We start from the raw sequence: 141024 nt of genomic DNA on the forward strand, positions 1-141024 counted from the left end.
GCATTGGCCATAATAATGCCCAGACAGAGCCCTACGCTGGGCTGGGGGGGAGATGGTGTCAGTGCGGTTAAGGGTTGCAGGGAGGTTGTAACGACCCTGTCCCCAGCCCAGGGAATTCACGGGTAAGGACGAACCCCAGCCCTGCACCCCTCTGGCAAGGCCCCGTGAGCGCCCCCAGCCAGGGCGGACTGTGCAATGAAAGAGGTGCTGCAACTCAAGCAATTTGTTTACATTCACAACTGATACTGCAGGCCCGGAGGTGCCCGGAGTCTGAGCTGCCAGGCCCGGAGGTGCCCGGAGTCTGAGCTGCCAGGCCTGGAGGTGCCGGGGCTAGGAACGGCAGAGGTGCCCGGAGTCTGAGCTGCCAGGCCCGGAGGTGCCCGGAGTCTGAGCTGCCAGGCCTGGAGGTGCCGGGGCTAGGAACGGCAGAGGTGCCCGGAGTCTGAGCTGCCAGGCCCGGAGGTGCCCGGAGTCTGAGCTGCCAGGCCCGGAGGTGCCCGGAGTCTGAGCTGCCAGGCCCGGAGGTGCCGGGGCTAGGAACGGCAGAGGTGCCCGGAGTCTGAGCTGCCAGGCCCGGAGGTGCCCGGAGTCTGAGCTGCCAGGCCCGGAGGTGCCCGGAGTCTGAGCTGCCAGGCCCGGAGGTGCCCAGAGTCTGAGCTGCCAGGCCCGGAGGTGCCCAGAGTCTGAGCTGCCAGGCCCGGAGGTGCCCGGAGTCTGAGCTGCCAGGCCCGGAGGTGCCGGGGCTAGGAACGGCAGAGGTGCCCGGAGTCTGAGCTGCCAGGCCTGGAGGTGCCGGGGCTAGGAACGGCAGAGGTGCCCGGAGTCTGAGCTGCCAGGCCCAGAGGTGCCCGGAGTCTGAGCTGCCAGGCCTGGAGGTGCTGGGGCTAGGAGCTGCCAGGCCTACAGGTGCGGGGGGTCAGCCTTGGCCCACGTTAAGCCCTGCCCCAAACCCACCTTGGCTCTGCCCTGGAGGGACCCGTTGGGATTGATTCGAGCCAGGCGCACCATCAGCACCCCTGCCCCCGGGCCTGGCTGGCTCTGTGTTCGCCTCCATCCAGCCCCTGTGCATCACCATCGTAACAGCTCCCCCTCTCCCCTCCCTCAGTCTCAGAGACTGGGGCAAATTCCAAAACCGCTCTGTGGGGCTGAGTCCCCGCTCTCCCCCCATCGCTCTCCGGCCCTGGGGGCCCTGCCTCTCCCGTTACCAACGCGCAGAGCCCCTCCACGCAGAACCCAGGTGTCCTGCAGTCCTGTTCCTTGCCTGGTGCGTCGGCAGCTTCCCCAGCTCCGGCGCTGCCCGGTGTTTGCAGCGCAAAGGTCTGGGGGCCTCAGGGCCTGGGGCTCGCTCGCTCTCTAGTTCCCCGGTTCAGCCCTCTCCGGCAGGGCCAGGCTGGAGTTCAGCAAGGGCCTGATCCGGCCGCGTGCTGAGCCCTCTCAGCCACCTCCGAAGCGAGGGGAGTTGGGGGCAAGCAGCACGATCGCACCCGACATGCTCATGCGTTAAGGGGCCTGAGCGGGTGACAGTGGCTGGCTTAGGGGAGGGGTGTGAACACTCCCCACTAGGGAATCTCCCCAGCTCATGGTCAGTCATGTCCAGCGGTCACTGAGCCCCCTTCAACCACAGAAGTTACAGCTGGGTTCGTTCACCGAGCCCCTCCCTCCCTGCCAATGCAGAGTCCTCCCCCACAGCGCATCTCCTGGGGCTTAGCGAGGCTGGCTGGGAGCCCACCACGCCAGGATGGTCCCAGGGGGCGTTTCCCAGCGCTCACTCCCAGGGCAAGCTAAGCCCGCACCCCGATGTCTGAGCCGGTGCAAAGGGAAGGGTGGGAGTGTGGAGGATCGGAGGCTGGAAAAGGGGTGGTTAGTTTCACGGGGCGGCTTGGGTGGCTTTTTGGTGGTGGTGGTTGGAGGGAGGGGGAGAGAGTTTGGAAGCCGCTCTGGTGATCTGCTTGCCCGCTCCGGTGATGGGAATGCCCGCCGAACCAACCCGCTGACTCCGTGTTCACACGGGTGTGGCTGGGAGCGCACGCTGCAGGACCAGCCCGCTCGCTTCCACCCGTGTTCTCGCCCGCCAGCGCTTCGGTGATTCCCCGCCGACGCCGGCCGGTCGGGAGAGGTGAGCTCCGTACTGGGGCCAGGGATCGCCAAGCGGAACCCCGCCGCCCCCTGCACCCCTCTGCTCCAGGGACGAACTGCGGAGTGCGGCTGGCTGGGAAAACCGGGGCAAGGCAGCGCGCTCGGAAGGGGACCGCGGCGCGTCAGCTGCGCCGGAATTTCCCGCTGGATCAAACCCAAAGAGCCAGCGCGGTTCCCAGGTCCCGCGGGGGCCTCGGCAGCTCGGGCTCGGGCTCTTCGTTGTGATTTTGAACGGATTTTCGGGCTGCCTTGTTTTAGTCCGGAGGATCGTCCAACGCTTGCGCAGGGGGATGGTCCAATCCCTCCCAAACGATCGAGTCCCCTCGGCGGGGAATTGGAAAAGGCTTGCGGGGGGGGGTCTGTTCTCACTGGCAACGACCCCAGATCTCGCCCCCCTGCCGCCAGCGGGCTCTCCCTCCCCTGCCCGGCTCTTCGTCTCGGGCTCCTGGTTCCGCCTCGTCCGACCGCCCTGCGGGGAGCCCCGGCGGGGTCTCGCTGCTCTTCCTGCCGATGCGAAACACCCGCAGCTTTTGGGCCCCGAAAGCTGCGGTCCCCCGAAGGCGAATGGACCCAGCTGAGCCAACCCGCCCAGGCTTGGGAACGCCAGCCGGCTGGGCCAGGCGGACGGGGATCGTCGGGCCGGTCTGGTCCTTCCAGACTCCAGGCTGCAGCCCCCCGGCAAGGCACCACCCCCCGGGGGGTTCTAGGAGCTGCGGGCACGGCGGGCGCTCGGCCAGCTGGCGGCACCGGGTCACTTCCAAGCTGCTTCGCCGCTTAGCAGTTGCCCCGGCCCCGCTCCGCCGCCCGAGGAGCCCTGCGGAGAAGGACTCTGGTTCTTGCCCTCCAGTCAGATGCGAGACCCTCGCTGACAGCCCGTTGGCTCGCCTGGCTCTGTCCATCAGACCCGCCCAGCCCCCCGCTCTCCCCTTCCCCTTCCCCGCCTTCCCTGCACGATCCCCGCCAGCCGCTCCAAAGCCCCAAAGAAACTTCCCCGCAGAACTTACCTTGACATGCATTTCCTTCCTCCTAGGATCTCAGCTGGAGGCCTGAGCTCCCCCAGGGCGGGGACCCAGCCTCGCCTGGGTGGGGTGGTCCCTTCCCCGCCAGACAGCAGCCCATCTCCCTCCCTCTCTCGGTTCTGCGTGGCTGGGGCCGCTGGCTCACCGATATAAGAGGGCTCCCCATCAGCTGATACAGCTCCTCACTCCCCGGCTAACCTATGAGAGAGACGCGTCCCCGCCGCCTCGCTGACAGCAAGAGAGAATCAGGAGTGTCTAGCGTGACAGAAGCCCATTGAGGGCAACTCGCAGGTGCCCCCTCATGCTGGCCCTCCTGCGCCGGACTGAGGCCTTCATTCCCCATGCTTACAGGTGTGTGCAGGTGAACAGGCCTGGCCCTCTGGGCTCAGATCCCCACAGGCCACGCCTGTCAAACAGGGAAGCCCAGACATGCCTCCTTGAATGCCCTAGGGCCGGTCACTAGCTCCCGGTGCTCAGGGCTGGGCAGGGTTTCTCTGTACCTCACTGTATGGCCTGGGGGGCTGGAACAGTTTGTACAGGGGGTGTGCTGGGAGCCATTGAACCAAACTGTAAACCCTGCATATGATGGAAACCACTGGGGGGGGGCAGCGGCTCCCCCAGCGGGCCTGGCTCCCCCAGCGGGCCTGGCTCCCCCAGCGGGCCTGGCTCCAGCACCATGTTTATGGCCCTGGCCAGAAGCAGTCCCTCCCCTGGATGCACTGAGGGGTGCTGAACAGAGAGTTCCCTGGTTCCGCTGTCCACAGGGCTCCGGTGCTGAAAGTGACCGGCCAGAGCGCGGGCACAGAGCATGCTGCTCCTTCGCCTCTGGAAGGGAGAGGTGCGTTATATGCCCCGGACAGGGCAATGCTGAGCTACCGTGGTGAGGGGCCCAACAGGGACTGAGAGAGTAAAGGCAGAACTTGATGATTCCCTGTTGTGTCCATTCCCTGGGGGCACCTGGCACTCGCCACTGTCTGAAGTCAGGACAGAGCTGGATGGACCTTTGGTCTGACCCAGGATGGCCGTTCTTATGCTTTGCATGGGAAACGGGGTCTCTCCACCAGCCGATTGCACCCCTGGTTTCCAGTGGAGTCAATCAGGGCTTCAGGCCGGGTAAGGGCCACCCCAGAGAGCCTCTCTCTCTGCCAGGGGCCCTCCTGCAGCGTGGAATGAGGAGAATGTCTCTGGCTGGGGAGGGGTGATGGCCAATGGCTGAAGCTCATCCCCAGCCAGTCTCCACCAGTGGGGACCCTAGGATGCCCCCCAGGGGTAATGGAATCTGCCCTCCCCATTGGAGCTCTCAAGGGAGGGATAGCTCAGTGGTTTGAGCATTGGCCTGCTAAACCCAGGGTTGTGAGTTCAATCCTTGAGGGGGCCATTTGGGATCTGGGGCAAAAATTGGGGATTGGTCCTGCTTTGAGCAGGGGGTTGGACTAGATGACCTCCTGAGGTCCCTTCCAACCCTGATATTCTATGATTCTATGAAAGGCAGGGCACAGGTGTCACTCCTCATGGGGGAACAGAGGGCTTTGCTGCAGCCACGGGGTCTCCAGCCCCTGTGCTAGTTAGGGGGAACCTGGCTCAGTGGGTGTTTGTTTGACTAGGACACTGGCTGCTAGCAAACGGCAGAAGCACCAAGGAATCTCAGCTGGTGGCAGGTGGGCCAGGGAGCCCTGTATCAGGACAGAGGCTTTGCAGGTCCGAGGCCAGTATCTGGGGTAACTTTCACAGCCCACGGTGGAATGGCAGCATGGGATGGATTGGGCATGGCCATGCCCTAAAGGGGGGGGTGACCCAGCTCCAACAGTGACACTCTCAGCATCCCCCCTCCCTAGCCAGAGATGTTCTCCTTGGGCAAGCCCCGTAAGCTCACTCTGTACCTCAGTGTCTCCATCTGTACAATGGGGGTGTTGGTGCTTCCCTACCTCAGGTGGCAGTCAGGTGGGGGATTAGTTAATTAGCTCATGGTTGCAGAATGCTCAGGAAATTCAAGTGCCCCCTTGTCTGTATTCCTGGTGCTGTGAGCACTGGGTGGGGATCCAGCCAGTTGAGCCGTGGGACATTGAACAATGGCCTGTTTCAACTAATTCAAGAGAAATCAGTGTTGGGACAAGAACAAGGATCTCACCATCCAGGCCCATTGGTAATCTGGCTTGATCAGCGAGTTATGGACACTTCCTTTCCCCTTTCTCTGGATAAGACCTTCACAGTGGTGTCTCGCGACCCCATCCCCGGGGAACTGAGCCCTAGAGAGGCCAGGCCACACGTTCTACAGCTCTGGACATCCTTTCCTAGGCGGGGATTCTCCTCCCCTGGAAGCAGAGGGGAACAATCAGTGATTTCACTGTGTCGTTGCTCCTCTGTATGTGGCTAAGAACTCAAGCTGCTGTGTGACTGAACAATGATGGGGCCAAAGGGCACCCGATGAAGCCAAAGACAGGAGGCCTGGAAGGCTGAGTTGCTGTTTGTTTGCTGACTGATATAAAGCTCAGCATGGTGCACGTTAGACTCTCCGGAGCCCACAGAGTGGGAGGAAAGGATCAGACCCATTTCTCTGTTGCATGCAGCTGTCTGAGAACAGGAGAGCGGTTCCAGCCAGGAGCGGAGTGGAGAGAGTGGGAGGCAGAGCAAGGTGGATGATTCACAACACATCATTCATTCAAGGATTTTGCTGCGTCTCTCGGGCCGCTGGTGAGCAGAAGATCACGATGTTCCTTAATGTGTTTGCTGGGGAAGATGATTTGCCAGTTCACTTACACAGCCCCAGCGTTGGCACGGCCAGGGGCAGCATGCCACCTGGACTGGGTGTCGGGAATGCCAGTTGTGTCGGTTGGGCCTAACGCTACGCACAGCTCACACGTGTGGCTGGTTCTGATCCCAGCAGGGGAGAGTGCCACTTTTCAAAGCAGGGTTCTGCTGTGATCATCATGGCTGGGGATTCAGAAGTCCCCTTCCCTGAAAGTTCTCTGGGAGACTCACTATTCCCACCCATGTTCCTGTCAGGAGGCTGTGGGGTGGGATAGGCCAGAAGGTGAGGTAAGCTAGGGAGCAGATAAAGTCCCAAACTCTGGGTCAGTCTGACTCCCTTTGCCCAGGGCCAGGAGCAAAGGAACTCACCTCCTCGGAACTCCTCCAGCTCCCAGCAAGCAGAGAGGGAGAAGGCCCACCTTTCTCCAGAGACCAGCTGGCACAGCACCCCCCACTTTGATTGCATAGCCCCTCCCAGATCAGCCATGGGCTAGGCAGGGAGCTGGGCTCTCCTTGGGAACAAGCTCACCCCCCACTGGGATGGCAAGGAGCACCTTCCCACTTTGTCCCATGAGGATGCAAGAACCCAGTGGAAACTGATTCGGTTCACAATGGGAGCGAATATTCCCAATGGCATTGTGCACGTGCCCCCTGGCTCTAGACAACACGAGGGAGCCTCATCCAGACATCGTTTCTCAGCACCCTTTGCCCTTCTCCAGCCACTGCCACTGAGGACATCCAAGGGGTTTAATGCTCATCACCCCAGTACTGCAGGGAGTGAGGTGGGGGAGGTGGGGTGGCGTGATTCCCCCAGGTCGCAGGGCCTGCTCACTCCCAGCCAGTGATCACTGTTCGTACAGTGTCACATACATGCACAGTTCCGAATGGGCCCATCCTGGCTCTGCCCAGTCCCCTGGGGAGAGCCAGATCTGCCTCAAGATGTTTAAGGAGACAAGTGGCCAGATCCTCAGCTGGTGTGACTCAGCATTGACTTCGCTGGAACTCCACCAGTTCACACCAGCCGAGGATCAGGCCCCTTGTGGATCAGGCCCGTCAGCTTTGCAGCAGTTGCCCGCCCTCCCCATGCTAACCAAGCAGTCGAAAGGGGAATTGCAGCCAAAGTGGAGCCAGCGCTGCCTACTCTCCTGGAGAATGCAGGGCCACGGTGAGTCCAGAGCTGAATAAAACAGTTCAAGGAAGGCCCTGGGCCTGTGCTTTGCTGGATGGGTGCCTGAGCAGCGCCGAGAACTACTTTACATACAGCAGTCGCACTGGCTAGAAAGTGGAAACTGACATGGTGGAACAGCCCAAGGATCTGTCTAGTGATGTGCCAGAAGCAGGACTCTCAGGAGCCCACCCCTGCCTGCACGGACAGTTGGGGAGATTTCCCTGTCTCCTGGAGAGTTTTTCTCTACCTCCCCCTTCCCCCATGCATATACATATATATCATGGATGCTAAACATCCTTCCTGCCTGTGGTGACAGCCTGGGATCCATAAACATGTAGGTGGAAACTCAGAGCCAATGTTTAGCCTTTGGATTGCCCCAGGACAGGGATAGTTTAAAAATCCTAGGGCACCCCGAACCTGATGACTGACCTGTCTGATGACTGCACTCCGGGGAGCACCGTGTGGTGCTATATGGTCTGTACGCTGCATGGAGGGCCGCACTGTGCTATACAGTCCATATGCTCTGTGCAAGGAGACACTGTGCTCTATGGGCCTCAGCTTTGCACAGGGCATTGCTGTGCTCCAGGGGCCAGGCATGCCGCGTTGGGCCAGGCTGGGCTTTCCACACACGGTGACTGCGACGGGGTGTTCAAACCCCCTGCCAGGCAAGGAAAGGTTAAAACAGCTTTGGGCTCTGGCAGCCCCGCCCTGCCACACCTGCTAGGCATGCCAGTCTTAAAGGTGGAGCCTTGAAAGGGAGGCGCTAAATTCAGTAGGGCCCAGGTTGGGAGGTGAACAGACCCCTCCACTTTAGCACCCACCCACCCAGCCAGGAGTGCTGCAGGGGATGGGGCTGCCTGGGGGTCCTGTGAACCCTGAGACACTGCACTGGGCCATGGCTCATCAGGTATCTCCCAAGGGGAGGAGGCCAGGGACAAGTTTGGACTATTTTTGTGTTGTGCTTTTCCTTTGGTACCTTTCCTCCAAGGCCTCCCAGGGTCCTGGGAAAGAAGGCCTGAGGCAGGCTGCAGTAGGACATAGCCCAGGGAAGAAGCAGGAGGTCTGAAGAAACAGACCTTCATCACCTGCTACAGGGGCCCTGGGCAGGAACCCAGGGCAGGGGCGCTGGAGCAATGTGTATCCTGAGGGTGCCGAGAGCCATTGAACCAAACTGTAACCCCGGTATGTGATGGAGGCCACTTCAAGCCGGGGGGGGGGCGTGGCAACACCCCCAGAACCCCTAGTTCTAGCACCTACAACCCAGAGTAGAGGGAGGGGCTGGGTTCCCCTCCAGACCACCATGGAATGGCTGGGAGATGCCCCAGACAGCGCTCAGAAGGGGTAAGTCTATGCAGCATGAGTGTCAGAGCCCAGGAGATTCAGAGACCACCCTCCCTGCCCCTTCCTGGGGTCTCTGTGCCCCGGCTCTAGCCTGAGCTCAAACCAGTTTTAGCCCCACAGCCCGAGTCGGCTGAGTCGGGCCAGCCAGGGCCGTGCCATGGGTCTCTTAGAGCAGTGTAGACGTACCCAATAACAAGTGGGCCTCGAGTTGGGCTGGAGACCAGGCACTGGGCTGCTGCTCTGTTACCGAACTGGCCTCTGACTTCTCCCGAACCATCAGGACTGAGTGTGACCGGCCCTTCCAGACGCCCGCAGCGTGGCCTGGCACACAGGAGCCACTCCGGGGAGCGGAGATACGCTGCCCTGTTCCCTGAAAGCCTGGCAAATGCCTCCCCTTTGGATGGGGTTGGAGCTCCCTCTTGTGGCAGATTGGATACATACCAGGGTCTGTGTGGTGGGGAGAACGTATGAACTGTGGGATGTGCATAGAGCAGTGGGTCTCAACCTGTTTATTATTGTGGGCCGCAGGCTGAGAACCGCAGCGCCCCCCCAAACCCCTCAACAATCCCCTATGCCTAGTGCCCCTGCCCAGAGCTGGGCCAGGAGCAGAGCCTGGGTGCTGGGCTGGGTAGCCGGCACCCAGACCCCCACGTGGGACGGGGCAGCTGGACCTTGGACCCTGCAGCAGGGCCAGACACCAGACCCCAGGACCCCACCGGACGGGGCTGGGCAGCCAGACCCAACCCCTGGATAGCAGCCCCACCTAAAACCTGGAGGTGCTGCCGCACCCTAGCAAAACTCTAGAACCCAGAGCCTCCCCGCACCCACACTCCCGCCCCCATGCACACTCACCACCCCCTTTCTGGCAGGAGCGCTCCTGCAGGCTGCCTTACTCTCTCTTCCCCTCAGCCAGCCCCGCCCCCTGCCTGACCAGCGCCCCAAAATTTGAATTTTTTTTTTAGCACACAGCTGGGCCACATGCGCACTGGCTGAGAACCGCTGGGATAGAACCTGCGTTAGCCAACCTGGTGCAAAACTGGGCCTATTCTGGGCACAGGGAGCATGATTTACCCAAATAGTGCAATCACAGCAGCCCCTAATGTGGATGCAGTTCTAGCCATACAGAAGAGCCTTCTATTAGTAACCCTACCCTTACAGGAACAAGCCATGCTGGTATAAATGAGTCCACGCCAGGGGGTTGTACCATCCCTCTATAGTGAAAGTGATGCCACTTCAGGGGGCAGACAAATGAGTGCGGATAGCCAGGAGTTGGGAGCAGAAAGAGATGGGATTCGGTCGAGGAAGGTCTGCTAAGGAAACTAAGTTGTCACTGGGTGAGAGGCAAAGTATTGTCATGTCTCAAATGGGCTGGGAGACAGACAGCAAAGAGCAGGGTTAAATGGTCCCTTTTCACCTGGGCAAAGGAGTTACCAGCACGGCCTCCAGGTTCCAGGCTAGGTCTCATGGTGGTTAATAGGTTCATTAGTGATCTGGCCAGGGAAGGGATCCGGGAGCCAGGAAAATGTCCCAAAGACACCAAGTGATTTGAGTTAGTCGGTGCTAGGGAAGCATGAGAGGAACGTCAGAGAGACCTGAGAAGCCAGGCAGTGGGCAACAGGATGGCAAATGCAGCCTGGTTGAGGAATTCCCAGCTGACCAAGGCCAGTGAGGAGGGGCAGCTGAACGGGGCCAGGAAAGCTCAGAGAATCAAGCTCAGGGTCGCCATAGCGAGCGCAGGGCTCCCTTCTTTGTTTCCTCTGCAGGTGCCTGGCTGTCGGGCTCCCATATGCCATTTCCACTGAGCTTCTGGCCCCAACATTTCTGGGGTTTGATGCCTCTCTGGGCAGCCACAGCAGGGCCCCAGCTGCCAGGTACCTCGTCCTGCACATCCCCGAACACAGTGCAGTCAGGCTCCTCTTTCACGACTTGTACCCAGCTGGCTGTGCTTACAGGTGCCAACACGAAGGCAGGGGCAGCTGTTGGGGAAACGCAGGCAGACACAAGTGTTAGGTCTCAGCTGGCTTGTGCTGCACTCCAGGGTAAGGGAAGGGGGCATCCCCAGTCAGACCCAGGGGCTTCTGCAGGCCAGAGCTCCTCCCTTCCCTGCAGCTTTACCCCTTGCCTGGTGGTTGAGGCCTCCAGGCCTGTGTGTGGCCAGCCCAGCTGTAATTAGCAGCTTCACAGCTTGTTCGCCCCTTCATTAGAAAATGTAAATGCAGTGAAACAGGAGCAGAACCCAGCCCCTTCCATTCGGCTCTGCTGCAGAGGGATCCCTTCCTGTGAGTAGAGCCCTGCAAATGCGGGTATCCACTTTATATTCATGGATTGCCACATGCACGGGTGCGAGTATCCATGGCCCATTTCTATGGAGAGCAGAGTGGGTGCGGATACAAATTTTGTACCCAGGGCTCTGACGGTAAGAGCCGCATGGGCAACTCTGAGGAACCAGGGCACAGACTCTCCACCTGCCCTGGACGGAGGGCCAGGGAGGTAAGGACAGGGGCCAGGGGCTGCTCAGGCCCCCCACCCAGGGCAGGTGGAGGGTCCTCTGTGGCTCCCCTCAGCTCCCGCCCTGCTCTTACCATGGCCGGGCTGCAGCTCCGAACCGCTTCCGACCCCCACTGGAGCCGTGTTGGGGAGAGCTGCGCTGGCAGCTGTGGGGAGCCTGGGTCCCTCCACCTGCCCTGGGCAGAAGATCTGGGGGACAGGGACACTGGTGCAGGGGCTGGGGAGCAGGGGCACAGGTTGGTGGGGAGGGTGGCTCAGAGCCGCAGCCTGGCCATGGTAAGAGCCAGGCGGGCAGCTGTGAGGAGCCACTGTGGACCCTCCACCTGCCCAGGGCAAGGGGGCCTGAGCAGTTCCCAGCCAGCTTCACAGATCACCCCCCTTCCCCCTGCCAGGCCAGCACGGAGCCCAGCTGGGGAGCTGCAGTGGACCCTCCAGCTGCCTGCAATGCGTGCAGGGGGGAGGCAGAGAGCAGCCCCCAGCTGTGTCCCCACTCCCCAGGGTCCCCACCCAGCTGAGAGCAAGTGGAGGGTCCATGACTCCGCGTGGATCCCCACAGCTGCACGCGTGACTCTCCCTGACGGGGCTTCAGCGGGAGGGTGCCTCAGAGCTGCACCCCGGCCTCAGTAAGTAGAGCCCTGCAAATCCATGGGTATCTGCGTATCACGGATAGGGTGTCAATACACATTATTGTATCCGCTCAGGGCTCCGCCTGTCGGAACTACAGGTGAGTGAGTGGATGGGTGGATAGGTGTGGGGGGTAGACAGCTGGGTGGAGGTGTGGGGATGATGGGGGTAGGGGTAGATGGCTGGGTGGAGGTGAGGGGATGATGGGGGTAGGGGTAGATGGCTGGGTGGAGGTGAGGGGATGGTGGGTGGATGGGGGTGGGGGGTGGGGGGCAGATGGCTGGGGTTGGGGATGGAGTTTTCACCTGTCTTTGATCTCCCTACTTAAAGATGCCATGTTGCAAACAGTATCAATTTGCCTCAATGTCTGACACTCTCCTTCCCCTGCCTGTTAGCGTGGAGTCATGCCCCACCCCCCCACTCCTCCCGGGCCAGTTCTCAAAGAGCCTGGGTAACTAGCTGCCCTTCCAAACCTCACACCCCAGCCTTCGGTGAAATGCAGAAGGCCAGGTCTTACTTGCCATTTCTTCTCCCCGTTTCTCAGAGAGTAGCTCATCCAGGTGCCACCCTAAACCCATTGTCTCCCGCCCCTGGGGCAGCCCCCCACCTGCCCGCTGCATGGCTTCTCAACTGTCCACCCAGTTCAGTGGGCTTGGTACGTGCACCATGCCTGGGACAGATGCAGAGCCATGAGGTTCCTCATGTAATAGTCCTTGGCCTCCCGTCTCATCAAGGGTCCTGACTGCACCTGGTGGCAGGCTCACAGGGTCAGCAGAGGAGCATGGCACCATGCCCCAGGGTGCATTTTAGAAGCTGCATTAGAAGACGGACTCAGCTGCTCCAGTGCCTTGTTGGAGTCCCCAGCAGCCAGATCCATGCGCAAAACACACCTTCACCTGAGCACGGTGTTGCCACCTGCAGCTGGGAGGAAGAAAGACCCAGTCGAAGGGAGAGAGATCCACGCTTAGGTCCTTCACATGCCTAGCAGCAGAAAGGCTGCCCTGTGGGGGGCCCAGGGCTGGCTGGGGCAGAGAGATGCACTGATTCAAAGCCATTCCCAGGAACCCCCATGCTGGTAGAAATCCAAAGACACCCTGGCAAGGGGGTCAGCGTTCTGTATTCGCAGGGGTGGAGGCTGGCATATGGAATATCAGAGCTGAGTCTTAGGGGAGCCCAGAGCAGCTCAGAGTCTGTGTCCCGTCTGCACCACGGGTTGGATTTTCTTGGGGTGATCCCGTGGGCCCAAGGAAATCATGGGGCTGTTGCTTGTAGAATCCTTGACAGAGTCTTCCGGCGTCAAGTTCCTCCGCCTGGAAAGAGAGACCTTAATTTTGCAAAGGGAAGCCACAGGCTAACCCTAAAAGGCCCAATTAGAAAGAGCGAGGCTGAGGATATTGACTCCCTGAGGCCTAGATCCACCCCTCGGGCTGGAAGGGAGGTGGTGCTGTCAGGGACCAGCCCAGCGCTCAGCACTGGTTGGAAAATCCCTCAAGCTGAGGAACAGCGAAGGTGAAGGGACCCCCCAACTACACCTCCTCTTTCCCTGACGGGCCCCCCACTCCTCCTGATCTTCCCTGGCATAGCACGTGTGAGGGGGGCTTGTGAGAGGGGGAAGAGGTTCCCTGTGCTGGTAATTATCCCTGCAGGTTCACACCTGCTTTATGGCCCTTTTCACAGGCAGAGCCGGCACAGAGAAATCTCAGAGCAAGGATGAATTGGGCCCACTGGAGCAAACCAGGCCTTTTCTGTGATTCTCACCCCTGGTACTGTGGGTGCCGGTCAGTGTCTCAGTGCAGAGAGTCTTCTAATGCTCAGAATTAAGCTCAGTAAAAAATATTAATGTCTAATCAATTTCTGTTGGCTTGTAAATTACAGACCCTGACTGCCCTTTAAATACCACCCGAACATCCAGGCCTGTCCCGGAGCTCCTCAGACCTCTGGGATGCTGTAACAAGGACGGAGAATGGCCAGACCAGAGCATACGTCGTGGAAGGTGGAATAAGGGAAACAAAACCCAGGCTGTTTCCCCTGAAACAAAACACTGCCGGCTGTTCCTCTATGGGAAACTCCAGTCGTAAATGGTGCACTAACCACGAACCACCGGCACTTCCGAACAGAGCGGCACCCGAGGGCTTTATCGTCAAACACTTCAGGGGCCACTTTGCAAAAATTCAATGTGAACAGAGGCAGAAGAACTGAACAGCTCACAGTGAACCAAACCAAGAGATTCTGTTCCTCTACCAGGCCTCTTCTACACAGGGGTTTCGGCCCCCGGGATAGCTACACCAGTGCAAACCCCTCATGTTGACATAAGTTGCAGTGGCATAAACCGTGTCTGCACTAAGGGTTTTCCCAATGCAGCTACCTGATGGGCAAAACCTCAGGGCCAAATTCTCTGCTGATGTAAACTGGCACAGCTCTATTTGGATTCAGCCCCCAGCGTCAACAAGGCCTCACACAGAGTTGAGCCTGGACACCAATGATCAGATCTGGATCAGGAGATGCCTAACCCCAAGACTGGGAGTCTTTGGATCTGGATTATGGAGTTTGACTTTCTTTTGTATCAAAGAAGATAAAGGTGGAGAGGATCCTGTTGCAGGCACCAAGGGAAAACACCCTCCTGTGCCACATTCCCTGCCTTTGGGTGCATCACTCTTCACGCCATCTATCCATCCATTCCCACTCGGATCTGATCCTTCTCAAGGGTGAAATTTGAGTTCTCAGCTTTACAGGGAACACTTTTAAAATAAACACACAGTGACAGGCAGTCCTTGACACTGTGCATAACAATAAGATAGCACCAAGGGACTGAGCTGGTGTGGTCTCAGGACAACCCGGTAACTAGCCAATGGGTTAATAAACTCAGAAGGGCCCTGACCTACCACATCCTGCTGCAGTCTCTCATAGCTGGATTTCTTGGATCTAAGCGTCGCCCCAGGCTGGAGTTCCATCAGGGGAGATGGAGAGTGTGAGTAAAGCCATGGTAAAAGTGTCAGAAATCTCACCCAAGACCTGACATGCAGCATCACCTCAAATTCCAGTTCCGGGCATCCCAAACCACACATCCCAGTCCTGAGCTACAGCCCCCTCGGCTATTCTCAATCACTGGTGGGAGAATTTGCCAACGGTTAGAGCCGGGGCAGGGAGTCAGGTGAGCTGGGTTTTATCCCTGGCCATGTCACTGACCCGCTGGGTGGCCTATCCAAGTTTCTTAACCTCTGTCTCCTTCAGTTTTCCCATCTGTAAATACAGGCATTTGCTGTACCTGTGTTAACTCCGCCCCCTACAGATGGTATCCTGCCATCTTTCCCTCTTTGCACACAGCATATAGAAAATATGCCCCAGCACATTGCTTTTATAACTTAGTGCGTGCATGTCTCCACTACCATGTGCTGCTTTAACACCACACGTACCTTCTCTCTTTTCAAACACAAGGATACTGCAATATGCTAGCTCTGGGTCTAACAATCCACAGAGAATTGGTGGCCACGTGGAATCATAAGGCCAGATTCTGTGAGGTGCTAAGCATAAACTGATCACCTGGCACATTCAGGACTTTAATGATGAACGGGGGTGGGGAGGCGTGTGATTACCTTGTCTACTCAGGAATTTGTAAAATCCTTGTTTCCATGGTGTGCCTGACTGGAAAGCAGGCCCACCACTACACAACTGTCAGTGAGACATTCTTGGGTTTGTGATCCCTAACAGAATGAAGCCCTGTCTTATGATAAGATGATGCCAACTGCCTTTCCGGCTTTCCTAGGGCTATCGTGACAGAGGCAGAGTTAAGGTGATTTGGGTTCTTTGCTTGATAACTGCATTTAACTTTAACTCTGCATTTCCATGGGTTGATTTTTGGTTTTTGTTTTGTTTTAACTTTAACATTCTTGAAAGACAATATACACACAGACTTCTGCTCTGGGCCTACAGTCTGTGTGCGCCTGGCACCTGCCGTTGTGCTGTATAAGCATTGGGTTTCATTGTTGCATTGACCCCTATGCGTTGTGGTGTGCTGCATTGCCTTGCCTCGCCTTTCAGTGCCTGGTAGGGGGATCAGGGCGGTGTTGTGTAGCACTGAGCTCTCTGGCAATAGAGCTGGATGCAGGGCACCATTGTGTGTGTTGTGTCACTCTGTGAGCGAATGAATGGCTCATACACACACTGCCCACCCCCCCGCCTGCTACACACACACTGCCTGCCCCCCCCAGCCTGCTACACACACACACACACTGCCCGCCCCCCAGCCTGCTACACACACACTGCCCGCCCCCCCCAGCCTGCTACACACACACACACACACTGCCCGCCCCCCCCAGCCTCCTACACACACACACACACTGCCCGCCCCCCCCAGCCTCCTACACACACACACACACACACTGCCCGTCCCCCCAGCCTGCTACACACACACACACACTGCCCGCCCCACAGCCTGCTACACACACACACACACTGCCCGCCCCCCCAGCCTGCCACACACACACACACTGCCCGCCCCCCCCCAGCCTGCTACACACACACACACACTGCCCGCCCCCCCAACCTGCTACACACACACACACTGCCCGCCCCCCCAACCTGCTACACACACACACACACTGCCCGCCCCCCCAGCCTGCTACACACACACACTGCCCGTCCCCCCAGCCTGCTACACACACACACACACACACACTGCCCGTCCCCCCCAGCCTGCTACACACACACACACACACACTGCCCGCCCCCCCGCCTGCTACACACACACACACACTGCCCGCCCCCCCAGCCTGCTACACACACACTGCCAGCCCCCCCCCGCCTGCTACACACACACACACTGCCCACCCCCCCAGCCTGCTACACACACACACACACTGCCCACCCCCCCAGCCTGCTACACACACACACACACTGCCCACCCCCCCAGCCTGCTACACACACACACTGCCCACCCCCCCAGCCTGCTACACACACACACACACTGCCCACCCCCCCAGCCTGCTACACACACACACTGCCCCCCCGCCTGCTACACACACACACTGCCCGCCCCCCCAGCCTGCTACACACACACACACACACACTGCCCGTCCCCCCCAGCCTGCTACACACACACTGCCCGTCCCCCCCAGCCTGCTACACACACACACACACTGCCCGCCCCCCCAGCCTGCTACACACACACACACACACTGCCCGCCCCCCCAGCCTGCTACACACACACACACACTGCCCCTCCCCCCCAGCCTGCTACACACACACACACTGCCCCTCCCCCCCAGCCTGCTACACACACACACACACACACACAGCCCGCCCCCCAGCCTGCTACACACACACACTGCCCGCCCCCCCCAGCCTGCTACACACACACACACTGCCCGCCCCCCCAGCCTGCTACACACACACACACACACTGCCCGCCCCCCCAGCCTGCTACACACACACACACACTGCCCGTCCCCCCAGCCTGCTACACACACACACACTGCCCGTCCCCCCCAGCCTGCTACACACACACACACACACTGCCCGTCCCCCCCAGCCTGCTACACACACACACACACTGCCCGCCCCCCCAGCCTGCTACACACACACTGCCCACCCCCCCCCAGCCTGCTACACACACACACACTGTCCGCCCCCCTAGCCTGCTACACACACACACACACACACACACAGCCCGCCCCCCCAGCCTGCTACACACACACTGCCAGCCCCCCCAGCCTGCTACACACACACACACACACACTGCCCGCCCCCCAGCCTGCTACATACACACACACTGCCCGCCCCCCCAGCCTGCTACACACACACACACACACAGTGCCTGCCCCCCTAGCCTGCTACACACACACACACTGCCTGCCTCCCAGCACATAAACACACAGTCTGACACCCCCCTCCACACATACCCCCCCAGCCTGCTACACACACACACTGCCCGCCCCCCCAGCCTGCCACACACACACACACACACACTGCCCGCCCCACAGCCTGCTACACACACACACACACTGCCCGCCCCCCCCAACCTGCTACACACACACACACACTGCCTGCCTCCCCAGCCTGCTACACACACTCCCACACACACTGCCCGTCCCCCCCAGCCTGCTACACACACTGCCCGCCCCCCCCAGCCTGCTACACACACACACTGCCCCCCCCGCCTGCTACACACACACACACTGCCTGCCTCCCAGCACATAAACACAGCCTGACACCCCCCTCCACACATACCCCCCCCAGCCTGCTACACACACACACTGCCCGCCCCCCCAGCCTGCTACACACACACACACACACACACTGCCCGCCCCCCCAGCCTGCTACACACACACACACACTGCCCGCCCCCCCAGCCTGCTACACACACACACACTGCCCGTCCCCCCCAGCCTGCTACACACACACACAGTGCCTGCCCCCCTAGCCTGCTACACACACACACACTGCCTGCCTCCCAGCACATAAACACACAGTCTGACACCCCCCTCCACACATACCCCCCCAGCCTGCTACACACACACACACACACTGCCCGCCCCCCCAGCCTGCTACACACACACACACACTGCCCGCCCCCCCCAGCCTGCTACACACACACACACACTGCCCGCCCCCCCAGCCTGCTACACACACACACACACTGCCCGCCCCCCCGCCTGCTACACACACACACACTGCCCGCCCCCCCAGCCTGCTACACACACACACACACTGCCCGTCCCCCCAGCCTGCTACACACACACACACACACTGCCCGTCCCCCCCAGCCTGCTACACACACACACACACACTGCCCACCCCCCCCAGCCTGCTACACACACACACACACACTGTCCGCCCCCCTAGCCTGCTACACACACACACACACAGCCCGCCCCCCCAGCCTGCTACACACACACTGCCCGCCCCCCCAGCCTGCTACACACACACACTGCCCGCCCCCCCCAGCCTGCTACATACACACACACTGCCCGCCCCCCTAGCCTGCTACACACACACACACTGCCCGCCCCCCCAGCCTGCTACACACACACACTGCCCGCCCCCCCAGCCTGCTACACACACACACACACACAGTGCCTGCCCCCCTAGCCTGCTACACACACACACACTGCCTGCCTCCCAGCACATAAACACACAGTCTGACACCCCCCTCCACACATACCCCCCCCAGCCTGCTACACACACACACTGCCCGCCCCCCCAGCCTGCTACACACACACACACACTGCCCGCCCCCCCCAGCCTGCTACACACACACACACACACTGCCCGCCCCCCCAGCCTGCTACACACACACACACACTGCCCGCCCCCCCAGCCTGCTACACACACACACACACACTGCCCGCCCCCCCCAGCCTGCTACACACACACACACACACTGCCCGCCCCCCCCAGCCTGCTACACACACACACACACTGCCCGCCCCCCCCAACCTGCTACACACACACACACTGCCCGCCCCCCCAACCTGCTACACACACACACACACTGCCCGCCCCCCCAGCCTGCTACACACACACACACACACTGCCCGTCCCCCCCAGCCTGCTACACACACTGCCCGCCCCCCCCAGCCTGCTACACACACACACACACTGCCCGCCCCCCCCAGCCTGCTACACACACACACTGCCCCCCCCGCCTGCTACACACACACACACTGCCTGCCTCCCAGCACATAAACACACAGCCTGACACCCCCCTCCACACATATCCCCCCCAGCCTGCTACACACACACACTGCCCGCCCCCCCAGCCTGCTACACACACACACACACACACTGCCCGCCCCCCTAGCCTGCTACACACACACACACTGCCCGCCCCCCCAGCCTGCTACACACACACACACACTGCCCGCCCCCCCAGCCTGCTACACACACACACTGCCCGTCCCCCTCAGCCTGCTACACACACACACAGTGCCTGCCCCCCTAGCCTGCTACACACACACACACTGCCTGCCTCCCAGCACATAAACACACAGTCTGACACCCCCCTCCACACATACCCCCCCCAGCCTGCTACACACACACACACACACTGCCCGCCCCCCCAGCCTGCTACACACACACACACACACTGCCCGCCCCCCCAGCCTGCTACACACACACACACACTGCCCGCCCCCCCCAGCCTGCTACACACACACACACACTGCCCGCCCCCCCCAGCCTGCTACACACACACACACTGCCCGCCCCCCCAGCCTGCTACACACACACACACACTGCCCGCCCCCCCAGCCTGCTACACACACACACACACACACAGTGCCTGCCCCCCTAGCCTGCTACACACACACACACACTGCCTGCCTCCCAGCCTGCTACACACACACACACACACACTGCCTGCCTCCCAGCCTGCTACACACACACACACACACACTGCCCGCCCCCCCCAGCCTGCTACACACACACACACACTGCCCGCCCCCCAGCCTGCTACACACACACACACACACACTGCCCGTCCCCCCCAGCCTGCTACACACACACACACTGCCCGCCCCCCCAGCCTGCTACACACACACACACTGCCCGCCCCCCCAGCCTGCTACACACACACACACACACACACACACTGCCCGTCCCCCCCAGCCTGCTACACACACACACTGCCCGCCTCCCAGCACATAAACACACAGCCTGACACCCCCCTCCACACATACCCCCCCAGCTTGCGACGCACACAGCCCCCCGCGGCCTGGTGCCGCTGGCCCTTTAAGGCCGGCCGGGTGCGGGCGGGGCGGCCCCGCTCCGGGAGGCTGTCGCGTTCCGATGATGTCACACAATGGCCGCCCTGCGCCGCCGCCGCGAGTAGAGGCCCCGTCCCGCGCCGCCCGCGCTGAGAGCCGGAGCCGCCTCCCCCACCCGCCTCCGAGGCGCTGCCGCCCCCCCGCCCCCGCCCCGCGCGAGCCGCCCGCCCCCGCCCAGGTGAGAAGCCGCGGGGCGGCCTAGCCGCCGGGGGGGGCCCCTGGGAGCCGGGCGCCTGGGGGGGCCGCGCCGGGCTCCGGCCCCGGGCCGCGGGAGGGGCTGGGCCCTCGGCGCGGGGCGGGCCCGACTCCCAGGATGGAGGGCGGGGCGAGGGCCTGGCCCCACGTGGGGATGGCGGGGGCGCCGGAGGGCCTGGGGGGAGCCTGACCCTGAGGTGGGGGCCGCAGGGGGGCTCTGCCCCCCGGGCTGGGAGCCGGGCGGCAATGGGGGGGCCCCTCCTGCCGCACGGGCGAGGGACAGCGGAGCGGATCTGGCCCCCCTGCCCAGGCCGGGGTCGAAGGGAGGAAGCTGTGTGGGGAAGCGGGGGCCTGCGGGGTGAACGGGCTCGGGGGTGGGCGAGGTGGAGAGGGATGGGGCATTGGGGGGCTGCAGCAGGGCCGGCCTAGGGTGGGGTCGCAGGCAGCTCTCACCGTGGGTGGGCAGTGGCAGGGCAGGGCTGTGCTGCATGTCCCGGGTTCTCAACTTTTTTCTCTCTGAACCCACCCACCCCCCCACACACACACCCCCCCAGCCTGCCCCAATGTGCTGTAAAAACTCCACAGCCCCCCTGTGCCACAGTCACTGGTTTTCTGCAGAAAAAAAGCCAGGGCCAGAGTTAAGAGGTAGCAGGCAGGATATTTGCCTGCAGCCCCGAAAAACTACATAGCTCAGGCGTTGGCTTTAGCCTTGGGTGGCAGGGCTCCGGGCTTGAGCTCCATACCGTGGGGCTTTGGCTTTCTACCCTGGCCCCCAGCAAGTCTAATGCGGGCCCTGCTTGGTGGCCCCCCCGAAACCTGCTTGCCCCCCGCCTCTTCTTCCCAGGGAGCCCCGGACTCCTGGTTGAGAACCCCAACTGTACCGTGAGCTGCCCCAAGTGGCTAGGTGCAGGTGGTATCTGGAGAAGGTGAGGGTCTGAGCTAGTATGCCCACTGGTAAATATATGGGGAGATGATGGATTATTTAAACTGGACAGTTTGTTCAGAATTGTGGATAGATGCAAAGTGCCCTTAAGAGAGGCAACGGGAAAAGTTTTACTGATGAAAACCCTTCAGGGCTGTCTGGAAAACATGCACTCTGGAAATCCAGATGCTGCTCTCTATGCTTTTAATGCATAATGTTTTACAGCTAAACTTGTTTTTCTCTTGTCGCTTCTAGTGACATTGCATATGTGGATTTGTTTTAGAATGAGTTTTGCATATTAGGAATATAGGTGTTGTGTTATTGAACTCGTAAATTAGATGCTCTAACCCTTTTGTTTAGAAAGGTAGTCTTTGCAATATAGATATCTATGCCCTGTTGGGTTGTTTCATCTGGACAGTGAAACAGTAACACTAAAGCCTCTCCATGGTATAGCTGTAACCATGTTAGCAGCAGCTATATTTCAAAACTCTAGTTTCTCGGTTGAGTTCCTTGAGCAGTGTGGACAGGGTTTTTTCCTCGGAATTGTGCTGCAGTTGCTCACTGACTTGATTTTCAGACAAATCTGTCAGCAGTGGTTCAACTGTTTCAAAAAACAATTGTTACTAGCACTATTCCAGCAGTAGCATGAACTAGGGCAAATGTGTGAATTCTTTCTCCTGATCTTTATAGGGTTTGTCCAGAGTGTGGAAAGAGGTTAAGATCTTTTCCTAGTGTAAACAAACCCTTAACAACCATCTCACTCAACTTATTTTAATGCAGTTTAACTCTGAAACCGAATTATTAATGAATAATGTACTTGTTAAGCTAAAAAAATTCATTTATTCTCTGTAGTTAGACTAATGTGCCAATAGTTTAAAGTGGGAATTCCACAGATTACAGATACTAGAAAAGCTTTGCATGGTCTAATAGTAGCAGCTACAAGGTTATGGGAGAGGTAAACTAAAGGAGAACCCTAACAATTGTTTCAGCAGCCAGGGGGCTACCTCTCCCACAACCTCCTAGCTGTACTGAGGAGGGGTGTCTTCTAATTGTTTCTCACTCAACTTCTGTGTTATAAGGTGTCCTTTTCTCCAGGGCCTGCCTCTGTTGCTCAGAGCTCTCTGAAGTCCCCAAAATGAAATTGACCTGTTGCTCTGATGGCTCATGGAATTGCAATATTGAAATTGACAATACTCTAATCAGTTTCCACTTTGCTGTAGTTCAGAGAGCCTGAGCAGTTGCAGAGATGCTGGAGCTGAGGGAGGAATTACTTCATGGGCTCATACTTTGTTCATGTTTGGACGATTTTCTTTTCAATCATGATGGTTAACCCCCCCCCCTTTTTTTTTCTTTTCAATGAAAGCTTAGGTTTTGTGGAAATTGATGACATTTGCCCAAGAAAGCTTTTCTATTAGTCCTGGGAGACTGGATTTTTCAAACCTTTGCATAAATAGATTTTAGTGTATCTAGGACAAAATCATTTTCAGCATGGTTACAGAAAGAAGCATTCTTCAGACCTGATGATAACAAGTTACTGTTTTCAGCACCAGTTCAGTGGACTTACTGCTAACAGATTGTTTTCAGCAACTGGTCAGTTTGCTATTGTAGGCAGAGCTTAACTATCTGTAGATTTAATTGAACATACTACTTAAATAGTTGTGCCTTTTAACCAGTTTCTGTCCAATACGCTCAAATAGTGGAATTTTCCTTCTGCAGAAAGAGAGCTCTAGCGACAGATTTTGATTAACACCTATTTTAAGACTGCTTGTCCAAATAAGAAACATACATCTCCAGCTATTTAAAACATCTTTGTTAAAACTGGATAAATTCTGCCCTTAGGGTCATGTGCACAGCTCCTGTTGATTTCACTGAGATATACATAGAGCAAGAGAGGACAGAATTTAGCACTATTTCTTGTAAAAGGCATTGGCAAGGGCCCTGAGCCCAGAATACTAAGCTACCTTAAATTCCATTGCTTTTATTTTCTCTCTAAACTGTTTCCCATATATATTTCTGTCTAAACTATTTCCCTTATACACTTGTTAACTCCACACAATGAGGGCAACAGTGTTAGTTAGAATCCAGCCCCTCTGTTCAGTGTACTTGTCAAACTGTGCTGCAGTAACTCAAGAACGTGAGTACTAACCTCAGGGCAGTCTGTTAAGAAGTGGGTCACAAACCCCAAATTGGATGAGAATTCTATACTCAGTTTTCCCCAACCATTTATTAAATGTAAACTCCTCAGGCACCATAATAACCTAACCATGAAGTCACACACAGTCCCCTTGGGTATTCTGATCTATCTTACCATCCAGGTATCCTTGCCCTTGTGGTAGATAGTCTCTTGCATCAAAATTTACAACAATATTCAGCGTTGTATTCAGGTCCCAGGATATTAGAGAGACAAGGTGGATGAGGTAATATATTTTATTGGACCAACTTTTGTTGGTGAGAGGGACAAATTGAACTCTTGTAAGCTCGAAAGCATGTCTCTGTCACCAACAGAAGTTGGTCCAATAGAAGATATTACTGCACCTGCCTTGTCTCTCCTTCGACAATGTTACTTTTCCAGACAATAGAAGTTGAACATAGTCTTGAGCACAGGACCAGAAGCTTGGAATTCCTGAGTTCTCATCTAGGCTCTTTGCCTTGGGCAAGTCAAAGAGTGCTTCTCAGGTTAAAAATTATGTTTCAAAAAATAACATTCTTATATTATGAACAGTACTTTGACTGATAAAAATGGAAATAATTTTTGAAATCTCTTAATTAGTTAAGCTGTTTTTTATTGCATTTGTTTCCATTTCCAAATTTCATTGTGAAATTTCTCATGCATAGCTCCAATGCTGTCTTGTTTAACTTGCAAAAGTGCAGAAGAATACTTTTGTATTTAAAAAAACCTGTTAAAATGTGTTTTGTTTTTTGGGTTCTTCTAAGAACATTTTTATTGGTCTTTGGTTTGGTACAAGTTTATTTTAACATAACCCGAAGAGGGATAAATATGAACAGGCTGCCCTTTTCACCTCTCCTCAGTAAGCAGATCCAATTTATGTACTGTAAAAATGAGGATAACTTAAATACCTGGCAGTGATGGCATGAGGATTAGTTCATATTTACATCCAAAAACCTACATTAAAACAAACTGAGTTTGCAAAGTCAAACACTCAAAAGTTAGGAAATGCCAGAACTCAGGTTGTCTGTGCAACCTTCATTTTGCCACATCATGCATCTGCGTTATGTTAGTCTTTTATAGTCATAGAATCATAGAATATCAGGGTTGGAAGGGACCTCAGGAGGTCATCTAGTCCAACCCCCTGCTCAAAGTAGGACCAATCCCCAATTAAATCATCCCAGCCAGGGCTTTGTCAACTTCTAAGGAAGGAGATTCTACCACCTCCCTAGGTAACGCATTCCAGTGTTTCACCGCCCTCCTAGTGAAAAAGTTTTTCCTAATATCCAACCTAAACCTCCCCCACTGCAACTTGAGACCATTACTCTTTGTCCTGTCCTCTTCTACCATTGAGAATAGTCTAGAACCATCCTCTCTGGAACCACCTCTCAGGTAGTTGAAAGCAGCTATCAAATCCCCCCTCGTTCTTCTCTTCTGCAGCCTAAACAATCCCAGTTCCCTCAGCCTCTCCTCATAAGTCATGTGTTCCAGACCCCTAATCATTTTTGTTGCCCTTCGCTGGACTCTCTCCAATTTATCCACATCCTTCTTGTAGTGTGGGGCCCAAAACTGGACACAGTACTCCAGATGAGGCCTCACCAATGTCGAATAGAGGGGGACGATCACGTCCCTCGATCTGCTCGCTATGCCCCTACTTATACATCCCAAAATGCCATTGGCCTTCTTGGCAACAAGGGTACACTGCTGACTCATATCCAGCTTCTTGTCCACTGTCACCCCTAGGTCCTTTTCTGCAGAACTGCTGCCTAGCCATTCGGTCCCTAGTCTGTAGCTGTGCATTGGGTTCTTCCGTCCTAAGTGCAGGACCCTGCACTTATCCTTATTGAACCTCATCAGATTTTTTTTGGCCCAATCCTCCAATTTGTCTAGGTCCCTCTGTATCCTATCCCTGCCCTCCAGCGTATCTACCACTCCTCCAGTTTAGTATCATCCGCAAATTTGCTGAGAGTGCAATCCATACCATCCTCCAGATCATTTATGAAGATATTGAACAAAACCGGCCCCAGGACCGACCCCTGGGGCACTCCACTTGACACCGGCTGCCAACTAGACATGGAGCCATTGATCACTACCCGTTGAGCCCGACAATCTAGCCAACTTTCTACCCACCTTATAGTGCATTCATCCAGCCCATACTTCTTTAACTTGCTGACAAGAATACTGTGGGAGACCATGTCAAAAGCTTTGCTAAAGTCAAGTCTTTTATGATCACATTCTGTTTTCTTTCCTCAGGATATCTGCCTCATTCAGTGTGCACAGGATGGGCCCGCTCTGGGGATGAATCAGAACTGTGTAGTGAATGAGGCTTTTTGTCTTTAGCACCCCTGCCTCCTGTGTCACAGATCTGGAACATGTATAGTGAATGAGGCAGGGGATTGCAGGAAAAGAAGAATGTCACTGTAGCGAATTGGATTCTATCACTGTCTCTGCCACAGAATTCCTATGTGATAGGCAACTCACTTAAACCAAAGTTTCCATAAGTAGCCATTGTGTGTTCCTCGTTTTCTGGGTACCCAACAAGAGACACTTAGGGTCAAAGTTGCGGAAATGCTGAGCACTCACAGTTGCAGCTAAGGTCACTGGGAGCTCTGCTCTGAATAGGCAGACCCTTGGCATCTCAAATTGGGGACCCTACATTAGTGTCACACTTTTGACTTCACCCTTCTGCAGTCAGGTCAGCCGGTTTCCTCCTTTATGTTGCGTGGCGTGGAGGGAGGAAAGCAGAGGCTTTGAAAGCACAGGAGAGACAGTCTCCCTGCTTTCAGTTCTGGTGTCATGACCGTTGGCAGCAAGGGAGGTGCAATTGCAGGGAAGGTCCTGCTCAGCTCCTGCAGCCTTGCGAAGGAACACGTTCAGTTGCTCTGTGGGGATAACACACGCACAGTCCAGTCACATGTAGAATCTGTGAAGGGATGCAGAATGCTCAGTAAAGGCAGAATCTTAGGAGAATTTAGCTACCAAAGTCTAGCAAGTCTCAACTGAGCATATGTGAACTAGATTTTTTTCAAAGGCTTATAACATGGCCAAATGTAGGTGAATTTTCATGAGGACAGCAAAAGGTACAACCTTGTCTGCCAAATTTAAAATCCCAGATCCAATGCATGAAGGCATTTTTTTAACTTGAGTGAAACCAACATTTTTCTATAATCCCATTCTCAGAAACAACTGAAATGTTTTAGATGAAACTTTCAGAAGAAAAAAAAAACCCAGCCTGGTTAAGGAACTGATTCAGGTTAAAGTTTGGCAAAGTTACAGGCAACTGAAAACAGGGTTTTCTATTGGAAAAAGTCAGGCAACCTTAAACAGAGGTGGCCCCACCCATAAATTATAAAGTGGTTTTGAAGTGCTGTCAATTGAAGGTAGTGTTTATTAATTGGTTTATTGCCACGTAACTCTAGGTTATAAATCCTGTAGCATTATATGTGGATTGGTAGTTCTCAAAAAAAAAAAAATTCCATTTGTATTTCTCACAAATTTGCCTTTAACCCTGTATAAGTGGGGCCAATTTTGTAGGTCAGAGTTATTCCTTTTCTTTGAACAGATTTGTTTAGTTCACCTTCACTATATCAGCAAGGCTCTCAGGCAGTCACAATGCGTCTCTTCCTGTCCTATCATACTTCTGAAATAGTGCTCCAAATAAAGCTGTTGTGGTGTTAACACAGCTTCCTCGCTTGCTTTCCCTCCAGTCCTCTGGACCTGTTTGGGGAATCTGAGACCTCAGAGACAAGTGTGTCTTCTGGGGCCTAGGCATCTCCACGCCAGCCAGGGCAGGACTGATTGATTGCTGTGGTAAGGTGGTAAATGCTGTCAGTCTAAACTTCTTGGAATAAAAATTGGGCTGGGATTTTCACTAGCCTTCCTTTCACTGAAAGAACAACAGTTAGTGGCCTACAAGGAGAATGGTGGCCACTGCTGTCCCCATGTTAGTATAAAAAATTGTCACACCATTTTATCTCCCCACTTTTTTCCTGGTTCTAGTTCCACCTTGTGATTCTTATGGTGGGTTTTCTTGATTTCCACATAGTTGCTTGTAGCATAATAATCACAGCATTCCTTCGTCTTGGCGTAGTTTTTCTATTGTACTGGTGAACTGAGGCAGAGTGATGGCCATGGAGATTGACCAGCTGGCTGAACCGAGCGCCCTCTGCATATCCACGTAACAGCAGGCAGTGCAAGCTTCCCATGTGCGCTGCCTCATCAAAGTAGCTTTAGAAATGACCCAACAGGGGAGGTCTGAGGCCTGTTGCTGAGGATCGGTATGGGGAAACTTGCAATGCTGTTGCTGGGAAGCAGGAAATATGTAATGAACTAACATGAACAGTCGCCTTTGTGGATGTGATCATTAAAGATAGCACTGGTTTTATACACATTTGTCCCCTTCCGTCACTTCTTAGTGGAGCTCAACAGAGGAGAGAGATGTACCAGGACTAGACTGTGTCCCTGTTGTAGTTTTAGTAACAGCCAGCAGAGGTGAACGTTTATACTCAGCAGCTAAATTGATCAAATGAGCACAAGCACATTTTCTCCCAGTCCCTTCACATCCCCTAATCTGCATCCTCTTTTTAAACAACGTATTTGCAGTAGGTCAGAAAACAAATAAATTCCCCTAACTCATCTTTGCTTGACAGTTTGTACATTTCTCCAGGCTTGTTAATGTTGACCTTTTATGTGAGATGTAACAAATTGTAAGTAAATTGCCATGCATGTGCTGGAAAGGGTAATTTCGAAGGCAGTTAGATCATTAAAATGGTCATAGAACTGTTCTTATAGAAAGTAACAATTTGTGGCTGACATTTGAGTTCAGCATCAACCTTTAAATGTTTTTAAAGGCACAATTTATTTGAAATCTGCCCCATAATGTACTTAACTGCCCAGAGCTGCAATTAGCAGGAAGAAATTAGCTATGTTATTATTGATCTTTTAATTTCTTAATAAAATCACAAAGTTGGTCATTTGAGGAAGCTGTGTGTGCTGAGAAACACTAGAAGCTACTGCTAGGGCTAAAATGTGTCTTTACCATAATCTCAGTGGTAAACTGGGCTGACTGGGGGTGACAGCGATCCATGCAGGACAGGGGGGGCTGCTGGAAGAAGGCACAAAAACAAAAGTGGGAGAAAATTAAGCCTCTCTTGGTCCTGTTTTTAACAGATGAGTAAACTGAGAAACCCAAGCTAAGCAACGTGCCCAAGCCAACACAGCAAATCAGTAGCAAGGATTGGAATTCCAGAGTTCCTGGTTTCCTACCCTGGGCTCTAACTACTAACCCATGTTGCCTGTAACACCCTTCCTGTCCCATTTCAGAGCTGAGATCCCAAATTCCATAATAATCAGCCAGGATCTGGTGTTTCAAATTCTGAGACTTGTTGTTGTAGCTTTTTTCCGTCTTAAAATCTATTTAGATTTCATGGCAGTATGCTTGATCACCGGAGACCTAGCATGCCCCTGTCATAGTCTATTGCCTACTCCTAAGGTAAATGGCAGCCTTTTTTGCTACAGTCCGGGTCAAAGAAACTCAGTAGGGAAGAGTGAGTGAGCCAGTTGTGGATCAGGAGAGTAGAAAATACTGCTCAGCTGACTGCTGGCGGTAACTCTTTTTTCACACAGAAGTAGAATTAATGGATACAAACTGTTTGAAGGAGACATGGGTGGTCTCCTTAGAGAAGCTCCCTTCTGCCTGGTTCAATATAATATTTTGTATATGTAGCATCTTTCATCTAAAGAGTTTAAATGTAATCAGTGAAAGTCTGGTACTTTATGCAGCTCTCAACTGCAGTTGTTCCACAAAGTGAACAAGCTTTCAGGGATCTATAATGGAGAAGACTCAATTGAGTGAAGCATGATACATATTTTGGGGGATGGAATCGGTCTGTGAGAGGAATTTAATAAAACTGATTTCAATCCCATGATTTTTCTTTCAGCCATAAAGCTACCTTAACAAGCCCAGTACCAGTATTCCTCTTGACGTCTAAACTCTGCCTCCTGCCCTCCCAAACCTCCATGATTACAGAACACTTTCACAAAGACAAGTCAGACTATGTGTGCGTGTGTGTGTGTGTGTACATATATATTTTAAAAAATTAATGGTGAAGTGAGTACTTTGGAAGAGCGTCAGATTGACAGTGCTGGGAATTGAAGGCCTCTGTTTAATCATCCCATAGGTACAGGACGGAGAACTACAGTACACACTTCCTCATGCTACACCATTAGTTTGCCTCTCCAGCGTTCTGGAGGAGTAACCTCTATACCCTGTTTAGACCCATGCCCATTCAGTCCTTGGCTTCTTCTGAGACTGCCAACTGGTGCCAGTTATTGTGATCTGTCTGGTGATATGTACTTTGTTCTGAGGGTTAAGGTAACTGCATAGAGTACCAAACAGCTATCAGATGGTAACAACTGTACTTGGAGGTCAGAGGACTTATACCTCATTACCAGTTCCCTGGGCCATCCAGTCCCCTATAAAGTCAGCCTTCTCCTTTGTGGAACACAAATGCGTTTGATGTATTACTTCTGAAATACCTTCTGCCTTGCCTCTTGTCATTACTGTACTTATCTTTTCTATCATAAGCAGAGACCTAATTTTTAAATGTTCTTATGGACCATACAAAAAAGACACGATAGAGCACATGGACATATTTGAAATAGAAATGTTTACTTAAAGATATTTTAGATACAGTGTTACTATGTAGAGAGGGGGGTGCTTAGTCATAGTTTTGCATTCTAAATTTAACTATATTCAAAATTTCTTAATAATTTAAATCAGTCACACACACATACAGTTTTTGTTTTGTATTTGCTCTGGCCAGTATATATAGCTGCTTTTGCCAAAGTTCATAACCTGGAACACAGCTTGTAATCGGAGGAGCTGCACCATCCATTGCTCCCATTTACTTCAGATAGATTTTTGGGAACTGAACACTTCTGAAATCAGCGCTGTTTATACAGCGCTCACCAACCTCTTGATGAAATACAGCTACCTCTGGGGTGGAACGCAGCAGCCATTTTACACCAGCAGTACTGTCTGCCGCTTTTAGAAGGAGATGTGAAAAATGACTTACACAGTTGAAATGAGAGGGGAATTACTTTGTGGACAGAATGTGATTATCTTGGATCTTTAACCATGTCTGGTTAGGTCTTGTATTTTACATGTCATCCTAAAGCTGCGGCATATCACCATGCTGAGGTTCTAGTGAAGTATTGTCCTCTAGGGAAGAGTACCACACTGTTTCATGCAGCATCTGGAATTTTTTGGGGAAGTCGCCTATCCAAGTAGTGATTTGGCCTGACCCTGTGTAGCTTGGAAAAGCAGGTGAAATCCTTATCCAAGATTGTATCTGTGCATACACAAGGTGTAGCATCCCATTTAACTAGTCAGTCTGGGACAATACTGAAATAAACAATTTAAGCTGTTTGGATATTTAAACTTCTTTTGTTCTGTGGAGTAAGCTGAGACCATACATTCAGGCAACACCTCCTCCAGTAGAAAGATACAAGCTGTATTCCTGTATTTTATGAGGACAAGGTTTTTGTTCCACATACTAAACGTACTGTGTTTGCCCTTAGCAGACTACCAAGTACTGATGGATGTTTCCGACAGTCCTGAGCAACACCCCTGCTCTCCCGAGGAGGAGGACCAGCAACTCTCAGACGACGAAATCCTGAAAGAGAGTGGCTCAGATCGGGAACTGGATGGAGAGGGTCATGGCAACATTCTGGAGGAAGAGGAAGAGGAGGATGCAGTCAGGGGACTGAGTCAGGGCGAAGAGGAGAACCACTCGGATGAGGAGGACCACTTAAGTGAAACCAAGTCCCAGGACTCTGACAGTAATGAGCAGAGCAGGGAGCTGAAGAGCTCCCCGTGTCTCAGGGAGGAGGAAGACCGGACAAATGACCTTGGAGACGAAGCATCCTCTGTCACCCGGGAACTGGATGAGCATGAATTGGACTATGATGAGGAAGTTCCCGAGGAGCCAAGTGCGGCTGTTCCAGAGGATGAGGCCGAGAAGGTGGGGGGTGAGGATGACGAGGAGGAGGAGAAGGGAGACGATGCACCTGAGGATGAGAAGAAATCCAACAGTAAAAGCGATGATGAAAAGGATGGCCAGGATCCTCTCAAAGAGAAGAAGAAAGAGGAAGATGATGGAGAAATTGATGATGGCGAGATTGATGTAAGTTTGAGTTATCCTTAGACGGGGACGGAATTCAACAAGCCTCTGTGGGTTGGGGAAATCTGTTGTTCTGCCCTTGGATTCAAAATTAGCTGGCTCGTAGGCTGTCGTGCCCTGAACATCTGTCATATTTGATGTGAATATCTTCAGTAGCTTTTTTTGGGTCTAATTTATGGCCTATAACTACTGTGGGCTCTCAAACTGTCCATCACTGCCCATCCCTCAGGTTATGCCCCAGCATATATATGAGGTGCACACTTCTGAAAAGGAAGGTCTGCTGTGTACTTAATTGTGACTTCCGTTGCTGTGTACTCTGGAAAACCCTGTTGCGCACAACATCTGTAAAGATCTCAAGTAAACGTGGTCCTGATCAGTGCACAGGGTCTCCAGAGCTTCAGCTTTCTACCTTTGCTCACAAAGGACTTTTGGGTAATGCTAGCACCTAGTTAGCCAGCCACATGCTAGGCGCTTACAAGCTATGTCATCACTTGTACATTGTTAACCTACCAGGCTCTAATGGCTCCTGCGGATGGGATGTCTGGCATGTGTGGCAAACCCATGTGCTTAAAATAGATTGTATTGTTTATATGCAATAGTGCCTTAAAACCCTAGTCATGGGTCAGGACCCCATTGTGCTAGGCACTGTATAAACACATAACAAAAAGAGCTGACAATCAAAGTAAGTTGTTGTCTGACATTTTGGTGATTCACACTTCCTGTGGTGACCTATCCGAGTTTGTACTCAGAAAGGCAAAGTGACTGATCCCATTAGGAATTGTGGTCAGTAGTGCTTACTTAGTACTTTGTGCCTGGATTGCTGTATAGCAGCACTCATCAGTCACCGTGTGCAATATTAGTGCCATTTTACAGGTGGAGGAGAATGAGTTGGTGGTGAAATGACTTTCTCAGTACCACAGATCAGGGACTAGAACCCTTCCTATGGGCTCCCAGTCTTGAGTTTCGACCACACTTCACTCTGACTACTGGGAATGTAAGACGGCATTTAAAATATAAAAGCCAAGTGGTTAGCATTAATTCCTCTCTGTCAGAGATCCAAGTGCAATTTCTTGGCTCTGTTTCTTGTTCCCCATGCAAGAGGTGCAACTGGGCAGGGAAAGTTTGTCACTGCAGCACCTCTCGATAATCAAGCAAGGAAGCAATGGCTTTGGGAAGGAGTCATTTCTAGTCCTACTCAGCCAAGGAAGGTTACCCAAATCTGAGAGCTAGGAGGGCAGGGTAGAAAAGTAAGAGGTTCTTCACTGACGATTAAGGGAGAGGAAGTTAATTGGAGGAGACGTGCAAAATAATCGTCTGTCATTTCAGTTTCTTTCCCAGTTGGGCTGCAGCTGGCAGTGCCGTTTTCTAAAAGAGGTTCATAGCTGAGTGGAAACTGTAGTAGACCGGCGTTGGCTGAAGTTAGCGTAGAACCCAAATTATGCATTGATGTCTGGCTGAACTACCTCTACTGTGGTAAAACGTTAAGGAAACTGGGGTGAATGACAGAGGATTTAGCTTATTAGGGCTTTTTCAAAGAAACCTCAAGTCCTTTTGTAATCCAGTAGAAGTGTGTCCTAAATCTTGTAGGTAGAATACAGTAACAAAATTGATCTGTCCTGCATTGACCACCTGTTTTCATGTTTAATCACATGATGCTTTGGCTAACTCAGTGGTCAGGATCACAAGTTTCCTCTTATGTTCTGCTCACTGTGGAAGGTGATCTGATAAAATACATTCTATATTTTCAAATGACTCAAACGTTCTGACTCAATTTCAATACAGGTTAGACATGGGGTGGGCAAAATACGGCCCACGGGCTGGATCCGGCCCATCGAACATTTCTGTCTGGCCCACCAGGCTCTTTGGCTGCCCCCTCGTGATCTCTGGGCGGCTAAAAGTCCCGTGGCGTAGCGGGGCGCTCAGGCAGGCTGTCTGCCTGTTGTGACCTCACGCCGCTCCTGGAAGCAGCCGGCTGCTGCTAGCGTGTCTTTGCGTGCCCCTGGCGGGAGGGGGAAGCAGCTCCATGCGCTGCCCCCACCCCCAGCACCATCCTCAAAGCTCCCATTGGCCGGAAACTGGCCAATAGGTGCTGCGGGGGTGGTGCTTGTGGGCGCAGGGAGCGAACAGAGACCCACTGTTCTCCTCCCCCCAAGGGGCATGCAGAGACGTGCCAGCAGCAGCCTGCCGCAGCCGATTCTGGAAGTGGGTGGGACCATGGCATGCACGCAGCCTGCCTGAGCCCGGCAGTATCGCCGGCTGGGAGCTGCCTGTGGTAAGCGCCTCCCGGCCAGAGCCTACACCTTGCACTCCCTCCTGGACCCCAACCCCCTACCCCAGGTCAGAATCCCCTCCTGCACCCAAACTGCCTCCCAAACCCCACAGCCCCTCCTGCACCCCTGCCCCAGCCTGGAGCCCCCTCCTGCACCAAACTCCCTCCCAGAGTCCACACCCGTCACCCTCTCCTGAACCCCAACATGCTGCACCAGCCCGGAGCCCCCTCCTGCACCCAAACTCCCTCCCAGACCCCACACCCGCTCCATTAATATGGTAGAAATGTGCGGCACATGATGACTTACCAAAATCATTGGAGTGATCCCCCTGCGAAAATTATTGCCCACCCCTGGATTAGACATTTCTGTGTTACCTGAAATCCTTGTGGTGGGAGAACCCAAGCAATTTAAATTTAGTGGATCCCTAAAATCATTTCAGAATAACTTTAACATGCATCTTGATACAACACTAAAGCGACTGGCTCACTACAAAAGCAATTTTCCCTCTGTTGGTATTGACACTTCCTCATCAATTATTGGGAGTGGACCGCATCCACCCTGGCTGAAATGGCCTTCTTAACACTGGTTCTCCACCTGTAGGTAATTCCCTTCTCTTCAGGTGTCAGTATATTTATGCCTGCATCTGTAATTTTCACTCCATGCATCTGAAGAAGTGGATTTTTTACCCACGAAAGCTTATGCCCAAATAAATCTAAAAAAGAAAAGGAGTACTTGTGGCACCTTAGAGACTAACCAATTTATGAGCTTTCGTGAGCTACACGAAAGCTCATGCTCAAATAAATTGGTTAGTCTCTAAGGTGCCACAAGTACTCCTTTTCTTTTTGCGAATACAGACTAACACGGCTGTTACTCTGAAACCAAATAAATCTGTTAGTCTTTAAGGTGCCACCAGACTCCTCGTTGTTCATACTAAAGCATTCCTCCCAATTGCTAGGGGTTCCTGGGAATGCTGTCCACACTAATATGCAAGATGAATTTGCATTCTGAATGGCTTTCATACATTAGCTTATAATGAAGATCCCAGCTGTCTGATTCTCGTTAGACCGCACAGAATTAAATACTCTTTTGTTCAAGCACCAGGTTATCAAAGATTTCACACAGTTCTATTGAAAGGAGCTGCGTTAAGCTGGCTCTACCATTCACATTATGTTGAATGCAAGACCCATCTTTTTGGGGGGGAGATGTTAATTTGTCTGCAATTTATGCTGTTTGCAGACATTTTTAGCTTGATGGGGAAGAAAAACTAGCACAAGATTTAAATATGTACACATTTGCAGGCATTTTTAAAAAGCTCTGGCCCAAGAGAATCTTGGAAGGAATATAGTGAAAGAGATATTAAACAGTGGGTCCCTGGAGAGCTGGGTTATCCAGAGCCAAGTGGACATTTCTCCTAGTTTCCAGCTATTACGTTGATAAAAATACATAAAACGCTTTCTTCATATAACTTTTCCATGGATGTAATCACTGTAGTTGCTACAGGGATGTCACGATTGCCAGTGAGAGGGAAGGTGTCCACAAGACACTCTCTCTATTAAGATGTGTTCCACAGACAGTAGGGAAATATTTGCATCTCTGAGGTAGAGAAGCTGAGAGAGGCAAGATAAGGTTCCAGCACCTTTTTGGGTACATCTACACTGCACATCTACACTGTGCTTCCCAGAATGGGTAGACAGACACACACTAGCTCTGCTTGAGCTAGCATGCTACAAATAGCAGTGTAGCCAGGGGTCGCATGGGCAGCAGCTTGGGCTTGTTGATGGAGTATATACTCAGGATGTCCAGATGTGTTTGTGAGCAGGTGGCTTAGCCTGAGCCACTGCCCATGCAACTGCTGGCTACGCTGTTGTTTTTAGCATGCTACCTTGAGGAGAGCCAGCACATGTCCATTTGCCCAAGCCGGGAAGCATGCTCACAGCTGCATTGTAGACATACCCTTAGTCGGAACAGCTGTCATTCTTGCCCCTAGTGCCTTTGATGTCGCTTGTCACATGCATATTTTCTCTCCACTGGACCCCTTTTAAAAAAACCCTCCCTTTGACCTGACAAATCCAAGTGGCTGAAAGCTTTTTCCGAAAGGGTTTCCTTTGAGAACAAAAGCAAAGGCCTGCTCTGTGAAGCTACACTTGTTTTATTCTGTGGACATACATTTCTTTTCATAAATCATATTTTGATGTCTAATCTTCCAGGATGACTAATCTTGAAGGCAATTTAGAGAGCTTCTACGCGCTCCTTCTTCCTGAGTTTCTCCCTGTGCTGTATCATGGCTCTCAGTTTATGCCAAGTTCCATTATAAGCCATGCTGGTTTGTGAGTCAACACTGAACTCTTGAGCAGTGTTAAAAAATAAAAGGGTAGGAATGGTGGAGAAGGGAGTGTGATTTAACTGCTGCAACAGGGGACTATGAAAACAACAGACCTAACTTCTTCCCTGAAAGGCTGTTCAAGAGATTCTGTCACTACACATGATAAAGAGGCATATTCAAATGGGTGTTATAACACAGCAGTTGTCCTCCAGAACTTAATAGGTAGGTTCCCAACATCTGTCTCAGCTTTCCTCACCAGTCACTCTTTCGGGCTGGTCTGTATACAAGAGTCACAGCATTGTAATTAAACGTGCATTTTTAAATTGATAAACCAAAGGAGGGACTCAAGATAAATCAGTTGATTTCAGAGTATCCACTTGGGTTTGCCCCAGTTTAACTAAAACTATTTTAAAACATGGAAAATGGGTGCATCTTAGAATCTGAAGCCTTGTCTAGGTACTAAGAAGCTCTTGATTCTTGCAGGATTTCCAGTCTCCCCTGGAACACTAGAATTAATACCCTCCCTACCCTTTCTTAGGCATGGGAAGGTCCACAGTGCATATCCCACTGTTATGTTCCCAGTTGCCCCACGACACACATTCCCAGTAACTTTGGAGTTGCTGGCTTTGATTTTACTGTGAAAGAGTCTGTGGTTTTCATGATGACTTGACTCTTTTAAGCATCTGTCCTTCTGTGCCTTGCAGGATGATGATCTGGAGGAGGGAGAAGTTAAAGATCCCAGTGATAGGAAAGTGAGGCCGCGTCCCACCTGCCGATTCTTCATGAAAGGTAACAATATACTACAGCAGAGGGAGTGAATCGAGCACTCTGTGGCTTCTCTTGTTCAGTTGTGCAACTGTTATACTAGTCACATGAGGCATGTTGTCCCAGACATCGCTCAGTATCACCTTTCTTTTCCATGGTGGCCAAGTGCTGATTTTACGCAAGGCCAACATGCAAAATATGTAAAAATTGTTCTGTCTTAAGTGCAGAATTCCTCAAATAAAGGATGACTTACCACACCTTGAAATAAAATTCTTTTCAGACATCCTCTTAATAATTAAATATTGCTTAAAATGTTTTTAAAATATTACATTTTGTACAAATTAGAGATGGAAAATACTCATTTGTTCTTGTCTAGTTCATGCCCTGCTTTAACAGAATTGTTCCCTGCACTCCAGTATCCAGGTTACTTCTATAAATCTCAAACAATAGGATTCCACTTCTTCCTTTGAGACATTTATTGAAATGTCTTTTATTGAAGACAAGGCTAGAAATAATGTTGCATTTCGCTGTAAATGTTAACTTGGTGTGTCATGTTCCTTTCCTCGCAGCTCCACCAACACAGATCTGCTCTGTATTGCATTTGACTAATAGTGTCTGCCTTTTCTACCAAGCAGTGTGTTGCGTGTAAATGTACTGTTCTGAAATGCAGAACATTTTTAGAAACTGTCCATAAAGAGTTCCAAAGAAGCCCAGTGTTAAAGGCAGACGTAGCATCGGAATTGATTGATTAGGTGAGGAATGGTGGTGTCCCTTTTAGCACAAAACACTGGATTCAGACTGAGTAGGCTACTAGCATAGTCTAGGAAGAGAAGCTTTTTCCCTCAGTGTAGAACATCAAAAGTGTGAGCCCTATTAAAGTATGTGATACAATACAATCTGGATTAATGAAATTTTAGGTCTTTATGGTCTTCATGATAACAGATCATAATGGCAGAGTCCTCACTGAAGGTGATGACACTAAACGATGGTGGAGGGATTACTGTGACAATCTGTAAGCCTCATTGGAGCCACGTAAAATACAGGACAGCGGAAAAGAGAGTGTGGAACGGGAGCCATGAATCCTGCAGCAGGAAGTAGTGCATGCTATTATATTTATAAAAAAAAAAAAAAAAAAAAAAAGCCTGGTAAAACACTGGGGGTAGATAATGTATCAGCATAATTGTTAAAAGAGATTGATGACCACATATTGATCTCATGTGGAAAATTTGCAGTGATGTATGGATGATTAGAAACTGACCAAATGACTGGCCGAATGAAATCTTTCTGCCTTTATCAGAGAAAGAAGACATAACAGAGTGTAGTAACAATCATATTATCTCCCTATTATCGCACCCGGGCGAAATTCTGCTCTGTGTAATCTAGGATTGAATGAAGGAATGGTAGAAACAGAAACCACTATAACAAGCCGGTTTCAGAGAGGGACGAGGCACACATGATCAGATCACGAGCATCACATATAAAATGATAGGGTCTAAATTAGGTGGGGTCTAAATTTCCACTCAAGAAAGATCTTGGAGTCATTGTGGATAGTTCTCTGAGAACATCCACTCAATGTGCAACGGCTGTCAAAAAAGCGAACAATGTTAGAAATCATTAAGAAAGGGATAGATAATAAAACAGAAAATATCGTATTGCCTCTATAAATCCATGGTACGCCCATATCTTGAATACTGCTTGCAGATGTGGTCGCCCCATCTCAAAAAAGTTATACTGTATTGGAATGGGAAAAGGTTCAGAAAAGGGCAACAAAAATGAGCAGCTTCCTTATGAGGAGCGATTAATACGACTGGGACTTTTCAGCTTGGAAAAGAGACGACTAAGGGGAGATATGAGAGAGGTCTATAAAATCATGACTGGTGTGGAGAAAGTAAATAAGGGAGTGTTGTTTACTCCTTCTCATAACACAAGAACTAGGGGGTCACCCAATGAAATGAATAGGCAGAAGGTTTAAAACAAAAGGAAATGTTTTTTCATACAACGCACAGTCTGTGGAACTCCTTGCCAGAGGACGTTGTGAAGGCCAAATTATCACAGGATTCAAAAAGAACTAGTTAAGTTCCTGGAGGATAGGTCCATCAATCGCTATTAGCCAGGATGGGCAGGGATGGTGTCTCTAGCCTCTGTTTGCCAGAAGCTGGGAATGAGCAACAGGGCATGGATCACTTGATGACTACCTGTTCTGTTCATTCCTTCTTGGGCACCAGGCTTTGGCCACTGCCGGAAGACAGGATACTGGGCTAGATGGACTTTTGGTCTGACCCAGTATGGCCAATCTTATGTTCTTATCCATTATATCATTGAAAAATGCAAGGAGTTTAATCACCTATTGATCATGTATTTCATTGACTACTCAAAACCATTGATACCTTCTGACGTGACTGTCTTTGGAGGACCCTGGCAGACCTGTGGATTCCAAAACATCTCCCTGAACTCATCACAAGTCTCCACTGTCAGTAACAGACCACGGTGCAAACAGCAGCAGGTGATAGCAACTGCTTTTCCACTGGGTGAGACGAGGGATTATTCTGTCCCCAAGCCTTTTCAACATGTGTGCAGAATTAGTTACGAGACAAGCCCTGGAAGGTTTTGACAAAGTGGAAGGAGCTGGGATTTCGTTAACGGACACCTTTTAACCAGCCTCGGATAGCAGTGCTCTTTGCTACAGCCACTGAGGGAAGGCACCATATGTTGGTGTCTGTTTGACTATACCTGAATGAGGTGAAAATGAAATGCATGCACATGGACATGATTAACAGAAACAGAATACTCGGACAGTACGGTTATGTCAGGTTGTAGAGGCCGTAGAGTAATTTTCTGGGCTCATGCATTCCAACCAAGGCGGCTGTTCCAAAGAAATCAGAATATGACTAGGAATGGCTCATCAGCAATGGCCTCCCTTACAAAAGTTTGGAAACACTGTGGTATCTCAACATGTACAAAGGTTCTATTGGTGAACAGCTTATTTTTTCCATAGTGACTTATGGATGTGAATTGTGGGAAACTAATTCTGCTGACAAGAAGAAAATTCAAGCCTTTGAGATGTGGTGCTGGCAAAGACTCTTGCATATTTCCTGAATGGGGGGGAAAAAAAAAAAGACATGAAATATTATTGGAGACCAGCAGACCCTGCTGTCAGAAATCAATAGGCACAAACTTATGCACATTGGTCCCATCAGGCGCAGAGATGGAAGTAACCTCAAAAGTGGCAGATTATCATAGTAGAGGATGACCAGCGAGTAAATGGATAAATGATTTGTGGCAGATCAATCAGAGTTCAGCCGCTGAGTGTTCAAAGCTAGCTATAGATCGAAGGCGTCCAAAAATTCTGCTACAATGTCACCAATATTCAGATGTGAATAAATGGATTTTACTTACTTAGGTCTTTATGGACTGGGATTAAAGAGGAGTGCTATTGAGTGAAAAATCATATTTTACTCAACAAATGTTCTTGCCTTTGTTACACACAACACCTGAGATTCGTAAAACAAAGGTTTAAAAACTAACCTGTTTGTGCTTTCTGTTCGCGTTTTGCATTTTCTCCATCTTGATCATTGGAAATAAACTAACCAGTTTCACTTTCAAGGTCTCGTATGCTAGCACATTGTTGCAAAGACTGTGGAGAACGTTTAAAAAAAAAAAATCTGTTTCCATGGAATTTCTTCAAAACATGTGGAGACTTGGTTTTGTAAAGCCTTGTTTTTAACTGAATTTAATATGGACCATATTAGACTGAGTTCCTTCAACTTCCCCTTAAAGTTGTGTTCACCCAAATGCTTTTGTTTTAATAGAAATTATAAATGAAATAAACTAACTAAAATAAAGCTAGAAAGTGGGGAGTGGGAAGACTTGCTTTCACTGCTGTGTTGAACAACGACTACAGAGGGATTTGTTTAGGATTTTTCCAAGAGCTGAGCATTAAGTGTCGCTCGCCTGTTTTATTGAGTGGCTTCCTGTATCTAATTGTTTGTTTCCTGTCATGAGTTTGGTAGTGATATCGCTGGAAGGGGTGTGTTCCTCTGTTTGAACCAGGTGAGTTTTCCCTGGGTGGGGTTGTTAATTCCTTCATTCTTAGTGTTGTTACATCACAATGCGTCACAGAATTATTGTGATCACCAGTCCCTTATCTCAGCGTGTGAAAAGTTCAGATTGAATCACGTCAAGCTCTTTTGCCAAAGATACAATCCTTTGGTTTCAGCTTCGTTTAGGTGACCTTGATTTCATCTCTGTCTTCCCCGGTACAGGAGGTCTATAGGAATATTGCCATCCAGGAGCCAAGCTAAAAGCATCATTGTGGGACCTCTGATGCTCAAATTCTAGTCTCCGCTCTTTCTGAGGAATTAATTGCTAAGTGTCATGTCATGTGGCCACATCAGTCCATTTTGATAACTATAACTGATTCTGTGAAATAATGTATGTTTATAACCTATCCTAGTGGAACACCTAATTTGTAGCTATTCTACCACATGCACAAGGGCCTCTTACTTGCCAGGAGTAAGTCTTGCACTTGACATATTTCAACAAGAAATAAAAAATGGTCTGTGTAGATTCTTATTAATAGTCCTAGCATTCAACTTCCAAACCCTTTACACCTTTACTGGAGATTAGAGCTGTCAATTAATCACAGTTAACTCACGTGATTAACTCAAAAAAATTAATCGCGATTAAAAAATTAATTGTGATTAAAAAAATTAATCGCGATTAATGGCAGTTTCAATCGCACTGTTAAACAATCGAATACCAATTGAAATGTATGAAATATTTTGGATGTTTTTCTACATTTTCATACATACTGTATTCTGTGTTGTAATTGAAATCAAAGTGTGTATTTTTTATTACAAATATTTGCACTGTAAAAATGATAAAAGAAATAGTATTTTTCAATTCACCTCACACAAGTACTGTAGTGCAATCTTTGTCGTGAAAGTGTTATTTACAAATGTAGATTTTTTTTGTTACATAACTGCACTCAAAAACAAAACCATGTAAAACTTCAGTGCCTACAAGTCCACTCAGTCCTACTTCTTGTTCACCCAGTCACTAAGACAAACAAGTTGGTTTACATTTACAGGAGATAATGCTGCTCCCTTCTTGTTTACAATGTCCTCTGAAAGTGAGAACAGATGTTCGCATGGCACTTTTGTAGCCAGCATTGCACAGTATTTACGTGCCAGATATGCTAAACATTTGTATGCTGATGACGCTTGTTAAAAAAAAAATGCGTTAATTAAATTTGTGACTGAACTGCTGGGGGGGAGAATTGTGTGTCTCCTGCTCTGTTTTATCTGCATTCTGCCATATATTTCATGTTCTAGCAGTCTCGGATGATGACCCAGCACATCTTGTTCATTTTAAGAACACGTTCACTGCAGATTTGACAAAACGCAAAGAAGATACCAATGTGAGATTTCTAAAGATAGCTACAGCAGCCGACCCAAGGTTTAAGAATCTGAAACGCCTTCCAAAATGTGAGATGGACGAGGTATAGAGCATGCTTTCAGACGTCTTAAAAGAGCAACACTCCAATGTGGAAACTACAGAACCTGAACCACAAAAAAGGAAAATTAACCTTCTGCTGGTGGCATCTAACTCAGATAATGAAAATGAACGTGCGTCAGTCCACACTACTTTGGATTGTTATCAAGCAGAACCCGTCATCAACATGGACGCATGTCCCCTGGCGTGGTGGCTGAAGCATGAAGGGATAAGTGAATCTTCAGCACATCTGGCACATAAATATCTTGCGACGCCAGCTACAACAGTGCCATGAGAAAGCCTGTTCTCACTTTCAGGTGACGTAAACAAGAAGCATTATCTCCTGCAAATGTAAATAAACTTGTTTGTCTAAGCGATTGGCTGAACAAGAAGAAGGACTGAGTGGATTTGCAGGCTCTAAAATTTTACATGGTTTTATTTTTGAATGCTGCTTTTCTTGTACATAATTCAGCATTTGTAAGTTCAATTTTCATGATAAAGAGATTGCACTACAGTACTTGTATTAGGTGAATTGAAAAATACTATTTCTTTTGGTTTTTTTACAGTGCAAATACTTGTAATCAAAAATAAATATAAAGTGAGGACTGTACACTTTGTATTTTGTGTTGTAATTGAAATCAATATATTTGAAAATGTAGAAAACATCCAAAATATTTAAATAAATGGTATTCTATTGTTTAACAGTGTGATTAAACACAATTAATTTTTTTAATCGCTTGACAGCCCTACTGGAAATATTCAAATATATTATCCTCTCTTAATGAGTGAAGTCAGTTTTATAAAGTTCCTGAAGGGGGCACACTAACCCTCTTAGAAAACATGAAAGTACCAAATGACTCAGGTTAACTTACTCAGTGTTATCTTTGATCACATATAAAGCTCACAGTTAACTTAGTGTCCTGGCAATGGACAGCCTTGGAGACCGAATTCCCCGTTAGCACAGAATTGATACAACACAGACAGTGTCAAAGTAACTTTCCTTTGTGTGTTGTCCTGCCAATGTGTCTCCACCTTGACTTGGAGGGACCACCTTTAGGGGTGAGAATGTGGTTAAATTTCTGTGTTCTGTTAACTTTTCATCGCTGATGCTGAGACTGCCAATCAAGGTTGCAGTTATAGCAGTGGTTGTGTGACACAGACACCTATCAGGATCTCTACTGAAGGTCCATCAAATGATTTCATGTGAGCAGCTAAAGGGAAAAGCAAGTTCTGTTACCTACTAACCTGAGCTAAATTCAGACCAGGAAGTAGCCCATATCCCATTACAAACACCTGAGTTCCCCATGGGTACGATAACTTCACCTAATCCACTGAAGCATCGTAAGTGGACTTTCAGCGGAGCCGATGTGAAACTTTGTCTCTGGCCCCCTGAGAATGTTTCTCCTGCTCCTGTGCAGAATCAGCTATTAGACGCGCTTGGGTTATATTTTTCCTCCCTATCACCAGACTGTGTATTTAACTCAGACTGATGCCTTTAAACTTCTTGCTCGGTTATTTAGTTTTGAGCTATAAAAGTTCCTAACTATGCTCTATGCACTTTTTACTTATAAAAGTGCACACACAACTCTCTGGATCACTACCCACATAAACAGCCCTCCCACCCTACCAGAGTAAGTGTCTTGGGTTTTTGCTCACACATGATCCCAACTGAATTAATCTCGCAGGGAAAGCCCAGGCAAAAAGGCTTTGCGGGGTGCCCTGAAAGTAAGTGACGGTGGACCAATGTGGGGAGCAGAAAGGTCATGGCTCTGAAAATCAGAGATGTTCTCTCCTGGAAGACTTCAGATAGTTCTGGAGCTGAACAAGATACCAGAGCTTCCAGGTATTTGACTATTCTGTACAGCATTTTAATGAGATTTCTGTGCTTTTTCACAGGTCACTGTACTTGGGGAATGAACTGTAGGTTTATCCATCCTGGTGTGAACGATAAAGGGAACTACTCCTTGATCTCCAAACCAGACCCTTTCTCACCCAACGGCGCTCCTCCCATTGGCCCTCACCCACTGATGCCAGCAAACCCTTGGGTATGAACACACCGGTTTGCATTTGTTGCTTTTGCATTTTTTGCTTGTTTAGATCTGCAGATACATTGCAGGCGTTGAAGGATTTGTTTTATTTGGGCTGTTAACTTAGCAAAATCAAATGTTCTTCTGGGATGCATAATTCTTAAGAAGGCCCTTTTTACAACCTCTAGTAAATGCTAATAACTTTTCAAGTGTGCCCTACCGATGTTTCGCCTGGATATTCGCTAACGTTCACAAAGCACCATTTTCCAATTCTAATATCAGCCTGTGTCTTTTTCCCTTTCCTTCTCATTTTTCTAACAGGGTGCACCTGTAGTTGATGAAATTTTGCCCCCACCCCCTCCAGACCCTCCAACAGAAAGTGCCTGGGAGAGAGGACTCCGGCATGCTAAAGAGGTAAAGCTTTCTGATTCATCTTTGTGAGGTAACAGGATAATGACATATTACATGTTTTGTTTCAAGTAGATATCCAAACCCTAACTGTTCATGAGAATTGAACAGAAGAGGGACAGGTTAATTAGGAAGCAGATCCCTCACTAGTGCTGATGTGCCATTAGTAAGCTGAACTTTGCCCTCCATGCCTCAAAATTGTTGCTTCCTTAAAAAGCTTTTCATTGTGCCTTGTGACAGGTATTAAAAAAGGCAACAATGAGAAAAGAACAAGAGCCTGATTTTGAGGAGAAGCGGTTTACGGTGACCATTGGAGAAGACGAACGTGAATTCGACAAAGAGAATGAATTTTTCCGGGACTGGAATTATCGCATCACTAGAGATGTCCGAGATCCAGCGTAAGATGTGGCTTTGTGCATGTATCCTTGCTTTTTGGAGTAGATGAGTGGGAAGTAATCCCTGAATGTCTGTTTGCAGTTAACCTTTCAGTCCAATTGTGTAGAAATACACAGCCCTCTGAAGATTAGCCAAATGTATGTAACAACATCAGAAACATGCCAGCAAAAACTGATAGGCCCTACTGTTACTTGGCACGCCTCAGCTTGGTCCTAGTTCAAAACCAGTTTTCCTTCTATGCTTTTTTAACTTTATTCCTTCAGAGTACTTTGCTCTTGTTTCTTCAGAGCCTGATATGCCAATTTGATTGTCTTCTTGCATGTTGCATTTGTCATGTTAGTTTGGGCTAGTGATTTGTGTTCCTTTTGGTATTTACACAACTCAAACATACACTAAAAAGTGAATATCGTGTGTGTACACACCAATACCCTGCATCACCAGAGCAGCAGTGACACCATCTTGACTGGGTTAATGCTCACTGTAAGTCTAAGGGCAGCAATCATGGTTGGCATGGCACTAGATCAGCCTCTGACATCTTAGTCAGCCCTTGATTAATCATTTGATAGGTCACCAACCAGAAGACTTAACCTACATGCAGTCAGGACTTGCAGAGTGGGAAGATTTTGGGAATGGGAAATGTCTGAAACATCAAACCTGCAGGATTTTTGTGAGGTAAAACTAAGTGGGAGTGATGGAAACATCAGTCAGCACCCTGCTTTGGGGACTGGAAGCAGTTCACGGCTCTCCAGTGTTTCTGGCTGGCTGGCTGTAGACTCCGGCAGGCAATATGACACCAGTTACCTTTAGGAGTTGGTTTTCTGGGTCTTTTTTAAGTCATATGGACTAGAAAATAATTTAAAAACATTAAGGCATAAGTTCTGCAGGAACTAAAGGGTAAGCCCTGGTGTGTGTAGACCGCACGCACGCTCTCTCTCTCTCTCTCTCACACACTCTCTCACACACACACACACACACACACACAATGCATTTGCCAAGCCTTGGTTGCAGCTAGTTTGAAGGTGGAGGAAATGAAAACATAAGAGGGGCAAATGAAACTGGTTGGTTGTTAGGTGCAGATTTGCCCTGGAATTAAATATAATTCCTTTTCCACATTTTCACCATGAGAGGGACCATGCACCCAATTCTGCAGGTGGTTGCAGAACAGTAACTCCCTATATACAGTAAAAGCTAACATCAGTCATTCTGTAACCTGCTTTTATTTGATTCTCATCTTAGCATATCTGCAACATTCCTCAAGTGGCATGTGACCAGGATTCATCACCAAATTTGGTCCGCTGGTTGGATCATTAGGTTTCCCGGCCCAGGACGGGTACTGACAGGGTGCACAACATGAACAACTGATCCATGCCCCTCTATTTGATTCTGAAAAACTTCCACACGTAACCAGTACATGTTGTCCCTAATATTAACAACAGGTTAACTACAACGCCGGTATTACAATTCTTAAATATCTACGTAGTCAAAGCCTGGATCAATAATTTCAGCCTGGGTTTTAACATTGTGTAAAACCTGTCCTCTTAAACCTACAAATAGTCAGGTTATTATTTTACAGTATTGAAGTAGTACTCAGCAGAGACCCTGTCAAGAACAGTGCCCCATTTTGCTAGGCACTTGTACTCTCCTTAAATAGTTAGTTTAACCTTTTACTTGTGTGCAGCAGAGTTGAACAGAATTCATAAAACTATAATGAATTGAGTGCTGAAAAAGTGATCATCCGATTCATTCGGGAAATTCAAGAGGAACAGTTCTGTCTAACCGGATTGATATAGGACATAACTTTTTCTCCTTAGTAATCTTTGTATGTTGAGCCATTAAATTTAACTTGGAAAATGTCAGCAATTTTTAAGCCCTTAATCATTGCAAGAGCAAAGTAACATATCGCAGCAAATCCTAACTATTGAATATTTGGATCATCATGTTGATAGCTTGATTGTTTTGTGACATACAAAGATGGCTAAATAGTTCATGAATTTTTTTTTCTCTTTTGAAAAATTATAGGGAGGTGGACGTCAAAGAAAACGTTAACTATGGGTAAGTGGTGGTTTGCTGATTTCAATACTGTACCAACATTTTCTGTAAGAAAATGAAAATGTTCCCTTAATTTTTCGTTTCACTTTTTCAAATTTCCTAGGCTACAGGCGATTGTCACAAGGTTGGTTGCAGCTGATCAATTGTTTGTGTATATTTCATTTTTGGATACTGCCACCTGTTGGCGGCAGACTATAAAATTTGAAGTTATGTCCTTAATTTTATAAATACACCTAGAAGGTAAAACAATTGTGTGTGTTTCTATAACTACAACTTTACATAAATACCTTATAGGGAAGGGAGTGGAGAACAATGGGGGAGGGCTGGGTTAAAAAGTCAATTTTTCCCTTTAAAATTCCGTTCCTGAACACCAGGAGTCACTGAACCTGTTCTCTGCTAGCGGTGCAAGAATCTACAACTGAATTCAGTACCTGGTACCTGTAATTTGGAGCTGTATTATAAGTCGTCAGCATCTTCAGGCAGAAAAGTGAAAATCTTAGCCTATGTAAAAGTGTTGAAATAAATACATATAATAACTTGGCACCCAGGATAGCACTCAGATCTCACTCTGCCCTAGCTTTTTGGCCACTTATATTCTATGGAGGGGTGGTAGTGGTGCTGTTACCCTTCCTATCTTTCAGGATGGGCTACTGAACTGAATATGGGATTGGAAGACAGGAGCTCTTGATTTCTAATCTTGGCTTTGCCACTGACTCCTGTGGCCTTGGAAGTTACTTGAACCCTTATGCCTGGGGGAATTCGGCACTAAAAAATTTAAAATTCGGTGTATAATATGTTAAAATTCTGTGTGTCTTATTTGCCAAAACAACACAATATAATCACATCAGTTTCGATTATTTTTATGATTTATTGCAAAATATCTGTCAGCATGTATGTCTGTAACAGCAAAAAAGATTTAAGAAATATTTTTTGACAGTTTCCTTACTAGGCATATTATAACAGAACTTTTAGAAGTAATTCATTTAAAGTACAGTACAGAACTGTATTTCCTGCGCCCCACAGAAGCAGTGCAAAGGCTGGGGGGATTCGGGGTAACGGAGGAGCTGAGGGAGAGGGAAGTAATTGCTGGGCAGGAGTCTGGGAGTGAACCTGGAGGGTTTTTGGGGGTGGCTGGGAGAAAGGGGGACAGGGGAGGAGGAATTGTTAGGGAGGTGGCCCTCCCCCTGGCCTCTCCCATTCAGTCAGGCACATCCGTCCAGTCCCCATGCACTCCCACTCAGCCGCTCCTCTCCCCCCTTTTACTATGTGACTGTGCATCCCCACTCCTGTTCAGTCCCTGGCTCAGTTCTGTCACCCCACTAGTTCCTGTGCCCCTGCCCCAATCTGTCTCCCTCACTCCCTTCTGAACTCCAGTCTATATGACCCCCAGCAGCCCCGTGTGTCCTGCGCTGTCTCTTCTCCACCTGCCGTGCCTCCTCACCTGGCCCTGCGGGCAGGGTGCCATGAGGAAAGCGGCCTCTCCTCCTCTCTTTCCATGGCTGGCTGTTCTGGCCCTGAGTCAGCTGCCCTTTCTTCTGGTGCCACAGCAGCCCCTGGTGTGTGAAAGGTGTAATTGCAGCACCTCCCTAGCAGATCGTGTTTTGTGAAAAGAAAAAAGAAAATTTGCAGGGGACCATAAATTCTGCGCGTGCACAGTGGCACAGAATTCCCCCTGAAGTGAACTCTGTACCCATTTTCCCATCTGTAAAATAAGTATCATACTGGCTACCTGCCATCTGATTTGCAAGGATTAGTTATTATTGGGTACATGCCATAAAGATACCAGGTAGTATTAGTAAAGCTGTTCTAACGAAGGAAGCTTTGCATACTAGAAGACTGGTGGCTTTTAGACACTTTGCCCCATAAGAAAAATGTCTGCGTGTGGCATATTTTTCTCTCACTAGAAAGCTCTGCCAACATGCTTGTTCATGGTATGTTCACAAGTGTCATAGACACATCACATCTGCGGACACAGCAGTAGGAGACTCCAGGGTCAGTTCTACTTTCCATGTCCCTGGGTAACCTCCCTTGATGGGAGCTGCACATGTGCACTGAGGAGAAAATATGCTAAACCCTAAATGGGGTGGGGTGGGAAGTGTGCTCTGTTACACCAACATAAATATACGAAATAACCTTTGTAGAAATCAAATGAAGTTACTCTAGATTCACCCCAGTTGAACTGAGAGCAGAATTTGACCTGTAGAGTTATGTATGTTTGAGAACATGCTTTTCTAAGTTTTGTTTTATTGTAATATTTAGAAGCTTTCTGAACCTCTTCCCAGATGCATATAAGTTAATCTCTGAATATTTTTCCCTGTCAATATGCTTAGTGTTTTCATTTATAAATGCAACAGTTTTCCTAATGTGCAGATGATATTTACCTATTTAATCTTCTCCCTTTTCTCAATGTAGGCTTGATTCCTATACAGATCCCTATTATGATTATGAAATAGAACGGTTCTGGCGTGGTGGGCAATATGAGAACTTTCGGGTACAATACACAGACCCAGACCCATATCGTAACTACAGAGTAAGTAAGGTAACATGCACCCTTTCCTAAGCTTTGCATTCTCTCTTCCTCCAGGTACTTCACGTACGTTTGTTTTAAATTACAATATAGGAAGTATGTTAGCATTAGATTTTTTTCCTCTTTTGGCAGACTGTGTAGACAAGACTTTTCCTTAATCTCTAAAAAGATTCAATCATTAATTATTTATCTAAGTTCTGTCAATGTGCAGAGTACTGTACAAGACAAATATACTGGCCCTGTCCTGCTGAGTTCACACTCTGCCTTTTCGATAAGGCCGAACTCAGTGGCACAAACCCCATCTGAATGTGTGTTCGATATCCTTTGTCATTTACATTTGGGGGTGGAGAAGGCATTTGACAGATGGGGGTAGTATTTGGGGGCCTTGCAAAGCAGTGAGTTTAAAAGAGGGATTTGAATGAAGACCAGTCTGCATGAACATTGTCCACTGGGACAGAAAAAGAAGGATGGATTTGGCTGTGTGTGTTGTCTACACAAGTAGACTCTCACCAGGATAAATGGGTATTTAAGAAATGTAATACCCATTACTATAATTGGGCATTGCGTACAGCTGTCACTTTGCATTGAGATGAGGGAGACAGCAGCTTTCACTGGTCTGCTGCTAGAATCCAGGGGGCATCTCCTTGTTACATTGTTGCACCCGACTTGCTTGCAGAATGAAAGCTCAGAGTGTTTTCATTGAAAATGTTCTTATTTCCATTCCATATTCCAAAGGCTGTATTGGCACTTGTTGCCAGGCCACAGAGTGCAGTGCCGTGGGACGCATTGGTAACGAGAACTAATTTTGCCCAACGCTAAGCTTTTCCGCTGTATTTGTTATACAAAAGAACAGCAGTAGCTGTTTTTTTCCTGTAAACTTAAATAATAACTTTTCTAAATCTGAACATCTCGGAAGTCTGAAAGTGGCCAGTCCGCAGTGCAATTTTTGGTGCTATGTCATCCGGTTATTTCTATTATGCTTATTTGCAAAATTCAGGAATTGCTAATGGGTCAGTGTAGCAACTTGATGCAGTGATCTTCTCCCTAAGATAGGTGAACAGCCACATACATATTACTTTCTTCTCAAGGGAAGCCTTCTAGATAATGGACCATGGTCATCTTTGATGACTCTGTTGCCTTTATTGAAGTTAAATGAACCTGATGCTGTGTTTTATGTCTCTTTGTTCTGAAACATTATGGCAAACACAAACACCATTTGTCCCCCTGATGCCCTGCTGTAACTTTGGCGAGCTAGTATAATTCTTTCCAATTTGAGACTTTAAAACCTCACACTTTCATTAGTGAGGAGATGTAACCATGGAAATGATGTAAAAGTGTCTTTTGTTTTTTTATACAAGGAAAGAGAGAGAGAACGGGAAAGGGAAAGAGAGAACCGGCAGCGAGAGCGGGAACGGGAACGAGAGAGAGAACGGGAGCGGGAGCGACGACAGAGAGAGAGAGAACGAGAGAGGGAACGGGAGCGTGACAAGGAACGCCAGCGAAGGAAAGAAGAGTGGGAGAGAGAGAGGGAGCGAGTGAAGAGAGATGAAAAAGACAGACAACACAGAGACCGGGACAGAGATCGGGACCGGGACAGAGAGAGGGAACGTGAAAAGGAAAAAGAAAAACCAAAGCCTAGATCACCGCAGCCACCGAGGTATGTGCTCCTCTACTGATGCGTGGTTTTGTTTGGTACTGTTTTAACTGTGGATTAACCAGAGACACACCAAACTGGGAGAGGGGATGTATGCTCTTTGGATCTCTATCGTCTGCTGCCCGAAGTGGGAAAAGCAGTCGTTCCAAGGGATGTGCGCTAACCATAGGGAATATGCTTTGCCAGCCCATAAATGGAGCTAAAGCAACGTCCGATTAGAGCTTCAAGGGCGTTCACCATTGCTGGCTGTACAGAGAGAAGAGACCTTCTGGGTGGAGGTGTTCAGGGTGTCTTTGGTGCGTACCCGGGAGGAGTCTAGACTGTGTAGAGCTGTGGAATCCAGAGCCATGGCAACGGAGTTTTGTGAGCCTCTCGGAAGTCTAGCTGGCTGCGCACAGGACATGGAAGCATTGACATCGGCTCCTTCTGTGGCCTTGGCAAATGACTCTTGGCAAGAATCCAGGATGGATTGGGCATTTTTATAGATAACAAAAATATCCAGTGTTCTAGTTAATACTAAAAACAGAAAGGGGATTGGAAGGCATGTAAAGCCTCAATTTTCAGGGATTAAGCCAATCTCTGTTATGAATTAGGATGAGATTTCCTGGTGCGGGGGAGGGGGCTACTCAGATTGGCCAGTTGCAGGGTTTCTTGCACCTTCCTCTGAAACCTCTAGTGCTAGCCACAGTCAGAGTACTAGATCCTGCATGGGAATTCCTATGTTCCTGTTTCCCAATCTGTCAACTAAATTACTGCCTACAATAACTCACAAGTGGGTTTGGATTAATTGTAAAGCACTTTCTGTAAATATTAGAGCTGATTGGGGAAAAATATAGAATTTTCATCCCTTGGGAAATTCTGATACTGCAACACCTGTTTTCATCCTATGTCAGAGAAAAAATAAAATATCAAAACCTTTTGCAAAATTAAAAGTTCAGTAAAACTTCAATTAAAAAATGTTGAAATATTTGGGAAATGGGTGGGAGATGTAGTCAAGGAGCAAGGCCCATGGGGGAAATGCATGCCTGAGGGACCCAGAACTGCATCTCCTGCGATGCACATGTGGCTGAGCCACAATGGTGCCTCAGTCGTAGAGACTGCAGTGCATCATGGAAGAGTTAGTCCATCTGAGGAGCTGGGCCTCTAGGGATGAATTGAGACCATGAGTGACCCAGAACTACAACTCCCACGTAGTGCTGCTCTGCTTCAAGTAAGTGCAGAGATTAATGTCGACCCAACCCAAAATGAAACACTTTTAGATTTTCCTGATAGAAAATTCTGATGTATTTTTAAATGAAATCCCATTTTCCAACAGGAAAACATTTTATTAAGAATCTTTCTACTATCCCTAATAAATACTAAGTGTTCCAGGATGTTATCAATATGGTTATATTAATGTAAAAAACTGCAGTTAAAACACAGATGTTAGAAGTAACGAATATAAATATGCCGTTTAATTACCTCAGTTGCCACTCGTTCATCTTAGGCTGCTGGTTCACATTCGCGCTAGGTCAGTGATAGCCAAGATCTTGTTATCTGTAATTGTTCGACTCATGATGCAAGTTGATTACCTCACTTCTAAAATGCTAGTGTTAGTCTGGTTTGTCGTGACTGATCTTATGACCATGCCCATGGGCACAGATGTGAGACTACAGACTGAATGGTGCCATGGAGACTAAACTACCTTCTGTGGCACTAGAGGTAGTTCTGCCCCAAGTCAGGGGTAGGATGCCCAAGGACTTGCTGGGGATAACTATGGCACTCTTCACCAATCTTAAATTCAATTACCGCCTCCTCCTCAAAACCGTTCATGGGTCTGAATAGTGGACGCTATCACCATAGCAGGAAGGTTAGGCTCATGGTCTTGCGGTACTCTTCTTGATCTTTACACGCTTTATGGATTTGATTTTTCCCAGCGAACAACCTCTCCTGATTCACAGTGATCTGTGAACTACATATCAACTCCCTAAACCAGATTTCTTCAAGATAGGTCTGTGTCTGATAAAGAAAGAAATACACCAGGGGAAGCTGTGTGTGTTCCTGGCCTTATTTTCATCTGATACAAAGCACACTGATCCAAACGGTTCCAATAATCTGATTGCTTTTGGCTCAATATCTGCTATTTCTAGGAACTGTTGATTGACAAATCTACTCGTTCATACCCATTCCTGTCTCAGCCAGTAATTACAAGAAATAGATAAAGGTCAAGCAAAGCTTCGCTCAGAAGTTACGGGGAAAACCAAACAGGAACTTGTTTTGGCTTCCTTTGTAGGTTGGTTTAAAACAAAAAACAAAAACAAATCACCTCTCCAAATGCTAGAAATGAGGTGGCTATTGTGCTGTTTTCAGCGCTAGCATTGTTGCACATAGTATAGATGTAAAAGTTAATGCTTTAAAATCTGACACAAACCCTTAAATGAAGGGTTATAACTGTTTTATAAGGTAACAGATATGGAGTGAAGCAATAGGAATATTTAACAGTAAGCTGCTGTCTGAGAATCTCTTTATCTTGTTTCCAATGGAGATGATGCTCCAATTGAAGACTCCTGCAGGTTAGAAGTACTCTTATGTAAGCAGTCAAATCCCCAGTTTCTGCTGTTTGGACTCTCCTCTTGATCCACTCGCTCTGTTACATGTACGAGGGTTTGGGTTTATTGGCAGTAGAAAGAGAAATGCAGGAAAGCAAATAAAATAAAGGAAGCTGCAGGTTAAATCCTAGGGATTCTTTACACAGGAGATTGCTGCACGGCAAGCCAGTGTGCGACTACAGCACAGTAGCTTGCCGTGCAGTAACATCCCATGTGGATGCTGCTACAGTGTTCTCAAAGTTCGGTAATGTGCTTTGACATGCTGCTGTTTGCAATGCACGTTTAAAGTGTGGTTGTAATCTGAAACACGAGCATATTTATATAAATTTGCTCTTACACATTTTTGCCAGCCCTTTAAATTCCACCTAGCATGTAGTGATCCTGCCCCAATAAGAATTCAACCAACTCCCTACCTCCATTACATACAAATAACTCAGCACTATTTATAGAACTGAGTTCTGATTTTGCTATTCTCTGAATAAACCATTTACAAAGTTTAATACATAACATCTTAGCAATTGCTTCATTTTTAACCTTCATGCCTCTCCCTCATAGGGGAAGTAATTCTGTGCTCTTAGTTTATTTATAGACTCTTGTGCTTTCCCTAATGTGTTAAATCACAACCTGTTGGCAATTCCAGCCTCTTTCGTAGTTCTTGGCTGCTGATATTCAATGCCTCCCTGTCACGTGACTTTTTGACGTTGAAGACTATTGGCGTTCCAAGCTCATATGAAATTCCTCAGGCAGGCAGTCATCAGGTAGCACTCTGGCAGGCACTGCGGCAGTGAAGCCGGACATTGCATAATAAACAGATTCCCATTTCCAGCTGGAATGTGAATAATTCTCCTTGGCTCATTCGTGACTAAAGAGCTCTGAAAGCCCAGTTCCACAGAGACCATGCCAAAAGCATGATGCAACTACTGAAATATTAAGGATCTTTGCCGTTGGTGTACCAAGGACAACTATAATTACTAGTAAATGGCATTCAGTGCATTAACACAGGAGTTTCCCCAAAGGAAGTTAATAGAACAGAAACTATGACCAGCAAAATGTAAGATGGAAATTGAGAGGGATGGAAGAGGATTTGAAGATCAAATACCCAGAAACGTAAAAACAAATCTGACGCTTCAAGTATTTGGAGTCTGGTGCAGTGGCCCCCCTGGCAGCAAAGGGAGTGGTTGAGAATGGTGATGCTGCTAAGAATCGTTACATTGGTCTTCACCATGGGGGATAGTTATAACCCTTTTTCTAAAATGGATAGTAAAAGCGAATATTGAATGATGTCCTCTTAGAGTCCAGGGCACCAGAAGGGGCCATTGTGATCATCCAGTCTGATCTCCTCTACAGCACAGGTCAGATAACTGCCCCAAAATAATTCCTAGAGCAGAGCGATTAGATGTTTTTCTAAAATTGATTTAAAAGTTGCCACTGATGGAGAATCTGCCATGACCGTTGGTAAATTGTTCCAATGGTTAATAATTCTCACCATTAAAATAGTCACACCTTATTTCTAGTCTGAATTTGTCTAGCTTCAACTTCCAGCCATTGGATCATGTTATACCTTTCTCTGCTAGACTGAAGATCCCATTATTAAATACTTTAATTTGATATTAAATCAAGTCACCCCTTAACCTTCTCTTTGTTAAGCTAAATAGATAGACTTAAGGAGCTTAATCACTATAAGGCAGGTTTTCTAATGCTTTAATCATTCGTGTGGCTCTTCTCTGAACCCTCTCTAATTTATCAACATCCTTCTTGAAATCTGGACCCCAGAACTGGACACAGGATTCCAGCAGCAGTCACACCAGTGCCAAATACAGAGGTCAAATAACCTCTCTGCTCCTTCTCAAGATCCCCCTTTTTATGCATCCAAAGATTGCCGTAGCTCTTTTGGCCACAGCGTGTCACACTGGTGTCACACATGTTCAGCTGATCATCCAACACAACTCCCAGATCTTTGTCAGAGTCACTACTTCCCAGGATAGAGTCCCCCATCCTGTAAGTATGGCCTATATTCTTTGTTCCCTGATGTAGACGTTTTACGTTTAACTGTATTAAAACATATACTGTTTGTTTGACCCCATCTTACCAGCGGTTCAGATCACGCTGTACCAGTGACCTGTCCTCTTCATTGTTTACCAGTCCTCCAGTTTTTGTGTCATCTGCAAACTTGAGCAGTGATGATTTTGTTTCCTTCCAGGTCATTAATATAAATGTTAAATAGCATAGGGCCAAGAACCAGTCCCTGTGGGACCCCATTAGAAATACCTGTTCAATGATGACTCCCCATTTACAGTTATGTTTTGAGACCAATCAGTTAGCGAACTTCTAATCCATGTAATGTGTGCCACGTTCATTTTATGTCTTTCTAATTTTTAATTAAAATGTCATCCACTATCAAATCAAATGCCTTACAGAAGTATCAGCACTGTTACCTTTATCAACCAAACTTGTAATCTCATAAAAGAAATCAAGTTAGTTTGACAAAATCCATTTTCCATAACCCATGTTGACTGGCATTAATTATATTACCCTTCTTTAGTTCTTTATTAATCAAGTCCTGTGTCACCTGCTCCATTATCTTTCCCGGGATCAACATCAGGCTGACAGGCCTATAATTACACAAGATTATCCTGTTCACTCTTTTTAATTATTAGCTTTCTTCCAGTCTTCTGACACTTCCCCTGGTTCCAGACTTACTGAAAATCAACATTAACAGTCCAGCAAGCTCCCCAGCCAGCTCTTTTAAAACTCCTGAATGCAAGTTATCTGGACCTGCTGATTTAAAAATGTCTTACTCGTGTAGCTGCTGTTTAACATCCTACCGAGATACTAGTGGACTGGAAAGAGTGTCATCGTATATGACATGACTATATCGTCTGGTTTTTTTCCAAATACAGAACAGAAATATTTATTGAACACTTCTGCCTTTTCTGCATTATTATGATGATTCTGCCATTTCCATCTAGTAATGACCCAATACCATTGTCAGGATTCTTTTAGTTTCTAGAATCTTTAAAAACTCCGTATTGACCTTAATTCTGCTGGCCATAGATTTCTCCTGGTGTCCTTTTGCTGCTTATATCAATTTTCTCAGTACCGCAGGACCAAAAATTAAGTCCTCCACCCAGCTTCCCAGACAACTCCCTCCAAAAAAAAATCCCTGCTAGATTTTCAGTATCACCCCAAAAAAATACAAATGTATTTGTACGTTTATGGAAATCTTGAGCTAGTTTGTGATCCGAGATGAAAATAACTTGTATCGTGACAGTTACTCTCTGTGGTGGGTGCATTAGAGAATAGTGTAACTTTCTGAGTTTAGAACCAACCAGTGCAGTTGCATCTGGTCACCCACAGTGTGCAAACTGGAAAGTGTTAGAATAGGCTGATCCCAGAAGAAAGTGGTTCAAAATAAGGCAATGCAAACTGAGCGTGATTCACAACTGTGAGACACATGCTGTTGCAACCTGTCAGAGCTGGCATTCAGCAAGAAGAGTTCATAATTTTTAGTGCTCCTCGGTCAGTGTTGTCTTTCCTAGTAGGTCTTGGTTAACCACCTCTGCATTGCTGTTTGATTTCAATTGCTTTTGTGTCCTTTCTGGGTAGATACTGTGTATTCTAACAGCTGGTATTATCTCAGAAATGCAGCACAATATTCTATTGTAGTCAGTAACAGGATTTCATCCTAATATACAAAATTGTGTGACGGGCTGGGGTTTGCATCTAACATCCCTTTTTGTTTTGTGAGTAATCTTAGCTGTCATGTTGAAGCATTGCTAGATTAAAAACTTCTAAACATTCCATTTTAAAAATCTCACATTTTTGACAAACGTAGACTGTTAATGATGATGTAGAAAATGTTTCCTTGTTCCTATTTGTTTTCTCTGACACTTTATATTTTAGCCTAGGCACGGAAGATTGGCTAGTCAGTGTCAGTTCTATTAAGTCTGCCTCAAAGTCAAGTTCATGGACTAGCACACCGCTGCAATGTTGCTGCAGAGAAATGATTTTTTTAGAATTAATGGAACTTTTAAAAGGTTTCAGTGAAAACGCTTCCATTGACGGTAGCTTTTGTTAAAGTTTAGCATCCCTGTAAAGACTTCCTACCTATACAGGCTTGTCCACTACTTTCACAATAAAAACGAAAGATTTTTGTGAACATAAGCTGGGATCAGCAAGTGGCTTGTGTGACTTGAATGTGGACCAAAGGGAGTACCTAAGAGGACCTTCTCTTAGTAGCCGTTCAAAGCTGGAATTACTAGAAAGAATGTGTGCCGCTCTTATAAAATTACTGTAAAGAATGAGGCAGAGTGACTAGACACTTTCACTTGTACCCCCGCAACGGAGAAGGCTGTAGCTCTAAAGTGTCAAATACCCAGCCCGCAAGACAGGTCCCGTTTCCTAAATATATTTATACCAGTCTCGGTGATAGATTCCGATTCTACAGCATGAAAGCGTTTGCTTTATTGAATTTTAGAGTTTGTCCTTTGTGGTTTTGAAGAAAAGCTTCCAGACACGATGGACATAGTTCTGTCTTGGCCTGAAATGCTCCAAGAGATGCAAATTGTTCCCATCCATTTCAGTGGCACATTAACATTTATAATTGATAGCACTGCAAGGAACAGATTTTCACACCTGTGCCCAAACTGGGTAATTGCACATGCAAATGACCAAATTTGAAGTCATTAATCTCCCATAGCATACTAAGAGACTTAAAAATCTGGTAATACACATCTATACAGAGCTTAATTTTATATATAAGTGACTGTTTTATATATATATAAAAACATATTTTTATATGTTTTTATATATATAAAAACATATTTATATATGTTTTAAGTGACTAAACCTTAATGGCTGTTCAGACAAACACTTCCAAACATTCCTTGGTTTTTATTTCCTGCTGTAAAATTCCATTGTACGTTGCTGGAGAATGTGTGCTGATATCAATGCACTTTAAAAGTTTACCTTCCTGCTAGAAAATAATTATTTTCAAATAATAAAGATGGAGTTTCCTCTTTCAAAAATGGAAATGTAGGTACACTTCAGAACAATAGCCCTGAAGCTTTTGACATCCCTTGGTATTGTTGTGTGATAAGATTGCATTACCTGTGGTAGACTGATGTCATGTGTGGGGGAGGGGAAGGAAGCACTTTCTCTAAGTTATTTTCCTGGCCTTAGATTAGAAATGCTTACAGTAATTTGCATAAATACATTGGGGGGAGAACTTGGGGCACGAGGTCAGACTTCCTCTTTTAATTTCCTCATGGATTTAAATGACATGCTTCAACAAAGTCCTAGAATTGGATTGTTTGAGAGCTGCAGATTAAGCTGTGTGCAGTGGTGATCGGCAGTCTGACCGCATTTCCAGCATGGTTAGCTTTATTCCGTGTTCTTTCCCTGGCAAAAACAAGCTCAGCCTGAATCCTTTTCTTGATCACCACAATTTGAAATTCCAAATTAATGTGTCTTCCGTTTTCTATAACTGACGTCTAGTCACTTTAGGGATTAATCGAAATTAGAGATGGGAAGGACCTATTAAGCCATCTGGTTCTAGTCCATCCCCCAGGCAGTGCAGGATTGTTCCCTGTTGTGATTTAATTCTCTGAATGTAGTTGGGCGGTAAACTCCAAACAGGTGACTCTGACTGCTACTTAGGTTCACAAATGCTCCACAAAACCAATGATATACCTGAGAGACGTCAATGATATTTTCATCCTCTGGACCAGCGACGTAAACTCCCTCATAGATTTCCACCACAGATTCAACAACCACCACCCTTCCATTCAACTCTCTCTGGAACACTGCCACACCAGCATCAACTTCCTGAACAATGCAATAGGCTTCAACAATGGAACTCTACAGACAGCTACATACAACAAACCCGCGATCACCACATCTGCTTTCATAGATCCAGTAACCACCCTAAACGCACCAAGAAATCTGTTATCTACAGCCAGGCACTCCAAGGAGAAAGTCCGAGATATACCTAAACACACTCAAAACCGCCTTCACCAAACAGGGACACTCGACCAGAGAAGTTGATCACATCATGCAACAGGCCATCCAGATATCCCAAGAGAACGTGCTTCAATTCAGAAATAAAACCTCTTCCAACTGCACATCCATAGTTGTCACCCACCCCACCCCCCACACACACACTGGAACCCGTACGGGGTATCATCAAACTACTATAACCCATACTCGATGGAGTCCCCATCCTGAAAGAAATCTTCCCTAAGCCCCCTCTTCTGGCCTTCAAACAAGCCCCCAACCTCTCCAAGCTCATCATCACAAGCAAGCTCCCCACAGACCAGGACACACCAACTCAAAGTGCCACCAGACCCTGCCAGAACAACAGCTGCAAAACCTGCAGGCATATCTCCACTGCTACAATAATCAACACACACACCCCACAGCACCTTTCAAGATCTGTGAGTCCTGCACATACCTATCACAACTTGTGGTGTACCTCATCCAGTGCACTAAATGCCCCAATAGCAACTAGGTGGGTGAAGCCAGACAATCACTATGCACTCAATTGAACTCATACTGAAAAATAAGACAAGACGCAAACACCATATCACCCCCGAGGCTTGGTTTACGCTACCAACTTAACTACATCGCTCAGGGGCATGGAAAATCCACACCCCTGAGCGATGTAGTTACAGCAACCTAACCCCTGGTGTAGAAAGTGGTATGTCCATGGGAGGGCTACTCCCATCAACGTAGCTACCACCTCTCAAGGAGGTCGAGTCCCTACGCCAACAAAAGAACTTCTCCAGTTGGTGTAGATACCATCTTCGCTACTCACTACAGCGGGGCAGCTGTGCCCCTGCAGCACTGTAAGTGTAGGCGAGCCCTGAGCGATGTAGTTGTACCAGCCTAAGTTTGTAGTGTAGACCAGGGCCAACACCCGAAGAAGAGCTCTGTGTAAGCTTGAAAGCTTGTCTCTCACCACCAAAACAAAATACTACTTCCCCCACCTTGTCTGACTTACATTCACCTGTTTCTCAGCCCTTGTCTTCCCCAGACAGCTGTCCTAATTTAACTCTGTTTAGAAATTGATTTAGTTAAATCTGGGCAGCCGCCTTGTATAAACACTCTTACATTGGTTGGAGTGCCTGATACCAATTTACCAGAAGTAATTCCTAAGTGAAAAAGAATGAAGGGGCCTTCTAATATGTACATTGAGGCTTCCCTGGGAGTTTCTTTACTTAGAGGTTTCATATTTCAGGTCAGTGGAAACTTGAGGCCCTCGCTACTTGAGGTCACTCAAGATTTTAGGGTGCTTTTTTGCAAAAGAAGGGTTTTTCCTTTTATGTCCTGACCAAATTCCAATTTGGTTAATTATGTTCTGGTTCCTTAATAACCTCATGCGGCATCAGTTGGAACAGACTTCTTAAATTGAGCTGTACAGTCACTTGGCTGTGTGCTTCTAACAGGGCCGGCTCTAGGTTTTTTGCCACTCCAAGCTCCGAGAGCACAACTGCCCAAGCAACAACAAAAAAAGCGGGGGTGGCCGGAATGCCGCCCTTGGAATTGTGCCGCCCCAGGAATTGTGTCACCCCAAGCATGTACTTGCTTTGCTGGTGCCTAAAGCCAGTCCTGGCTTCTAAACAATCACTGCGTTCCACCTCAGCTGTAGCTTCACTTCAGCAGGGGGTGAATAGATTCTTTTGAATGTTTATATTGATGAATAAATCCTATTTTTATTAAATTCTACAAACTGGAAGATGAGGAGCTCATGTAACTACAGGATGATCCATGTGCTATAAATGCAAATGACGTACATTCTGCTTTTCATTTTGAATAGGGCAAATCTGAGGGAATCCACAGGTTGATAAATGGGCTAACTGAATTATGGCTTAATAAGTATGAGCCATCCTCCTTTGTCTTTCACCCTATCCCCAGCACAAAGCAGCAAGACGGAGCATTAATAGTTAGCACGCAGATTTCCATTGGAGCAGAACAAACCTCATCATGAAAGTCTCTTGATAGTGGAACAGAAGTATTGCCATGCTGGATATTTCAGTAGTGAACACATTAATGTCCCCCTGTCTAGGATATACAGCGACTTCATATACACAGAGCACCTTATGTGGCTGGTATCCTGGAGAGAGGAGTTACTATCAGAGTGCATGGTCAAGGTTCATGCTGACTACTTTACTGCAAGCAGACTTGTAGTTCCCATTCTGTGTGGTATCTCTGTGCTCTATGAGGCATAAAGCTGCAAGACACGCTGAAGTTTAGATCAAATATGCCTAAAATCCCATGCAAGCTACCCTGTCTCTGATTACTTTCTCTCCATTCACCATTCACTGTGCACCTAGAGTCTTTCCCTGCTGTGACCATCTTTCCTCACATCATGAGCCAGCAGCAGTCTGAGATGAGTCAGCAACCCTCTTGAAGCCACAAAGAGCTGGCTTCTTTTATTTCTCTTCACTGCCTACATGCCAACACTACCATGGAGTACATGGTGTCTTGTACGTGTGTAAATCCACTTGAAAACACAGCAGGGTAGGTTGCATGGGCTACTAGCCTCAATAACTGGAATGGCTTTCATTTAAAGAAAGACTGGGTGTAGTTGAGATGTAGCTGTTGAACAAGTGTAGGCTGAAGTAGACCTGAGAAAAAGGAGTGTCCTTAGTCTGGTAAGAATTTTTGTAGCCTGTTAGCATAGTTTTGAATGCTGGCTGTCAGATATCCCTGCAGGATATTAACTGGACCAGAGCCAGGACTAGTTGATGATAGAGAGTTGAACCAGTTTGCTGGGTGTTACTATACGTTGAGTAAGCAGGTAGCTCTTGAGGAAAGACTAACCATGGAAATGCCCACACAGAAGCATCATTTCCCCCTTGGTGTTCACCTGGCTGTATGCTCACTGCTGAGTCAATAACAGAAGCATATATGGAAACCAGGCTTCCTGTTGTGATTTTTTTTTTTTCCAGGCAAAAATCCTCTCCAGGAAGTGTAAGCAGGGAGAAAGCACTGTATCAAACTAGGCCATAGGTGTATGCAGCAGGTTTGCTTTCTTGGGCTTACTCAGTCCAAGCTCGTGCTCAGTGTGGACGATGTGCTGTCTCTGATGAATCAGAACCTGGAGTCAGTGACTTCGTGTCTTTTGAGAATTCAGTGGGTGGTTTCTTTCAAAAAGCTCTTGAGAGTGAGGGTTAGAGTGCTGTAGAAGGGTGAAACACCCTTGAGTTGAGATCTTTGGTAATCTTGGCACCTTGGCCTCTGAGATCTAGCAGTCCCTGGACAGTTTAAAATAAGATTCTCAGTAGACTAAATTCAGTTATGAAGTGGTAGATCTGGCACTGCAGATTACACGCACCCAGCATCACCTTGCTATCTCCCCAAGCCACCTGGGGAACAACTGGGCCAACAGACCACGTGGGACCCTGGGGCAAATCACTTTAGGTGTGTCTACACTTCGATTAGACACCCGCGGCCGGTCCATGCCAGCTGACTCAGGCTGCAGCCAGAACTCTGGGATCCTCCCACCTTGTTGGTCCTAGAGTCTGGGCTCCAGCCTGAGCCCGGACATTTACACTGCAGTTAAACAGCCCCGCAGCCTGAGCCCCATGAGCCCAAGTCAGCTGGCACGGGCCAGCCACGGGATTTTAATTACAGTGTAGCCATACCCTTTGTGCCTCTATGTCCCATCTGTAAAAAGAGGATAATGCTTCCTTTCTATTGTCCTCTGATTTGTTGGTTTAGACTGTAAGCTCTTTGGAGCAAGGACTGATTCATACTATGCATCTGTACTAGACCTAACAAAATGGCAACTCAGTTCCTAACAGTACCAGCCAGGGCTATCAAAATACAAATAACAGGCCCTGCAGTGGTCAGCTAGGTCTCGGGAATAAATGCAGAGAGTCACGGTCAGATGCTCAGATATGGTTATGGACGCAGTGTGAAAACCTAGGTCAAGTCATGGTTTATCACCATGTCCACCACTCACCTTGCATTAAATAGCGTATATCAAAGAGTGGCATTGGAAACGGACAGTAATGCTATATGGAGGGATGGAACAAAAGCCTAATACTGCTCTGCATACCTGTCCTAAATGATCTGCGTTCTGTGTAAATGCTGTACAAAAGTCCTGTCGGACTGAGCCTGGGGCTGCAACCGTGAAACAGATGAACATGAGAAATGAATGTCTCCCTTGCCATCAAGTTTTACGTTGTATTACCACTTGGAAGATATTTATACATGTGAGAGAATGCCAGGTAGTTAAAAACATATGTATTTTCCAGCCGTCAACCTGAGCCACCAAAGAAGGAAAAGGAGACAACTACAACCACCAGCTCTCAGTCCAAGAGAGCAGATGAATGGAAAGACCCATGGCGCCGATCCAAGTCGCCCAAGAAGAAACTTGGAATGTCTGCCTCTCCCAGCCGTGCACGCAGACGCCGGAAACCCTCTGCGTCATCAGCATCTGCCTCTGGTTCTTCCAGGTAAATGGAAGCAGGGGAGACGGAGGGAGAGCGAACACGTGAGCCTCCCTTGGATTATTCCTGTGATATGGTTACCTGTCCAATAGAGCAGCCATTTCGACGGGCACTTGCAAGTCTTGCTGGTCTGTTAGAGCACAATTGAATATTTCCATGTACCATTCCTAGACCTGTATAGCAGTGGGAATGGGGTGCAAGCAGGTGGTAACAGGAGGAGATGAGAGGCTTGGAGCACTGGTAATTGTAAACACTGGTGTGGGACACATTGGTTTACAGCTTAGTGGGTTGCAACAGTGAACTGTCATTGGGAGCAAGAGGAAGTCTTCCAAGAAGCAGCTGTAGGTAGTGGACTACCCCAGAAAATTAGAACTTGAGTGAAGTTCAGCTCTAGTCACTAATCCTTGCAACAGCTGCTGGGGGGTGGGGTATGTGGCCCATATAAATCAACCTAGCTCACTCCAGGGGTAGCAGCGGGAGGGTTGGTGATAGGAAGGGTGTGCTCTGAGTGCTGAAGGAGAGTCTGGTAAAAGCTGGGAGCATGGAGACTGTGGAGCCCAGGAGCCCGGTCGAATAGAGCCATAGAGGACAGAACAGCCCCGTGGAAAGCAGGTACTGAATCAGGGAGAATTTGGACACCGGCTTGAGCCTAACTCCCTTTAAAGATTTGAACTTTGGGTTTCCAAAAAGAAAAAGGACCTCAAGCGAACTTGAGATACACAGAGCACGCCAAACTGATATGATTTGGCTCTGAAATGGGTATAAAACACTGATAAGATAAATCCCAACATACCTTTATCTTAAGAACTGCTGCATTCTCTGGATTCCTCCCCCCACTCAGATCAGCGGTGGTCAGGCCATCCTGGCCCACCGGGGAACAAGCTGGTGGTGACGTGGTTGAAGATCATATAGAAGAGCTGGATTCTGAGCTGCCCTTTCCCAAAAAGGGATGGAGAGTCACTCGGGCAGAGGAAGGTGGTCAGCCTGTTCCAGATGGCTGGTGTGGTGGTTGCAAGAGAGCCCTCTTCATCGAAGCAGGAAATGAGGGGCGTGGGGTGCAGGGAGAGAGATTATAGATCTATAGGGTAATATGTCCCTGGATTGGTCTTGAAGATGGGGGTGGGAGGTTTGAATGATGTTCAGGAGAGTCCCTGAAACTAAACAGTGAAAATGAGAAATTTTGTTTTCCCCAAAATGAGTTGTTAATCTTTTTCTTCCAGGTCGTCTTCTCGCTCATCCTCCTATTCTGGTTCTGGTTCTTCACGATCTCGTTCCAGATCCTCTTCCTACAGCTCCTACTCTAGTCACTCTTCCAGACACAGTTCTTTCTCAGGCAGCAGGTCAAGGTACTGTTTCTTTGGCTTCTAATGCAACAGCTGCAACTTTCTTCTACTCACCAAAATAAATAAATAGGGTGCTTAGTTTTAAAATCTTTTCTTTGTGTTACTCAGATATTAAAAGCAGATACAAAACCAGTATCTGAAACAAAAATAGTCAAACCAACGATGATCTTAAACAGCAAGATCAGCGTATAAAGATAATTACTGGGAACTAAAATACTGGAATAATTACAGACCATGCACTGCCTCTATTTCAAAACAGTGTTTAAAATTTTCTCACCAAACAGCTCCATTCAGTGGACGGGCCTACTGCTCTCTCTGTGGACGCTGTTGTTCGTTGCTTCTTTCCCACTGATACTTTCTGTACCTCCTGTTCATACACAGTAGGTCTGAAAGAATCATCTTCACTGTTTAAAAGACCTGGAAATGAAAGTCTTGCAAAGTTGTTAACTAAATTCTGTAATTTTTTAATGTTAGTTGGTTGAGTTACTGTTTAAGTGCCAGTCCAGGAAATAACTTCTGCACTTGGCTCTCTCGGCTTTGCTATACTCTGCTTGATTGTTCCCCTCACGTTTCAGGAAATCGCAAGAGCTTAATCCGTTCCCCAGTCTTTTTGCTCCTATCTAAGTGACTGTAGATTGCATTTGGAGTGTCTCGGCCAGAGCAGGAATACATGGGACTTGAAATAGAATTCACACTTGCAAGCATGATCTCATCTCTAGTTTCTCTCTCAATAAAAACCCATTCGGTGTGCCTGCCTGTGGACCTGAAGCCTGAAATGGAGTATGGAGGACTTGGACCCAAGCATTAAGATGGAATAGCTGAGAGCTAGTCACTTTCTGGCTAACATCCAATTTGTGCCTCAGAATTCCTATCTCCCATACTGGCATCTAGAGCAGAGGGCAGGTAGGACACTAAGAGAACAAGTTTTGTCCCACTAAAAGTAGTCCGTGCAATATAGCCACTTAACCCAGGGAAGGAGAAGGTACAAATAAGAAGAGGGTACTCCCCACACCTGAAAGGCCTGGAGACCACAAGTGAGAGAACCTTTCTGCGATCCCGGGGACTGAGTTGAATGATGTACACCTTCTCTTCCGCCCAGAGCTAATCTTTTTTTATTTAATTGCCCAGGTCGCGATCCTTCTCATCTTCCCCTTCACCTTCCCCAACGCCATCTCCACACAAAGCGCTTGTGAAAGCTAAAGGGGAGCCTGCACCACCTGCTGGAAAAGGGTAAGACTTCTTGTCTACTTGGAAGAGATGGTGTAGGAGAGCCCTCAAACTGTAGTTTCACCTTGGCCCTTAAAGGGTCCCGGGATACGATTCTGACTTTTGGTTCTGAAATCACCCACCCTACTGAAAACTGTAAATACAGAATGTTATTTGTATCGATTGACACTTGCATTTAAGTCTTTGATTAATTGTATTCCCTTAATTGTATTATAGTTCATGTACACAAGCTACACATATGGGTATATGTAAATGGTCCATATGTACACACAGACTGATTTGTAAATTGGGTGTGTACAGATACGAAATCTGAATGACACTCTTGTAGAAGGGTTTCTGTGATATAAAGCATGTGACTAAAGCTAGTGTGTATTACACATATCATTAAACTAGCGAGCAGAAATATAGCTGTATACAGTTAGGGTGTGTCTGTTTGCAAATTCTTGGGTATGAATTAACACAAGTACAATAGCTCTGTAAACGTAAAATATTGGTTTAGTAGCTTATGTCACCCCTTGTGCTTTTTTTAATAGGCCTATATTTCATATTTCACCCACTTCTGTCACACTAACATAGTACACGTGGTTATCCTGGGGAATGTTTCTCTGCTATATGCTGAGGTCATTGTTTTTAAAGGTGATATGGAAATTTTTCCAAAAGTTACAACTTGGAGGTCAGGCTGAATGCTCCAGCAGGGCACATGACTACTTCAGCCCATTTCTAATTCAGTGTTTACTCACTTTCCTGAGCCCATGGCGTGCCTTCTGATGGATTGAGTCCCATGTGGAGTGATGCCTTTATATGTTCTCTTCTGGTAATATTGCATCTACTGCAGAACAGCATTGCAACCCCACAGCTGCCTAAAATGGCGCGTTTTCTTTTCCTGGTCAAACATAGCACGTATTTAATATTTGTGTTCTGCAGGTTATAAAATAAGAATATGAAATAGGTAGCAAAAGGGAGAAACTAACAGCCTTTGCAGCCAGCCAGCTCCGCTGCTGGTTAATAATGGGTGTGACATCACTATCACAGTGAACGCTGGACAATTGCCAACTATTATGTAAGTGATTGGCTCATCGTGGGCCTGAAGAAGAGTAATGCTGGAAATGTGCTGAAATGACCCCTTTCCTATTTGGTATGTTCAGTATAAAAGCTTAAAGGCAATGCACACGTCTGCTATTTACTGCACACTGTAAAGTGCAAGATTAAAAGTCTAGGATCAGAGTTTCAAAATGAGGCATGCACAAATCGATGCATACATTTGCACGCAACCTTAGCATGCAAACGTCCAGTACGGGTAAGCGAACTGGTTATTTGCACACAAATTAGTTCTGTGTGTCTAAAGTCTGACCCACAACTTGTAAGCAGACGTTTGTTTCAGATACCTGTGTATCATAAGTAACCAATTCCAAGGGGAACTTGTGGAACTGTAAACTGCTGGAGTACGTTGTCGCCGTAACACTGCCTGTTTATATAATAGCTGATCTCTTTAAAAATCTTTCATGTTAGAATGCAATAAACTGCCCTTGTTAAGGGGCTTTGTAGTGTCCGAGTGTTTCTGTGAAATATGGTTTACGTTGACTTTTCCAAAAGGCTATGGTAACAGGAATTGTATAATGTTTCAGCAGTGGGAAATACGTTGCTCCTGAAAATCCCCGTGTTACATGCCCATGGTGTTTGATCATACACGAGAGTATCAAAACTCCATTTTAACTTTGCAGTGAGAAATCTGTGAAGAAAGTAGGTGCCCTTCCAGTCCCACCACCATTGACTAAAGTTGCAACAGTTGCACCAGAGCCAGCCAAACCGGGGGATAACAGAGAGGCCAGAAGGAAGGAACGTCAAACGAGGACTCCACCCAGGAGGTAGGAGAACCTGGGCAGATGGGGTTTGATCATGCATAGAAATGAAGAGCCGGTAATTGCTAATTGAGGAATTAACCAAGAACTCACTCTGACTTAGAGGAGAAATCTGTCCCCTTGGATAGCAGGGGAACCAAAAAAGGGGCAGAATGTATTACTTGCATGCAATAAAAAAAAAAACCCAGGCCGATCTCTCTAGAGACCTGTTGAATGAGAACAGCAGGTGGAATCCTTGAATTGTACCAATAGGAAACGCTCATATTATAGGGTAAGCACACATTTTAGAGCAACTGATTGGTTAGTCCAGCCATTGAGGAAGCAAAGGAAGCTCAGAGCTACGTTGAATTCAGAGGGTCATGCTCCATAATGAAGTAAAGGGAGGGAAGGACTCGGGGCTGCAGAGTTGGGTGCTGGCCTGCATCTGATGCTTAATAAATTAAAGAGAAGATTTCTACTGTGCCAACTCAGAAGGAAATGTGACTTCAAAAATGTGGAACTTCCCTCAGACCTAGCTAAATTGATGTGCCCTTTGAGGGCAAACAACAGTTTCCTTAGATCCTGGTGTTTTAAATCAATAAAAATAAAGTTCTATGCCATAATTCTATTTTCCTTTCAATGCCAAGCTTCCTAGGTCAATTCTTAGCTTTGAATGGAGCTGTTCCCCTTGTTCCTTAATAGTGACTAGAGAACAGTACTGGAAACCTTGAGTTACTTCTGTCTCTGGTTGCTGGGATTCCTCTCCCCTTAGAAAAGTGGGTTATGGTTCCTTTACTGGAACAGGTTACTCTTAGGAGTCCTTAGACGCTGCATGATCCCTTACATGACTGTTATGGGTGTCAGTGTTCGCAGAAGGAAAAGGAAATAAACCGTCCCTAATGTGAAAATTTAGAAGATCGGTACCAGTTAGCTTGTCACCCCAAACTTTAAGTAGCGAGTGGCGAGTTTGATATTTCTATAGTCCACGCTACAAGTCAGCCCCACAATCTTGTGCAGTTGACACTTTTTTGTTAGGAAATATTCGCTACTGATGCAATAGGACAGGACAGAGGTGCTGTTCTGTGTCCTGCTCCACCCAGCACCATTCAGTCTCTCACGAAATATCTGCTGTTCGGAAGCGGGGATGCATGGCCAGGACAGGGAAATCTGTTTGACTGACAAAACAGAATTCTCTGCTGTATTGTCGAGTGTCAGTCAATGTATGTAAATAACTGCATTGGAAGCCTCTTGAAATGCACAAAAAGCAGCCCTGCTTTATTGCTGAGTAGAATCAGATGAGAATGGCTTCTTTTGCTCTCTTGCAGGCGGACTGTAAGTGGCAGCATCAGTGGCAGTGCCAGCAGCTATAGCGGCTCCAGTTCCCGATCTAGGTCCTTGTCTCGGTCTCTCTCCCGGTCTCATTCCCGGTCGACGTCTGCCTCAGTGTCCCCCTCCCCATCTGGGTCCAGAAAATCCAGGTAAAGCACTGTCACTTTCAGTTTCACACTTGCTCATAACGGTTAACCGACCCAGGTTATGTGCCGGTGTTGTACTGGACACGTTTGAGAGCTCACAGTGCAGGAAACCACCTTCCTAGCAGGTGTGTGCAGTACAAGGAAAGATGCCTTTGCCCAGAGTATATAAATGAGTCTTAAATTTTGAAAAATGAAAACAATGTTAACAGCTGCCATGTTGCTTATTCTAGGAAATAATGAAATTATTGTCAATGTGCCCTGAATTATCCATTTTCACTCTAATTTGGGGCTGAAGCCTCTCTTCCCCCTGTTTTCAAATCTTAATTGAACGTTTACCTTGCTGTTGTAAATACAAATTCCAGGGTGTTTGTTTTTCTACGGCAATAGGCATTCATCTTACACAATGCTGCTATTCTAAACTTTTCTCTAAATCTCACTGTTGGATCTCTTTAGGGCTGATGCCTGGTATGTCAGCACCGCTTATCAGAAAGCATCTAATAGATCTGGCTCGTGGTGGTGCTTTGCGCTGTTAATGGCAAATAAGGTTGCAAGAATGGTTCCCGTTGCACGTTTTGCCCCAAGACACCATTCATTTCTTTGACATGAATGGGTGTGCTGTGTCTGGCTCCCTCCAAAGCCCAGTGACTGACAAATTCTGATAGTCCTGAAATGAGTCCCCTTCAAAAGCATATTTAGATTAACTTGTGAAACCTGTTCATACACAAGAGTGTTTCTGCAACCCCATAAGCAGCTGCTCCGTTTTTTCTATCTAAAGTTCTTAAGCCCTTGGGTAGTATGGTCGGTGTGGTCTATACAATGGAGCAGAATGTGGTTCAAATCAGAGCCAATTCGCACCTTTGTGCACTGCAGAGCCACACGGTTGAATGGCTACATTTTTTTTCCAGGAATGTAAGCATGTTTATTAAATGTTGGTCTGATTCATTAGGCCCTCCAAAGGCTGATATGAGAGGCTAGGGGTGAGTCTGCCTCTCAGATGCTCTCTTTTTAACTTAACCCCACTGTAAAGTTTATGTTTAGGATTTCAGATGTCTACTTCTTTAGTTGTTACTTACACCGCACCAAATGATGAGCCTGCTGCTTTGCAGGTATTTGCAAGTAAGATCCCTGCCTTGTGACACTTACTGTAGACAGCACAGATATGGTGTGAGGGCAGAGATGGACAGGGAGTGCTGGTGTTCCTGCTGAAACATAAACAGAGCTGGCTTAATATTTGCTACTGCGCTGCTTTCCCCAGCAGTGTGCAAACAGTGTGTGCCTGACACGGTCAGAGCACCGGGCCCACTCATACTCCAGGACCAAAGCACTTTTTGAACACAGGAAATAATGTACTGAATGTACTCAAACCAAAACAGACTACTGACACAATTCTGTAGCCACGCCCTCCTTTGGAGACGAAATTCTATCCCTGGGTTCCTGGGATACCAAGTCATCACCCTCTCCTCTAACAACTCACTTCTGTCATGGTACTGTTGAGTTGTGAGCTTGTGATTTGTTTTAAAGTGATGTGCCCTCCCCTGAATTTCCCTGCGATAGATCAAAGGTTTGGGGTCGGGCACTATCTTATCTTTATCTGGTCCAGTGCAAAGTACAAAGTCTGTATCAAAAAAATACAGTAGTCGTTCTCCAGCATTTTAATTGTGCGGAACATGTCATCAGACAGCATCCATCTTGTGAGCCATCTTCCCCTCTGCCTGTGCTGTTCTCTCCATCTCTGTGGTCTTGTGGCCCTTCAAAAAGGGAACCTTATGGCCTCTGGAATGTAGCTCTTGAATCGCGAGCTTGGAGAATCCATGTCTTTTAAAGCTTCCTTGGTAAATAAGTATCAGGCAACTTGTGCATCAGGCAGAGTGAATGATATGGGGACACTCTTGACCTGAACTATATCCCTGAAACGTGTAGTCCAGGGCTTACCCTAGTTCTTGCTTTATTGATATCTCTGGATGAATAAGCTGTATACGTGTCTCTGAGTATAATATTGCAACAGTCTTATCTTGTCCTGAGTGCCACTCGCCTTTGCAGCCCTTGTGACCGCTCCTCGGTGCGGCGTGAGAATGAGCGAGCAGGCGCGTGTGTGAATTCGAGAGGCCCTCGTGGCGGTCTCCGCGGGCGGAGGTGGTGAGTGTGCCTGTCTCTTTTCCAGGTCCCTGAGCGTGAGCAGCGTCTCCTCTGTCTCTAGTGCCTCCTCCAGTAGCAGTTCCATACGCAGTGCAGACTCGGAAGACATGTACGCCGACCTGGCCAGTCCAGTGTCCTCAGCCAGCTCCCGATCCTTGACCCCAGCCCAGCAGAAGAAAGGTAGAAGTATCCAGTTCTGAGAATGAGGGAAGGGGGTGGGGCAAGATCTGCAGAGAGCTCACTTGGTGATATGGCAAACAGCATGGAACCCATTACACAGAGGTAAATGAAAGTGTGGGGAGCAACTGAGGTTTGATATAGATTGGGAGAGTCCAAAGGCTTCACCCTGGATGGCTGCTGAGAAGGCAGAGGTGATGAGCTTGAGCGGGAAGACTTATGCATCATTTCTGTACTGTTGTCTGTGTCTGCTTGGCTGCCTGTCTGAGAAGGGGTCTTCCTTTCCTCACAAACCCTGTATGTGCTTTGGTGCACGTTCCCCCAGCATCCTTCCATTGCTCATCCTCTTTTCACTCTCGCTCCCCTGAGATGATGAGCCAGTGCAGCTCTCTCTTCCTGGGGGGACTAGTATTTCCTCTCATAAACTCCCCATTTGCTCATTTGAGACCCCATCACGGTCTGTTGCAAGAGCTTCTCATTCCTTGTCTGCTAATATGTTAACTATTCTCCCCTGGGGAATTCTGGCTTCCCACCGGTTTTAATCCGGGCGCTGTAGGCTTTGCGAACCAGCATGGGTCCCTGCAGCACCTTCCATCCTTTGAGCCTTTCTTTTTAAAAGGCAGGGCAGGATTTATTGCGCATCGCTGACACTAGAATTCTGGTTTCAGCAGGAAAATCGAAAAAAGAAGACAGTGTTAAAGAGGAGAAACGGAAACGGGAGGTGCCTGCCCAGCCCCTGAAATCAACAAAACCCACACAAGCGAGTAAATCGCAGCAGCTGCTCCCACCCCAGCAGCCCCCACTGCCCCAGCCTCAGCAGGGGGGGTTCAGTGCCCACAAAGAGATCAAATTGACGCTGTTGAATAAGGTGAGAGGTGGGGTGATGGCTCTCGGAGAGCTTTTCAGAGCAGGGGGAGGAAGGGGCCATTGCTGGCTCTCTGGCCCGTGGAGGAGAGTTTGCTGCCCTCTTGCTGAGGAGAGCTCTGCTGGGAATGTGTGCAGTTGCTTCTGAAGTTCTCATGATTATGGAAAGCGGTCAAATGACAGAACCTGTTAGGCAGCGTACACTATGTCTTGACTTCTGGCTGTGCTGGAAGCTTCCCTGGGGCACATTCCTCCTGCCCCATCAGGGGCTGTTGCCCGCTTTCCCTGAGCCACATTCTTTAGGCCTGTGGCCATATAGCACCTTGGCCTGAGATCTCAGCGTGAGAGCCTCCTGAGCTAGGCAGGGTCACACGCGGTGCCTTTCACTGCAGATTCTCCTGCCTCCGTCTGAGCCTCGCCAACCTGCAGCCATATGGAAGCGTGATCTCTACGAGCTTGACTCGTGTTGCATAAGGGTGCTGAGCCTGCCTTGGGAATGAGCTCTCCTTAGCCTGGCTGGCTCTAAAAGTGATCACTGAAAGAGATTAAAATGGGTCAGTGCATGAATGTGGAGACCCCAAAGGACTGTCCTGCAGAAGGTGGAGTTGGTGTCTTATTAGGTGTGACTCCCTCGTAGTTAGTGCTGGGCCTGATACCCCAGCATGCCGTTAGGAGAAAATATGCTCCTAGAGTTTGCCATCCTTTGGCTGAGAAGCTCGGTCAAGATCCCGACCGCATGTGGTGGTTCACCCTCATGGGGCTTCATGCTGGAGGAGGGCGTTACCCAAATGACCTGGATAATTTCAGTTGGAGTGGTCATTTCCTGCTACCCTGAATTCTGCTTGCGACATTCTCCCGACTTCTCCTCCCTCGACTGCAGTGAGGAGTGTTCTGTGTGTGATGGGATTCCGACAGCTCGCTTGTTAAGCAAGTTAGGCTCCTCTCTGGTGAAGGGGACATGATAAATGACTTACTAAATGTTACACGGACCCTGCCATAATGTGGTGGTAGAATCCCCTTTCCCTTGTATTGGGGCGTGTTCTAGAGAAAAACATGGCCCTGTAGACCTTGTTAGTACTCGTGTCATCATCCTGAGCCAAGCCAAAAGAGACCAGACAAAATGCAGCTTTTTACTTCCTGTGATTCGATGTAAAATGCCCCGTTAGCAGAAACGCAGTCTGACCTCTAAGAGCTGTTCCCGATCATTGTAATGGCACATGACTCCAAGGGATCACTTTGCTGTTCAAGTGGCTTGTACCCGGGAAAGCAGTTTACCAGCCTGCTGCAAGGAAACCTCCTTAAGTACTGGGGCAGTGTGTTCCACTGGTATGGAAGCATTGCGATGCCCATGACAAAGGAACAGCGCCCAGCTGCGTCAGTTTCCTCCCTACGGGATATATATGTATCCGAATCTATCATCTGTTTCCTTCCATTTCAGGCGGCTGACAAAGGAAGCAGGAAGAGATATGAGCCAGCAGACAAAGACAGACAGGGCTCTCCTCCAGCCAAACGGGTTAACCTGTCACCTGACAGAGGTGAGGAATCTGAGAGATGCAGTGATAGGGTAAATGCTCTCTGGCATGGCCTGAATGTAGCTCTGCGGGCAGCAGTTTAACTGCTAGGGGAGGTCATTTGGTCATGAGGCGGTCAGCAGGTTAGATTCCAAGGGATCGCTGCCTCTGCCTTCCATTAGCTGGAAGGGTGTGTGCCAGAAGTTCATTTCTCCAAACCAGGGCTGCGTCTTCTCCAATAAAAACAGGGGTGTTTGTCATGCTCTCCTGCTGGCGAAACATGGTGGGGAGGAGGAACTTTCATTTACTGTGAGGTCAACCCCAGGGGGCGAGTATAGCACTGGCCTCCCCGGCTACCTTGTGGCTATCAGTGCCTGGTCTCCACTTTAGATTTTACAGCAAGATAAAAGAAAAGGAGGACTTGTGGCACCTTAGAGACTAACCAATTTATTAGAGCATAAGCTTTCGTGAGCTACAGCTCACTAAGTGAGCTGTAGCTCACGAAAGCTTATGCTCTAATAAATTGGTTAGTCTCTAAGGTGCCACAAGTCCTCCTTTTCTTTTTGCGAATACAGACTAACACGGCTGCTACTCTGAAACCTACAGCAAGATAATTATCTTGCCTCAGTTACTTGCTGTACAATCCCCCACCTTCCTGTACTATGCTTTAGTCTCCTGGGAGTCCTGGGGAAACCTTCATCGCATGCAGGCCTGCTGTCCACTCGCTGCCTGTTACTGATGCAGCTGTTCGAGTCAGCAGGTTTTAGAAACCCCCACATCTCCAGCTCTCTCCCCGCTCGTGGTGTTGCCCTTTGCTTTAAAGGCATATGAGGGGAGCACAGAAGGTTGAGGGGCCAGAACATAATATTAACCCTGCTTAATTCCTGTGAAACAGATACTTCCATACACTTGTGTGTGACAAAATCTGGGCTGGGACTGTAATAAAAATACACCATGACTCCAGTCTTTTTCCTTTCTCTTGTAACTTGTTAGCTCTGAATCCTAGCTATTTGCAAACTCGTCCATTAGCACCTTTATAGTGGTTAGGGCCCTGTAGATGCAACCTGTCGGAGAACCAGCTATTACCCTGCTTTCTTTCAGCCTTGGCTGTTGCTAATGAAAAACAAAGAAGCAGGCAATGGTGGAGGTGTTGCAGCTTTGCCTTGAGTGTTGTACAGAAGCTGGCTGTGACACGTGATGGTGTTTTCCCTAATCTCTCACTGTAGGCATATTACGTTGGCTGTGGCCTGGAGCCAGCAAAAATCCTTAGAGTGCTCATAACCCTGTCCCATCCCACTGCTGAAACGGTGACTTGGAGAATTCGGCTAGATTTAAAATCACTAGGACTCAGTGAAACAGTGTAGCTAGACCAGATATTCATGCCTTCAGCCAGCTGGGAAGTAAAGACAGCCGTTTTATCCTAGTTCTTGGATTGCTGGATGGACATGGGAAAGGCGGGCTAAGAAGCACGGCTGTTCTCATCCTCCCAGTGCCTGACTGCCCGTGAAGGAGAATGCACCGAACATACTGCCTGAATACAGCAAACCTGTGTTGCTTCACCTCTCCTCACGATTCATGTGTGCCTGGCAGTTCATGGGCAAATATAAAGGTGTCCCAGGGGCTTGCGAGCCAGTGGAAAGATCCCTCTGGAAGGCACAGGGTATAGCGCTCCATGCAGTTCCCGGCGGAGGGCGAGAGGGCAACACATTGTGCATCACACACTCCTAGGTTACTCTTATTCCTCACAAGTGCAGTGTCTCTGCAGAGCTGAGGGAGTTTCTCAAAGTGCTGCAGCTGGATCTTTCCTTTCCTGATGCAGCCTGGCCCATCTAGGGAACGGCTGTGTTTAAAGTGGCGAAATGGTACTGTGTGCTCTGGTAACACACCATGGCTTATGCAAGGGCTAAAACCTTTTGTCTTTACGTTCTGCAATAGGTCCTCGCGATAGGAAACTGGCTGGGAGAATCTCTTCACCCAAACAAGATCGGCAGAGAGGCCAGAACCCTAAACCATCTCCTGCTCAGACAGACAGGTCAGTGCGTATCCCGCCATCCACTCCCACCTGTGACTTGTTATCTCTTGGCCATCATGGTTTGCAGAAGAGCAAAATCCTTGGCTTGTTGGCTAGGGAAAGAGCTGTTTGGCCAAAGACCTGTGGAGGAAGACCTCTCTTTCCCTTCTCTAGCAGTCTACCACAGAGAGACGTAAGAGCCTCACTCATGGTTCGTTGAAAACTGGGAGGATAGGGATGTAATTGGACGGTAGAGTGGCTTAAGGTAGTACTGAGAAGCAAGGAATTCTCTGCCACTGCCCTGACACCAGTTGCTTCACCCATGACTCAGTTTCCCTGCCTCTAAAATGGGTTTAATTCAGACGTCTCATGTAGTGCACATTGAGATCCTTGGATAAAAGGTGCTGTGGACATGCAAAGTACTAGCAGTGAAGATCTTAACTATATACAACTACTTCAGTGTGAACTGCAGCCGGTGGAGTTTGCTGGGCAGAGCTCAGATTGCATGGAAGCCAGTGGGCTCCCTGTGCCAGCTGTCCCATTGTGGGGTCAGTCCTAGCTACAGGTGCTGGTTGTGACCTCGTCTCTCCTGGCCGGTGTGCATCATTCCATGTCTCTTGGCTAATCTTGCACAAGCTGAGCCACTTAAAAACCAGAGTAGGCTGCCAAGATGTGGCTTCTGGTAGGAGTTAAAGTGAATGACCCTGATTCCATCTACACCCATCCAGGCCTTGGTCTCTGGTGCCAGCTTGTTCTCCTTCCTGTAGTATTTCAACTGAAACAGAGCAAATGCCACCTTCGTTGCATAGCAGAACCCAAAATGCGATGCCAGGGGCTTCGTTGCCTTAGTGAGCAAGGACCACGCTGTGTCAGCATGGTTTCTGTTGGAGTGCCTTGCTCAGCGAAATAGGGAGTGTTGTCTCTGGTACAGCTGAGATGGCCTCTGTCCAACTTGATGCTGGTAGGAGCCGGGTAGGGTGACCAAACAGCAAGTGTGAAAGATCGGGACGGTGGTGGGGGGTAATAGGAGCCTATATAAGAAAAGGGACCCAAAAATCGGGACATCTGGTCACCCGAGAGCCAGGTAACACTGCTTTGCATTTCTCTAGCAACTTCCCTCAGAGATCTCTGTGGACATTGAGCCAGTCTTGTCCAATGCCTTGCCTTCCTATGACATGGGGTCTTTGCCGATTGGGACACCGAGGCACAGAGAAATTGTAGCTTGTCCAGTGCGCCACAGGAAGTGGGACAGAGCCTGAAATAGAACCCAGGTCTCTCACTGCTCAGTCCTCAAGCCCGGCCTTCCTCCTTAGACTACCAGGAGGTTATATTTCTAAGCTGTAATGGGGAACCTGAGCATTGTTACCTGCTTTTTCTGGAGCTGGCATTGCTAGCTCCTAACCCTCTTCCACCTGCTCTTGTTTGAGGGTTTAGTAACAGTATATGCTGGGCAAGGGAATCACAAGAACCCTGAGCTTGGGGACTGGCCGGGGTAAAGGAGAGGCAGGCAGAGCTCTCCCGGAGCTTAGCTTTGAGGTTTTAAATGCTTTTCAGTTCACATTTGAACAGCCTGCCCCTTGCTCAGGGATTAATATCAAAGGGCGTCAAGTGAGGAGTTGCTGGGTTTAAGGAGAAGGATTACCAGGCTGTCTCTGTAACCTGGGCTGTTGAGTCTTACCACTCATGTGACATGCCGTCAGATTGCCAGAAGCAGCTACACAAACGGTCACAGATCAGTCCCAAGTGGCACTAGTATGACCCCACGTGACAGCTGCCAGAAAGAGGGAGGTGAGGCTCAAATTGCACCCCTCCCGCTGAGCTTGGGCACTGCAGTCAGCTGCACGTTGTGCAATTCCGAGGACTATAGACGCTGTTCGGCAATCCCTGCGAGGGGGGGCGTGGGAGGGTTGACAGCATTTCCTGGCTTCTGGCTGTCATCACTGCCTTACCTAATGGCTGGGGGTTTCCTCTGGATTTTTATGGCCCCAGTAGGTGGGAGCAGGGAGGGAGGTGGAGTGCAGTCCATAAAACAGCAAGCGTGTGACTCGCCTCTTTGAACTCCAGCTCTGCCAGGTCATCTGGAAAAAGCCAGGCAGTGTGGATGGTTAGGTGGGGCAGCTGCTGGGACAGCCGAGTTCATTCAGCACGGGGATTCTTTGGAGCCACCAAGCTGTGCAGTATTTAACCATGTGATTTCCCCACCTCCCCCTCTTTTTTTGGTACGGTCATGTGTTGTCCCTTATCTCAAAGCAGCTTGTAAATTCCTTGCGGGAGGGACCATGTCTTCCTGTGTGTCTGTCCCGTCCTAGCATGCTGGAGCGCTAACCTAGGCCTCTGGGTTGCTACTGCATGAGTGCGGTGGATTTAACTCCACCGTTCCTCAGGTACTTTTCAGCTGGGCTTGCCACTCCAATCCTAAAACTCGTTCATTTCAGCCAGCCTTTAAAGCAGTGGAGCAACTTCCTCCAGCAAAGAGCTGACTGCTTCATTAGTGTTTCTGCAGCACGGGGAAACGTGCTGTGCTATTGAACCCCTGCTGCTGTTCGAAAACCTCTTGATCTCGGAGCTGCACGTGCAGGAGCCCCCTCTGTTACCAATCCGTCCCCCTTACCGCGTTGTGGCTTTTTCTCTCCCCCACCCTATAGGAAACGCCAGCTGTCGCCCCAGTCCAAGAGTTCCAGCAAAGTCACAAGTGTACCAGGCAAAGCAACCGAGCCAGGCCCAACAGCTGCAAGTGCGAAATCGGGCAAGTCCAGCACGCTGTCGCGGCGGGAGGAGCTCCTGAAGCAGCTGAAAGCCGTGGAAGACGCCATTGCTCGTAAACGGGCCAAAATCCCTGGGAAAGTATAGTCCAATGTGTGCAGAGCTCTGTCTCCACCTGGATTCGAGACTCTTCCATGTTTTTATAAATAGTATACAAGCGGCCACTCTGGATTTTGCAGTTCTGTCTGATTTTGGCTGCAATTCTTTTTAAAAATTTAAAAAAAAAAAAAAAAAAAGTTTGTCAGCTGAAAAATCCCACAGACGAGACGACTCACTCTGGCTCCTAACCCGTACGGTGGAGAGTCGGGGGGTAATCCCCTCTCTGCATCAGCCATGCAAGACAGACCGAGCCGGCACCGAGATGGAGGCCCACACCGCCACGTTTTCCCTGTAAATTATGCACAGAGGACTCCAAATTCCAGCCCTGTTGGATACTTTCACTTTCTCTCTCTCTCTCTGCCCTGCCCTGCCCTCCCCTCTTCGCTAGCCATAAGTTGTATTCTTCTAGTTAGCCTAGCTGTGTGTTGAGTGTCTTCAGCAATGCAGTTCTATATACTGTGTAACGAGAGAACCGAAAACCGCTGTGAACTACTGGCAACATCATCTTCTCTCCCCTGTCCCTCCCTCCCCCAGGAACAAAAAAAATATATATATATTCTTGACTAAAGTCTGATTGGGAACTATGACCTGTCTTTTATTTTAAGCATCAGATTGTTTTAGTTGATTTAAAAAAAAAAAAAAAAAAAAGCCAAGGTATTGTTGGGATGTCTGTCTGAGGAGGGTCTTTTTTTGAGGGGTCTCCCTGAAATAAAGTATTTTGATAAACAGTTCTTCCTATCTATTTTGTTCTCTTAACGATCCCAGTGTGGATCCCTCACTGTGGTCTCTGGGCACCTGCCCTCTTCTCTTTGGGTGTTTCTTCCCTCTGTCTGTAAGCTCTTTAGCCAGGTTGACTTCCCTGTGTAGTATAGTGCGGTCAGGTGACAGAGCCATTTAATCTTCCAGTGTTGGCATTGCTGTCGCCAAGGTTTGTCTGAATGTGAGCTCCTGTCACGGCGGGCTGCTGCTTAATGTTACATTAACATCCTAGTGCTGGCACATCTTGTGCTCTGGAGCTGTTTCTGGAGGCTCCTAATGCCTTATAAACACTGGGCTCCAGCCAGAACTTCCGTTGAAGACCAGCTGCGTTGTTTAACCATGGCAGAACTCCCATCAGGAAGGTAGCACTATCCCCATTTTCCAGAGGAGGAAACTGAGGCACAGGCGCAAAGTGAAATCCCCAAGTTCACAATAGCAAATCCGTGGTAGAGCTTTAAGTGCATCCCAGACCTGATGGTGCTTTGGCCAGTCCTTTAACCTCCAGATTGTGCTTCCTCTCCTGACCCGCTTCGAGAGCTAATTTGATGTTACGAACTTAGCATTGTCGGTGTTTGCTGCACGATCAAATAAGGGGTGAAGGACGTCAGACGAGGGAGAAGCCACCACTACTTCTAGTGGTGAGCAGGGATCCTAGGACTCCATTTGCCAAGGAAAAAGGCAGAATTTGCATTTTTACAGGGAATTTTTTATTTTTACATTTTGTGACAAAACATACCCTAGAACCCCGTTTATCCAAGCCTCCATTATCCGGCTCTCCGTATTAACTGAACCACCAGCAGCCCAGATCTGACCAGGGGTGGGGCTGACCAGCCGAGGCCGGTTCAGTTAATACAGAAAGCCGGATAATGGAGGCTCCGATTACCAGGGTTCTGCTGTCTGTCAATAAAAGGTGTTCAACAGATACCTCTCTCTAAACTTTCAGTGTTTCATTTTAAATGTGGGAAAACATGGATTTTCATGGTTTTTATAGGAGAATTTTGTTCTCTCAGAAAACTAGGATCCCTGGTGGTGAGCTGTGATGTAATGGCAAGTCAAAGGTGAGGGGCCTTTACATCCAAGGCCCTAGTACAGCAATACCTAGGTTTCATTGTGAGATGAAACTCAGAGCTGAGCCGCGCACAGATCCAAAAGAACACACAGGCCAGGAGCAATAATTCAATCACTGGATAGCCCTTCAGCTGGGAAGTGAGAGTCTCCTGCACGTCTGCCACTTTCACCTGACTCTCAGCACTTGTACTAATGACAATAACAAGTATCTTCACAGCAGCGAGATTTGGGGGGAGACACCAGCCTTCTGGAATCAACTCCTGGTTTTCCCACCTTCCCCAGCCCTACGTTAGAGGGTTTGGGAAGTAGGCCTTGCCAAAAAGAAAAGGCCTGACTTGGTGCTTGGGTATCTTGCCTGGTCATGCCACTGGGAGGGGAGCATGTTCCCGAAGCTGGTGGTGACCGGTGTTAAAGGCATGGGGCTGCACCTTTCCCTGTATCTTCAGCCATGGCTGGGAGGCCTGGCTCGCTGGACCAATGACCTCTTTCCCCAGAACAACTGCCGCATTCTTAAACTTCCAGTAGCATTGCTCTACCTTGACTTTCCTAACCTAGGGGCGGGAGCGCATATTTCTGACGGAGTTAGCTGCTGAAACCTTGTCATTTCCTGGGGACGGTAGCAGCCTGGCTTGGGTCAGCAGTGACCTGTCCAAGGGCCACTTATTTAGAGGTCATGAACCTGCTGGTTTAAAAAGGGTTAAGTACAAAAAATGTGCACGCTTTGCAAAATGGAGCATGCTGGTGGCATGAGCTGGATGACTATTTGGGCTTGAGAGTCCCAAGTAAAACGCCTGGTAAGGGTGCACCCCACCTTTGCGACCTGGAATTGCTGCTAAATAGCTCTCTGCTGTGGGCACTGCCGTTTAGAGGCCCTTGTACTCATTTTCATTTGCTCTACGCTGCCTGTCTCCTGGGATCTGGCAATGCAGTCTAACCCCCAGATAAGCCTCCGAGGGGACCAGCTACAAGGATCACTTTGGATTCGTTTCTCCGTCAGCTTGATTCCGTGTGCATGCCCCTAAGGCTTGGTAATGCTTTCTAGCCCTTGCTCCCACGGCACTTTAGAAAGGTGAGCGCACATCCTTCCAAAGCACAGACATCAATGCCCTTCCCCTCCTCCCAGAGCTGGAACTGGACCACGCGGTCTGCAGAGTCTCTCTCCCCCCGATGGTATGTAATGGCTGTAAGACATGGAGTCTAACGGTGCAGAAGTCAGTGAGCGGGCGGGCGCGGGGGGTTGCTTGGCCAGAGTGCTGAGAAGCAAGCAGCTGCAACCAGCCAGGCGAAGGTTTGCCGGCCTCTCTGGATAGGCAAGTCCCTTTGTTGGGGTGCAGACGTGGGCCCTTCGCTCCCAGGCATTTCAGAGCAAGGTTCGGAGAGCAGAGGGGGCGGCAAACCCTCTCCCCCAGGAAAGCGGGAGATGCTTGTTTGGGTATCGCCTCCTGAAATGGGGGCTGGGACAAAGCGGAGCAGCTCCACCCCGCCGTTCAGGAGAGGCCGGCTCCCAGGGGTGGCCCTGGGCCCAGAGACCTCGTGTCTGAGCAGCCTGAGTCTATTGATGCTAAGCCTGAAACTCCCAGGGATACTAGGGGCGCCAAACCCTCGCTGTGTCTCCCACAGCGCTCGCTCCTTGGTGTAGCCCCAGCCATTTAAAGGCAGGGTTCGGCCTTGTCTCTAGGGCACCCAGCTAGCGCGTGAATCCAGCCAGGCGATGGCCCAGGGAGCAGCCCACACGGCGATGCCCCTCCGTCAAGAGAGCTGCAGCCTGGATGACCTCAGCATGGTTCCCCCCCCCCTCTCTCCCCCATCCTCGCTCCCCGTTCGAAAACCCCTGCTCCCACATTAGGTGAGATCCCAATCTCAGAGCCCCCCCGGCCCCCCTCCTGCCCACAGAACTCCCTTCTCTTCCCCCTAGTGCCCCTTCAGGCCGTGTTTGACATGTAACGCCTGGAGTGGCTGGCTCCAGCCTCCCGCGCCAGGGCATGTCAGCCAGGAAGTTCCTGAGCTAGCGGCCGCCTCAAAGGCAAGTTTCGCATTCTTTCCATGCTGCGTTTGTTTCATGCCTGCACTGAGCCTTGCCAAAGGGCCGGGGGCCTCGTGACGGCGGAGGTGTGTCTGCCCCTGGCCCTGAGGTCGGGGGGGCAAGGCACTGACTTGTGTTTTAATGTTTGCTCCGATGCGGGCCCTGCTCGATGCCCAGGCCGCTGGGTCCCTGGCCCCTCAGCAGCTGCAGCCGCTCTCAAACCCACGCCCGCCAGGCCGGCCTTTCACATGTGCGTGGGCGAAAGGTATCACCTGTCAGCCCTTTCCTGTGTTACCCAACTTGGGACTTCTCACCTTGCTTCAGCTCCCCACCTCAGCAGCCACCGAGAAATGGGCCACTTGTTACATGGGGCGGTGACGTCCTTCGCCGCAAGGGGGCCGGGGCCTCCGGCTCGCTCTGATTAGCTCGGTGCCACTGGGACGTGGGCGAGGGGCCAGCTCTCTGCCCGCCAAGCCCCACGCTGCTGCCAGCTGGAGGTGCCAGGGCTTATACTCTGCTCCTGCCTGTGGTCACCTGCTGCCTCTCTCCCCGACTGGGGGTGCTGCATTTATTCCTGTAAACAATTCACCTGCACACACAGCATGGAGTGGACACAGACCGGGGACAGGCCCCTTCCCTGCTGGCACCCAGGGCTGGAAGCTCGCTGGGAAGCACAGACTCCATTTGGCACCAAGCAGCTGTCTTTGGCCCAGGGGGCGGGTGTGCTCAGTGGGCAAGTTAATGAGAGTTGCCCCCCCCCCCGTCACTCTGCTGTTCTCCCCCTTTCCATTCAGTCAGGGGCCCCAGGGCGTCCCTGCAAGGAGCCGTGGCCAGCACGGGTGCTGGGCAGTGCTTTGCAAAAATTCCTAGGCTGCTTCCCCTGCAGAAGTCGGGGGGAGGGGGAGGAATCTTCAACGCCAGGGGCTGGATCTCGCCTCTGCTGTGGGGCTGGAAATAGTCCGGCTGTCTCAGCCCTGCTCGGGGGTAAGGGAAGAGTCGTAAGGACACATCAGCTTGGGGAGGGGGGAGTGCAAACAAAGCCGCAGGCTTATCCCCACAGGGTCTGAGATATGGGGTCGTGGGAGGAGCTGGACAGAAGGGCAACTGCCTGCCCCTTCCCCTGCTAGTGCTGCCCCCTGCTTCACCCTCCAGCCATGGACCTGGGGGTTGGTGCTGCCTGGCAGGGAGACCAAGAGAGAGGCATTAGGAGGCGCCGAGGGAAGGCCTGGGAGTCATACCTCACTGTTCCCGATGCCAAAGGCTGCATTTCAATATGCAGCCCTGGCCCCAGGACAGCCCTGCAGTCACCGGCCCGGGCGTGCGCAGAGAGCCCCAGGCCTGCGCTGAGTGAACCTGACGGCGGGCGCAAGGGCAAGGGACTGCTCCCTCCCTGTCTGAACCCGTGGGTGCTGGCCCGGTACCTGGAAACCCTGGTTGCCCAGCCCCACTCTCCGGGCAGCGCATGGCCTTGGGGCTCCGGCCGAGTCCTGCCCCCATCACCACGCAGCGGGGCAGGGGGCCGGGCTCAGCCACGCAGCGAGGCTCCAGGCCAGATTGCCTCCCAGCCGTTGGTGGCATCGGGGCCGGTCCCAGCAAGCTGCAGTTGCCCCGCCAGGCGTGGCCCAGCGAGCTGCAGTGCGGCATGGGGGTTTCCCCTTAATCCCGGGCCAAGCCGGCAGGAGCACGTGACAGCCACGGTGAATGAGTGACTCCAGCGCATGGCAGCAAGGAGCAGCGCCTGGTAAGGCCGGTTTGCAGGGAACCCGTGATCCAGCCAAAAGTTCAGAGCCTGCTTTGCGGGTTGACGTTTCACCCAGTTGTGGCTGCATGTTAACCCTTCCACGGCTGCTCGGTGGGGGGGGGGGAAGGCACCCCATCTCTCCGGCATCTCCCGGTGCTGCCCAAGTGCCCCCTCGATCAGGCAGCCCGCACGTGTCCAACGCTGCCAGTGCGACGTGGTCAGGCCTCGGGGCGTTATCTTTGGGGAGGGGGCTTGACTGAAGAGATGGGGCCTGTTCCAGACGCGGGTTAAGGGCACCTTTGAGGCCTGTGCCAGGTGCCCTTGGACAAGTCACTGCTCTGTGCCTCAGTTTCCCCAGATATGCAGTGCTTTGAACGTCCCGGATGTGGACTGTACAGCGGCATTAGCTGACTGGCTCCCTTTGCCAACTCTGACGCCTACCGCGTGGCTGAGAGTGTTGCCCCAGGGAGGGATTACAGCTGAGAACGAACCGGCAGACCCAGTGCAAAGGAGCTACTGCTAGCTTTTTAATGCCAAGAGCGTTCCCCTCGGGCACGTCTCTTCCTGGAGCGGTGTAAGATGAGCAGATCCTGCATCATCTCATCCTTGAGGCAAGTGTGCCACCCAAACAGGCACCCGCCCACACAAACCCAGACCCCTCTGCTCTGGGCGCCCACCAGCCCTAGCAGAGCGTCAGCCAGCTCATCCCAAGTGGCAGTCTCCAAAGCCAAGGGGGGACTGAGTTGTGGGACACACACACACCCCGCAAGCTCAGCTGGGGCATATCTTCCTCTGCCTCCCGAATCAAACACATGGTCCCTGGGTCAAGCTCCAGAGGGAGCCACATGTGGGGAACAGCAGGGAGATGGCAGCCTGTAAAAAGGACTCCCCCACATTCCCCCAGCTCCCTGCCCCGGGCCACCTCGCCCCTAAAGTGCTGAGCCAATGATTAACAGATTGCAGAATAAAGGAAGAGAGACTCTTACAATCAATTAGCCACTGTCCTGCTCCTGCCCAAGAGGAAGTAGCCGAGGTAAAATGGGAGGAGGAAGAGAGGTTGAGTGTTTGGAGTTTCCAGGTGTGTGTACATCACCTACACGGTCACTATATAAACTCAGGCAGCCAGAGACCTGGCCAGAGAACACCTGTCACTGCACCTACCACCCCTGAGGGCAGGAGCAGCCAGCCTAGGGAGAGCCACAGAAGAGAGCAGACGCTCTGCAGCCTGAGGACGCATCACCTGCTCCAAGCCACTTGGTCTTCCCCCTCCTCCATGGACTCAGCCAGCGTGGTAAGGCGGCTGCCTCGGCCAGCTCTTCGCCAAGGGATTCCCAGCACCTGGGCTGGCTCGGCACCCATGCCAGTGCGGCCCTCCTGGCACGCTGTGTGTGAGGCAATGGCCAGGAAGGCTGAGTGGCAAAGGGGGTCAGCAGTTAAGCAGAATAAGGGTGGGTGGGCAGGTCCATAGCTGGCAATCTCATACTGTAGGGTTGTGTAGAGCGGTGTGTGTACATATGTATAGATATATACGCTGTGTGGGTACATATAGAAGCTCTGTGTGTGTGCATGGTGGGGGGGTGTACCTATATACACACCCTGTTTGTGTAGAGCAGTGTGGATACATATATATGCTTTGTGTGTGTGTGTACATATATACACACACACTATGTGGAGAGGTGTGTGGATACACATATAAGCTGTGTGTTTGTGTGGGAAGGGGGTGTATAGACCTACACACTGTATGTTTGTAGAGGCCTGGGGGGAATATGCACAGTCCATTGTGTGACTGTGTGTGTAGATAAAATGCAATGGCAGCTGTGACTGTTCTCCGGGCCTGCGGGGTGGGGTGGGACTGTATTGCCCCAGGACTCAGGCTCATGGGAAAGCCGGCAATGATTGCAGAGGGGAGGGCGTTTTCTGGAGGTGTCCCCCGGGCTGTCACGGGACGTCCCTCCTGGGAAGGCTGCTCGTCTGCAGGCACTTATCTCCCCCCCCCCCCGTCTCTGTCCATCAGGGGGTGCTGTGCGCCCTGCTCCTTCTCTCGCTGTCGGCCGGCCAAGCCCAGGGGCGGTCAAGGGACCGCCGCAATCACCACCACCACTGCTTCAGCCAGGAGGAGCTGCAGGCCGGGGAGCTGCCCACCCACTTTGTGAGCAGGACCATGAAGTGGGACCGCTACGCCCCCGTGCAGCTGGTGCCACACCTGGAAAAGCTGCAGCAGGACGGAGGCCAGAGACGCAAGCGCCAAGTAGATGGTTGCCCGGCTCTGCAGCTCCAGGCTACCGTCAACAGCGAGCCCAACGAGCGCTCCCTCTCTCCCTGGAGATACCGGTAGGCCTGGGCCGCCCCTGGGTGGGCAGGGTTTGCATGGGGAGGAACCTTAGACAGTGAGACCTGGCAGCATTCTGTGCCTAGCAGGCTTGAGTCGGGGTTGCACGGCCTAGTGATCGCAGCTCTCCTGGGCTCGAGGCTCAGCTCTGACCCCGCCACCCAGCGTGACCTTGGGTACACCTCTTCCCCTGGCTGTGCCTCGGTTTCCTCTCTTGGGGAGCGGGCTGACGCTAGCTGTCCCTCGCTAGCGTTCGCACAGCCCCACGAACGCACCGGATGCCGTCTGAGCATGGCTGTCGCTGGTCCTTTTCATTTGAAGACCAACCGGCTCCGTATGAAAATCCCCAGTAGGGAGCGAGGGCTGACAGGTGGAAAGGTTCCCGCGGCAGAACAAGGGTTGTGGGTTCTCCCCCCCACAAAACAGGAGCAAAACACTCCAGTCCCACTGCTCTCCAGCCAGGGAGCCACAAAGGAACGGACAGTTGCTAAGGAACAACTGATCTGTGGACTCCCCGGGGAGTCATAGGAACCCCCGGTTCAGTGAGAGACACACAGGGGATCTCTGAGAGAAAAAGACCACTGTGGCCCTAGAGCAAATCTCCCCAGCTGGTAAATCTCTGCAAGAGAATTGCAGAACAGAAGACCTGTTGATTGTTTACACCTTGTCCATCCCCTGCAGCCAGGGTGGACCCCTCTCCTGGAGCTTAGCACTGATGCACCATGAACTACTGTCTCCCTTCCTGCCCTGGGAGGGAGGTATTACTGTCCCCATTTCATAGATGGGGAAACTGAGTGCCCAAATGCTCATCGAAACTGTTTCCTTGGGTCCATCCAGTGGAAACAGGCCTTAAATAGACCCCGAACGAATCTCCAGATGGTGCAGCAATATGGAACTATCTACTGAAGGTACTTCCATGGCCCTATCCCCAGCGCAGCTCATGTATTTATCCTCCCGCACCCCTGTGAGAGCTTATCCGCATCATACAGGAGGGCCACTGAGAAGCTAAGTGATTTGCCCAAGGGCATGCAGGATGTCTGGGGCAGAGCTGGGTGAATGGAGACGCTTGGAAACATGGCATTGGGACTGGACACCCGCAGCTCTCACTGACATCCATGGGGGATGGAGCGTGGCCAGCTCCTGTGCCCCCCAGGTCACACAGGGGAGTTTCAAGTGTTCAGATGCCAGCTGAGCTCTGAGCATGGCGAGGCTGCTGCCAGTGGGAGCTGGGGCTGCATGAGCTCTGCCTCTCCCAGAGCGTGGCGTGACCCTTCTCCTCTCCCGCAGCATCGATGAGGATGAGAACCGCTACCCGCGGAAGCTGGCCTTCGCCGAGTGCCTGTGTACCGGCTGCATTGACGCCAAGACAGGCCGGGAGACGGCCTCGCTCAACTCCGTGCCCATGCGCCAGACCATGATGGTGCTTCGCCGCAAGCCATGCCCGCACAGTGCCAGCCCTGGGACCTTTGCCTTCGAGATGGACTACATCAAGGTGCCGGTCGGCTGCACCTGTGTCCTCCCCAGGTCCAGCGGCTGAACACATGTGACAGATGCTGGAGCAGCCGAGCTCCTGTGGAGGCAGCTGGTTTCCAGCATGTTAACCCCAGACCCGCAGTGTGACCATGTCACACAGACCAGTATGTTTGTTTTAAAGCACTTACTTACTATTTATTTCAATTGTAGGCCCTATGGAACCAGTTCCCTGTTATTAGCGAGACCAACCCCAACCAGCTAGCTGTCCTGGGATCTGGATTCCAGCTTGCCACCTGGTGATCCTGAAATCCAAACCGTCAGCTGCCCAGGTTGAGCTGCAGGTGCTTTGCAAGCTGGAAATGCAATGAAAAGAGCTGTGAATCCTCATGCTTCAGGGCACCACCTGACTGCCAGCTAGAGGGGCCAGGAAGGAATTTTCTCCTTGCTAGAGTTTTGCACAATTAGGTGCATCTCTTGGGAGGCGAGCGGGAATGTATTTCTTCCACTGAAGCAACTGGCATTAGCCACAGGCCACTAGCCTGTTGGAGGGCTCATTCTAATGCTCTTGTGTTTATTACAGACCTCATGCCTGGCTGGCCCTGCCTCCTTCCCCAAGGTAGATAGAGGGTGCATGTGACAGGAGGAGGAGGGGTGTTATGGAGGTAGGCGAGCACACCCGCCTTGCTGATTGCACACATTGTGCCAGGCACTGCCTCCGGGTGCTCGCTAACAGAGAGCATGCCAGGGCTCTTCTTTGTGTGGCTACATTTGTCTTTAAAAAAAAAAACCCAAAACATATGAAATTCCAGCCAGAAAAACCTGACAGTAAAGGCTGCACAATGAAGCAATGGCAAAGCTGGGGTTGCCTCCATAGCCTTAACTCTGCCCTGCAGAAAGCAGTGCATACCGACGAGCATTGTCCTTGCTGCTTTACTTTGCAGCCTTAAGATGCTCTGTGGGCTGGGGTCTCACATATACTTTCCTAGCAAACCCAAGCACGTTGACTGGCCAGCAAGCTGTGAAGTGGGGCGATCAGCCTGTGCTCTGCGCATTCCCGCCCCTTGGGAGACCTGCAATACCCTGCAGCCGTCCTTGACGCTGCAACGCAGGGAACCATGGGCTATTACAAGGCTGTGTCCAGCCCAGATGGCCCCCAGCTGGGCCGACAGGGGTCGGGGCCAGCCAGCCTTGATGCTGATTTGTTCTGTGTATTTATTGATTATTTATTTATTTCTATTTGATGGGAGATGCTGTCCCCAGAGATGAAGGTGCTGGCTCCCTTGTTACCGAGAAACATTTTCTTTGTAAAACACTGAGCCAGATCCAATCCCCTGGCCTGTCTCATACTAGCCACAGCCTGAAGTCTTGCATTGGAAATCAGGCCTGCCAAGCGGGACACCAATGAGCTGTTCTGGCCATGCTGACGGGAGGCTGCCGGCTCTGGGCAGTGCTTATAGTCCCTCATGAGCTTCAAAATGCCCCTGCAAAGCAATCCCTGTGGCTCGCGGCTTGTAAAGCGTAAACCAAGTGGCCACATGTGTGCTCAGTGCACCAGGCCAGCCCAGCACCCAGCTGGACCCAAGACTACACACCAGCAGGGCCATTTCCTTTGCAGCAGCTGCTGTTGTTGTTTTTGAACGTGGCTCGGGGGGCACGCTCTCCCCAGGGCCAGCCCTCCAAGCTCCACAGCTACCGGGGAAAATCTATTTATTTAAGCTCCATGTGTCCTTATTGTGAATTCTGGTGAGTGTGTGATAATGCCTAATTATTATTATTATTTATGCCAAGCCATTGTTATTTATTGTGTCCCTGTTAAGCCACCCTATTTAATATTGCCTGGATTTGAATGTTGCTGATTTGTTGAAAGCATCTGTTGTTCCTGGGATGTAATTTCTCTGGTGTGGAAGTGGGAGAAGTGCCAGCAAATAAAGTTTTATGTCGCTATGGAAAGCGTCCAGGGCTCAGCCTTGTTTGTTACACGACTCTTTGGCCAGTGAGGTTTGGGGTGAGTTGGAGAACTGCTGTTATCATTTTGGGGGGAGGCGGGGGTCTTGCAACTCTACCCAGGTTGTGAGCTCAGCCGCTGGAACGTGCTTCTGGCTGCAACACCCTGTGCCAGTGAGTGGAAAGGCAGGGGTCTGAAAAGCAGAGAGACGGCTCAGGCCTAACAAAAGGGGCGACTGAGGCAAGCCAAGGGCCGTGCCTGATGAACAAGGAGAGGAATGGGCCCAGCTTGGTGTGCTGGAAACCCAGCCTAATTAGGGAATGAGCTAGAGGATGGGCTATTCCACCCAGTGCGAGACGGGGGTGGGCAAAAGAGTGATCCGGACTCCCGGGCTAGTCTCCGGCAAGGGCAGCAGGCCTCTGGGTCAGCCTGTCCTTCATCGGTGCATTGAGCCCACAGCCCAGCACTGACCCCACCTGATACATGTGAGCACCTGCTCTGGCTTCCCCTCCCTCGTTTGCTCCCGTCCAAGCCCCCTGTTGTCCTCCTGGCCTACCTTGCTCCCTCGACCGGTTGCTTGACCCCTGCGCCCAGTGGCACCACTTGGCACCAGCATGGCATCGTGGCAGATTTTTGTTTCCAATTTTCCTGAGGCCACAGTTGATCATGCTGGGGCCACAGGGTTTTTTGGGGAAGAGAGGACACAACACACCAAGTGTTTACAGTTTAAAGCTTTATGAATAAAATCATAAAAGAACAGCAGAGAGTGTTAGGAATGCGGCCACGTTACTTAAGGGAAGAAAGTAAGCATTAATGCCCCAAGCCCTAACCCACTTCTTTTCTCACACACGCACGACCCAGACTGGCCAGGTCTGAGTGTCATGTCAGAAGAAGGCGGGCGGGGAAGGTGGGCAGGAGTGCTGTCCTGGGCCCAGGCCATCCAAGGATCTGCTGTGCTCTCCGAATTGCTCCAGCTTTTAGTAGGGTTATAAGTCCTGGGCTTCTTTGGGGGGGGGGGGGGGTTATTCCATGACCTTTGTTCCTGGTGCTCTTTGTGCCAGTCTAAACCAGCTTCTTGTGGGTTTTTTTTTTTAACACCTTGGCTTTAGGGACGCCTGGCTTGCCCCCTCCCCGCCCTGCCCCTTGTTGTTGTGTTTGTGTTTTCAGACTCTGCAACCCTGGGCTTTGTTTTCTTGTTTGCTGGCTTTGCTGTTTGAAAGTGCATGCCTGTGCAGTTAAATTTTCTTTTTTTATGGCTGCTTGGGCAACTTTAAAGCCCCCGTCTTTCTCGGCTTGCAGCCAAAAGTCGGCTGCAAACTGCGACCTTGGACTGGCTGGGGCCAGCGTTTTATTTTCAAATTAAGCTAACTAAACTATTTAATTAGCTTTTTTTTTGGCCTTTTATACCCTGTAAAAAAACTTCCACTCCCCACGTGCACATCTTTCACCTTGCAATAGCTTTAGCAATATATACTGCTAATGTGCCTTCCCAGGGAACTTCCTAAAGGGAGGGGAGGCATTTGGGCTATAACAACATGGCCCAGCCGGAGGGTGGGGCTACAGAGTTAGGGCACCGAAAGGGTGCGTACGTCACCCTAGTTATGGCCATGTCCACTGCGATGGTGCGCCTGCCGAAGTAAGCAGCCCGTTACCCCGACATCATGATGCCCCCCCACCCCGCCACGAGGGGTGTAGCGCTCACCGTGGGTCTGTGTAGACCCTGCATGACTTACATCGGCTGTTGGTGGCCAGTCCCAAAAGGGCTGACCTCCCATCCCCAAGTCCTGGGACTGACAGCCCAAGCTGTTAGCGGGGTACAGGAGTCACAGCTCCCCCAGCCCCAGCCCCTGCTACTGCTTCCCAGTGAGGGATGGGGGCAGGGAACAGCCCCAGCCAGGCTCTGGGTCTCTTCCCCCACCATGAGACTTCCCTGGCAGGTAGCTGGGCTCCTGGCTGTCAGCCCCAGCAGAGGGGCTCACAGCAGGAGCTTCCCCTTCCCAGCGCTGGTTCTGACAGCCCAGCTGTGACCCTGCACTGGGCTCAGTTTCACAGGGAGGGGGTCTGCCAGCTGTGAAATTGACAAGAATGTCAGTTTCACAGCTGCTATTATTTCACATTACCTCTCTGGCTCCCAAGGGTGGGAGCCCAGGGAACGGAGCCCTCACCTCCCCCCTGGGGCCAGCTGACAGCCTGAGCCGGAGCCGAAATGTGGAATAATACACTCCCTGCTGTGAAATGGAAGCCCATGAGGCCTCATCGCTGGGCTGTCAGCACTGGGCCAGGGCAAGCAGGGGCAAGTGGGGAGCTGGGGGAGGAAGGGAGAAGGGCTCAGGCTGTTGGGGTGGGCGGGCCCAGTTATGAGCTGGTGCCCACCTGTCAGCTTTGTAGGGTGACCAGACAGCAAGTGTGAAAAATCGGGCCTGGGGTGGGGGGGATAAGAGGAGCCAATATAAGAAAAAGACCCAAAAATTGGGACTGTCCCTATAAAATCAGGATATCTGGTCACCCTACAGCTTTAGGGGGGAGGGGCAGGGAGGGAAACCAGCGGAGAGCTCAGTGCCTACAGCCGAGGCTATCAGTCCCTGGGCTGCCAGGCTCCAGTTGTCAGCCTCCCTCCCCCCACCACTGCCCCACGTCAGTCGGTGGCAGCGTTCCTGGTGAGGCCGCACACTGCCACCAGAAGGAACAAGTGTGGCTGTGACCCACCACGGTAATTACTGCCGTGGCTGTACGGTGACATACTTTAGCTAAGCCCCGAGCCGGCGATCCATACCGGGACGTGTCAGGGTCCAGAGCAACAGCTGGCGTGGCTGACCTGCCAGCCCGGAGCTGCCATCCAGAACTGCCCGGTATCACGAGCACCTCAACAAACACCACAATCCCCCCCCCCTTCGTGGCCCGTGCGTTTCGCCCAAGCAGGACGTGTACCCAGCATGCCACCGGGCGCTCACGAACACGCAGACCCAGTCTTTCCCGCGAAGGAGGCGGGCAGGCTGGGATCAGCACCTCGGGCGGCCAGCCGTGCGCTATAAAAATGAGACGTGTTTTGTAGCTCCACGCAGTTTCCACAGGCTCTGGGTTTTGTTTCTGCTTGGGCAGCTGACGCAGAATGGGGCCAGACTGCGGCAGGCCTGGGCGCGCCGTTCCCCGAAACAGGTCACGGGCCCGCCTCGCACCCACCGGGCCCTTTCGGCTGGCGTGGTTTACACACCGGCCCATGTGCTTTGACGTGTCTGCTGGCGATGGCCCCAAAACCCGGTGTGGTGCTGGCCTTCGTGACGGTTGGGGGTCGGGGGGGAGGTGATAGGACAGACCACGCAGCACCAGCCGCTTTGCCCGGGATGTCCTCGTGCCCAGCTTTCAGGTGCTGCTGGGGGCCTTGGGCAAGCGTCACTGTCATGCCGAACCAGGTTTTTCTTGTTCAGGCTAGAGGCCCAGAGAGCATTCAGTGCCCGACACCTCAGTGTCTAAATCCCAGAATCAGGTCCCACTGGGCTTCGCAAACCCCCCGCTCAGCAGCCACTGCACATCGTAGGCCCCCTAAAGCCACAGGGCTCCGCCGGGTCTGTCTCGGCACGTGTGCGACGCAGCCTCATGCCCAGCTGGCCGGACATGAAGCCCGAGGATGGATCCCCCCCCCCCCCCCCCACGAGTCACCCATGGGGCCCTGAGCTGCTATCTGCGCTCATAGCTCACCTACAGGCATGGGCTCCCACAGCTGCAGGCCCGCTGGCGGGCGGGAGCAGCCTCCCCCGTGACTCAACCCAGGGTTAGGGTCCGCAGCTGGGTCTCATGCCCACCCCCTCGATGTGAAGGGGAGGAAGGGTTTGAAGTGGCCTCTGAGCCCCCCCCCCCCCCCCGGCCCCACTGCCCCAGTACAATAGCTGCAAGGGGGCGGCCTGGCGGAGCCGCAGGGCAGCACACCCCCGATGCCAGCGGGTAGGGCACCAACTGGAGATGGGGGAGCTGATCCCGTCCGGCGGGGAGGGGAGTTAACCGGGGTGCTCCCACCGTACACCCCACCCACTGGGCTAAATGCTAAGAGGCTGGTGCTGGTGTGGCAAAGGAGGAGAGTGCCCTCGGCACTACGCGAGGGGGCAGCCCGCACCCCAATCTCCCAGAGAGCAGCAGGGCTTCGCACCCACCCCGCTATCACCCCCCCCCCCGGCTGGCTCGGGCAGCTCCCCACTCAGCGCGCTGGTTTTTGCGACTCACTCTATGAGCCCCGTCTCTCCCCAATCCTTCTGTAGGCACCTAGGCCCCTCACTCTGGCGTCGTGCACGTCAGCGATCGTCTAGGCGCATCCCTGGGCCCAGTGGCCTTTGCAACACAGCCCAGGACCAGCCACGAGCAGCCCCCACTGTCCTAGGACGCTGTACAGACAGTAGCAGACAGCTCCCCCCACCCCGCAACTGCTGACCTGTTAACTAAGCCCAGTGTCTACGCGTGTGACTCTGAGGCAGGTACAGGTACCCCCCAGGCCAGAGCCAACAGTGCCGCGGCACCGTGGCTGGGTGCGTAGCCAGTCCACAGTGCCGGGGCAGCGCTGCGTGGGTCACAGGCCAAACCCCTGGCCCCCCAGGCTCTGTCACACCACCTGCTGCGTGAGCCCTTCCTGGCACGGTCCGGGCCGCGACGGAACAGACGTGGTGCAATCACGACACGCACAACGGTGCAACTTGAGCATGGAGGGCTGGCACACCTGGAAGCAGGGGCGAGCGGGCTGAGGTCAGGAATGGGGTACACAACTGCTGCAGGCCAGCCCTGCCTGGGCAAGGGGAGGACAGGCTAGGCCAGGGAGGGAGCCCGGGGTGATTCATGTCTCGGGCCCTGATTGACGCAAGGAGAGGAGACAATAGCTGCCTTGGGGGAAAGGAGAAACCCGGCTCATTTCCTCCTGGGCCACGGTGCTGTTCACCTTCCGGACACTGGTGCCGACCCAGGGTCTGGGTGGGGGAATCCACTGCCCCCAGCCCGATGTGCCCAAGGCGGCTGCGACGTGCCAGCCATTCAGTGCCCCGTCTGAATGTAGCAACCACGGACAACCAGCAACTATGCCCTTGCAAACACTAGCCCCACATGGGTGCAAACTGGCCCTTGGGGGCCATGGGCTGGCTGCCCTCCCCTCCATGGCTCCTATTGCCTGTCCACCATCCATCCTGGGCCCAGAGGACATCAGCCAGCCCCTCACCCCAGCACCCTCACTGCCCACATGGGATGGGGGCAATCCTACCACCTGCCCACCCCACCCCGCCCCAGGGCTGCCCCTGCCCTCACAGCTGGAGCTGCCCTGGCTGAATAGCACCAGCAAGCACACAGCGCCCCCTGCAGTCCAGAACCACAAATTCAGCCAGACTCTGACCCTACCCACGACTCAGCCCCAGCAAGCACCTGGGATTGGGGGACCCCCCCCCAGCTCAGGCCCCAGGGGAAGCTCAGCTGCCTCTGGCGCTCACCTCTCAGGGGGCTGAGGAAGGACCCCTTCCTCCCTGGACCTGACTCTTTGACCCCCATCCCAGCACCGGCCCCCACCCAACTCTCTGCCTCCCCACCCACCCCCAGCCCCATCAGGCAGCCAGCAGAGGAGGGTGAGCCTGGGGTCCCCAGCCAGCACTGGAGCTGGGTGGTAGAGACACCCCCTGCAGGAACCACTCAACCTCCTCACAGCACCCCCTGCCCCACCCAGAGATCCCCTTGGATGCTGGCTTCCCCCAGCAGCCAGACGATGGCAGCGGTTCACACCGCGTCCCTGCTCCTGCCCCAGGGATCTTGCCCCCCGGAGCTGCCCTGGCAGGCTGAAAAGGGCTCTCCTTGTAACCCATCCTTTGAGGCTAGCCATGCTGAGAGAGGCTGGTGCCTGAGAAGATGTAGACGAGGCGTGGACGGGATGCCCTGGTACCAGAGGGGGATGGGGCAGGGTCCAGGCATCTCAGCACTGGCAGAATAACATGGCAAGGTGGAAAATGCAAGGCCTGGGGGATCCTGCCTGCTTGCACCCCCTCTCCCAGCCAGCCACAGCCCCCTCCCGTGTAGTGAGATCAGAGATCGCGTCACTCGTTTTATTACAGTATCAAAAGGAGACAATCCACTGAAGTGCTGCCCTTCAGCACGACCACGCACCCATACAGGGGAGGGGCCCAGCAGGAGACAGCTGCCCCCCCACCCCCACATGGGCAGAGTGGGCCCCACAGCCCTCCACCGTGCAAAAGAACACCGAGGCTGCCGGGCTCTGTGACACTGGGGGGTCCTGAGCGGGCTCTAGTGTGAAGGGGTGATGGGGCTCTAGAGCTGGGAGGGGGGGAACTGGCTGTCCAGGGGGATGGGGAGCAGGCTGGACCCCGGGAGGGAGCATCGGTGAAGGGGGCAACAGGCTACGGAGCTGGCAGTGGGGGCGCCCGGCTGCAGACAGCGTGCTCAGCGCCCGACTCCCCCGACCTCAATGGTGACCGGGATGGGATTTTCCTGGCTGGCCTCCTCCGCGGGCTGCTTCTTGCGCGTTTCTGGGGGCGGCCGCGGCGGGGGCATGGTGGGGGGCTGCTTGATGGTGCCTCCTCCCACCTGCGGCCGCTCCTGGGGCTTCTGCTCGATGGGGTTCCACTCCTCGCCGCGGATCGCAGCCTGCAAAGCAGCCCCCACAGGGCAGTGAGAGCCGAGTCACCCCTTTCCCAGCCAGCCCTCCCCTCCAGAGGGCCTCCCTCAGGCCCAGGGCAGAAGAAATGATGTTAGGAACCCGTCCACACAGCTATCACCCCCACCATCTCCCATTCACACAACGGGCGCTTCTGCTGGCCAGCCTAACTCTAGATGGACCCTGGAGGTGTTTAGGGATCCAGAGTGCTCAGCATTCGAGTTAGCCAGCAGGGGGCACTCAGCACCTGGCAGAGAAACGTCTCTGTCAGACCGAGGGAAAGCAAAGGAGGCGGTGGCCTTGGGGTTGTATTACACCTGACACCCTGCCAGCTCTGTACAAATATTAACTAATTAACCCCTTGTGGGGGACTGTAGCTAAACACCATCCAGTTTGTTGATGGGGAAACCGAGGCACACACCGATCAGGTGGGAAAGCAGTGGCAGCTAGGACGCGAACCCAGGAGTCCCAGTCCCCTGCTCTAAACACTAGACCCAGAAATGGAACCCAGGAGTCCTGCCTCTCTCATGCTCTAACCACTAGACTATACCATTGGGGGGCAAATAAATTCCTGTCAACTATATCCATGGTTAAAGCAGAAGCAAACAAAAGGTGATAAAGGCATCACGCAGGGTGAGTAGAAAGGCAGATGCTGCCTGGTGCCATTCTCAGAAAACCAAGCCACCAAGCGCCTGATCTGTAGAAATAAGGCCCGAGGGAGCTAACAAGGTCAGTGAGTTGACAGCACTGGGCACTTACCAATAAATAGATGGCACTTGCTATGCCCAAACACGCCGTGCCCAGAATAGTGGATAACAGGAAACCCGCCGGCACTGCAAGACTGAGACAGAGAGAGATTTAGCTCCAACAGAAACCTTTGCCGACAAGCCTCCAAATAAATTAGGAGCAAAGGCCTGTGGGCAATGCGCGGGGGAAGCGGGTTCTCTCTGTGGCTTCTGATGCGTTCTGCAGAATCCAGGCTTTCATTTACCCAGAAATCAAACGTTTCCTCAGCTGGCGAGTCAAATCCCTGGTTCTCTCTGTGGCTGGCCAGACAAAAAGAGCCTGTCTGCCATGGGGGAGATGGTGCGGGGCACAGGGACAGGCTGGGTAAGGTGCCAACCCCAAAACTCCAGTGTGGGTTTAGCAGGAACAGTTCGCTGCCCACTCCTGGCTTCTCCCTGCTGCAACCTTTGGGGGATGGGAGCAGACTCTCCTCCACGGGCTCAGAACCAAACCCGAGGCCAGACAGCTGCCAAGCCCCGCAGGCAACCTGGGAGAATTCCCGAGCGGGCAGAGCAGGCCGTTTACACATAAACTCCCTGTGAACTGAAGCTGGGGAGACACCCGCCGTTGACATCCAGGAGGCAGGAATGGATACGGAAACCAGCCCCTGCCGAGAGCAAAGGCTGGCTTCCCATCGCCAAATCAATGAAACCGTCTCACGCGTCCCATTCTGAAGCCTTGCAGAGCACATCCCAAACTCCATGCAACGCACACAGCCCCCCTGAAATGCAGCCACCTCTGGGGTGGAGGGAAGCAGCCCACGGGGGCACGCTGTGCTGTGTAACAGCAGGGGAAAGGGAAAACTTTGGGCCAGATACCAGGGGGAACCCTGCTTGAAAACAAAAAGCGTTTTTGGCCAGGGCACACAGGCACTCATTCACTCAGAGCAGTCATGGGCTCGGATCGATTTGGAAGGGTGAGGGTTACACTGACCCTATGGGGATCTCACCCCATGGTGAGCGGGGATTAGGGATTTCAAACCTGGTGCTTACGGAGTGAAACCATCCCCTCTGGCTACGCACACCCCCTCAGCCCGCACTCGGGATCAGGGATGTGTGTATTGAGACATGGTTAAACGTAACCCCGGGTAGGAGCTGGCAGCGGCTGCGGTTTGCGTCTGGGATCAGACTAAGGGATAAAGCAGGGAGCACTCGCTCAGCAGAGATCACACACACACCCCCTGGGATGCCAGCCAGACTTACGCAGCATGCAGGATGGCCCGGACGTAGTAATTCCTAGTGACCGGCCCAAAAACCTTCACCACAGCTGTCAGGTACTTCTGGCCACTGCATTGGGTGGAGAGAGAGAGCACACGGGGGTGGGGTGGGGAGGGGTCAGAAAGGCATGGGATTCCTACAGAGGATGGGGCACATGACACAGAAGGGCACCCTCCCTCCGCTCCCGATCACATGCCCCAATCTGCCCTGCGCCTCACCCCTCCCTCTCCCCCTCTATCCTGATCAGGATCTAACATGCTCACCCAGGCAGTGGAAAACATTGTGGGAGCGCAGAAGTCTCCCCCGACCTGATCACCAACGACTAGTGAACAGGGCAGTGACCAGCGGTCCCTGGCACTCTGGGGATCTGAACTGCAACAGGACAGGCAGCCAGACAAGGCAGAGAAAACTCTGCTGCTATGGAGGGGGTCAGCACCCTGGACACGAGGCTGCAATACCCAGAGACCCGAGCCCAGTTCGGCCACTCCAGCTCCCTTACGACTTCTCCAAAAGAGTCCCTCCAGCTATGAATTTCAGGGCCACGGCTGCATTTTGGGCTTTTTAACCCCAGCCAAGCCATGCATCACTGCCATGGAAACGCCCCACTGCTGGCAGGGTGAGACCTTATCTAGCACGCCATCCTGCTGGTGGAATAAAGCTGTTCAGCCATGTGTCATAACCCCCACACTGCTCGGAGATTCTCCTGTAATTCAGTCTGGAGACATGGGCTGTTGGAGCAGGAAGAGGCATGTTTTGGCCCTTCTAGGCCTGAAGAACAAAGCAATTGCCAGACTGGATCTGATCAGAGGAACAATAACCTGTCTTCCACCAACACCAACTGCTTCAGAGGAAGGGATGAGAAACTCCATTGTGGGCATTAAGGATCACCCCATTCATAGGGGAGAGTTCCTTCCTAACTCTTGTCAGTGAGTTGCTGGCCAGTGCCCTGAAGCATGAGGATTTATCGGGTTTTATCCAATCTAATCTAGCCATGGATACTCCTTTCAAGCCTGCCCATGTCAAAATCCCTTTTTAGGACCCTGCTAAGATGTTGGCCTTAATATCATGTTGCAGTGAGTTCCACAGATTACTTATCCATGGCTTAAGACACCATCTCTTTTCCTTAGCTTTGAGCACATTGCCTCCGCTCTCCATGCCATTTCATTGCCAGGAGGGGCTGCAACACGAGGGGTCAATTTGGCCCTGGACTGAAAGCCAAAAAATCCCCTTTGCGAGGGGAGGGGGAGGGGGAGGGATAGCTCAGTGCTTTGAGCATTGGCCTGCTAAACGCAGGGTTGTGAGTTCAATCCTTGAGGGAGCCATTTAAGGATCTGGGGCAAAAATTGGGGATTAGTCCTGCTCTGAGCAGGGCGTTGGACTAGATGACCTTCTGAGGTCCCTTCCGACCCTGATATTCTATGATCAACCCCGCCACACACGCAGCTGGAGGTGAAGGCAGGGGAGTACTTACCATCTCTCCATGGTGGAGCCCTTTTTCCGCTTCCCCCGGGGGTACTCCAGCAAGCAGATGAAGACCCCGGCCACTCTAAGAGGACCAGTCAAGGAAAATAGCTTCCCAATGCCCCCACCCCCTTGGTCTATGCAGCACAGACCCACGAGGTCAGGAGAAGCCTTTTTCAGACTCCCTCTGGCATTCGCTGCCTGGATGGGACCTTGACTCCAGCATCCACCCTGGGGAGCTTCTGCTGCCAGCTGCAGCAGCCTAGGGCTGGCCGGTGCAGATCAGCCCATCAAATCCAGGATCCCACCTGTGGCCATGGACAATGCCTGATGTTCCAGAAGGAGACAAGAAAAAGCCCATAATGTTGGCCAGCTAAGCAATGCCAGGCAGAGGGTAACAACAGCTGACTGACCCCAGCAGGGGGCAGGGAAGGGAGAGAGGAGAGGCGTTTGCCCCTGCCAAGGTGAGGATTGGATACCCCTGCTCTAGCATACAGAGCCGCAGAGGTTATTAACCCGCAGACAAGTTCCCAGCCTCATTACAAACCCAGCCACAGCAGCTGGGCACTTCATCACTTAGACTGCGGAACTCGGCCAGTAAGTTTCACTGTTTGTTTATAGTAAGGTCCACTTCCGGGTTCCAATACACTGGCCCCCAAATGGCTGCTTTTGGGTTTCTAGTCCCTGAGGGGGGAGGGGCTGAAATGCCCCTCCCCAGGCTCTTCATTTTGACTTTGTGACGTTGCGAAAGCTTTTCCAGCGACTCTCAACCTCCCGACAGCCGAGCTGTTTGTCGGCACCCTTTTAAACCACAGTTGTGCTGAGCAAAGCCAGGAAGCGGCAGCCTCCGGAGATCTTCGCCAGCCAGACGCCTGGGGACAGACGGCGGTTCTGGAAGAGGATACATGGCGTAGGCAGCAAACTGCCACCCTTTGAACCGAGCAGCCACGGCTACAGTCCCTCCCGTCACTAGAACTAGGAGGCAAGGGAGAGAGAGAGGAGGTTACTAAACCCGAGTGAACATCCCCACACTCTGTCCGAGTGGTACCCAAGAGCTGATCTCCCCTGAGCCCGGAACAGGCTCTGACCCCATGTTCCTCTGCTCCAGAGCGATAGTTAATCCCAGGCCTAGCCATGCACTGAGCACCCCACACGCCCTGGCGGGTAGTTTCTGTCTATTTATAGAGACACAGTTCTCATGCAGGAGAGAAACCCCCCCCACACACCGTACAACCTCAAACCACCCCCGCTGCTGCTCCCCGCCCAGCCAGTATCACGCCACAGACGGAGCCTGGGTAAGATTTTAAATCAAAGCCTCTCCCTGGGAGGTAAGAGCTGGAAACAGGCTCCAGCCTGCAATTCACACAGCGAGAGCACAGACAACCCCTCCCAGTGAGGGCACACCTGCCCTGTCACAGCAGCTGGCACCTGAATCTGCCAGATAGCAGCAGCCTGGCCGGGCATTTTCACATTGCCCTAAAGCAGAGCCAGTGTTGCAGGCGTGGTCCCCTGTGAAGGGCAAGCGCCCACCGGCAAGCTGGCCGGTGACGCAGCTCTCACTCTGGCCAAGCCAGCCCAGAGGCGGCTTTTTAAAAACCACAGCTAGTGCACCTGTGACGCCCATCTTGCACTTTCCCATCAGCCAGGACAGGAGTGGGAGCAGAGGGACAGAAGTTGCCTGGCTCTTTAGTCACTGGATTAGACAACGGCCAGCATATTTGGCGTGAAAGCCCAGAGCCAGCCAGAGAGGAGGGTTTAGGTCTAAGGGAGGTCATGCTACTCTCAGAGGCAGGCCCAAAGTTAAGAAACTTCCTTGTTTCCAGCGCAGCCCGTCACATTCTTTCCTTGCTTAAAAAACCCCCACAAATGCAGCCTTGACATTCTCGAAGCAGAGGCGATTAACCCTGAAGCACAGCATCTGCTGCAGCGAGAGATTTCTAGCTGACCAAAGCAAACAGCCCCGCTGCCAGGATCCGTTCACTGGATTCGGTTCCTTTAGACTAACAGACGCCTCGGGACTTTCCGTGTCCAAACAGGAAAAAATAAGCACAAAGGGTCCAAGGCTCAATAAGTAGCTTCATCTACCCCTACCCCCATCTTCAACCCTCTCTCACCCACCCCAAGACATGGCCCGACTTGTGAGCCTTAAATGCAATGCCCCCCATTGCCTGTTTTGGGGCCTTTCTTTTAACTCTTTAGGCATGTCTAATTTACCACAGTTACCACAGCAAATCCCACAACTCAGATAATGACATGCACACATCGCTAATTAGGCGCCAGCCACTAATTAGGCACACTGCCATGCATAATTACCCAGATAGCAGGTGTAAGGATTAAAAGCCAAGTGCTCTAACCATGCCTGCTTCAGGCCGTAAACCAAATCCTAAGTGATGGGTGGAGAAGCAGCCTTCCCTGCAGACAGGCTAGTCCCTCACTGCCTGCTACAAGTCACCTAGGACCTTGTGTTGAAGCATCTGGGGCTGGCCACTGCCAGAGACAGGTTCCCAGACCAGCTGGACCCTGCGTTTGACCCAGACTGGCAATTCCTACGTGCCAGGCCCACGAGACGTGTATTTTGCATGCAGCATTGCACATTCGCATTTATAAACTGGCCACTTGTGGGTTTGAGTTCCAGGCTGGTGCTGGCCTGGCAGCTCCCAGCTCCTTCATTTATCCACAGCTACCTTGCTCTTCATTCACGTCCCCATCAGCACAAGCTGGAGGCACCAGCCATGGAAGTGGCAGGAAACACAGGGTACACCTACCCCCCAATCGGGAGGTGGACTGCAGCGTGCGTAGGCAGAACTGAGCTATCTTAGATGGAGCCAGCTCACTAAAACTAGCAGTGTGGCAGCGGCATGGGGTAGATGCCCCAGTACGTACCCAGGCAGGACAGTACGTGGGTGGCTAGCCCATGATACCACCCCCTCTTTCCCCCCCCGCCCCAGACACACTGCTAGTTTTAGCAAGCTAGCTCAGGTCTGCCTACCCTCTCAACTGCAGGGAAGACCTACCCTGAAGGTGAAATCCCAGAGCCAGCAAAGTCGGCAGGAGTTCTGCCACTGACTTCAATGGGCCCAGAATTTCACACCCAGAGGCCAGTCTTTCCAGCTATTGGTTTTAAGCCTCACTGCCAGGATGGGTGCCAGACTGACAGTGGATTTCGTGATGACCAGCTGTCCACGGGGACTAGACCGTAATGAAACTTGGTGGCTACAATCACCTGATGGTAACAACATCCTGTAACCAAGAAGCAAAAGGCTCCCCTGTCTCATCCCTCTCTTCCAACCGGCCCTCCCGGCCACTCACTCGCTCTCTACTTCCAGTGAGTTCCTCAACTACCGAAGGGGCTCAGTGGTGCCATGATGTAGTTAGGTTCTTCTCTCTGGGCGGCAGCTAAGCAAAGTTCGCAGTCAAGTCATGGCTGGGGGCTAAGAAGCTGAGGTGCCAGCAGGGCAGATCGAGATAATTTAGACACTGGAGCAGTGGTTCTCAACCTGCGGCCTGTGGGCCACTTGTAGCCCAGTCAGCACACAGCTGCGGCCCATGTGACGCCCTCAGGGCCATACAGGTCATATTGGATGCGGCCCGCAATGATAAATAGGTTGAGAACTGCTGCCCTGGAGGGATCCCAAATCCTAGCTCAAGAACACTTTGGAAGAGAAAAACCCCTGTACAAACTCTCTTCCCACAGGACTCAGCCCCACGTCATGTGTCAAACGGAGGCCTGGCTCCACTTCGAAACGTTACCACATCCCTGTGTTGGCGAGGGGGGTCGTCCCAGGATAAAGGTGCCGGAGCAGTAGGGTGATTTATTTCCCTTCCTGCCCAGGACAGCGATTCCGGTTTCAAGCGCCTTTATCCTGGGATAACTGCATTCAGGTTAGGGGGCTGAACGGCAGCTCTCTCATATGAGCAAGTCCCCAGAGAAACCCAGTTTACTCGGGTCTCTATAGAGAAGTGAAGTTGGTGGCGCAGGCCCTGTACCCACCCTGCAGTGGGAGTTTTCATGAGATGCTAATCAGGCCAATGGAAGAGACTCGTTAAGCAAGAGGAGAAGAGAAGAAAAACAGCCCAGCTGCTTCCTTCCCCTTTTTATTTTCTTTTCACTTCCTCAACCTCAGCCCCAGCCACTGGGGATGCCTAGAGCTGCAGGGTGATGGGTGCTAGCCCAGGCCCCCTGAGGCTGGTACTGGGGGGGGAGGAGGCTGGGTCCCCAGTGAGGAACAGCCGTTTGGGAAATGCAAGGACGAGGAGTGGGCTTTGCTCACAGACCCTGCAGGGCACAGAGGCTCCCCCCACCCCCAGGAATGACCCTGGGGTAAGGCAGCCACTTCAGATCTTCTCTTAAACCCTACGTCCCCCTTGGCCCCACAGCTCCCTGCCAGCCCTATCCTCCCATACCCCCCTTCCTACCCCCTTCTCCACCCCACCCCCAGCTCCCCTTAGCCCAGTTCTCACCCCCAGATCCCACCTACTCTCCGTCTCCCCCCAGCTCAGCTCCCCTAACCCCCAACTGCCCCCTCCTCCAACCCCCGATCAATCCCCACCCAACTCCCCCCAATCACCCTCCAGCTCCCTTCTCCGCCCCCCCACTGCCCCCACCCCGCTCCCCTCCCGCAGCCCCCCGGTGGCCCCCAGCGCCCCGCCCGGAGCGGCGCCCCCGCCCGACTCACTGAGCCCGGAGGCCAGCGCCTGCTCGTTGGCCCACATGGCCCACTCGATGCGCCCCATGGCTGCGCTGCTGCCGGCCGGGGACACACTGCGCCCCACCGCCGGGGCCCGGGCCCGCCCCCGCCGCTGGCCACACCCGCCGGGGCCGGGGCAGGGACCGGCCCGCCCCCAGCCCAGCCGCGGGCGGGGGCGATCCGGCTCTCGGGCCCTGGCCCGGCGGGGGAGCCCGGCGCGTCGCTGCCCGCTGCCTCGGAGGCTTTAAAACCCGCGTTCAAAGGAAGGAGCGGGCCCGGGGAGGCGCCAGCGGCGGGCCCCCGGCTCCGCAAACAGCCCGGCACCCGCCCCCAGCGCGGGGAAGGGCAGGGCTCAGCCAGCCCCCGGCCACACCGGGGAAACTGAGGCACAGACGTGAAGCGACTGCAGGCTTTCAGCCAGCCACCTGCAGGGGGTCTGGAAGGGATTCCCCCCCCTTCCGGGTTTTGGGGTTTTTATTTTTAATCTCCTTCCTCTGAAGCATCAGAGATTGCCAGGTCTGGAGACGGGACCAGGGGACAGGGAGGGCCAGGGCTGGAGAGGGACCACAGGACGGGGAGGGCCAGGGCTGGAGAGGGACCACGGGGCGAGAAAGGCCAGGGCTAGAGAGGGACCAGGGGGTGGGAAGGGCCAGGGCTGGAGAGGGACCAGGGGGTGGGAAGGGCCAGGGCTGGAGACGGGACCACAGGGCGGGGAGGGCCCCGGTCAGACTGGTGGTGTTTTTACCTTCCTCTGCAACATGTGGGTGCAAGTCACTTGCCAGAATTATCTAGGTGTATCACATCTTCCTGCTCCTGGGGAGGCCTCGGGCACTAGTGCACCTCGCTCACTCCCAGATTGTCTCCCCCCCCCCCCCCCAGTACACGGGTCCATTTTGGTTGTTGCATTTAGGGTGTGGGTGCGGGCAGTGGTCCCTTCGGGCATGAAACGCTGTGACTGTATGACCCAGCATCACTCGTGGAGCCAGTGCTAGGACTGGGCCCGGATCCAGCCCTCTGGACTCATCTAACCTTTAGGTCAACCTTCCTCAGGTAGGGAGCAACGGGGGAAAGCAGGTTGCTTAAAGGGAACATTCCTTGTTACGGGAGTTTAAAAGGCCCTTGTGCTCTTTGCATTCATCAGAAACTGGGTGCAGCTTAGGAGCTGTGACCCTAAGGGCTGGACAGCTTGGCAGAAGGACAAGGATGCAGGGCTATCTACCGCACTCCTATGGAGCTTTTCATGAGGAGATCTTGCAGCACTTGACCTAAGGAGGTTAAAGCTAGGGAAACTGAGGCACAGAGAGGCAAAGGGACCTGCCCTCACTCACAAAGCATGGCAGTGGCAGAGCAGGGACTGAACTCGGGTTCTCTGCAGGCCCAGCCCTGCTCACCCAAAGCAGCTGGGGGAGAATCGCTTCAGTCAGGCCCTGACAGCTGCGATACACTTCGCAAGAGAGCCATGCAACCCAGGGGAGTTAACAGAGGCTGTGGAATCATGGCAAGCAGAGGCAACTGCTGCCCTGTTCCCCTTCTCCAGATGGGTGGGGAATGAGAGGAAGGCTGCTGCGTGGCCAGACCCTGCTCCTGCTCTGCGGGTCAGGCACCAGGCAGGACCCTTGAGCCCACCCTGAAATGCTTTCACTCAAGCCTCTGGCTACAGAGCCCAGCCTAGGCTCTGCAAGCCACAGCTGAAGGAGTCCCGGCTGCAATCAGTCAGTGAGGAACCTGACAAAGGCAGTTCCTCCTTGCCCCCCAGCCGGCAAAGGCCATCTGACCCCCATGCTTCCTTTGTTTTATCCCCCAACCCCTGATTTACAGCAAACATTTCCTGTCTCCTCCCTTCTTAGATCACCCAATTTCCTCCCAGGCCACCAAGATTGCCGCTGCCCCAGGCCTTCGAGATACCCCCATACAAAGGCATCAGGCAAAGCTCTATGGTCTACACACATTTCTGGGCCTGTCCCTTCAACTTTTACTCTAACCCAGGAGGTGACGCAACCCCCCTCAAACATTACCCCATTGACATCCCAAGTCCCCCTGAACTTCTGAATGAGCAACCCTATTTCTATAGGTTTCAGAGTAGCAGCCGTGTTAGTCTGTATTCGCAAAAAGAAAAGGAGGACTTGTGGCACCTTAGAGACTAACCAATTTATTAGAGCATAAGCTTTCGTGAGCTACAGCTCACTTCCTCAGATGCATATCGTGGAAACTGCAGCAGGCTTTATATATACACAGAGAATATGAAACAATATTTCATATTCTCTGTGTATATATAAAGCCTGCTGCAGTTTCCACGATATGCATCTGAGGAAGTGAGCTGTAGCTCACGAAAGCTTATGCTCTAATAAATTGGTTAGTCTCTAAGGTGCCACAAGTCCTCCTTTCCTATTTCTATAGCAACCCTCCCCGCAGAGCTTCCGCCAACGGGGGTATTTCATCAGGGTCAAATAGGTCTCAAGCACAGCAGAGAAGAGCAACCAAGGTGCTGGAATGAACTATGACAAAGGGCTTTAAAAAACAAAATGAAAACCAACCAACCAGGTCGCCTGTAGCCAAATTCCTCATGAGTAAGCGGGCTCTGCCAGACAGCAGAAGGGTCTCTGGGAGGAGGAGCTATGGGACGTTTGGAAAAGATTCTGAACAATAAAGCTGCTCGAACTGTTGGATAGGACCTGCCTTCCAGTTCAAGTGCAGTGTTGGCTGTCCCTGCACTAGTGATCACTCACCCACCTCTGAAATGCAGCTGCCTCGGGGTGGAACACTGCAGCTGCTGAGCAGCACACAACACCAGCATGTGGGGGGGTGGGGGGAGTGTGTTTTTAAGAGGGGAAGTGAAGAATAACTCCTACAAGTGGACCTGCAGAAGGGAATAGGAGGGTAGCCAAAAAGTAACCAGAATTTGCCCCAGATATCAGGGCTCTTATTCCAAACATTTGCTAAAGTAGCTGTGGAATCACAATGGAAAGAAACGAGCCTACATGCATGGTGGGACTGGACTGGTTAGGGCTGCTAATGTAATGTAGGAATTTAATCTACCTGCTTCATTTCCGGCCTCTTCTTGGACAACACCCTCTCCCCCATCCCTCTGGGTGTCTCCCGCTGGATCTTAACAAGTCGAAGGGAAAGCGGGGTGGGGGGGGAGGAGAGAAGAATGTAAAAAACTGAGCAGACACACTCCTGGGTTCAGAAAGTGATATTCATGGACATTTACACTTAAAACCAAAAACAAGGAAGTAGGGACATTTCAAGATTGCTCCATTTTTAAAACCCAGCTTCCCAGTTAGCGTAGAGTGGGATGGGGTGATCTGGGGAGGGAACTCCATGCCTGCCGGGGAGCAGCACCAGCTGGCTAAGGGGATGGGTAAGTGAGCCCTTCATCTCTAGGTCAGTCCAGATCAGGCCCCACCAGAAAGGAGTCCAGGGCAGCTGGCACCAGGAGCTGTTCCCATCTGGAAGCGGTTTGCTGTGGAGTCAATCCTTTTCCTAGCAGACGAGCAGCCTCATCACAACTGCCCTCCTTTGCTGGCAGAATTGGCCTGGAGATGGGACCCTCCTTTCCTGAGGGGTCCTGGCCCATGGGGGGAGAAGCACCCTGGCTGGGCAGTGTGGGGACACTAGCCCTGCCACTGGCCAGGTGGCGTGTGTTCTGCAAGGGGGCTTTGGTCAGCAGCGCTCTTCCCCAGCATTAAATCCCCCAAGAGGGAGCAGCAGGACCTGAAAACCTTCTCCCAGACTGTACCTCACTGGCAATCCCCAAGCTTTGCTGGGATCGATCCCCCAAGGCCACTCCCCGAACGCCTCTCTGCTCTCCTGAGAGCCAGCGACTGAAACAGCATCGCCACCATCCACATTCCCCACTCCCCGCGGGCTGGAAGCGTCTTTGCTCAGCGTGTATCCCTGAGGCTGAAGGGTGCCGGGTGGCTGCTCTGCAGGGGGCTGCTCAGGCACTGAGGCGGGGAAGCCCATCTGCTCCCAGCAGATGGAGGTTGGGATCGTCCAGAGGCTGAGGCCCCGGCCCCGGCTACAAGAAGAACAAAGCCACACATTACAGAGGGGAGCTGGAGAGGGCTGCTGGGACCCCTTGGGTGCAACGGGTGAGAGACCCAGACACGTACGCAGCAGAGGGTTTAGAGAGCACCAAACAGCCGACTGGGTGCCCTGCCGGGGGGAGGGGGGGGTTGAAGAAAGCCCCCTTTGAGCATGCCATTGCATGATCTGTGAACCTCACAGTCCAATCTGGGATGACTAAGTCTTCACCAGCAGCCTGCCCCCCATCCAATGCCTCCTCCATCCTGCTCTTAACCGGATGCTTGCCCCAGGTCTCCCCTCCGCACTCTGGTGGGTACGTTGGATTTAACCCTGTGATGCCAGGGGACACCTTGCATCACACGCTGCTTTCCTCTCACACCAGCACTGGCCAAACCCACGGCTGGGAGCCACATGGCTCCTCCAGGCCCTGATTCCACGTGGCCGACGTGCTAGGGGACCGCTGGGTCACAGAGAAAGAGGAAGCAGGTGCTGGGATGGGGCGGGGCCAGCTGCCGGGAAAGAACTCAGGGTCTGTCCTCACTAGCAATGTTAAAGTGCTGCACCAGTGCTGGGGGAGAGCTCTCCCCGCGCTGCAAAAAACCCACCCCCTCGAGGGGCGCAGCTCCCAGCACTGGGGCACTGTCTACACTGGCACGTCACAGCACTGAAACTTGCAGCGCTCAGGGGGGGGTTTTGTCACTCCCCTGAGCGAGAAAGTGGCAGTGTAGACAAGGCCTCGACGAGCGCTCAGCCCCACCCAAGGAACTGGCTCCACAATCTCGGGGCGCTCCCCCATGGCACAGGGCTCTTGTCCTTACAAAGGGCCAGGCTTAAAGACGGCCTTTGCAATGGGGATGGGGGGGGAGGACTTAAGCCCCCCTCCCCGCCCCTAATTCAGACTCTGGGGTTCGGAGCGTGGCCAGAGACCCAGAGGGGAGTCAAACAGACCTGTGCCCCTCTCGTTACCCACTCCAGGCTGCGCAAACATGGTTTCTTTCTGCCGCTGCAGACAGTCAACCCCAGGGCCCAGCCATGTTTGAGCTCCCCAGTGTGGATGGGCCCGGGTCTGCAACAGCACCCCACACCTGCCTCGGGCCCAGCCCCACGCCGTACCTCGGTGAGGAGGATGTACCGGATCGCCCCAGGAACAGGCTCCAGCACCACCGTGGAGAGCAGCTCCTCCGAGAGCAAGGCGGGCCCGGCCGGCAGCCCCCTCAGGAACCTGCAGGGGCACAAAGGGGATATCGGCAGGGGTACGTGGGGCACACCCCAAGAGAGGGGAGATGGGCGGGTGGTCAAATGGGGCTAGGAGTCGCTGCCCTCCCAGTCATCCCCCCCTGCGCCGGGTCACTTCGGGCTGCCCCTCATTTGCTCCAGACTGGCTCTTTCTCACCAATGCCCTCTCCAGGCCCCCAGGCCTAGCTCCTAGAGCTCCCGCCTTAGTCCGTTGCGGGCAGACCCCACTAGTGCTGCCTGACAGCCTCAAACCCTCTGGCCGCTGCAGGCCCTGGGCCCCGGGAAATGCTCGCCTGGAGCAGACCCTGGCACCAGGGCTGAGAGCAGCCGCTAGAGACCCTGGACGGACCAGAATCAAACGGGCCGGGCAGAGGGAACAGCCCTGCTGCCAACTTTCTCCTGCTGCCCCACTGCACCTCCACCCCAAGCACTGCCAATGTCCCTCAATCCCAGCCTGCAGCCCCCTCCCCTGGGAGCCCTCAGCTCTACCGATACCCCTCAATCCTGACCAGCATTTCCCTCCCCCGACCTACGCCCCTCTGCTGGTGCCCCTCAGTCCCGACTTGCAGCCCCTGCTACCCCAGTCCCCAGCACACCGCGCTGGCTGAACAGGGCGGCTGGGACTTACTGGCCTCCATTAGACTCAGGAGGGAAGCTGCACTTCACCACTTCCACAAACTCATCCACCGTGTCCGCCAGGGTGAAGACCACGGCGTTGGGGCCAGCGTCAAAGGTGTAGGCCACCTACAACAGAGCGGACGTGGTCAGCACAGCACGCGGAGCAGGGCTGCCTGTCGCCCGCGGGCTCCAGCGCCCGGCATCCCGAACACTCGCCCAGCCCCACAGCCGCAGCCTTTGCTGGCCCAGGGCACGTCTCCACACTCCGGTGCCCTGCGGCACACTGGCACCAGAGCAGGGAGCTCAGGGGGCAGGTGAATGGGGCTGACCAGAGAGAAACACCTGCTGGAGGAAGGCAGCAAGAAGAGCAGCAGCTGCTTCCTGTTTCATCTGCCCCCTATGAGATGCACATCCCTTCCTCCGCCACGCCACGGGGCCGATGCTAGCACGGCCAGGTGGGCAAACAGATCCTGCCCAGCGGTCCATGAGTTCTAGTATTCATGGGCAACACCCGGTGCTGCAGAATGAACCAACCCCCTCATCCCCCGACAGCTGCATCTGGGGTGGGGATCCCTCCCTGAGCCCTGCAGAGAGCAGTGGGGCCCCTGAAGCGTGCGAGCCGACTGCACCTCGTCCTCACATCCACCAACTGCTCGACTCCATCACGCCCCAGGGATCGGGGCCGCGGGATCCCACACATTTCCCACAAACAGTCAGGGGCGTGTGATGGAGATGTGCTGAAGGTTAGTCACTGGGGAAGGGGGGTAGGTGCTGCAGGGTGGGTGGCAGAAGCCGGGAAGGATAGATCACTCACACAGGGAGGTCGATTTTAGTTGGTTTCCTAGGGGCAGGTCGTCTGGGGCAGCAAGGATCCTTTCGTCACACACCGGAGCCCTCTATGGGGGAAATCGCTCCACTAGGAAGTTACCTCCCGCGTAGCGGTTACAAGTCAGTGCAGCCCTACACCGGTTTGCTGTCCTGCCCCGGCACCCTGCCTGCGCTGCCCTCAGTTAGGTGGGAAGCGGCGTCTCCTGGACACATACCCCAGAGCTCCCAGTGCCGCTCCAAGCTGCAGCGCATGGTAGACAATTGCACATGGTTGGGGGGGGCCCTCTTGGGTGCCAGGGGAGAAGGTGGTAAAAGTCTCCCAACTCCCACAATCTTCCTGGGGAAATCCCAAGATTCCCTAGGACCTGCTTGAGCACACGTGCTCAGTGAGTGACTGTAGCGCCCGGCACAGCAGATCGGCCCCGGGAGATCTCAAAGGGGTGGCCAATGGCTCATGTTCTGAGCAGACAGACACTACCCTCCGATCACGGGGCTCTGACACTCGCTCCCCTGGCCCCTGTCGCCTTGGTGAAAGGACAGCCGCTCTCTGAACCAGGAGGCCCTGCCCGAAGTGCCATGCTGTGCACCCCTGATGCCAGTCCAGGTATCCCACTCTGAGCCCACCTTGGTCTTGCCGTGGTGCGCGTTGAATCGGTGGGCCAGGGCGATGATGCGCCGGGAGATGTCGTTGAGGTAGAAGATGGGAGGGAAGGTGTCCAGGCAGGTGGCATGGAACTGGTTGCTGTCCTTCATGGTCAGCTGGCCAAAGCCCTCAAAGTCTCGCTGCCGGATGAACTGGATCATCTGGGCCATGCGCTCCGGCACCACTGCCTCTGCGCGATGCTGCAATGGGGCAACAGGGACAGTTACACTGGGGGGGGGCCCCACTGCATTGGGATGGGGAGACCCACAAAGTCTCATTACTATTTTGGGCACCTGTGCCATCTCCTTGGCACCATCGTCCAGTGGGGGCACCTCATCACAGCACGAGGGATGGACTGCACCATCTCTAACCCTGGGCCCCACACAATCATCGGGAGGGGCTGCTCCCAGCAAGGCCCTACCCACCAACAATGCCCCTACAAAGGTGGGAAAAGAGCCAGGAGAGCTGGAGGAGTCATAGAATCATAGAACTGGAAGGGACCTCAAGAGGACATCTAGTCCAGTCCCCTGCACTCATGGCAGGACTAAGTATTGTCTAGAGTCCATCCTTGACCGGTGTTTGTCCAGCCTGCTCTTAAAAATCCCCAATGATGGAGATTCCACAACCTCCCTAGGCAATTTATTCCAGCGCTTAACCACCCTGACAGTTAGGAAATTTTTCCTAAACCACTCTTGCTGCAATTTAAGCCCACTGCTTCTTGTGCTTCCTCAGAGGTTAAAGAGAACAATATTTCCCCTCCTCCTTGTAACAACCTTTTACATACATGAAAACTGTTATGTCCCCTCTCAGTGGTCTCTTCTTCAGACTAAACAAACCCAATTTTTTCAATCTTCCTTCATAGTTCAGGTTTGCTAGACCTTTAATCATTTTTGTTGCTCTTCTCTGGACTTTCTCCAATTTGTCCACATCCTTCCTGAAATGTGGCACCCAGAACTGGACACAAAGCTCCAGTTGAGGCCTAATCAGCGCGGAGTAGAGCGGAAGAATTACTTCTTGTGTCTTGCTTACAACACTCCTGCTAATACAGCCCAGAACGATGTTTGATTTTTTCACAACAATGTTACACTGTTGACTCATATTTAGCTTGTGGTCCACTATGACCCCCAGATCCCTTTCCGCAGTACTCCTTCCTAAGCCGTCATTTCCCATTTTGTATGTGTGCAACCGATTGTTCCTTCCTAAGTGGAGTACTTTGCCTTTGTCCTTATTGAATTTCATCCGATTTACTTCAGACCATTTCTCCTGCTTGTCCAGATCATTTTGAATTTTAATCCCATCCTCCAAAGCACTTGCAACCCCCCCAGCTTGGTATCGTTTGCAAACTGTATAAGTGTACTCTCTATGTCATTCTCTAAATCATTGATGAAGATATTGAACAGAACCAGACCCAGAACTGATCCCTGTGGGACCCCACTCCTTATGCCCTTCCAGCCTGACCGTGAACCACTGATAACAGTCCCTGCCCACCAGGAGTCAGTGCACAGCTGCTCCCCACTGGCTGTGGAGGGCTGTTTTGTCCTGTTTTGAAGGGGATGTCAGGCGGGAGGGCTCCCAAATCTCCCTCCCACCCTCTGGATAGAATTAGTGCTTCAGCTACGAAGGGTCTCCCCAGACGCCCTCAGTCACATCACAACGCGGCAGCTGGCTGAGTTGTTAACACAGTCAGGGATGTTCCAGCAGCTGGCTGAAAACTCGGCCCGTGGCCACTTGGGTAGAGCCTGCTCACCCCCGAGTAAAACCTCCCCAACGCGCAGGCAATACCCTCGGATCCAGCAGCCCCCGCAGGAAGAGACTCGGAGCTAAAGGGCCTCGGTGTCTCCAGCCGCACTGCGTTACAGCCTGCAAGCAATGAGCTGGTTCCCCGAGTGCATTCAAAGGTGCTCAGTCACTGTAGTGACCAGAGCCCGAGTAACACTGACATGGATCCGTTGTGCTGGAAGGAGTTGGAAAAACACCACCAAATGCACTCAGAGGTCCAGCAGATTTTGCAAGGGAGCACGGCATCAGGCCCAGCAGCCCTGCAGACAGCATGGACGGAATAACCTGCCCGTTCCCGGCCACCATTAGCTAGAGGTCAGCTCAGGCCCTGAAGCAGGAGAGTTTGGATTCCACCAAATTCCACATTTCCAGTCTCTGGGGTCAGGAGTCAAACACGCCCCCCAGCAGGGCTCCAGGGGCAGGTGCTGGAGCACAGGGGAAGTGGGAAGTTAGCATCAGGCCCCCTTTGCTATGGGATTTGAGTGAGTGATTTGGGGGTTATTCCAAACGCCAGCGCCCCCGTCCGCCCCAGCAGCATTGCAGGGACAGCTAGATCAAACGTGAGCAAGAGAAACACCTGCCCCCACACAGCTGAGAACAGGGCTCCAGCCTCAAACCTTCAGCAAGCGGCTGGTGTCCACGCTTGTCTGCATCCCAGCTGTGCTGCCCACCGGTTTCTTCTCAGCGCTTACCTGCGGGGGGGGGGAGAGGAAGAAAGCTCTTCGCATCAACATCCCCAAGGGCTCTCCCCACCCAGAGGAAGGTGCAGCGGCCCCCAGATGCTTGGGGAACAGATCTCACCACCTGGGGCCAGTCAGCTGCCCCACCCCAACTGGGACATTCTTGGGAGTATCTCACCCCTAAACCCTCAGGACCACTCTGACTCCACGCGCCCCAGCACACCAGGAACAGACACCGCTCTCCCTCCCAAGTGAGGACGCAGCAAACCCCAGAGCCCAGGTCTGGGTCGATAGGTTCTCAGTCTCGGAGAGCGACTGTCTGCAAGAGCCCTACTAGCCAGAATCCCATCTGGAACATACCCCCGCGGATGACCCTCCAGCCCCTTTGGGAGGCAGGCCCGGGACTGCAGGGGAAGTGAGCCACAGGGAGTGGGAGTGACTGCCCAAGGTCTAGTATGCGGGAGAGGCTGGCACAGAACCGAAGAGTCCTGATGCCAAGGTCCCTGCTCTAACCACTAGCCCACACTTCCCTTCCAGAGCTGGGAACAGGACCCAGGAGTCCTAGCTCCCAGGGCAGAACCAGCCCTAGGTCTCACTCTTTCCTCACCATCCCATAATGCTTTTCCTGCCCCACCCTCAGGCTGGATGGATGCCGTGACCTAGGGGTACCAGACCCGCTGGGTCGCCCCCCGGTTCTCACTCACCACCAGGATGAGCACTCTGAGCTCCGGCCAGTGTGTCTCTGGCGCCACCTGCTGGGCAACGCTGTCCTTGCCGTCAGGCCGCTCCCCCATCAGCCACTGCACGAAGCCCCCAAGCATGCTCCTGCAGGCGCTGCCCGATCCCTGGCGGGCGACGTCGGAGAGCTCGCCCTCCACGCCATACAGCCGGGCCAGGGTGTGCACTGGGACAGGAGACGGGGTGAGGTCAGCGCGGCTGGGGGACTCGCTCCCCACCCATGGGGCCTGGCCCCAGGGCTCTGGCCAGCTGGATCCTCCTCCACCAGCATCCAGCCCCCTGGGCCGATCCTAGGGTCGCTCGTCCCCAGACAGCCCCCCCCAGGCTTCTCCCCGAACCTCACTACAGCACGGCCCAGCCACGGGGGAGGAAGGGGACAGCCCAGCAGCCCAGTGCAGGGCATTTGGGAGGGGAGGGGGACGAGAGGAGAGAGAGACACATGGAAAGCCCACCCTCCATTCCCTGGAGAGCCGGGGACAGTGTGTGTGTGGGGGGGAAGGGACAGCCCGGCACCCTCTCTCAAGAGCCAGGAGCAGGGACAACCCAGCGCATGCACACCACCCACTCCCCCCTCCCGAGAGCCGAGGGCAGGGTGTGGGGGCAAAGAGGGGGGGGACAGGAGCTGGGGCAGGGCTCACACCCATGCACTCACCCAGGCAGGCATACCCCGCTGCTGAAGACGCCAGGCCGGCCGCCGTGGGAAAGTTGTTCACCGAGGCAACGTGCACTTTGTAGGACAGACTGAGGGGGGCCGCGGCCCCAGCACTGCCGCCCCTGCGCTTCCTGGCCAGGCGGCGCACTGCAGGACAGAGCAGAGCGGGGCTTAGATGTCCAGAGGCATCTGACCTGCCCCAGTGGGTTCCACGGGGTCTGGACTGGGGGCAGCAGGTCCATGGTTAGCACCTAACACCCCCACTCCCTTTTGGGTGCTGGAGAGAAGACAATGAGCAAGGCAGCAGCAGCAGGGCCATGGTGCCAGCCACAGAGGTATCTGCCTGCCCCTCCTCGCTCTCCTGGATGGGTTCTGGGCAGGGCAGGAGAGGGCCTGCACTGGGGTAGCACAAGGGACTTTTAGGGAGCGGGGTACATCCCAGAGAAGCAGCCTCCACCCCGCAATCTGCAAGGGTCCCAAAGCACTTCACAAGCTTTAAATACAGCCCTTCAAACCCCAAAGAACACGGGGGAGGTTTTACAGAGAGGGAAACTGAGGCACAGAGCAGGGCGGCGACCTGTGCAGGGTCACGTGGGGAACCACTGGCATGGCTGGGAATGGACCCCAGGAGTCCCACCTGCAGCTTGCATATGGCCTTGTGGGGAGGTACTGAGCACGCCCAGTGGGGATCATGCTCGCAGCAAGTTGGAAGTATATGGGCAACCCAAGGGACTGAGACAGACCTTGACCGCAGGGAAAGCTGGGGGCTCAAACTGGGGCCTGCCCCTTGGCAATTCCAGCTGCTCACCACCAGCCCACCTGGCTGTGCCTGCCCTGCCCCCAGCCAGGATACTCACTCTCCCGCAGGCAGGACTGCAGCCGCGGGTGCCCCACGTTGGCCTCTTCCCCGTTCAGCCAGAGCCGGTCCTCTTTGAAGTCTCTGCTGATGGCGGCCGTGGTGGTGGTTTTAAGCTGGGAGGGAGAGATCAGAGTGCGCTGAGCTGCAACCAGGGCTAGGCAGGGGCGTTCCAGCGACGTGCAAGCACATGGTTAGATTTAGCTCCAGGGATTAGTGCTGAGCCCCGCCCCGTGGCAGTGGCCACTGTGTTCCACCCACGGGGCCACACGAAGCCCCCATCCCCATCTCAGAGGGGGCCGTGGATCAAGTTCTATTTATGACGAGGAAGAACAAAAGCCCAAAATTATTCTAATGTATCACGATTGCTCTCTATCACGGTAGCACCCAAAGGCCCCCATTGTGCTAGGTGCTGTATACAGGCAGAGTGACACAATCCCCTGAAGAGCTGACACAGGTGGAAGAGGGAAGAGACTTGCCCAAGGTCAGCAGAGGTCAGTGGCAGAGGTGGGACTAGAACCATGGTCTTCCAACTCCCAGCCCAGCACCCTGCCCACTGGTCACCCCCTCCCCCTCCATTCAGAGGCTGCTACCCGGCTTTGCTGAATGTGTGAACAGCTTCTGTGCAAAGTTTACTTTGTTTTACAGAGCGGCTCCTCTCTAACCGCAAGTGTACACAGAGCAAAAGCTAAGTGCCCCCAACCCCTTGTTCCCAGGGGGCAGCGGCTTGCACATTTTGCTAGGATAATAATAAAAGGTTTCTATTTATACCACCACTTACCTGTGAACTCACAGCTGCATAACCCCCGCTGGTAGGTAAATACTATCATCTCCCACTTTACACATGGGGAAAACAAGGCAGAGTTGGGAAGTGACTGGCCCAAGGCCACACACAGCAAGCCAGTGGCAGATGTGGGAAGAGAACCCAGGTGTTCCTGCCACCAGGCAATACTCCCTCCAATGTGAGCACTTCTAAAATGGGAAGAGACATCGCCAACAGGCTGGCACCTCTCACCTTTATGAGAGCCAGACTGGGCATGACCTTCCCAAGGCCCTAGAAGTGCAGTTTAAACTAGGTGTCTCTTTGGGGCTGAGGGGCAACAAGTCACCCGAGACGAGGCAGCATTTCAGCACAGGCCACGGGCCAACCAGAGATCCCTTCGGATCCCAAGCCCCCACCTTTTCACCAGGCTGCACCCACCTCGCCCTGCGGGGAAGCGCTGAGCTAATACGTGGCTGATACATGTCTCCAAGCACACGTGCCAGTTCAAACACTGCAGAGGGACAGATCACAGTGCACAGGGATCTACAAATGAAGGGCAAAAGGGAACTCCATTGAATTTCCGGGAGTTAATGATTACACCAAGGGATAGACTGGGCCAAATGAGATTAAAATAAGAAAGGGGGAAATTTTGGCTAAATATCAGGGAAATAAGTCCCAACGCTGTGACCCAGGAGGCTGTGTAATATTGTCCCAAGGGAAGGGACAGGAGCCACAGGGGACAATCATGTACTGGTCCTTGGGGAATGCACTGGAATGATGATAACATAGAAAGTAGAGAGAGGAAAGATTTCTATGACACGCTGACAGTGGGGTTTATAGCAAACCACACTTTAGGCAGATGTTTCTCCCACAGTGGCCCATCATTTCCAAGCCCTTTGGGAAGAAAGTTACCACCTGTTTCCTTGAACATTTGCCTGATTGTACCCAGAAGAAGAGTGGCTGCTGTTGTTTCACTCTCAAATGAAACCCCCCTCTCTGCTCCAGTCCAACCGCTAACAATCTCTCTTCTCTACCAGCCTCAGCTCCGAGTCACTCCCGAGAAGCATCTTTCCTGGGCTTTTATTACAAGTTCATACCAACCTGATCCTGGTGCAGGGTGACGCTCAGAGAGGAATTGATGGGTAAAATCAGCTCTTCATCTCGCTTCCCCCCTGGAAGAGATTAGATGGCAAAATCAGCATGGAGAGTCCCCAGTCATTAGTACGGGGCTGGGGTTCTCATCAGACAGTTAATCACTCAGGTTCCTGCCTCAGCAGTTGCTCTCAGGCACGTGGAGACCCATCAGAGGAGCCCAATAATGCAATAAAAGAGAGAGACCCAAGTCACTTCCAAATAATCCTCATCAGTCCACAGCGAACTGGCTACAAGAAACAGGTCTGACGAGATCAGGCTACAGAATTCATTCTGCTTGCCTCACCCAGTCCTGGTTAGATACCAGGGCCTCTGTTTTAATTTATTAAATCCTACAGCGTGTGCTGCCACGACAGCTGGAGGTGCTTCTGATGCAGAGCCTGAGACAACCAAGGAGGGCAAAATCTGCAAACTCAGGAACAGAGAACAAGCCAAAGTCAGCCCCATTAAAGACAGGCCTGATGGCCCGCCCTGCGGGGGACATGGGGCAGAACAGGGTGCCAAGAGCCCCCCCAGAGACCTTTGCCCCAGTGATGGCGAGAGCCTTTCCCCTAGCTGTGCCCCCGTCCCGCAGTGCTCTCTGTTCCAGTCCTGTTAGACTGGAAGGGGACCTCACCGGGGTCACAGGGTTTGGTAACTTTCAGCTCCTCCAAGACTGCCAGACTCAATGAGATAGGCTTTGACAGGGCTCTTCTCCCGGCCCAGACCCGCTCCGCTGCCCTTGATGAAAGGCGCCATCTGGAGGGGCCGGGGGGGGCGCGGGGGGGGCGCGGGGGGGCCCCCGCTGGGCGGCGCAGCCCCTGCCCCGAGGAGGTTACACAGTCTAACAGACACGGGCGTTTGCTCGCTCAGGCCGACCCCAGGGCCTTCCTGGGGGATACGCGCCCCCCTCTGGGGCGCTGCCCTGGGACCGGGGGGGGCCCGGCCCGGGGGGGGCGTGCCCGGGGGGGGGGCAGGGGATACTCACAGTACTTGACGACAGCGATGTTGACAGGGGCTGTGCAGGTCACCACGGTGAGGGGCGCCTCCTCAGCCATGCCGGGGGCTGCAGAGGCCCAGGGAGGGAGCCCAGGGAGGGAGCCCAGGGGCGCCCCAGCGCGGAGCCCAGCTCTGGCTGCCCGGCCAGGCAGCTGCCCTCCCACACGTGCCTGCCCCGCGCGACGCCCCCGCCCCCCCCATCAGCTGGCGGGAGCGGATTGGCTAGCGGACCAGCAGCTGCTACAGCCGCTTCCAATCAGCACCGGCCCCCCCGCCCGCGGCTGGCTCCGTCAACCAATGGGAGGGATCGGAAGATGGGCGCCGGCCGCTCCCTCCGCACCCAGCAGGGGGGACCCTGGCGGCGCCGGGTGCACGTTACCACCCGGAGGCTTTGAGCTGGCACACGAAGAGGGGACTGTTGCTACGGTCGCACCAGGTGCCATATTCCAGAGTGGAACAGCATGCACATGCGCAGTCTATACAACTAGCGTCACCGTCATTCAGGCCCGAGCGTTCCAGCGTCGGCCATGACACTATAGGCAAATGCAAGGGAGAGGTGCGGGCTGGGGCGGCCAGAATTAGGGACTGATCCTGCAGCTGAGCAGCCTGGGGGGGCTGATCCTGGGGTCACTGACACCAGACTACCCAGGGTGCCAGGTCTTGCAACGTTATATGGCGGCTTATGTGACTTTGGGAGGGTTTTGGGGATATTTGCAACATTTGGGGGGGCTGGAGGGATATTTGGGGATCTTCAGGGGAGGGCCACTATAGCCAAGCTGGAGACTCTCTTACTGTTTAACAACTGACTTGTCCAAGCGCTGTAAAAATCTATGTACCTCCGCAGATTTTGGAAAGCCCCAGCTTCTGGAGTCAGGGGATCGCCTGCGAAATCACAGCTTTCATTTTAAACTAGTAAGTTTCTAGCCTTTGTGGTTGCCGAGGAAAGCTTAAAACTATCCTTCCCCCTTCCCCCCAATGGCTCAGACACCAGCAGGCAAATAAAAAGAACCAGGCATTTGTTATTTTTATAACTCTTGTGATTTTTAATCCAATCTTCTGATTTTGGGGAGGCCTTTTTAACATTTGAGGTTGGCAGCGCCCCATTCGTGTGTAGCCAACCAGGGTGTCACTCCTGATTTACACCAATGAAAGAGGAGATTCAGCCCTGGTTCCCTATGTTTTCCTGCAAAGTACTGCACATCCCTCAGGGGCTGTGTAACTGCCTGTAATGGGGCCCTTCCAGCAATGTCAGCCAGTGGCATGACGTGGACAGTTCAAAGAGATTTGAGGAAGCAGCCTGTGTGTAAGTTGGGTCACAAGAGTTTAGACACTAGGGGATTTGTAACCAGAGTTCGTTGAAGTAACATTCAGCCTGGCTTTTTAGTTCCTCTTCTTTCTCCTGCCAAGCATGGGTCAGCCCTGGTGGCCAGGCAGATCCTGTGAACATGGCTGCCTGGCTCTGGTGCTGGTTCTGAGCCTCATACACCTGGATGCATTTGTTCTACAGGCAGCTGTGGCAAGAAGGGTGGACTTGGGCAGGTCCATGTGTCATCCTCGCTATGTATTAAAGCCAGCTGATTTCCACCCCTTCTTTGGACCAGGCTCTTTAACCCTTCATTGCATTGCTGCTTGCTGACTCTGGAGACATTAAGACACTGTCGATGGCCCTTTGCACTCTGACCCAGATCCTTTGCCTCCAGTGGGAGTTAGGCCACTTAATACCTTTGAGGATCTGGGCCTCTGCTCATGCAGCATGGGCGGCAGCAGGGTGAGCTTCCCACATAGGCCAGCGTCTCCCATTCACTTCTTGGCCGCTTTGCTGCAACTCATAGACATTAAGATCAGAAGGAACCATTATGATCATCTAGTCTGACCTCCTGCACAATGCAGGCCACAGAATCTCACCCACCCACTCCTGCCAGCAAAGGGACAGATTGGTGCCTTGTGGAATGATCTGTCTGCTACAGAGGCCTGTGAACTGGGCAGGGATCCAGGCCTCATTTCATTAGGGTGACCAGGTGTCCAGTTTTCGACTGGAACACCTGGTTGGAAAAGCGCAGCCGACTGGGACGTTAAAAGTCCAGTTCGCGGTGCTGCGGAGCTAAGGCAGGCTAGTCCCAAACTGTCGTGGCTCCGTGCTGCACCCCGGAAGCGGCCAGCAAGTCCAGCTCCTTGGCAGGGGACAGGGGGCCCATGGGGCTCCACGTGCTGCCCCCACCCTGAGCACCAGCTCCGCACTCCCATTGGCAAGGAACCACGGCCAATGGGCGTTGTGGGGGTGGTGTCAGCAGGCAAGACCAGTGAGTGGAGCCTCCTGCTGCACCTCTGCCTAGGAGCTGGACCTCTGTCTGCTTCTGGGGCACAGTGCAGAGCCAGGGCAGGTGGGAAGCCTGCCTTAGTAACCCCTCTGCTGACAGGGAGCCACTGGAGATAAGCCTGTGCCACAACCCCCAGCCCTGAGCACCTCCCCAACCCAAAGCCCCCTCCTGCACCCCATATCCCTCATCCCCATCCCCACTCCAGAGCCAGCACCCCCAGATGGAGCCCTTACCCACCCTGCACCCCAACCCTTTGCCCCAGCCCAGAGCCCCCTCCCACACCCTGAACTCCTCTGCCCCAACCCTTAGCTGGAGCCCTCACCCTCACCCACTCCCACTCCCGCACCCATACCCCCTGCCCCAGCCCACAGCCCCTTCCAGCACCGCAACCCCTGGCCCCACCCTGGAGCCCACACCCCCAGTTAGAGCCCTCCTGCACCACAACCCCCTGGCCCTAGCCCAGTGAAAGTGAGTGAGGGTGGGGGAGAGCAAGTCACTGAGGGAGGGGGAAATGTAGTGAGCAGGGGTAGGGCCTCGGGAAGGAGCAGGGCAGGGGCATGGCCTCAGGGAAGGGGCAGGGCTAGGGTGTTCTGTTGGCAACCCTACATTGCATAGAGGCAGCCAAATGGTCACCAGATGAAAAGGTTTTAGGTTAGTACCAGCTTGGTTTGAATGGGTCATCGAGAGACAAGAGGGTCTGCAGCCCATTGCCAAGGCCCTGAACCAGCCAGTGCCCTGCTGGTTTGTTCTCATGGTTTGCAGTAATTACCTAAATTTCAGAAGGCGGCTCTTGATTCCACTGGCCAGTATCCTCCAAGCAGGCAGCCTGGAGCTGCTTTAGATTCCAGCCCCAGAGCCTGAGGATCCGGCTGGGACCCTCAAATGGGGTGAGCTGAGATTTAAGGCTCGCTCCTGCTCCATCAAAGTCAATTGCAAAACATTCCGTGGGCATGTTGGAAATTAACAAGGTGTAAAACTGAGCAAAGGGAGGTTGAGGCTGGCGAGCAGGGAGTGTTCCTGCCAGGCGCAATGGATTTGTCTGTCTACTGTTCCAATCTGATCATCTCCCAAGAGAAATGGGGAAAATCCGGTCACCGGCCTGTCTACAGAGACTGATCAGCAGCCGGACAATTAGTGCCGCTGTAATTTCTGTGTGTGGAGTCTGCCGGGAACTGGACTTGATGTGCCAATCCATGGCACGGGGGCCACTGACCAACCCTCAGATGGTAACAGCTTCACTCACCTCTGACCAGTGGCCTAGGCAGGAATGAACAATGACCAGTTCCTCCCCGAACTGTTTTTGAAGATAGAGAGAGCTCCTGTTTGTTTTTGATGTCACGTAGCTTCGGCTTTGAGCAAGTGACAGGCCTTATGTTTTCCTTTGCTAGAGGAATCATTCTGCCAGATACAGGAGGCCTTTCTTTTCTCTTGAATTAATGCTAGGATTGCCTTGTTGTTTTCATCAAACCAGTCTTGGTGCCGATGAGTGGAATATCCTTTGGTTTCAGCACATTCATTGTGAGGGGTAAAACAGCTCTGGTGGGACTTGAACCCACAACCTTTGAATGACTCCATCTGTCATCAGTCTAGAAGTCCAATGCACTATCCATTGTGCCACAGAGCCCTTGTCACATGTGGGGAAAATCTGCAGCACATGAATTGGGCTCCTCAGGCACCTAAACCCCCTTGGTAGATATGATCCTCGCATGGCGGTACAGCCGAAGTAAAAGAAGAACGAGATCCTGGTGGAGGTTTGGACTCTGCCAGCCTTGATGTATTTCTTCAGCAGGACTCATTTGGCAGGAGGCTGGGCGACGGAAGTCAGGGACACCCCGTTTCTTAGATGCATGCTTTGCACCTGTCTAGCACCTGCCATTGCAGGGTCTCAAAGGGCTTTACAGACATTAAGGAGCTCAGTGGGAGGCAGGTGCCCCTGGGAGGCAGGTCACTAGCATTATCCTCATTTTACAGATGGGGAAACTGAGGCACAGAGCTGTGATCCTGCTCACGCAATGAGCTGGAAATACAACCCAGATCTCCTGGCTCCTGTTAACCACAGGAAGGCTCTGAGCTGAGCTGCTGGTTCCCTTCCTTACAGTAGTGGCGTAACATGCCTCAGAGGGCCCTGGTGCAAGACTAGGCTATGGGCCCCCTTCCTGATTCTGAAAGCTAAAATGTTGCTTACTCTCGACATCATGGTCCCCTGGCCTACCCCACCATCCCCAACCCCTCAGCCTGCTGCCCTCCCAGTACGCTCCACTCACTCCATAGCCCACTAGCAACTTGCCCACAGGCCTGGGACCTTCCTGGCCAGTCACCAGCACTGCCTCCGCTCCCCGCCCTCCCGCTCAGCGTGCCGTTCGCCTCCCTGCCTATGGGGCCTCTTCCCAATCCCGGCTACTCAGCAGCTCCGCTTGCTCCCATCACCCGCCCCACGCTCACACAACACAAGCCAAATCTGAGAGATGGTGCCAAGGTCGCGCCGCTGGTCAGGTTTGACCCGCCATCCCCCCGCTTCCATCAAGACAGAGGTGCGATGGAGCCAAATGAGAGCGAGTGGCGTCGTGACCCCACGGGCCAGGAGACATGCCGCAGCATTGCTCCAGGTGGTGGGGCCCCCGTAACCTCGTGGGCCCTGGTACGCCTGCACCACTTGCCCCGTTGCAGCTACACCACTGCCTGACAGGTCCCCGCTGCCCTCCACTGCAGCACCTCTGGGGAGGTGGCTGCACTCAGGAGGGCTGTTTCTGATGGCGCTTTGACTATCAGACGCTGCCTTGTATCAAATACACGGTCACCGCTGGGGCCAAGGCAGCTTGGTACTGGGGGCAGCATGACGGGGATTGCCCAGCAGGTGGCGGCATAGGCCCAGCTTTCGCTGTGAACCAGGGATGTTTTCCGGCCGAGAGCGGGCCAAGAATCCTCCCTTCCATCCCCCAGCACCTTCCCAGTCACCCTCTAATCTCCACAGCGTCACCCCTCTGGTTCCTTCCCGCCAGCCAAGTGGGCAAGGCCCCACCAGCCCCCCTGGGACACGGGGAGCGCTCATGTCGGGCAGGGGCCCGGAGGAAGAGAAGTGCTAAGCAGAATTCTCCTGGCTGGTTTGCTGGGGGATTTCCCTGCCTTGGGCTGGGCCGGCCCAGATCATGGCCTTGGGCTGGGGCGTGAAGTCAGAGCCCCGACGGGGCTGGCTCTCCGCGCCTAATGGCGATCCCAGGGAATCATAGAATATCAGGTTTGGAAGGGACCTCAGGAGGTCATCTAGTCCAACCCCCTGCTCAAAGCAGGACCAATCGCCAACTAAATCATCCCAGCCAGGGCTTGGTCAAGCCTGACCTTAAAAACCTCAAAGGATGGAGATTCTACCACCTCCCTAGGGAACCCAGTCCAGTGCTTCACCACCCTCCTAGTGAAAAAAATAGGAGCTGAAGGGGAAGAGTTGGAGAGGCCAGAACGACAGTACAGGAGGTCACAGGGTTTGCAAGGAGCAGGGCCCGACCCACTCAGTTTGCCCCTCCTTTGTACCCTGCCCCTCCAAAAGGTCAACCACCCTTCCTTGCACTGCCCGGCCTCTCTGTGCCTGTACTGGGCACAGAGGCAGGCGGGAGCTTTGCGAGGGTCTCCCAGCCTCATCAACAGCCCCCAGCAGGGCTCTAATGAGCTCCCATTCTCTGCGCAGCTGAGCCCTGTCCACGGCCGCCTATCACCCCTGAACAGCCCCGCTCATCTCGCCAGCACCACAAAGATCCGGGGAGGGGCACGAATGGGCGCGGCAGCCAGGCCCTGTTTTCCGGGCCTCAAGCACCTGCCAGCCAGGCCGCCTGGGGGCAGGGGCTGAGCGAGGAGCAGAGCGAATGCACAGCTGCCCCCAGTACGGACGCAATGGTCCCCCTCCAGCACCACCCTAGGGGGCCCACCAACATCACTGGGGCTGCCCGTTCCCTGGAGAGCTTAGAGTCAGTTCATCTCCCTTGTCTGAGGGCCCTGGTGTGGGTAACACAGTATGCAGGGGGTCCCAGCCCAGCATTCTTGGAGCCCTGGTGCCTACAGCCGGCCCCCCGGCTCCCTCCCCGGCAGGCTCAGCATTGCACCTACACAGCCAGGCCAGGACCTCGTTCATGTCTGCCCAGGGGCGGGTTCTGCACAGCCGAGCCCAGCGCCCGCCGGCGAGATGCGAAGGTGGAACCCGGACCCCTGGGGATGGCGCCCAGATGAGCGATCGCTCCTGCGGGCAAAGAAACCCAGTGACGCCCCCCCAAAAACCGTCCCTGGGGGGATGGAAACGGAGCCAGATGCAAGGGATAGCAGGGCTGGGGGAGGGACCCTCGCGAGCCAGCCCAGGGACAGACCCGCGGACAGCGGACACCATATTCCCCACCTTTCAGGACGAAACCGACCAGGGTGATTTCAGAGATTTCCCCCTTCCGTCTCCTGGGGAGGGGGCGCTGTGTGGAACAGGCTTTCCCCAGCAGGGCCCAACAGCTGACATCTCACATCCCCCGCAGCCCCAGCAGGGTGGAGCAAATCTGCAGCGGAAGCAGCACGGCTGGGGCCTATTGCAGCCTCCAGCCCTGGGCAGTCTGCAGCCAAAGCACTTCCAGGCAGTGTCCCCTCCTCCCTGGCCTGGCACCAGCCCCTCCATTCCCCCTTCGTAGGCAGCTTTGCGGCGGGGCATCTCCTTCCTTCATTTGCTGAACTCTGCAGGAGCCCCAAACTTACCTACCCCTTTTGCATCAGGCTACTCTGTTGCCATTTATACCCACTCACCAGAATGCACCTGCTCTGTTCAGAGCCTCCCTGGGATGTCCAGGCAGCACTCCCCGACCCTGCTGCTGGAAGTGCCCAGCCACAGCTAGAGAGGAGACACCGGCCATGCCGCTGGCCACGAGCCGTGCACGAGACACTGGCCAGGCCGCTGGCCGCGAGCTGTGCACGAGACACTGGCCATGCCGCTGGCCACGAGCCGTGCACGAGACACTGGCCATGCTGCTGGCCGCACGCCGTGCACGAGACACGGGCCATGCCGCTGGCCGCACACGGTGCACGAGACACGGGCCATGCCGCTGGCCACGAGCCGTGCATGTAACACTGGCCATGCCGCTGGCCACGAGCCGTGCACGAGACACTGGCCATGCCGCTGGCCGCACGCCAGGCACGAGACACGGGCCATGCCGCTGGCCGCACACGGTGCACGAGACACGGGCCATGCCGCTGGCCACGAGCCGTGCATGTGACACTGGCCATGCCGCTGGCCGCGAGCCGTGCACGAGACACTGGCCATGCCGCTGGCCGCACACGGTGCACGAGACACTGGCCATGCGGCTGGCCACGAGCCGTGCATGAGACACTGGCCATGCCGCTGGCTGCGAGCTGTGCACGAGACACTGGCCATGCGGCTGGCCACACGCCGTGCATGTGACACTGGCCATGCCGCTGGCCGCACACAGTGCACAAGACACTGGCCATGCCGCTGGCCACGAGCCGTGCACGAGACACTGGCCATGCCGCTGGCCGCAAGCCGTGCACGAGACACGGGCCATGCCGCTGGCCGCACACGGTGCACGAGACACTGGCCATGCCGCTGGCCACGAGCCGTGCATGTGACACTGGCCATGCTGCTGGCTGCACACGGTGCACGAGACACTGGCCATGCCGCTGGCCGCACACGGTGCACAAGACACTGGCCATGCTGCTGGCCACGAGCCGTGCACGAGACACTGGCCAGGCCGCTGGCCGCGAGCCGTGCACGAGACACCGGCCATGCCACTGGACGGCCCAGGCATACCCAGGGAGGTGACGCCTGCTGCACTGCCGGTACCGGGCCCGCCTGACATGCCATGGATGGGAGGGGAATGCTGAGAGACGCGAGCCGCCCAGGTGGGGAAGCAGCAGCAGCAAAGACGCTAATCGTTTCTCCAACAGCATTGCAGGCAGCGATGCCCACTGGTTAGAGCGCCTCCACTTTGCGGGGAATTGTTCTTTGCTGGGTCTGCCCACATACTCTGCTGCGCCCCTAGAAGGAGCACAGCTCGCCCCTCGGGGGGCCAGCACAGGGCACGGGCTGCTAAGCTCTCTGGGGGGGCCGCTGCTCCTTGACGAACCAGCTGCCGTATTTATTTATGCACTTTAAATACCTACCCAGCTCTCTGGATTCCGGGCATAGTTCTCACCCGATCACGCCACCGGCAAAGGGAATGACACTCGAATGGGGTGTGGAGGACGGGGGTGAGCGCTGGGGGTCCCGAGGCGCATCCTTAACCTCACACCCACTGCGTGCGCACATGCACACTCACTCACAGTCACACTCACACACACACACACACAGTCCTCTCCTCAGCTTTGTCACCGCTCCAGGAAGCAGGTGCCTGCCCATTAGCCCCAGACACCTACTAAGTCCAGGGCTTCCTTGATAACAAATGCTCCCTCTTCTCTCAGTCCTGCAGCCCCAAAGGTCCCATCTCACTCTCCTTCCTGGGGCAGGGGGGCGGGGTTCTTCCTTCCCAGCCCAGAATCTTGACCCCCATCAGCTCAGCTACACGGGTGAGCTTTGCCCCTCCTGAATTCCGGCCTGCTGCAGGGGTCAAGGGCCAGGGCCAGGAGCTGCTCTAACTTGTGACGGCCTCCCATAGGTGCAGCAGGGCCAAGCTGCAGCCCAGAACAGAAGCAGCACAGACCCACCCTTCCTTTCCTCCACCCTCTCTCATCCCTGGCCCCATCCCTGGACTGGGAACTGCTGGAGGGGGACAGCTTAGAACCTTTTCTGCGCAACACCGGGGACTTCCCCTGACACTGGGGTAATTCCCGGTGAGACAATCCATTGGCTTGATAGTCTCTATATGAACAGACCCAATGTTCAGAGTCCACAGCAAAGCACAGACCCGAGCCCCAGCCTCCCCTCCATTTGCTGGGGGTGCTAATAATTATCCATAAATCATTTTGGGGGCAGGGGGATGGATCCCGGCCGCTCTAGCCCTTGTTCCCTGCTGTCTGATCTCCAAGGCTCTGTCCAGGCCTGTGGGGAGAGTTCTGAGTGATGGTGAATATTACTATCATATTTTCCTTTTTTCCAATGTCCCATCACAGCCGGCTACCCGTAGGCCTGGGCTGACGTGAGTAATGGGACACGGCCCGGCCTCATTTCTTGGGAGACCGAACGAGGGAGGTCAATGGAAGCGGAACGTCTGTATGAGCTAAGATAAAGGGGGACACCCACGGACCCCCTTACAGGGGATCACATAAGCTTGGCATGTGAGATGAGGCGCAGAGTAAGGCGTGCACAGCCCGTGCGGGAACAGAGCATGCTGCCCCGGGTCTGGTCCCTACAAGGGACCGCGCCAACCCCGACACGTGGGATGCAGTGTACAGCAGATGCAATGTGATGTGCACATGCATATGAAGGAAGAGGTTTGCTGTGTAACTCTGGCTGCGTGGGGTAGCCTGTACTCACCATACACTGAGTCTGATCAACTCAGCGTAGCATTGCTGTATGCCAGATCCAGGGACCCAAGCATGGGCAGTGGGTATCGTAGGCCAGGGAGGCTAAGACTCCCTAACCCAGGCCTGTGGCCCTGCCCACCCTCGCTCCCCCTCTCCCCTGAAGCTGGCAGGGGTTCTGCTCCAGCTGGTGGCCGGGTACTCAGGCCAGTTGGTGTGGGCCGGCTGGGGCTCCTCCGGCCATGGGGCTCCTCCGGCTGCAGGGAGGGAGGCTTGGGGCTCCTCCAGCCATGGGGGCAGGGCCTCAGGGTTCCAGGGGGCAGGGTTCAGGTGGAAGGAGGGGGGCCAGGGGATAGCCTCCCTAAAGCAGGGGTTCACCCGCCACCCATGGACCAGAGTGAGGAGACTGGTGTCAGACTGACTTCTTGGGGAACTGATGGCTCGGAGGAATCCCCAGCAGCCTGTCCCTTAGACCAAGCTAGCCCTGCTCTGCCCCTGCAGCTCCCAGGGTTATCTCATGCCCCTTGCAGTCACCATCTGGCCAGGCCACACAGGATCATTTGATTCTGCCTTCATCTCTTCGGCATCTTTTAGTTGCTTTCTGAATTCCCTTGACCTTTGCAACATCTTCCTGGCACTGAGGAACACGGGATTCCAGCTGCCATCTGATCAGTGCTAGATGGAAGATTATTAGGGGACTAGCTCCAAATTTCCCCCTCCTCGCCCCCCAGAAAGAGCAGATGCCCCATCCCCTGGGCAACAGCTGAAATTCAGTCCTTGCGCCCCCTTTAACGAAGACAGCTCCCTCGCCATGTGGGGGGGGGGGGGAAATTGCCCCTGCCACCTTCTGAGGAGCCCAGCTCGCTCTGCATCCTTAACGAATTTCCAAAACAAGCAGCTACAAACTTTTGCCCCTGTATTTACATGAACCTAGCAGAGAAATGCAGGTAACAAGTGCATGTAAAGCCTCATTCACCCAGCCAGCCCCCGGGGTGGGGGTGGGGGGTATTTTTATCCTCCAGTCCTTCACAGTGGAAAGTATTCAGCAAATCCCAGCCCTAGGAGAGACACACACACATGCACCCAACCCCCAGGATAAATATATCCCAGCCTTGATTCACTGGGTCTGGCTAAAAATAGCAGCCTTGCTTAGCGCACACCTGCTTGGTGGGTTAATAGCTGGAGCACGTTAGAGCTGATCCCCCTCAGGCAGAATGGGAAACCCTGGCACAGGTGGTAAAACAACCACTGAAGAAGCAAAGCTGGTCCCAGCAGAGCCCTGCAGTTAGCTCCACATCCCTCCAGACTGATGCCCTGTTGTCCTGCAGTTTAGGCAGAGCCGGGCATGCCAAGGAAACCTGCGGGTCTGCCCCTTGAGTGCCTTGAGGGTGACTCATTCACAGGGTTCTCCGCTGCCCTTCTTATCAGAACGTATGGAACTTAGGAACCGCCAGAGCGGATCAGAGCCAAGTTGCATCTGATCCAGTGTCTCGTCCCCAACAGCAGCCAGTACCAGAGGCAGGTGACGCAGCCGCAGACGTGGGATAATCTGGTCTCTGATAGTTAGAAATCGGCTCAAGCCCCGGAACGGGAGATGTAATCTCCCTGCCAGCATTATCATCACTCATCATAACAACTCTGGCTAGTCTATTCCCGAGAGCTGTACACATGGCCAGGCTAAATTCTTGGCCTCAGCTCCCTGTGGCGGTGAGTTCCACAGCCTAATTCCGTGTCGTGTGAAAAAGCATTCCCTCGGACGGGTTCTGAATCTGCCACCTTGGCCGTTCATTTCTTGTCCTCGCCTGGACCCCATTACCTTTGGTCACCACAACTCTGGATTTGCAGTTAAGGTGGATCCACCAACCTCTCACTGGCCTGGGGCACAGGAGCTATGACCGTCACTGTGCGCTGAGTTATGGCTGGGCTCGGCCTCAGCTCAGTCCCGAAAGTGCAAGCCCATCACCATGGCGTCTGAGCACCGAAGAGTTCCAGAAACGTGGGCTCACTTCTGGTGCTGAACTAAGCCTCCTCCCCAGCCGGTGAGTCCAAAGCGACAGAACTGTGTGTGCTCACTAGGATTCAAGGGGCTGTCAGTGTCCCATCTCAGCCTGCCCCCTTCGAGAGCCATGGGCAGATGTAAATCACCATAGCTTTCAGTGGAGCCATGCAATTTACCCCAGCTGGGGAGCTGGCCCTGTGCCTCTCTGAAAGGCTCCTCCTCCCCATACAGGCTGGGCGGGGGCTTGAGTGGAGAACCCCCAGCCCTTGCCCTGTGCTCTCCCAGCTAACCCATCAGCTTTGCAGCAGCCTCAGTCACGCTCCAGCTGCAACCCGCCCGGCAGATGCTGCTGATCCATGCAATGGGGGAGAGGGATTTCTATGTCTTGGGGAGGGGGTGAAGGGCTGCTGTTCCCTGCAGGCACTAGGGCTGGCCCAGCCTCACACCCCGTGGCTTTGCCGAGGGGCGTTCTAGGCTCAGCCCTGACTCACGGAATAAAAACCACCTGTGGCACCCAGCTAGCGAGGTCAGTTTCTCTATTAGGCTCAAATTCAGCCCCAGCGTCAGCAATGTAGACACCCTCTGCCCCACACACACACACTGAAATCAGTGACAGTTGTGGCTTTTCCCATATGCCCTTGTTGCCTTAGGCTTTCGGGGTTAGCTTTTGGAGAAGCCGCAGGTGGGCAATGGGAAGCAGGCCTGACTCAGACCTGGGCACCTGGTACCCGTCCAGATTGATCCTGATGAAGAACTGCTGACAGACTGGGCCAATCCGTGATCCAGCCCTCCCTGCCACCACGTGGGCTCTGGCCCCGGGAAGCTCCGACCCAATTGCCCCGGGAACGATCCCAGATCGAACACGCGCAACTTGCAAACCAAGAGGCTGTTGCCCCAGGCTCTGGGAATCCAGCCGGCTCCCTGCTGCCTCGCTGCCCGTCACACTAGACAGCAGCAGGAGTTGTCGGTTGGGCTGACAGGGCAGGAGAGAGCCCAGATCCCTGCACCGGCTCCAGGAACAACTGTTTGTTTGAGTCAGTAAAGCCGGCCGCACAGGGTGGATGATGCTGAGGGCTAAGCCCAGCACTCACCCTGACCACCCAGGAGAGGAGCTGGTGTTCCCAGCGGTGGGGACGCCTGCTGCCCTGCACAGCGTGGGGGTGCGGAGCCCGTCGCTGTGATCCAGCTCAAACCACCCAGCACCAGCCAGCGATTGCCTCACCAGCTCCTAGGTGCCCTCCCTGGCATCTGAGCCGCTTCCACTAACGTGCTAACAGAGCCTTGGAAACTTGTGTGGTTCCAGAGGGGCCTGCCAGCTGCTTATAGATAGTAAGTGGAGGGCAGGCCCAGCCCAGGGCAGCTGGCAATAGCTAGGAACCGCACGGCTATTTTCAGACAGGTCGTCACACTCACCAGAGGGGCCCCTCCCTCCCTCCGCCAGGCTCCACTGCAGGGGATATTGATCGAGGGGCTGGTGCTTTGGGGAGCAAAGGAGCGAACCGTGCTGCATCTCCAACCGTCACAACCCTGTGCCAGTCCCTCCCCGGCCCACACCTTGATCCGATCATTTCCAACTTGCCCAGAGCCGGCGAGCGAGGACGTGACTTTGGCCTTCCCCTCATAGATTGGGTTTAAGGGCCGAAGGGACCATGAGCTCCACCCCGCCGCCCTCCTGGGTAACCACAGAGCTCCCCCCAGTTACCCTGGTCCTGATCCCGGCAACCTGGGCTTGGCTGCAGCATCATGTCCCAGAAGGCAGCGAGGCTTAAAGCCAGCAAGTGATGGAGGAGGATCCATCCGACCATCTGAAAGAGTTTGGCAGGTGCTTGCGGATCTGCCTCTCCCACCCCTGCTCTCACAGTCCCCATTTCACAGACCCCGCATGCCAGAGCCAAGGAGAGCCGTGGGCTCCCAGTCCCAGGCTTTAGCCACTATCCCGCTCCCCCACCCATATGTGTATAGAGGGGCAGGAGGTACGGCCAGAGAATGGCGTGAAAGGCAAGGGGGAAGGGGCGCTGGGGTCTGGCGCACTCAGCTAGGGCCTGGGCTGTGCTGGAGACCGAACACCCCGCTTCCCCACTGCTTTGCCCCTTCCAGCTCACCAGGGCTCTCCACCCAGCATTACGCTCGTCAAATAACACCAGCACCTTAGATCGCAAGGCACCTGGGAGAGGCAATTTAAACAGACACGCGCCAATCCACTGGTGCAGAGCCAGGAGGGAGATGCTATTCTCACCTCCTAGAGCCATGAACCCTTCCCTCTAGATCCCAAACACTCAGTCTGAACCCATGGCAGTTCAGCGCCGTGTCAACGGGGCAGCGTCACCATCACTAGAGCACCCCAAAAACTAGCCACCCCCTTAATGGGACAGTAATAGGATTGTTTCTCATGTGTAAATTAAATACCAGCTCTTACGGGCAGATTTACTGAACTCTGACAAGAGTGAGGCAGACAGACGGGTGCGGTTCCCCAGCCACTCTCCCCCAGGAGAGAGGATCTGCACAAGCAATTAGTGCATAATTTACAGGCAGCAGTTGTAATTCTGCACTCTGGTGCAAGATGCCAGGGGCCAGACTTCCCCCTAGACACAACGCACTCCCGTTTGGTTATTTCAAGACAGGTTGCTGCAGTTTAGGCCACACCCTCCCTGGGGAGAGTCTACCAGAGTGGGAGAAATCTGTTTTCACCCCCTGTTGCACGACAGCTCTGTGGATGATGAGCAGAAGCCTGATTTGCAAACACGGCCCTCAGTCTGGATGTGACGTTGTTCACTGGGCCGTAGTGAGCAACTGTACTGTGAGGACCTTGAAAGTGTCAGGGGGTCGGGTAGCAAGGTGCATTACTCTTCATTCTTCTGGTAAGAAAGTTTCACTCCTCTGCTAAGGGACCTCCTGTGCCCAAGCCCCAGAAATCAACACAGGCTGCTCCTCACGGAGCACATGGGCTGTCCGTTATTCTCAAACAGCGAACATTCCTGGGTTGTTTGAATCAGAATCCTTCCCGCACCGTCAGATGTCACTGGAGGCACAAACAGGGCTCACCTTTCCTGCCTATCCCAGGCTGCTCTTTGTACCTTCTCTGTGTTAAGTCCCACAAGTTCTCCCTCTGAGCACTGTTTGGCAGCTGGATTCTTTCGGCCACCCCTTTTGCACATTCCTCCGGATGCCCCTGGCACAACTGCTCTGGCTTGATTCTTTAGAGATAAGGAGCCGTTGAACTCTGACCAATCTTGGCATTTGCTATAAAGTCATTCCATTTGATAGCGAGTGTTTTCCTAAGACATTTGCCGCTGAAGGCATTCTGAGATTTGTCTGGATCTTTGGTGGATTTCCGGCTTTCACCTCCACAGGGTAAGGTGGAGATAAACCCTGGACTGGAAGGTTTGTAGCTTGGTCTTAAAAGTGTAGCTTGTTAACAACCAAATCTTCTTTAAGCTGGTGAGTGCAGCTGCCACCTTGCCAGTTTGTGACTTTGATTCCTTCTGGGCAGCCCCACTGGTTTGCCAGTTCCTGCCACGACACATAAATTAACTCCCTTCTTGTATTCCTTTGCTTCCTAAAGCAGTGCGGCCGTGGGCAATTGCTTTGAGAAGCTGCAGAAACCTGTAAACGTGCCGAACATCCACCGCCAGTTAAAACCCTGAGCAGGACGGGCGCCTGGTGTGTTGGGGGCGTGAAATGGGCCAGGCAGGTTGTCCAACTATAAAACGCAGAGAAATGGCTCCATGCTATCCGTGACCAGTGCTCCCAGCCCCCCGAACAATGGGCTCTGCTCCTGATTAATGTGCACATGCCAGATCCGGCTCTGACGAGTCGTGCATGCATCCATAGGTGCACCAGCTCATGGGGAGGTCACTCCTTGCACTGGACGAGCCAGCCCTGGTTCATTCCCCTTCCCACCCGTATCATGAGACGGTCGCCGCTCTGCCGCTGTGGGGAAGGGAGAAGGCCCGAGCCAGACACATGCAGCGCCCTCGAAAGCAGAACTATGTTCCTGGTGACCTCACTCAGGAAATGTCTCAGAGCTGCTGGCTTTCTGTCTGCAGGCCGCAAGCTTCTTCTCTCTCCCCTTGCGCACGCACAAGCTGCGAGCCCAGCAGCCTCCCCCTAGCAATCAGCCGGTGGCCTGTACTGAAGGGGAGATCAGCCTGGTTTGGGAGTGATGGAAAGGAGAACCCCTGCCACGCTAGCGCCTCAGCACAAAGACCACCCCATCCATTGGCTCCGTGCAGCACAGCCATTTCACTGCTAGCACATCAGTGCAAGGCATCACTTTTCTAACGGGGATTGTGGGGCTTGGAAATGGGCTGGGCAGGGAAGGAGATTCCTGGCTCCTTCTGTGTGTGCCCCTTCTGAGGCCAGGCTATGCCTCAGTTTCCCCAGCTGTCAGATGGGGAAAGTAGGGGCCGCGTGGGCGCACCGATGGGGAAGCAGGTATAAAGTGCTGAGCGTCCCACTACGGCTCCTGCAGCCATGGGCTCTGGTAAATTTTGGTCCCTGGGCTCTGTGGCTCCCATGGGTGGTCCCAGGCTCTGCTAGGCCGGCTGGCACAGGCCCAGCATCTCCCACCCAGCCTCTGTACAAGGAGAGGGAACCCCCAGGAGGGTGGATTTTGTCCTCTCAGAGGGAAGTGCAGAGGCGCTGACCCACATGGCCCAGCTAGGCACTGCCCTTCCAAGCCCTGAGGAAGGTAAAGGGGCCCAGCTGCCTGGGGTGGAGGGCAGATAGCCCAGAGGAAAGAGGCAATAGAGGGGAACAGAGAAGGGGGCGGGGGGCCCTGTAGGCCCCGTGGGGAGGATGGGCTGGGTGTGCAGGAGGCCCAGAGATGATGGGGGGAGAAGGCCCCACACGCTGTTTACAGCTTCAGCCTAACCACCGCAGAGTGGAAAATCTCATTCATTCATTCCGATCCTGCTCTCCCTTGTTGCACCCAGGGCTGGCTGGCTGCCAGGGTCCCCGTCTGCTCCTCTCCCCCCAGCCCGGGGATATATTTATACGTATTTTCCATGCACCGTTAGGAGAAGGGAAAACATTCGGGTTTATTTTAGAGCCTGTAAGATTCTTTCCCCCACTGCCCCGCTTGGCGACAGGTGCAATGGACATATTTAGACATGGGGCGCTAGGAATAGAATGCAATTCACAATATAGCTTCCTTTAGGCCTCTGGGCTCTATTTATAACCCCCCACTCAAGCCGCCTGGTGCCCAAAATATACATATTAGCTCTGCTTTGCCTTTCTGCTGGGCCAGGAAAGTGACATCAGCAGCCCCCACACCGCCGCTCACCCAGACACACTGCCATCTCCACTAAGGAAACACACGCGGGCTCTTTCATACGGAGCTTTCCATAGCCGCTAAAGGGGGGGACGCGGGGTTCTACACTGAGAAGCATCCCATGACGACATGGCCCTGAGCTGAGCTGTTTCACGGCTCCCTGCGTTGCTTCCCCTCCCCGCAGCCCTGAGTTCCCTTTGTCACGGCGCTTGTTGGCTCCTTGGGGCAGGGTTTGCCCCTTGGAGAGTCCGTACAGCGCCTAGCGCACAGGCCCTGGCTGTACAACAGAAAAGGCCCCTGGAGACAAGCTGCCCACTCTACAGCTGGTACTGGGCAGGTCTCATACCTATTCTCTGCCACCAGCAGAGCAAATGGGTCAGGGAACAGCCCAGACCCATGAAAATACAGAAGCAGCTTCCCCCCTGTGCCAAAGTCTTGTCTCTCCACTCACACAGCTAGGGATGAGTAGCTGAGATCTCTGATGTGTGCAGGGTGGGGGGAAAACACCTCTCTGGCACGACATGCCCTTTGGGGCAAGGACTTCCACTGCACATTGTATGAGGTGCCCGGCCCATTGCTCTCTGTGCTGAAACAACATAACCCGGCCCCCTGTTCTTCAAAGCGCTTGGGGTGGTGGCTTGCCTGGCTCAGATCGTCCACCCACAGCATCTTGAAGGGGCTGTCCACATCACACTGCCAAACCACCACTGGTTCACCCAGCTGCAAAATGGAGACCTGATCCCTCAGGTGAGGGCAGGCAGAGGTGGGTGGACGTGAGGCTGGCCTCATGACTCGCTCGTTGGCTATGAAACTGACATACCTTAACTGCATCAGCCCCATGAGCCGTTGTCTTGGGGGAACTTTGACTAAGATCACCACGGGTCTGGAAGTTTAACCAGCTGCACAGGGCTCCGAAACCAGCAGCAGTCAGCACGGACACAGTCAGCTGTGTCCAACACAAGCAGAGTCCTGCCCCGCAGAGCTTAGAGCTACACCAGGGAAGAGGAGGAGCAGGCAGACAGGCTAGGAGCAGGGATACAGAGAGATTCGCCCTCCCTAGCCCCCGGGGAGAAGGGCGGGGGAAGCTTGCCCTGACCTGCTCAAGGGGTAGATAGGTAACTTCCAGAGCCAAATGCCTGCTCATCTCTAAGACCCCAGAAGGGAAGGGGGCATTCCCACAGCCCCCCCCCGAAATCCGACAGGGCTGCAGCCCTGCCTCATGCTGCCCCCACTGAGCAGGATGCGAGGAGGAGCTGAAAGCCACAAAACACATGAGGCCACAAATGGGGCCAGGGGCCCAATGCACACAATGTAGGGCCCCGTCACTGCCCTTGCCCCACAGCCCTTCCCCAACTCGGAGTGGCCGTGGCAACAGTCACCGCTCCCTTTGCTCCCAGACAGACTGGGCCAGTAGCATGTGGCCCCCTTGTCCCACAGAAGTGGCAGCAGGGGGTCCCCTGCCCATCGTCAGAGAGGCAAGAGGGACAGCAGGGGAGCCCCAGTACATCCCCCAGCAGTCAAGGTGTATCTGTAGAGGGTGGGCGGAGCCTGCTGTAACCATCTGCTGCCACATGGAGAGGACTTGGTGTGAACACCCATCCATATGCACAGGGCAGGCAGCAGCTCTCAGAGCTATTGGTTCAGGCTCTCAGCAGACACAGGCAGACATCACTGCTTTGGTTACCCCCAGACTCCCCTTTCAAGTGTTTCTTTGCAACCACAAGACAGAGACGCTTTAAAAAAACAAACAAAAAAAAAATGAAATCCCAAGCTGCAATCCTGACTCCAGGAGCTGGGGTCCTGAGTAGCAATCTAGGGCCTCGGCCTTCATCCAGCCCAGGAACGTGAGCAGCAACTGTGACAGCACCCTGTTTGGGGTAGGGCAGAGGGGCACGTGCAGTTTGGGAGAAAAGAAAACCAGGCCAGGAATCTGATATGTGAGAGCCCTGCCCACTGAAATTACATTCAGCGATCAGCAAAAATAAATACCCCTGCTTCTATTTATACTGCCTGCATGGAAGCAGCCTCAGGTCCAGGCCCTCTGCTTCCTGTTTAAAAAATTAAGAGATGAAGACATAACACTGAATAGGGCAAAACAAGATAATGCATTCAAATTCCACGTGCCATCCCTGGTGCAGAGCTGCAGCAAATCCCTTCCTGCCTAGGACCCATTCCCCCCTCCCCAATCGGTAAAATTTTATACCAAATTACACTCACATGATGGCTGACCCCTGACAGCCCCTCTGGAAATGCAGAGAGTTTAGCTGAAGAATTTACACCCGATCATTCATTCCCTCGCTCGCTCCTCCCCGAGGGAAGGGCTCAAGTGCTTAAGTCAGAGGGAGAGACAGGAAAATTGATCCAAAAGATAGAGCCCCAGCCCCTTTGAGGGGTTCCTCCAGCACTCCTGGCTTTAGGATTTCTTTCCAAGAAAAGATCAGAGAACACTGAAGGTTAAGGGCAGATTTTTCAAGATCGCTCTGGGTGCAGAAGCTCTCAGACAGATCTGGCTATAAAAGCATCGCAACAAGAGCGGAGCAGCATGGAAAGATAGGGCCGGTTGTGGGCACCGAGTCCTTGGAAATCTGGCCCTATAGGCACAAAAAGAGGTAAAAGGGAGTGAGCCCCTCCCTCATCATGGTAGTTGCGGCGTGGTGCCAGGTTGGCTGTGGCTGGGACCAGAGCACACCCAGATAGGCAACGAGGAGATGTGGGGGCCTGGTCCCATGGGTCTTCTGCTACCTCCGAGCACAGCTG

General features: G+C 52.4%; 5 protein-coding genes across 8 annotated transcripts in view; 2 read left to right on the plus strand and 3 right to left on the minus strand.

Annotated features, from left to right (window-relative positions):
* Positions 1-3248, minus strand: part of LOC311528987 (thyrotropin-releasing hormone receptor-like) — a 16297-nt gene extending 13049 nt beyond the window's left edge. Inside the window, exon 1 of the mRNA XM_084644555.1 lies at positions 3141-3248. The gene's annotated coding sequence lies outside the window, so the exon portion shown is untranslated. The remainder of the gene's footprint in view (positions 1-3140) is intronic.
* Positions 3249-20463: 17215 nt separating this feature from the next.
* Positions 20464-80850, plus strand: ZC3H18 (zinc finger CCCH-type containing 18). 4 transcript variants are annotated; one of them, XM_084644560.1, is made up of 19 exons: positions 20464-20484; positions 31172-31776; positions 37071-37155; positions 44521-44669; positions 44973-45065; positions 45300-45457; positions 47475-47507; positions 49917-50043; positions 51390-51688; positions 64536-64736; positions 65951-66076; positions 67202-67303; positions 69022-69165; positions 70464-70616; positions 72775-72929; positions 73598-73794; positions 75229-75325; positions 77237-77333; positions 79958-80850. In XM_084644560.1, the coding sequence occupies exons 2-19, from the start codon at positions 31189-31191 to the stop codon at positions 80160-80162; spliced, it is 3009 nt and encodes a 1002-aa protein (XP_084500686.1). In that variant the 5' UTR covers positions 20464-20484; positions 31172-31188; the 3' UTR covers positions 80163-80850. The 4 variants fall into 4 exon arrangements, with proteins under 4 accessions (XP_084500686.1, XP_084500685.1, XP_084500688.1 ...); XM_084644559.1 differs by having other exon boundaries at positions 20465-20484; positions 73595-73794; positions 79958-80849; XM_084644562.1 differs by having other exon boundaries at positions 20465-20484; positions 49917-50034; positions 79958-80849.
* Positions 80851-87038: 6188 nt separating this feature from the next.
* IL17C (interleukin 17C) lies at positions 87039-90173 on the plus strand (the record flags this gene model as incomplete). Its single annotated transcript, XM_084644403.1, has 3 exons — positions 87039-87056; positions 87780-88096; positions 89382-90173. 3 exons carry the CDS (start codon positions 87039-87041, stop codon positions 89629-89631), a joined length of 585 nt encoding a protein of 194 aa, XP_084500529.1. The 3' UTR covers positions 89632-90173.
* A 7384-nt stretch (positions 90174-97557) lies between these two features.
* CYBA (cytochrome b-245 alpha chain) lies at positions 97558-106445 on the minus strand. The gene is made up of 6 exons (XM_084644692.1): positions 106281-106445; positions 102510-102579; positions 101615-101689; positions 100129-100212; positions 98900-98981; positions 97558-98130 (listed from the first exon to the last, which is right to left on the minus strand). Exons 1-6 carry the CDS (start codon positions 106336-106338, stop codon positions 97927-97929), a joined length of 573 nt encoding a protein of 190 aa, XP_084500818.1. The 5' UTR covers positions 106339-106445; the 3' UTR covers positions 97558-97926.
* A 3025-nt stretch (positions 106446-109470) lies between these two features.
* MVD (mevalonate diphosphate decarboxylase) lies at positions 109471-121423 on the minus strand. Its single transcript, XM_084644852.1, has 10 exons — positions 121234-121423; positions 120216-120286; positions 118353-118467; positions 117496-117642; positions 116810-117009; positions 116043-116117; positions 113628-113846; positions 112186-112301; positions 111435-111543; positions 109471-110313 (listed from the first exon to the last, which is right to left on the minus strand). Exons 1-10 carry the CDS (start codon positions 121301-121303, stop codon positions 110233-110235), a joined length of 1203 nt encoding a protein of 400 aa, XP_084500978.1. The 5' UTR covers positions 121304-121423; the 3' UTR covers positions 109471-110232.
* Positions 121424-141024: the final 19601 nt, after the last annotated feature.

Source organism: Lepidochelys olivacea (genome assembly GCF_965140295.1).
Source record: "Lepidochelys olivacea isolate rLepOli2 genome assembly, chromosome: 12".
Taxonomy (NCBI): Eukaryota; Metazoa; Chordata; order Testudines; family Cheloniidae; genus Lepidochelys; species Lepidochelys olivacea.

Excerpts from the sequence above, each read along its gene's own strand:
- ZC3H18 (XM_084644559.1), top strand. The coding sequence starts at position 31,189 with ATGGATGTTTCCGACAGTCCTGAGCAACACCCCTGCTCTCCCGAGGAG. Across the intron at positions 45,458-47,474 it reads AGAGATGTCCGAGATCCAGC|GGAGGTGGACGTCAAAGAAA; the intron begins GTAAGATGTGGC and ends GAAAAATTATAG. Across the intron at positions 73,795-75,228 it reads AATTGACGCTGTTGAATAAG|GCGGCTGACAAAGGAAGCAG; the intron begins GTGAGAGGTGGG and ends CTTCCATTTCAG.
- MVD (XM_084644852.1), bottom strand. The coding sequence starts at position 121,303 with ATGGCTGAGGAGGCGCCCCTCACCGTGGTGACCTGCACAGCCCCTGTC. Across the intron at positions 113,847-116,042 it reads ACACCAGCCGCTTGCTGAAG|CATCGCGCAGAGGCAGTGGT; the intron begins GTTTGAGGCTGG and ends GCCCCATTGCAG. Across the intron at positions 112,302-113,627 it reads CGCACCACGGCAAGACCAAG|GTGGCCTACACCTTTGACGC; the intron begins GTGGGCTCAGAG and ends GCTCTGTTGTAG.
- CYBA (XM_084644692.1), bottom strand. The coding sequence starts at position 106,338 with ATGGGGCGCATCGAGTGGGCCATGTGGGCCAACGAGCAGGCGCTGGCC. Across the intron at positions 102,580-106,280 it reads GGCGCTGGCCTCCGGGCTCA|TTCTAGTGACGGGAGGGACT; the intron begins GTGAGTCGGGCG and ends CTTGCCTCCTAG. Across the intron at positions 98,982-100,128 it reads CGGGCCATCCTGCATGCTGC|TCTTGCAGTGCCGGCGGGTT; the intron begins GTAAGTCTGGCT and ends TCTCTGTCTCAG.